At 36.2% G+C, this 143,349-nt stretch overlaps 14 protein-coding genes and 3 long non-coding RNA genes across 24 annotated transcripts in view; 7 read left to right on the forward strand and 10 right to left on the reverse strand.

The window, feature by feature from the left end:
* Nucleotides 1–3,081: 3,081 nt before the first annotated feature.
* On the forward strand, nt 3,082–4,353 carry LOC118437588. Its single transcript, XM_035856746.1, has 3 exons — nt 3,082–3,292; nt 3,381–3,539; nt 4,126–4,353. Exons 1-3 carry the CDS (start codon nt 3,170–3,172, stop codon nt 4,351–4,353), a joined length of 510 nt encoding a protein of 169 aa, XP_035712639.1. The 5' UTR covers nt 3,082–3,169.
* Nucleotides 4,354–15,490: 11,137 nt separating this feature from the next.
* LOC110856040 lies at nt 15,491–16,308 on the reverse strand. The gene is made up of 3 exons (XM_022104482.1): nt 16,155–16,308; nt 15,915–16,095; nt 15,491–15,860 (listed from the first exon to the last, which is right to left on the reverse strand). The coding sequence occupies exons 1-3, from the start codon at nt 16,306–16,308 to the stop codon at nt 15,491–15,493; spliced, it is 705 nt and encodes a 234-aa protein (XP_021960174.1).
* A 2,151-nt stretch (nt 16,309–18,459) lies between these two features.
* Nucleotides 18,460–19,484, reverse strand: LOC110856008. Its single transcript, XM_022104450.2, has 3 exons — nt 19,336–19,484; nt 19,035–19,280; nt 18,460–18,980 (listed from the first exon to the last, which is right to left on the reverse strand). The coding sequence occupies exons 1-3, from the start codon at nt 19,417–19,419 to the stop codon at nt 18,564–18,566; spliced, it is 747 nt and encodes a 248-aa protein (XP_021960142.1). The 5' UTR covers nt 19,420–19,484; the 3' UTR covers nt 18,460–18,563.
* A 6,918-nt stretch (nt 19,485–26,402) lies between these two features.
* On the reverse strand, nt 26,403–29,197 carry LOC110856041 (UPF0764 protein C16orf89 homolog). The gene is made up of 7 exons (XM_022104483.2): nt 29,053–29,197; nt 28,577–28,726; nt 28,321–28,483; nt 27,683–27,808; nt 27,349–27,620; nt 27,142–27,286; nt 26,403–27,061 (listed from the first exon to the last, which is right to left on the reverse strand). Exons 1-7 carry the CDS (start codon nt 29,113–29,115, stop codon nt 26,787–26,789), a joined length of 1,194 nt encoding a protein of 397 aa, XP_021960175.1. The 5' UTR covers nt 29,116–29,197; the 3' UTR covers nt 26,403–26,786.
* Nucleotides 29,198–39,071: 9,874 nt separating this feature from the next.
* LOC110855996 lies at nt 39,072–42,352 on the forward strand. Its single transcript, XM_022104437.2, has 6 exons — nt 39,072–39,296; nt 39,432–39,469; nt 39,744–41,071; nt 41,164–41,351; nt 41,447–41,707; nt 41,782–42,352. Exons 3-6 carry the CDS (start codon nt 39,781–39,783, stop codon nt 42,064–42,066), a joined length of 2,025 nt encoding a protein of 674 aa, XP_021960129.2. The 5' UTR covers nt 39,072–39,296; nt 39,432–39,469; nt 39,744–39,780; the 3' UTR covers nt 42,067–42,352.
* An 11,154-nt stretch (nt 42,353–53,506) lies between these two features.
* Nucleotides 53,507–56,130, reverse strand: LOC118437548. 2 transcript variants are annotated; one of them, XM_035856670.1, is made up of 5 exons: nt 56,084–56,130; nt 55,644–55,719; nt 54,322–55,579; nt 54,115–54,251; nt 53,507–53,866 (listed from the first exon to the last, which is right to left on the reverse strand). In XM_035856670.1, exons 3-5 carry the CDS (start codon nt 55,502–55,504, stop codon nt 53,792–53,794), a joined length of 1,395 nt encoding a protein of 464 aa, XP_035712563.1. In that variant the 5' UTR covers nt 55,505–55,579; nt 55,644–55,719; nt 56,084–56,130; the 3' UTR covers nt 53,507–53,791. The 2 variants fall into 2 exon arrangements, with proteins under 2 accessions (XP_035712563.1, XP_035712564.1); XM_035856671.1 differs by lacking the exon at nt 56,084–56,130 and adding an exon at nt 55,973–56,027.
* Nucleotides 56,131–58,426: 2,296 nt separating this feature from the next.
* Nucleotides 58,427–59,205, forward strand: LOC118437582. Its single transcript, XR_004836193.1, has 3 exons — nt 58,427–58,539; nt 58,683–58,800; nt 58,869–59,205. It is a non-coding gene; the product is annotated as an uncharacterized LOC118437582 (long non-coding RNA).
* Nucleotides 59,206–60,412: 1,207 nt separating this feature from the next.
* Nucleotides 60,413–66,696, forward strand: LOC110855944 (venom metalloproteinase antarease-like TtrivMP_A). Of its 4 annotated transcripts, none has more exons than XM_022104375.2 (10): nt 60,413–60,616; nt 61,608–61,780; nt 61,847–61,952; nt 62,038–62,288; nt 64,388–64,475; nt 64,722–64,935; nt 65,011–65,154; nt 65,560–65,845; nt 66,361–66,387; nt 66,445–66,696. In XM_022104375.2, the coding sequence occupies exons 1-10, from the start codon at nt 60,442–60,444 to the stop codon at nt 66,613–66,615; spliced, it is 1,635 nt and encodes a 544-aa protein (XP_021960067.1). In that variant the 5' UTR covers nt 60,413–60,441; the 3' UTR covers nt 66,616–66,696. The 4 variants fall into 4 exon arrangements, with proteins under 4 accessions (XP_021960067.1, XP_035712630.1, XP_035712631.1 ...); XM_035856737.1 differs by having other exon boundaries at nt 66,361–66,381; nt 66,439–66,696; XM_035856738.1 differs by having other exon boundaries at nt 66,361–66,381.
* Nucleotides 66,697–79,527: 12,831 nt separating this feature from the next.
* Nucleotides 79,528–80,542, forward strand: LOC118437565. The gene is made up of 3 exons (XM_035856702.1): nt 79,528–79,660; nt 79,743–80,181; nt 80,251–80,542. Exons 2-3 carry the CDS (start codon nt 79,750–79,752, stop codon nt 80,281–80,283), a joined length of 465 nt encoding a protein of 154 aa, XP_035712595.1. The 5' UTR covers nt 79,528–79,660; nt 79,743–79,749; the 3' UTR covers nt 80,284–80,542.
* A 7,891-nt stretch (nt 80,543–88,433) lies between these two features.
* Nucleotides 88,434–89,476, reverse strand: LOC118437580. Its single transcript, XR_004836192.1, has 3 exons — nt 89,039–89,476; nt 88,815–88,930; nt 88,434–88,712 (listed from the first exon to the last, which is right to left on the reverse strand). It is a non-coding gene; the product is annotated as an uncharacterized LOC118437580 (long non-coding RNA).
* Nucleotides 89,477–96,781: 7,305 nt separating this feature from the next.
* Nucleotides 96,782–98,350, forward strand: LOC118437583. Its single transcript, XR_004836194.1, has 2 exons — nt 96,782–96,899; nt 97,249–98,350. It is a non-coding gene; the product is annotated as an uncharacterized LOC118437583 (long non-coding RNA).
* On the reverse strand, nt 98,060–100,268 carry LOC110856042. The gene is made up of 3 exons (XM_022104484.2): nt 99,999–100,268; nt 99,583–99,876; nt 98,060–98,995 (listed from the first exon to the last, which is right to left on the reverse strand). The coding sequence occupies exons 1-3, from the start codon at nt 100,144–100,146 to the stop codon at nt 98,208–98,210; spliced, it is 1,230 nt and encodes a 409-aa protein (XP_021960176.2). The 5' UTR covers nt 100,147–100,268; the 3' UTR covers nt 98,060–98,207.
* A 1,426-nt stretch (nt 100,269–101,694) lies between these two features.
* On the reverse strand, nt 101,695–102,753 carry LOC110856043. Its single transcript, XM_022104486.2, has 3 exons — nt 102,476–102,753; nt 102,155–102,276; nt 101,695–101,960 (listed from the first exon to the last, which is right to left on the reverse strand). Exons 1-3 carry the CDS (start codon nt 102,534–102,536, stop codon nt 101,769–101,771), a joined length of 375 nt encoding a protein of 124 aa, XP_021960178.1. The 5' UTR covers nt 102,537–102,753; the 3' UTR covers nt 101,695–101,768.
* A 6,880-nt stretch (nt 102,754–109,633) lies between these two features.
* LOC110855926 (probable squalene--hopene cyclase) lies at nt 109,634–113,358 on the reverse strand. Its single transcript, XM_022104348.2, has 3 exons — nt 113,167–113,358; nt 111,431–112,763; nt 109,634–111,335 (listed from the first exon to the last, which is right to left on the reverse strand). The coding sequence occupies exons 2-3, from the start codon at nt 112,646–112,648 to the stop codon at nt 111,243–111,245; spliced, it is 1,311 nt and encodes a 436-aa protein (XP_021960040.1). The 5' UTR covers nt 112,649–112,763; nt 113,167–113,358; the 3' UTR covers nt 109,634–111,242.
* Nucleotides 113,359–128,304: 14,946 nt separating this feature from the next.
* LOC118437643 lies at nt 128,305–131,489 on the forward strand. The gene is made up of 3 exons (XM_035856821.1): nt 128,305–128,599; nt 128,693–129,435; nt 130,773–131,489. The coding sequence occupies exons 1-3, from the start codon at nt 128,562–128,564 to the stop codon at nt 131,075–131,077; spliced, it is 1,086 nt and encodes a 361-aa protein (XP_035712714.1). The 5' UTR covers nt 128,305–128,561; the 3' UTR covers nt 131,078–131,489.
* Nucleotides 131,490–134,367: 2,878 nt separating this feature from the next.
* LOC110856044 (zinc finger MYM-type protein 1) lies at nt 134,368–136,895 on the reverse strand. The gene is made up of 4 exons (XM_035856778.1): nt 136,802–136,895; nt 135,813–136,516; nt 135,446–135,744; nt 134,368–135,277 (listed from the first exon to the last, which is right to left on the reverse strand). Exons 1-4 carry the CDS (start codon nt 136,893–136,895, stop codon nt 134,368–134,370), a joined length of 2,007 nt encoding a protein of 668 aa, XP_035712671.1.
* A 2,408-nt stretch (nt 136,896–139,303) lies between these two features.
* LOC110856045 (heat shock 70 kDa protein 4L) overlaps nt 139,304–143,349 on the reverse strand; it is an 11,406-nt gene continuing 7,360 nt past the window's right edge. For 2 of the 4 annotated variants that reach the window (XM_035856653.1, XM_035856650.1), the window contains exons 8-10: nt 141,462–141,587; nt 141,191–141,384; nt 139,304–139,379 (exon numbers count right to left, since the gene is read on the reverse strand). Coding sequence is in view for 2 of the 4 variants with exons in the window: in XM_035856654.1 (XP_035712547.1) it covers nt 142,004–142,069; nt 142,156–142,256; nt 142,363–142,525; nt 142,601–142,851; nt 142,926–143,120; nt 143,185–143,239; nt 143,323–143,349 (858 nt within the window). In the remaining 2 variants the exon portion in view is untranslated. Of the gene's footprint in view, nt 139,380–141,190; nt 141,385–141,461; nt 142,070–142,155; nt 142,257–142,362; nt 142,526–142,600; nt 142,852–142,925; nt 143,121–143,184; nt 143,240–143,322 lie in introns of all 4 variants that reach the window. The other 2 variants (XM_035856654.1, XM_022104488.2) reach the window with 2 other exon arrangements.

Below are 143,349 nucleotides of genomic sequence, written 5' to 3' on the forward strand. Positions count from 1 at the left end.
GTCTCCAAAAATTAAAAATACTTAAGGTTTTTGCATTACTTGTAGAAAAAATTACTTTCGGAATGTGGAGGAAACACTTTGGAAGATTGCTTGGAGCTTATGGCAAAATATTTGTGTTCAGATGAAATGCTATCACAACATAGTTATCATGGACGCAGTGGGAAGACTTCATTTTTAAATCAATATCCCGAACTCAATCAGGTTGTATTTGGTAAGTTCCATTTTAGAACTATGGAATTGTGCATGAGATAAGAAAATATAATTTTGCGAGCGTGAATTTTCAGACAGCCTTTCACAAAATGATAACGCCGTTCCAGTTACCAGGAAGTCTGTCGATGAAGCCTTCCAGAAAATTTTGAAGCGGGGAGCTGATCGATTCGGAAAGAAAGTGTAAGTGGTGAACGAGTTTTATTTAGCAGAGATGTGATTTACTGTATTTTAACTCCATTATTCTTTTATAGGAAACCTCCCTCCAAGCCGACATCGAACCCCGGAAATATTTCAATCGTTGGCGCAGAAGAAGCTCAATAAAATAACAATTATATCTTTCTAATATTTATATTTGTTACTTTGCAATAAATCAATTTTCCGTATAATTATAATTATGTGCAACGACAATTATATATTGAGGTAGCATCGAATTCACCTCGAATTCATAACGAAACTCCATCTCGAATTCGCTACGAAGTAGCGAGAAGTCGTTGCGAAATTCGCTGAGAATTCGCTGGTCCTTCCCAACGAGTCGGCGGTCATGTAGCTGTTGTTTCGACTTCGATTCGATAGCGAGTCGCAACGAGTCGTTGTTCAAGTTTCGCTGCGAAGTCGCACAGAATCGGTGTATTTTTGCCTACTGGGTAGTATAAAAAGGTATTTGTTGAATTGTCTAAAAGTGAAGAAAAGAACTGCTCCAAAGGCGTACACTTTAAAAAGGGATTGTAAAAATCTAAATTTAACTCATGTTTTATTAGTTTTAGAAATGTCAAACGCTGCCGTCTGCGGCAGACGGCAGCGTTGAAATTCCAGACAAGACTGTCTGGTCTATAATTTCAACTATGAAAACCAAAAAACTTAAGTAGATGCAAGGCAGAAACAATTAAAATCTTGTATGCATTTTACTTCATTTTCTGCAGGTGGATGGACCACCTGCAGACTATTTGAAAATTCTATTTACTCCGTTTGAAGCTAACGGTCATATTCTTAATGCAAAATTTTGAGTGTGAGTGGGAGTGGCCACTCACCTTTCCTATCTTATACCATGGTGAGTGGTAGTGGCCACTCACACTCAGGGTAAAAATTGTGCATTAAGAATACGACCGTAAGTATGGCACTTAAAAGGAAAAAAAGGTAAAAATCCATTAACCTCTAATGCATACGAGATGGTGACTCCTAAATAAGTATTTTTTCCATCAATAAAATATTTTAGGCCATTCAACCCATTATTGTAATGAATTGCGTGACGATTCTAAAAGCATGTGATCAATTTTAATAAAAATTAAATCTGTATGAAACGGATATCCAGACATATAATCAGGTCCTTTGATTAGATGTCGGATCCAATTCAAGGATAATGGATGTATTGGATTAACGAAAATATGAAGTGCACTTAATGAATATTTTTCTTAATGGAGGGATTGGTATGGATTAAATGGATTTTTTACTCCATGGAATGCATTGGATGGACATTTTTTCTATTTTTTCTATTATTTAGCTGGTTTTTTTAAATTTCAAAACCTGCAACATTCTGAAAAAATTCGAAATTTCGAAATTTTTTGAAAATGTATTTTTATAAAATAGAGGACGTAATTCTAGGCCAATATGTTTTTAGTTTTTTTAATTTGCGCTAAAATTCAAAAAGTTACAGCCATTTTAAAATCGGACATTTTGACTGAAAAAATATTTGAAATGCCCGCCACGCATTTAAATGTGCGCATTAAAGAAAATCCGAAACTAAACGTTGACATGAACGACCAAATTAGCGTGGCAGCATTAAAATCCAAGAGTAGCCGCTGACACGTCGACATTGTGAGATATTCATGTTGTGTCCTGTTTGAAGAAAGAAAGATTTGCAGAAAATCAGTTACAACTTTTCGGGGAGTACGAATTTCGAAAAAAGTGGTATACATGGCCCTCCCCTTGACCGTCTGGAATACGGTTCTACTGTGATTGGGTCGAAAAAGCGTGTCGTCTATCCTGCACCCGTTTACGACTGAAACAGTGGGAAAATTGCGTTTTGAATTTTCCTGGATCATTGAAAACTTAAATCAGAAATCTTCATCTGGTACTTATTGTGCCCAGATGGTTTGCGGATATTATGGCGCCAACCGTTTTTCTATAGGTTGCACCCAAACCATTTGGGAACATATTTAGTTACAACAGGACCTCATGACACAAAAAGTCAGCAGGTCAGAAAATTAACTATTTCAAATTTCGAAAAACCTTATGACCTTATAAACCTTGTGTGCGTACCCTATCCCTAGAATTTGCAGGGGCTCCTATTGCTTTTTACAGCATCTTCATATGTCATTTGGTCTCTCCACACGAGCCACTGAAATTTAACGTTGGCGTGAGTGACAAAATACTATCTATTTCACATATACTTCCATGCAGTATGAAAGTAAATGAGGAAAAAATAGAAATATCAAGGTTCGGAATTTTGCAAAAATCCTGCTTGGTTTATTTATTTCGGTCAGAAAAAGTAAAAACTGGGGCATAATGAAACATCATATTTTATAAAATATTCAATATGTATGTACATATATATACTAAATATTTGATGGCTTAAGTTATTTATGTCCCAAGCCTTTCCTCGTTCCACAACAGTCCAAACTATGGTCTATTTTTAAAACGGTACACAATTCCTGGTTCAATGTACATATGTATCTATATAGGTACATAGTCTTGTCCCTTGTTTAAAAAAACACGCCACAATTATGTAGGCACAACGGACATTTATATATCCAAGCCTTTTTTTTAGCTTACCGAACCGAGGAAAAGAAGCAACCTTTATGAATTTCCCCCTAACAAAGGATTTATTTATTAGTATCACAGAATTTCTTCCATTCCACACAAACTTCTCGGACACTTGTGTATTCCTCTCATTTCACGTTTCGCCATCTTCCAAGCCAGCCACCCACTTATTTAATCCTTCTCATTCCCAGTGGATAGAAAAATGCGTGCAACGACCCTGTCAACCATTGTGATTTCATTACTGGCCACAATCGCAAATTGTGAAATCAACCAACCTCTCAATGAAACTGGGTTGGATCCATCCAACACAAAATACAATGCTTTTGTGAGCAAATTTATTATTCTAAAATATTTATGAGGAAATAGTTTTAAAAAAAAATAAACTTTTTTTTTTTACTCTGACACCATTCTAGAACCCGGAATGGCCCGACTCAAATAATTTTAAAGTTGCAATCTACAATTACCAAACGACCTACTGGGTTTTCCACTACCAGAATGGGACAGATGATTACATCGGGCAACGGTGGGGTTGTAATACGCAATCTCTTTGTCAGTGGTATGTTCATAAAGATGTAAGTGTACTTTGGTTTTAAATTTGACATCCCTTAAATTTGTATTTACATGTGTGCAGGGTGGTTCAATAATTTGACTACCTGGTTAATAAATTCGCACCAATGTCCAACTTAATTGTTTTACCTGCATAAATAATTACAAGTGTGAAGAAAATTAAATTATGGGTATAAAATAATGAAATATTTAAGTCCGAAATAGAGTGCAACTCTCTAATAACAACTCTCTAATGTGGATCTCATCATGTGTCTCTTCCACCTTGCTAATAATTTGTTACCAGGGTGGTAGCAGTATTTTCTAAGAAATTCAGGCAGATTACCTCTGAAGGGAAAATGGGATAGGAATGATTAAGAAATCTGAATTTCCTAGAAATTGTTGCTGTTTAATGCCATGAAATTATAGCCAATACAAACACCACGGGGAAGAGAGACGTATGGATGGAGTGACTCCGCAGTATGGATTTGTTACCACGTTATTTTGAGGAGATAAAATAATGGAAATAAGTAAAACCTTGGTATAATATTTGATACCAGGGTTGTAATCTAGTAAATATTTTAACCCAACTGTACTTAACACGTATATGCATAGACCGCTGTCTTAGGCCGGTATCGCCGCTTTCAAAACGTGGCAACCGGATACTGCCTTCGTGTCGGGGATGGTACTCTAAACTGCGCCAATGCCAACGCCATCCCAAACAATACCCCGATTACGCCAGCCACCTGCAAATCGTATGCGGAAGACAACTGCCAATATTTTTCCCAAGGCGGCCACTACATTTCGAGCAATCAATATGTAAGTTTCATAATTTGGTTGTAATTTGATACCCACTGATAACACTATTTCATATAAAATTGCTCGGGAAAATTGTTAAATCTTAACCTACCAAGTCCGAACGGTAAGGATTTATTACGACGTGATTATGATGTAATACATGTAAGTATGTTCATAAATCTTATTTCAGAATTACTACTCTATCGAGAGCAAGATTGGAGGGAACACTTGCGTATCCGGGTACACTTCGGTAGATCAGAATTGGAAATTGTTTATGTACACTTGTGCTAATAATTATAACAATCAGTGGTGGTTTTTCGAGTGCAGGGGGGGCTGTTGAATTTAATGAGGTTTAGATTTCAGGAGTAATTATAGATTTGATTATACGTTAAAAACCTTAAGTAAAATAAAATGTCGTTTTAATTATGAAACATTTATTCGAAGTTATGATATCCAGATGGACAGGAAACCTCGGGCAAACCCCAGGGTAGGAGTTGTCTTATCTATTTGAAAACATCGCTACTAAAAACATATGTACAAATCAAAACTAATTTCGAAAATTCGACAGGGCCACACCCACCAGGAAATTGGTGGGGTCATATCGTGCCCATTTTTGAAAGAAAACCGAAGTTGGAAATTTACTCTCCTTCGAGACTTATCGTGAATACAAAGAGACGGACAGAGCAAAAACAAAGTGGGGTTTTACCCCGTAATAATAAAATTCCCGTGGCATGATGTGGTCAGTGTAAAGGTCGCTCAAATCATATCGTACGACTGTCGGAGTTGTCAAAGATTTACGCAACATTCCCTGTTTTTCCACTCTCTCTTATCACGTTGTTAATTAAGAATGGAACATGGATACACAATTATATGATAACATTTAAACACTTGAAGATTAATTTGCCCAATATAAACGAGTATCGATGCAACCACTTTAGTCAAAAAGAGGCAGTTGATCCAACCAATTTTACTCTCCTTCAATTAAATATTACCCAACAGAGAACATGTTTTCGTTTCAAGTTAAACTATTTTTTGCCGTCCTGGTTTCCTGCATGGTGTCAGCTACCTTAATTTCTGCAGCGTCGCTATCCCTCGAAGGAGAAGAGATAATGACTGGGGTAGCACAAGGAGTGGAGGTACAACAGGTAAATATTTGAGTCAAGACAAGCTCTTTAGGATTATGTATTTTAATTAAATGTTAACAAACTTGTATTTTCTAGGAACGATGTGGTCCAGGAATCATGCCATGCATTCCTTTCGTGAACGTGACACATTGCTGTGACAGATGCACCATGTCGGTGTTTGGTCCAATTTGTGCCTACGTGGGTTAAATTTGTAGCTTATTCTTGGTGTGAATGAATAAAATGAGCAATTACAAAAGATCAATTAATTATTAGGTGTTTTTTCTTGACTTGCCCAATTGGCTTGTTACTAAATTTATTAAGTAAAAATGTCTATCCTCAATTAAATTAATTTATGTAGGGTAATACTGAATTTAACATTAAATTTTTTTGTTGAACCACCAAATATAAATTTCATGGATGGTAAAATACGCTAAACATTATTTTATTTTATTGCATGATATGGACATACATATCTTGTAAAGAGTGGATATAACGTAAAATCGCGACATTAAAATCTGCTTGGGTCACCTTTAGTGTAAAGTTCCCTTTTTCCAAAAATCATAATTTCTGAATTACAATTAACGCAACTAAATCAGAGGGAAAATATAGTACAGACTCTCGAATGAGCCCGAATCAGAGATAGTACAGCAATTCATAAGCCCGACTATTTTATATCCTTAGACGCACATGACCAATATTATGCACATGCCAGAGGTGTTTTAATTAAAAATCAAGTTAATTAATAAATAACTAATTAGTAAAGGGTTCCTAAATTTGTAATTAATTGATTTGGCTAAATCTGACTTTCGGAAATTAATTAATAATTAATAATTAATTCATCTGAATGAAACTAATTGATTATGAATTTTTCAGACAAGCATATGTTATACATCAAATATAATGAAAAAATCAAGGCTTGGAGCGAATTGTTTTGTTGTAATTGTACATCATGATAATCGACACCTAGACTCGTGGTGGTTTTGTGAATGAGTAGCTAAACTAATTATTTATGTAATTTATGCCATGAAATAAAAATGTAGATTAATATGGAGGAATTGAAAAATTGCTGGATTGCAAAATGAATTTTGCAATACAATCACTTCCTTTATAATTTTTAAATCGATATAAATATTTTCAAAACGAAATGGTTTAATAACTACACGTATTCAACTGATGAATATGAAATTGAAGTATGTAGAAACAATTGCAGACCTAACGATAAGTGCAACTCCAAAATTATAGATTTAATTATTTCCATGAATTATTTTCATATTGGACTCAATTCAAGAGAGTTTTGGCATAAAAACTTTTAGGGCAGAAATTAAATATCTCAAAATGAACACAAAATTCATAATCGTAAAATTCATAAGCAGTTAAATTTGTATGTAGTAAAAATTCGAAGAAATGGACATTTTAAACATCACACAAACTACGATTTAAAAAATTCATATGTATGTAGGCAATACTCACTTTAAAATTCATTATAAAGAGCAGGCACTAAAGTTTTGGACTACAATGAACAAATTGCTGTAGAACTTACAATATTTCATGAAACTTAAATCTGTGTTTATCATCATGAAACCCTTGTGTATTAAATGAAATTAGCGCCTTCCAGTTCCACCCCTCCCTTCAGCCTTGATGCTGGAATTTTGCATTAAAATTTTATTTTCATTTCTTCAAGCTTCCGATTTGAGTTTCGCCAAAACTACTATTAATTCCCAAAAGATGTAAGGCTTTGTTTGAAGCCACTAACACCCGGTATTCGAAAAGGTCACGCATTGGAAATTTAATGAAGTTATGTAGAATTTGATGGTCTGTGAATTTTTGGGATATATTAGCAACGTTAAACATGCGTGGCGAACTATGGTGTCATTAAGGTAGTGTATCTTTCTTCACCGTTATGCTTCATACGCAGGAGCATAACGAGTAAAAGTATCTGAAAAATCTATTTACGGAACATTTCATACGTCAATTGTAGCATACCATTCAAAATTCACAGTGGCAGTGTTTTCAAGATTTTTCTGCAAAAATTTCGTGCACATAAAAACCGACCATTTGCCGTGTCGACATCTAGAAAAGTTTTTTTATGCAAATATTTGTATGCACATCAAACTAAACGTAAAACTACTGTAGTCCTTTCCTCCACTTAAGGTTAGGTTTGGAATGAATTTTATTGACGAATTGACCTTTTTGACAAAACTGGATTATTTGTTGTGTCAGTACTCAATAAATGGTAGGGTGTAAATTCTATTCTACTCAAATCATTTGTACAAAATCGTAACAAATGTATGAACAAATCTTTCATAATGCCAACTAACCTAGGTTGACCACAAGGTCTAAATATGTATTTCTTGTCTTCTGTTTTTTATTATGATGAGGATTTTCTGCATCACGTAATGTGTATTAGATTTGCTGATAACTTCATTTCATTTCGGCCTTTATTCAAGTGTTACTGAATATCAGTTTTGACAAACTGGTTTGAAATCCATGACAACATTTTAACAGTGAACATGTTAGATGAGCATGTTAATATAGTTGTAAACAAGTTAAATAATTATTTGTGTAAATTAACCTCACAAATGCTCTGATTATGTTTGTATAACCGAAACAAATATGCGTCTATTTCTTACAATATTCATGTGGATTTAGAATGGTTGGTCCCCGTATATATATGTAATTGAAATGAAATGTGCAAATTAGTACTTGTTTTAACTAATCTGGAAAAGTAGATAAAAAGTTAACTACAACTACTTTTGTGTAAAAGACAGTAGTTAACTACATTGTTAACTACAAAATTTAGTTACAATAAAACCCTGTTTTAATTCAGTAAATAAAGCCTCGTATATACGAATTTATTACACAATCCATAGTTTCACTTAATTGGACAGAAATTCGTAATTTTAGCCCCAAATTTAGGTATTCCAGTAGGTACGGTGAGGCCTCAGAATCGTTGCAACCATTCCTTCTCAGGAACGTATCATTTAAATTATATTGATCAACCGTTGGACAACTTTTATCTGATTTTTTTAACGTAATTTGATAAGCATTGAACATCCCTGATTTTACGACTGGTTCGGCACAAAGAAAAAACAGTTTATAAATTGTATACAAATTTTCCTCAAACATCCAATCTCCAGAATTTTTTGATTTTTCTAAATTTTTCAATATATCTGCACAAGTCTTGACAATATCGTCAGTCATATCGAGGACACAATCGGTACGAAAATATCTCTCTGCTACGGAGAGTACTTGATATTTGTGAAAAATATAAAACCCCGGGAACCAGTAGGTTTGAAGGGTCACAAAGTTATTCGGACAGCCCGGCTTGCAACTGAAATCTTGAATGACGCAAATTCCCTCGGGTTTCAGGCATTGGTGAATCTTCTTGAAAAGTGTGTCCATATTGTGACGACCGCAATGAAACATGACTTCAATTCCTACAACGCGGTCAAATTGTTCAGTTTCATCTAAATCCCGCCAATCCATGTCTCTAATTTCTACATTGAGTCCGTAGCAATTATCTCGTGCGGCGACGGCCATTTCGCGGGAATTTGTTACACCGACTACGGAAACGTGATATTTACTAGAAAGATATTTGCGTAGCCCACCAAATCCACAGCCTAGGTCAAGAATTCTCATGCCAGGTTTTAGTTTCATTTGTTTGGCAGACAGGTCCATTTTGTGGGTTTGAGCTTGTTCCAAATTTGTGGCGCCATTCCCGTAATATGCAACCGAGAAGAGCATGGATTCGTCGAGAAAGGTTTGGAAGAAAGATTTTCCTGTAAATAGGTTCGAAGTAGATAAATATGGGAAATATGGGAATATGGGATATGAGTTTTATAGCGGGAAATCTCAAAATTGTAAAAAATTTTGAAATAAATTTCCCACAAGGATAACCGTGCTATCTAAAACCAGATGGAAGAAATATTTAGCCTCAAAAAAAAATATAAAAAAAGCCGCAGAAATATTCACAGATAGAAGGTCCTGTAAGCCCAGATTATCTAGAGCGATTTTCTAGTAAATAGGTTTTTTAATCAAATTATGCCCCACATTGCTTGTTTGGGCCACAATTTCCTGGAAGTCTTGCATTATTTACTTGCACCGTAAAGCCAGAAATTCCGCATGAGTTCAACAAAATAAAACAGCTTTCTCGGAAAAAAAATCCAACCTTACCCAAATTGTAGGCCGGATTACAAAACTTCCTCGCCCAGTTCTTCGTCTGAATATTGAACCAATTCCAGCGCGCATTATAAAACAAGACTTGGCTTAGCCATTTTTAAAAGTGTTCCTGGATTGGAACTGGCTTTATTAAAAACGGTGACAATATCTGGCGAACTAATTCTTCCATCGAGAAGTGCCTCCATTGTGACAGGTTTATATCCAAAGGCGACCAATTCAGCGTAAAATTTCCAATCACGCACATGCAAATCAGCCTCTTTACCGTCCACGTGGATGTCAAATTTCCGGCAAATTAATTTGTAAATGTACTTGAGCACAGGGGTGAACGGAAGTAGACAGAAATAGGCTACGTTACAGCACAAATAGCTCAAAATGTTTATAAGATGTAGAAGAAATGTGGAAATGGAGTAATCCATTTAAGATTTTTTAATTTACGAGGTTACGTTCGTATCGTGTTGATTTCTTGGAGTGATGAATGAAATTAAAGGAAGAGTTACCTTTGCCAAATGGTTTATTTATGCAGAAAAAAACTATCTTAACTGCGGACAGGATGTAGCTGGGAAGTTATGTAAATATGTCTAAAACCCACCAGCTCGGTTCTGGCTGGACAAATGATTTATAGCCGTTAAAAATAATCTGATAAAGACTACAAATCTACCTGAAGTTAAATACATGCACTGGGCATAACTATGTCTCAAATTAATTTAATGCCTCACGAGGAAAACCTTTTTGGTGCCCGGAGCTCCCAGCATAACCACTATATACATTGGACGTATTTTTTAATTCTAGTCCGGCGATGTGCAAAAATTTCCCTGTAAAAATGAACTTTGGGCATGTGATTAGGGTTGTACCGCTCCCTGCTCCCTGGGAATTTTGGGAATTTTGAAATTCCCAATATTCCCAATTTTCCGGGAATTTATTTTTCAGGGAATTTTGGGAATTTAAAAAAAAAAAATTCGAGCCCGGGTTAACTTGAGAAATTCATATTGCGGGGTTTTCGCATGCGAGAGGGAAGAGTTTCATAAAGAAACAATAAATAAAGGTGTTTGTTGGTGCGAAAATTTTGCTCTGAATATTATAAAATTATAACACCATCTTTGCACCACATAATACACGTAAGCACATTTAGTAAGCTAATCTCCTATAGTGGTCAATTATCAATGAAATAGAGATGTTTTTCTAATTAAAACAGGTAACATGGGGCGAACGACAGACAAAATTTGGCTACACCTAACCTAACGCAACCTGAGAATAAAGTTCAATGTCGTTTCTGCAAAAGTTCCTGCCAGCACAAAAATGCTACGAAATGTAAGAAACATATTTCAATTTGTTTAAGAGCTCCAGAAGTCGTTCGCCGACAATTTAAAGACGACCTTGAAATCCAGTAATGGCTTTGGAGTACTTATCACATATGAACGTGTAGGGACGATGATAAACATCGGATGAAAAACAACTCTCCAACTTGCAATTTACAGTGTCCACCGTTGCTGCCTGCTGGAAATGCTTCTTGGTTGGAGAAAATTTTGGAAGTAGAGTGACCATCTCGCAATCCATCGCAACGATATCATTATCTTCATATTTTGACCACCACGGCTCAGAATCTGCATGCAGTTGGCGATCCTCATCCTTGGATGGGCGTTCCGAACTTTCCGCTGTGGTTGAAGCTGTAACGGTCACTTTCTTCTGTAATCAATAGTAATTATTGCAGTTAGCCATGGAAAATGTGATGATGTACAATGAATCCTATTTAAAATATCGTACAAAATTTACCTCCCTTGGTTGTTGGAAGTTTCTACGGCGAACATTTTTAGCAAGCTTCGCGATTCTTTTTAGCTCATCCTGAGAACAGGTTGCGAAATATTTTTCTAAAAATTGTATTCTTGCTGATGGCTTATCGTCACTTTGACACGACGCCCAATCCAAGTTTTTTTCTAAATAAATACAATTTGATTATTTATTAGGCCATAACTTTCTGATAAACACGAAACAGTTTACCTTATAATCACAATCCCATTCTGTGCCAGGCATGTTTAGAAGAATTGTTGATATTTTGATAATTTTGTGCGCTGAAAATCACTCTCTCCCAATTTATTTATGACTAGGCTTTAAGGGCCAATTATTGGCCCTAGAATGTTTAAGCCCGTCATTCAAGAAGAGCATTGATTTGGAGCAAGTGAGACTGTGTGCGGGCAGTTCAACGGTGCACAGACAGACACACAGATACACAGACAAACTTGTCGACTCGATTCTTTAATTAGATGTGGATGGATTTAAATATAGCGGTGGGAATATTCCCACTGAAAATTCCCAATATTCCTTCGAAAATTCCGGGAATATAAATGTTAGGGAACAAATGGAGCGAGGAGGGAATTTATTGGGAAGATTGGGAGGGAGGGAAGGTACGGGAATTTATTCCGAGGGAGCGGGAATTGTACAACCCTACATGTGATAACGAATTTTCTGACGCGCGGAACGGTCACTTTCGCCCATGCTTTCAATAGCATAGGCACACTTTTCACCACACGCCCCTCGCTCATCCCGCTTCTAAGATTCCTATTTGCTCACAATCTCAAACTTTAAAAAAATTTCTGAAATTTCGAAAGAAATTGGCTTTTGATAACAATCCTGAAATTTGGCAAATTGCATGTTTTTTTTAAAATTTTAAAAATTATCTTAAAATTTCAAAAATTCCACCTTTCAAACCTCTTTAAATTTTAAAAAATTTTTGCGATTTTGAAAAAAATTCTGCAGTTTTGAAAAAAAAATATTCAATTTGGCAAATTTCAGTATTGTTTTCAAACGCCAATTTCTTTCGAAATTTCAGAAATTTTTTCAAAGTTTCATGTGAGAATAAATTGGTTGAGATTTTCCAGCAGAGAAGCAAGATGTGTGAAGAGCGTGTGGTGAAGCGTGTCTGTGCTATTAATAGTAATAGCATGGGCGAAAGTGACCGTTCCGCTCGTCATAAAAGTCGTCACCAGGCGCCCAAATATGATTTTTACACGAAAATTTTTGTGCATCACCGGACTATAATTAAAAAATACGCCGAATGTATATAGTGGTTATGCTGGGAGCTCCGGGCACCAAAAAGGTTTTCCTCGTTAGCTAAATGGATCTCCTAATTAATTGCGGGGAGACGCTGTATATGTATATTGTTGCAGCCCATAAATTATTAATAAGGGGAACGAATTTATTTATGTATATAATTCCTGTTCTAACTAATTATGTATGTCTTCTGTGGAGTTGCATATATTGTTCAATTACTGCTGACGTGCATGATTCCTTAAACTTGGGCGGTGTGAATTTGAGGTTTTATCTTTCAGTACAACTAACATTAAATAACTTTGAGCAGCCCATATTCCAATGCCGTGGTCAATAACAGAATGTACGTATGTAAGCATTCATCATAATCTATTAAAAACAGGCCTGGTCCATATGTACAATAAATATAAGATTGGATTGCAGGTTGACTTATGTAACATTTTAAGTACTTTTTATCTAATAAGTTACAACTTTTCGCAGCGCAGTGCATAAGTATGTTCATTTTACTCAAAAATATGTAAATACGTATTTATGTACATAGTTATCTTTTATTTATTGTGACTTTAAGGTTAGAAAATATGCTTTGATTTAATTCAATTTAAATTTATAGAATTTTAGGTGTATAATTTCATTAAAATTATACCAAAGAAAACCATCTCAGCACTAATATAGTTTTGACAATGTCCAGAAAGTCCTTATCATTTACTCCAAACTGCAACTTCAAATTAATGAAGTAGATAAAATCAGATCCAACTTTTTGCAAAGAATAGGCAGGAATTTTTGTGAAGGTCGTACTAAATTGAGCTGATTCCACATCCTCTAATTTAACCAACGTCTGTCTACATCACACTAAGCTAAGCCCTGTGGCATAGTGGGTTGGGGGTTTGCTTGTCACCACGCAGGTAGACGTTCGATTCCATCTATGGCCGGGAAACTTTGCTAATCCTACTCGGCTTAGTGTATGTGCGGGGTAGGTGCTCGCTCCCTGCCAGGTGAACCTGGTGGAACGGATCCACTATGCAGTGGAGTGAGCCCCCACGGAGTCCGTTCTCTGACTTGGGATGAGCTGACTTGTTAGCCATAAGCCTCCTTTGGAAGACCAGTCTTAAATGTACGGAACAGTGGAAATAGGCTATAACATGGATAAACAAACAAACACAAAGACTTTTGGGTTCCAAATTTATTAAAATACACACAAAAATGTACATTATGTGAATATATTATCACCGTGATTTTGTTATCTTAAGCTATATTTATGGTTAATGTAACGCCATGGTAATGTACCCTTGATGTACTGCCCTCATCACGCAGATACCATTTATAGTTTATTCAATAATTTTCAATATAGCGTTAAATTTTCTTTCACTCTAATTGAAGTAAAAACGGTCATATTTCGATAAAATCATGCCTGCGGTAAACAAAAAATTATTATTAAAAATTATTATTCTTCGGAAACTCCGGAAGAGTTTAAAAAGAAAAACAAGGGAGTGTTCTATCAGACCAATCTTTGAGAATCGATTGAATCAAGGCCAGAGAATTTTAATACATGAGTTGAGGAATGACCCCTACTACCATCATCGATATTTCCGGTATGTTTTAAAATACGCTTATTCTGAATATGCTATTAATTTTCACTCAGGATGAATATGGAAAATTTTGATTGCATTTTGAGATTAATTCACGTTGATATTCTGGGAGCACATATACATTCACGACCAATTTCACCTATGGAGAAGCTTGCAATTACGATACGGTACGATTATTATTTACTGCACAAACCCACCCAAAAATATTGACAACGTGACTTTATCAAATATCTTGCAACTGGAGCAACTCAAGTCAGTTTGGCGTACAATTTTCGGGTATCCCCTTCATCAGTGTGCAAAATAATAAGGGAAGTTTTGTCTTCAATCATCAAGAGACTGGGACCATTACATCTTGCACCACCAACAACTGAGACATGGGTTACAAATGAAGTTGGCTTTCGAAATATATGGAATCATCCCCATGCAATTGGAGCTTTGGACGGAAAACATATCAGAATCGTAGCGGCTTCTCACAAGGGATCCACCCATTACAACTACAAAGGTTTTCACTCCATAGTACTGCTCGCTATAGCTGCGCCGGACTACAAATTTGCGTATATCGACATTGGGGCCCCTGGGTCTCAATCTGATGGCGGAGTCTTCTCAAGATCGTCGTTAGGAATAAATCTTCAGAATGGATCGCTTGGAATTCCAGGCCTAAAAGAACTAGGAGGCAAGCAGATGCCACATGTCTTTTTAGCCGACGACGCGTTTGCTTTAAAAGAAAATTTAATGAAACCTTATCCAGGGAAGTTTTTGGAAATTTCTTGAAGAATTTACAATTACAGATTATCCAGGGCAAGAATGGTAGTGGAGAACAGCTTTGGTATACTTTCGGCACGATGGAGAATTTTTGGCACATCAATTATGGGAGACTTGGAAATTGTGAAGCTCATTACACACACTTGCTGCATATTACATAATTTTTTGCTGAGCTGCAATGATTTTCATCACATTACACTTGATATGGAAATTAATGGACAAATTGTGGAGGGCAGCTGGAGAGAAACGACAAGAGGGGATTCCGGAATGGTAAATCTTAATCGACAAGGGAGCAACAATGCCAAGATGCAAGCGCACGTAATTCGAGATAGCTTTAAAGATTATTTTAATAGTGATGCTGGACGAGTAGCATGGCAAAACAGTAAAATTTAATACTTATTTTTATGATTTTGTTGAAACAAGCCTGTTAATTGTAATTTTAAATAAATAAGCAGTTATTGTACTTTTACAAATTCAAATAAACACTATTTACAACGTTATATCTAATTCACAATCGAAAATTAAATTCCCTATTGATTGCTGTAATCGTAAGTATTCTCGCCTGTTGGAGTCGGATATTTTTCGGAGCTTGCAAGCGACAACCTTTCCAAATGAGTCGTATTCATCGTCTTCTGACTGCAAAAGTTTCACCATTTCTGTATCAATAGCGTCCAATTTTCTTTTCCCAAATTTCACATGGGCACGCTCTTCAGCTTGAGGTTTGGCTCTTTCGGTCACGTCAGCGGACTCGATCGGTCGCGACTCAGGGGGCAGCAACTCCTCTGAGTTCACAACATCCGAGATCTCGACGCCCACAATGTCTTGATCACTTGCAGATTCTTCGAGATTTGAAGTAGTGCTGAGTAAAGTAAATAATTAGCACTATTCGGAGATTTGGTAAGTTGCATCATACCTTGAATTAGGATCGACGATGTCTCTCAAAAAATCCATCCTCGTCTCGTGACGAAAAAATGTTTTCTTCCCTCGAGTTGAGGGAAGTGGGTCTCCGCCACGTCCGCTGGGTAGTTTTAACTTTCTTCTGTATGCTGCATATTGCTGCCTCAACGTAGTCCACAATTTCAGACATTCTTTGGCTAATTGGTCAGAAATATGAGGACAGAGGAAGTCAAAGTAAAAATAATGATGTGTATACCTGTTTCCTCAATTGATTCACTAATTGCATTCCAGGCTCCCTCTCGTTTCGCTGCAAGTCGGTAATCTGGATTTGCTTTATCGAACAAGCATGGGAATTTAGCAACCTCATCAATTAAACGCTCCTCAATATCAGTTTTCGTTGGTAACTCCATTTTTGGCGATGAGTGAAAATTTCAATGAGTGAAAAAGTACTCAAGACTTCAACTTTGATGAGTGAAGGAAAATTTGTGGGTGAAATAAACTATAAATGGTTTTCACTTGTGTGAAATATTATGCAGTGATGCCTTGGTTACGTCTCCATGGCGTGAAATTAAGTATAAATGATCGTCACTCATATAATTTTTGCAATTACTCTAAGCTATCCACAAAGCATAAATATAGCTTTACATATCGTCCATACCTACGTACAAATGTCATCCTAAATAATCCTTGAATTAAACTACCTTAAATTATTTTCAACTGAAAATCCGGCCAAACCATATTTAAGCACTGGAAAAATAAAGCTCGACGCTCAGACAAGTTTCCGAGCTCTGCTTTATACAGAATTGAGTACATTAAATATCGCATTTTTCAACAAAATATTCTCGTATTGGCGAAAAATTCATCAAAATGGGACAGGAAGTGTACATTACTTTTGCACGCAATCCGTCAGAGGTGGACGATGCAATACTTCTCTTGAAATCTATTAAAGAAACGAAGAGTCTAAAACAAGGATGATTCTGCTTGACCCTTAAATTGTAGAGACGAATCCAGGTACATAATTTGGGAATAAATGAAAACATAGCTATAGATTTAAAATTAATGATTTCGTTGAATTATAGGAACCAATTGGAAAACTGGTTTGATAAGGTTATCAATTTTGAGTATGCTGGTGGACATGACTTGGATGCGTTTAGATGTCAAGGTTTGGTTAGATTAATATAGAAATAGGTAGCAATATAATATATTGCTAGAACAAATCTGATTGTGCGATTAATTTAGATCCCGTGCAATTTTTAGCCCGACCCGGGGATTATGTACCCGTCATGTCCGTCTGTCTGTCTGTCCGACTTGCGAAAACTTTCTTCAACCTTATCCGATCGACTTTAAATTTGGTACACACTTGAAGCATGCAAAATTAGGAACCAAGTTCGAAGATGAGGCCGATCGGTCAAGTTGTTGACCGGTGAAGATTAAATTAGTAATGTGGGTGCATAGTGGGAAATATTCAAAATTGTCCTAGAAGGCCGAAATTTAAAAGCGCCTTATAAAATGACTCATACTGATTTTTAAAATTTGTTCAATTAGGTTGAAATTTGGCATGGGGGTTGATAATTACCTAACATTAAGTAAGATGAAGTTAGATTTCTCAAACTTCATAACAAACCCTAGGTTGAGCTATGCGAAGCTGCACTGATAGGTTTTAATTTGTAAGTTTGAACTAGAATGTAATTGCGGTTGATATTAAACTATACCTATGTATATAGGCGATGTAGTTCTTAGTATGTACATTATTTCCGTAATTTGACTGCTTTAACTTAACTATTTGGGATAACTCTTTAGGAAGTGACATTAATTTTTATCATTTCTTACAACAGTGATAGTGAAAACTACTTAGTGTAGAACAAAATAAAATAGTTTTGGGCAGTAGTTGGTAGGCGGCAGGTGTAGGCGGTGGGATTGATAGGCATGACATGTAGGCGGTGAGTCTCACCTGGTAGGCGATAGGCAGTGAGTCCCACGAAGTAGGCGGTGAGTCCCACGAAGTAGGCGGTAGGCGGTGAGTCCCTAGGCGCTAGGCGGTTAGTCCTACCACATATACCAACAAATGTGTCCATATTCTATTCAAAGAAACATTATATCAATCACACACTTACCCTGAACCCGTCTAGGGAAAAATTTGTATGCCAGGTTTTAAACACATTTTTAAATCTTCCGCATTCTGGGTCGTCTTTCGTAAGTTTTTGTATTGTGGGCTGGATTCAGTAGACTCACAAGCTTCAAACCTATACATTTACTTAAAAATTTTGTTATCAACGAATTCTAGTGTAGGGGGTTGTTCATAAAATTTTTTACTTAAATTTTTGGAACCATACGATATCAGAATATATAAAGCCGAGGGTTAAACCTTCTGAGGTGGGTGAAACGATTGTCAGCATTTCGACCAACTTGTTTAGGTCGGTAAGTTTTCATACAGAACTCTAAAGGGGCAGTAGGTAGAATATAATGTATATTTGTTGAAATTAACAGGTTTCAAAATTTTCTAATGAACCAAATAATTTCTTATGAAATCCAATATTTACATGGTTTTCTGTTCTGAAATGTGGATTAATTTAATATAATAACTTTTATTTGAATTTAATCGATTTATAAGTTATAATAACGTTTTAAATATTCGCGTATATAGGTCTTATCCACCTGGACCTATCTAACTAGCTTTCGATTTTTTGCTCGATTTTTTGCCCGGTTTTTTGCCCAATTTTTTTTCTTGAGCTTCTTTCGCTTCCAATATCTTTGACTTAATGGGTTTTTTCCTAGCATCGTCACGTGATAGGATTACGGACTCTTGGGATGGAACGTCTCCATTTGACTCTTGCGCCTGAAACTGCCGCAGATGTTTTTTATACGCTAACTTCCGTAAACGTTTTCTATCCTCCGTGCTAATGTCGGTCTCAAAATGCATGGGGCCACCTTCTCCGTCCAAACGTGCAAGAAAGGGCTTTTCTCCTAAATCGTTTACAAACGTCATTTCTTTGCTCCCAACATCTCTAGTAATTGTTATCATTCGAAAAGATTTGTTTGATGCATAGAACTGTACAGAAGAACCAGAGCCCGCGGCGAGTGGCTGTGAAAGGTTTCCCAGTTAGTTAAAAATATTTATAAAAAAAGGGTTACGTACCGGATCTCCTTTCTTGAACGATCCTTCTATGTCTGTAATATCAGCGAATATCATAGTATTGATCGGCCTGGTGTTTACCGGATCCTTAACAGCAAACTCATGCGAATCTGATCTTTCATACTGGTATTGTCGATGGTCTAGTTGTTTCTGGAGGTATATAGCTCGTTTCTCCTGTGGCAACTTCATCATATCGTCATAAACGTTTTTGGGGAAGACATGTTTAAACATGAATGTTGGATAAGTTGCCTGCAATTTTAATTACTGTATTATTGATTTTTATAATTTTGACATGCTTACGTACGTATGTAACCAATAACTGCCAGGAAATAATGTAATATACGATTGCACGGCTAATGCTCAGCAAATTCATGGTGCTGTCAAGCATTTATTCATCACTGGTTTATTATCTTATGCGTACGTGTTCATTCGTGGAAGGTATTCGGCCGACTATTATATTTTTGATGTATGGGAAGGTAAGTACTTTATAAATTTGTGTGAGATGGATATTGCCCTCGTAATCACGTAATCACTCATTTTTATCATGACATTGATTCAGCCAGTGTGAAAATCGTGTGTCACATTATGCATAATGCCGCATAAGCGTTGTGCATAATGGTCTATGCAGAAAAAACATGTATGATTGTGCATACAATTTCTGTCGGTTAGTTTGTGCAGAATCGTCTGTGCATAATTATGTACAATTCGACATATTTTATGCATATTCCACCCGGCATAAAATTGTGTGCATAAAATCCAGCCAATTTTGTGCATAAATCTGGCTAAAATTTTCACCTGGGAGCTACACCATTGAAATAGTTTTATTCATTAGTAATAGCAAAGCATTGTGTTTGAAATGCGAGCCATATTTTAATTTAAAAATCACTAATCTAGGTATGTAAGCTAAACGACCAGCGGCCAGCTATTATGAATCTGTGTGTTGAGTATTTCCCACTTATGATGGGTTTATTGTTGACTTTCATGGGTTAAAATTTCGGAATTAATGAAGACAGTGACTTTGTATATTGATCGAGTCGATTTTAGCTGGAAACGTGGTGTCAGTGACCGAGTCGATTTAAACTGGAGGCGTGGCATCCTACATAGAGGAAGCCTTTTTGGCATGAATCGAGGCGACAAAGATTTTAATGGGAGGTAGAGAGTCAGCCTTTTGTGGGGACAAAAGGGTCATCGATAAGCAAATCAATTTTAGCGAAAATCGAGGCGATGGATAATTCTCTATCGTTAAATTAACGATATAATTAATTATTAATTTAATTAATTAATGTAATTAACTCCTAATTCTCCATCACCTCGCTCTGCAGGGGAACAATTAGATTTTGGAATTTTTTTAATTACTGACCATCCATCACTATTTCAAGAACTTAGATTAACTTAAAGATTAGAAAGACAGATTAGCTGAAATAGAATGACATGTCCATTTCAACAGTATGTATGTAAGTATGTGTTTTTTTGTTAATCCTAACTTGATTAATATCTCTAATGGAATTCAACACCTGCTGGATTAATGTGTCTCAAATTAAATTGTGAAAAACAAGTGTGTGTATACATATTACTGTTATATACGAAAATATTTCTTGATCTCAGTTCAATCAATGTCACGCCGAAGCGCTGTGGCTTTGAGTGTATCACTGTCTGGTTCAACAATTTATTGCCGTGAGTTCGGAAATGATTGTATACATATTGAGGAAAATGATTAGTGTGTAAGTAAGTACAAGTGCAGTGTACAGTACCATATATCACAACAAGATCAAAGTACGTAGAATCAAGATAGAAGAGACAGACCAATTCTATCCAACAGAGGATGGAACCTGGAACATAGAGGAACATAGAGAGGAACATAGATTTGGCTAAGTGGCCAAAAGAAGATAACTGCAGAAGAAACTTATTCTGTCCAAATTTAGAAAATGAACATAACTAGGTTAGGGTAGGTTAGTTTCAGTGACACTTAGGGCCGAATTACTAATGAACACTTGGTTTTGAGTGAGGGGTCGCCCTCACTTGAGTGACCTCTTAGTGTGAGGGTACACTCACACTGATTTTCATATTAATAATGAAAACTCGGGGTTCACTCAGCTGAGTGAAGTAAAAGCTCACCCTCAACAGGGAAAATTTTGTTGAGCTTGATTTAAATATTAATTAATTAATTTAATTTTCGTCGTAAATTTGGATTTTCTGTTGAAAATAATTTAAATACACATTAACGTAATGAGTTCTGACGACGAGTCATTGTCACAAGTTGAAAATGTGTCACTTAAAGGGGGGAAAAGCGGTCTCGGTCTTTGACCGAGTTGGATAAGTCGCTCCTACTGGAACTCGTTTCATCAAAGCGTAATGTTCTTGAGTGCAAAAAATCGAACCCCGAGTCGATTGTAAAGAAGCAGAAAGTCTGGATATAAGTGGAAACAGAATTCAACTCGTCAGGCAATGTCGTGAAGAGGTCGTGTCAACAATTGAAACGTGCATGGAAGAATTGTAAAACTCGGGCCAAGAACGAGGTACATATAACTTTATAACATAATTGTCCCATAATTATAATTATTATAATTTCACTCTTATAGAAAGCTCAAGCCGTGCGGAGCTACAAAAGAACCGGAGGGGGCGCACCCGCAAATGAATTAAGCAAACAAGCTGAACTCCTGTGTTCCATCATCCCGTCGCAGATGAGCCCTTTACCCAATGAATTTGATTGTTTATGTAAGTATAATAGTCAGCTAAATTATTACCATAATATGAATTATATTTAACTAATGAGTTGCACTAAAATAAATTTCAGACGGCGAGGAACAGAAGAAGGAAACCAGTGCTTCTGAACTCCCTTAAATCTTGCGATCTTCCGAAGACGTGACAGGTATTAATTATGGTATGTACATGAATAATATTAAATTAACAGTTTGCTATTTATTTTAAATCAACGAGAATGATTTACTTTTCATCTATAGAGAAGAAGAGAGCTCGTATGGTCGACAAGAGATCGTTTGTGATTCAAATGGAGGAGGAGGAACACGAATTAGACATGAAAATTTTGCAAAAAAATTGAATTATCAACAATTGAAAATTCAGAAAATTAAGCGTGGAATGGAGGTTTTTGAAAACGAATCTCAACAAAAACTGAAACTGATCGAGCTCCAGATAGCCCGGTGCAACAAGTAGTAATCTACCAAAATAATGAAGTTGGATTACTTGATACATATTAACCGTTTTATATTCTATTTCTGCTGCTTGTAATGTTTTGTTCTCGCTTTTATGAAAAATGTGTAAGTATGATTTCGTTGGTAACGTTGCGCTTGGCATTGGCTCATGTTCCTCTCTTAATTCAGGCGGATCCACATTGTCATGGTCAAATAAATCCAAACGCTTTCTATAATAATAACCCTGCTGTGCTTAAGCTTACTCATGTCTATTATTTATATATAAGGGAGGAATGATGGCACCTCGTCGTATCGGGGAACAAAGATCATCTATGATAAGCTGGATACAAACAACACTCATTTTTGCCAAGTGATATCTCCGCTTGAACGCCTCTTAATCATACTCCTTAAAAGGATTCAGGCGGTCGCGAAGACGTGCTCGGAAAACGTGGCGTAGGCGTTGTCGGCGCCGTATCCGACCATCAAAACGGTCGAGACGTTCAGACATTGTTAAAAAAAAAATTTTTCTTGTGGCAAAACACGAATTTCTGCTTAAAACACTGTTTTATTTTCGCTAAGTGACCCCCTGACCTCCCTTAAAAATTCTGAGTATTTACTTACACTCAGGATGAGTAAACGCGGTAAGTTGTCATTAGTAATATCAAACTGAGTGAGGGTTCCCTTTCTAGAAAAGTTGAGTGCTTGCTTACACTCAACGTTGAGCTTTCATTATTAATTCAAAAATGGCTAAGTTAAGGGTTCACTCATACTCAAATCCCTTCAAGTGTTCATTAATAATACGGTCCTTAATTATAGTTTAGGTTAGATATAAATGATCAAGAGAGTGTATAAATAATTAGAATATTTAAACAAAATACGAAAGTGTGGCTAAATAGAGAGAACAATTATTATCCGTTATCTGGACCTTCGAAGGTCCGGTTATATACGTATGTATCACATGATTTTTAATTTCGCTTACATGTCTAAAAGGTAATTTTGGAGAACATTTTATAAGCGGAAGGACAGGTTAAACTTTGGGCTTGCAAACTTTGCAAATTATTTTTTTGCAAACTCCTAGAAAATATTGCGAAATTGTTTTGTGTCGAGTTTTATTTCAAGGACATAAATATCTGAGAAGACCATGTAGAAGGTCTTTCCCCTTATTTCACTAAAAGATCTATATTAAAATGTTATCATATCCAACAAATCTTGATTGCGCTACATATCAATTTAGTTTTAATAATCATATTTACCTTCACCAATTCATCAATTTATAGACGTACATTTTTATACTTTATTTTCGAAATGAATATTTCATGACAGCCCAATTTAGTAAAAAGTTAGAAGAAATTTAATCAGAGTCTGACAAGGAACAATTGAGGTTCAATTTGACATCACAATTTCTACTTTAAATTGATTCAGAGTTGTCTACTTATGATTATTTAATATAAAACAATTTAATGTTGTAAATTTTTTAGTCTTAACTCTCCAATACTAATACTATGTGGACATTATACTGACAGGAAGGACCGATCATAGTCGAACTTGCTGTGCAAATTTGAAGAAAATTAATATAGTAAAAGAATCTTTGTATCCTCAGTTTTTTCTTTTAATTTCTGAGTCTGGCTTTTTTTCTCACTCGCAATCGTTTTTCTGGAAACTTTCTGCAGGAAGATTCAATTGTCCAATGGCCTCACTTCCACATTTATGGAAATCTCTTCAAAATTTAGCAGCTTCATTCCACTACTGCTGGACATGTCCTCTTACATGGAACAAAAGCAGCGGGAAATTTGTCTCAACTAACAAGGGATGACCCTCGACTGTAACCCTAGTTCAGGGTACCCACTATGTTTTTTAGAATCTACTTGGACCCCATATAAAGGATCCATTCAAATTTCCGTGTAAAACTCATATTTGGCGAATTGCCGTGGCGCCAAATTCGCCAAATTCGCATGATTTTACTTTTAAAACCGCCATAACTTTTGAAATCCTGAATGGATTTTAAAATTTTTTTGTTAAAAATGATCACAAAGAGTTATATTTTAATACAAAAATAATAATCCATTTTTGCAAATTTTTTGCAAATTTTCGAAATTTCGCTGGACGAGGGGTCGCTCAGAAAAAGTTTCAAAATAACTCAAAAATTGAAATTTTCTGTATTATATTTATTTCTTGAAATTTCCATTTTTCTGATCATTTTAAGCCAAAAATTTTGAAAATTGCGCGGAAACTTCAAAAGTTATTGAAGTTTGAAAATGGTCAAAAATCTTGATTTTTATGTTTGGCGCCACGACAATTCGCCAAATATGAGTTTTACACGGAAATGTGAATGGATCCTTCATATGGGGTCCAAGTAGATTCTAAAAAACATAGTGGGTACCCTGAACTAGGGTTACAGTCGAGGGTCATCCCTTGTAAGTCTCCAGATTCTTTAATTTCATGGATTATAATCATCTACGTTATAACCCCTCTAATGTTTGCCTCCTCTTTCGCAATAATTCTACTCAATATTTATGAAAAAACGGTACCCCCACTCACAACCTTATTGCTGTGTAGCATCTTCACGACAACAACCTTCTTGCTCGTAACGGTGGAATCCCTTATTTATTTAAATGTCGAGCAGATCAAGACCACAATCAACTATTTTGTACAGGCTGCATGGCGGGAACATACAACGTGTACGTTTTGCAACAAAGGGTTTACATTGTGGTCAATAAATCATGAGTACAGTATGATTGAAATTTAAAATCAGGCCAAACATTGGAGGGGGGAAAGTTATGAAAATGCAAAAAGAGCAAAATTGCACCGTAGGGGTTTCTACTTTTACCTTTACACCATGTACACAGTATACGTTGTCAAAAAAATCAAAACTGTAAGCCCACAAATACAAAAGTTGCAGCTACTTTTGTCAAGGCGCGAGGATGATTTTGGGTGTACTCACAATTTATTGGCCACCATGTACATGATCAAAAAACGTATTAAAAATGCTGGTTTTCTAACTAAAATAATTATATCATTTTGTTCAGCCTCCACGATCAAAAGGATAGATCCCCTTGAACTCTTCGTAGACATGAACGTCATCCTTTTTTCCATATATCCATACCTGTCATTTACCCTTCTACTCTATTTTCATTTCGACCCGGGCTACCTCTTTGCCAAATATGTTCTCCACCTAGAAACACATACCTTGCTGGGGAACCTTCTTACCCTTCCTATACGAATCATACAATTCCTGCCTGTCATCCAGTACTTCCGTCTTCTCGCATTTTTGCTTTGCTCACTCACCTTGTCAGCCCTACTTGTGCTCGATGGGGTTCGGAAATTAGACTTGTGGGCAATTTTAATCAGGATTTCGAAACATAGTGCTAGCAAACAAGTGTTAAAATATTTTGAACTGGTAATAATTCTGCAGCTGCTTAATGACATTTTATCCAGAGGTGCAGCCATCTTAATGGGAGTCGCACTACTTTTGTGCGTTCTCTTTAATTACGTGTCCATCAAATTGTACAGTTTTATCCCGATGCCACTTTACCTCTGTTTTCCATCCGTGGCTGCCCTCATCCTGTTGCTAATCAACTGCTTGCTTCCATTAGGGATCAACGTTAATGAGAAGACGGTGAAACTGAAGGAGAAATGGGAGCGACATTTAGCGAGGTGTCGAGACCGAGGATACCAGCGAAGGATACTTATCGCAATTAAACCCCTATGTGTTATCTGTGGTGTCGCGGGATTTAACGTTTTGAAACTTGTGAAAGGGATAAGAGTCTGGTTTTATTCGCAGATATTTAATTATACTATTTCAGCCTTGCTATCCAAATGCAAGGCTTGTGATAAATTTATTTAAGAGCCCTACATTGTGTAAGCACTTCAGTACATAGTATATTACTTAATGCATTGGCAATGTCTCCGGTGTGTCCGCTAGGGTGGCATCGATTCATTGACCTTTGGAGTAATTTTTAACCATATAAAATACCGGACCTAGGATGTACTCTCCAGGCCTGACTCAGAAAAGCTATGTCACTGGTAAGCATGCCACGCGAATTGCATTCAGCATTTTAGCTCGAAGGCGCCGGCGGCTTAGGGCGCCAGAATTTTTCTTGCCCGGGTAAACATATTGCCTAGATCGGGGCCTGAGTATTATTATTATATTTTCGCAATAAAGAAAAAAAAACCATTCCGCTTTCCGGTTGTGCTTTCAATTCTCGACATTTGTTTTTGCATTTCGTTTCATCAAATAAATTCCGTATTTATTATTTATTTATTAAAATTTAACCTAAAAATTTAAACTTAGGTCACAAACTAAGGAGAAATGTAGATATGTTGCCACTATCTTACTTATTGAAATTTTATTATTTATCAAGATAGAAATATGCATCTATTAAGAGTGTTAAGTACATAATTATGAAAAATTGTCATACAACTTCATTATAAATACACTACATAAAAAAACTTCAATATCGTAACACATTCATACATTTTACATAAGTATTTAAAAGATTTTAGCTTAAGAAAAGCAAAAACAATTTAATTCGTCATCATGAATAAAAAACATATGTTTAAGTAACATGTTTTTTCTTAAAATCGGCATCTGTCCGACATAATTACTTTAGCAATTATCCAGTATGCAACCCAACCTCATGGCCAACGCAGACAGAGAAGTCGAGGTCAAGTGGGAATAACAAATTTCTTCTGATTTGACACCAATCTCCCTTTCCTGCTCTGTCTCTTCTCTCAAAATGCGGACTTCCGTGGTACGGTAGTCCGCATTCAGTTCGGGATTTAAGAAACACCCATACTCACTTTTGCTCTGCCATGAAAGAATTTCTTGGATCCAATCCTTCCTAAGAAAATTCGGATATCCGGCCTGCCCGCAGATGAAAACTGTTCCGGAGAAAAAACTTAAACAGCTCCTAATACATATTATTATCCGTCAAATAAATAGTTTTATACGCATCGCATACCATACTCAGCGAACAGATCTTTTCCCCAGGCTGGAAATGCGTTCTGTGCCAAGAGTTCCGCCTCCAGTAACATTTTTCCGCACTGTGATTCTAAAGAAGAGTCCACATTTCCAAAAAGTTCGGGACGCTTGGTATCACAGTTGGTCTACGGAGGGTAAAAATACATTACTTTAAACTATTTAAATCTTATCCGTCATATTTACCCACCTTTCTCGCGAACAATAAATATAACGCTTGATGAGTCAGCATGTACTGTGATTGGGGTTGATCTTTCAAATAGGTCCGCTCGCAGGTGTAAGGCACGTCACAATTGTTCAAAAGTGCCGCGATGCATTGCGTGTTTAAGGTTATCCACACGGTTTCCGGATCCTGTCCAACATTTGGAAAATCCGATCTCCGCTTGACGAGAATGTCGGGATTTTTCCAGTCAGAAAAGTCACGTGCGAAGAGATTCTCATGTTTGGTAATGATTTTGGCGGCTAAGAAATTTAAAATCACCACCGTATTTGTTTCAGGTTTCTTATTAACTGAATATATGTACCTTGCTTGGTCAGTTTATCGTTAATGGCGATAATTGCTTGCGTATTAATTTGCTCGATTAGGGGTTTCACCCTAGCGGGTAGGGTGGAGTTGGATTGGCCACGTTTTTTTGCGTACGCATGCTCACCTAAATAAATCAAACGAAGCGAATTTTTACCCAGCAATTAAGGGAATTCTTGATCATTATGATTTAATTTGGTTAAGGTCGGTATATGTAAAATGGAGCGTTTTTTTACGAAAAAGGCGTTCCGTTATGTCGTTTGTATACTTTAACGTTATGGTCGGTGCAATAAAATTTGACCCTTTTCTAGAATATAGAAATTTTTCTTGGACGACTTTTTAACACTAAATGCATTGCAAATTCAAATTCGAGTTTTTTTTATAAATTTTATGATGCATTTCCAAAATTTGAAAAGTTTTTGAAATATTTTATCATGGGGCATATTAAGAAGGAATAAATCAATGTGCAGGTTTAACTTCCAGCAAAAATAGGGTCTAATTATAAAATACCGACCATAGTAGGACAGGGAAAACGCATGCCAGAAATGAAAATATAGAGTAAACCTTTGTCGCGAAGTGCTCTTTTGATAATCCGTGCAACTGATTTTGACAAAAAAAAACATATAAATATTTACGTACCCTCCAACACTTGAAGACCAACGTGCGCATCGAAACTGAAAATATTTCCGACATGACGTTCCACATATTTGACAGTTCTTTCCATGGCATCCTTTAAAATTTGGATTTCAGCCTCAGATCCAATGCATTGCTCCCGCATGTCGTAGTGATCCCCGGATTGAGACTAACGTAAAAAAACAGAGAATTAAATTCAGTAATTTCTTAGCTGAACTCAAACGAAAATTAGGTCTCATCATTTTCAAAAGGCTTTACTCACCAAATCATTTGGAGAATCCTGACGACTTGGTAGTGGCCAATTATTTAACTTATAACTTATGGATGGACCGTCCTTAAGCATTCCAGTAATTCGGGAGGATGTATTATATTCCACGTCGTGTATTATGATAATAAGTATTGCCTCTGCTTCCTGTAATTTAAAATAATGGCGGATTTAATGTTTCCGTAATTATTATGCAAGAACTACCCAAGTAGCAACGCTAAAATTCACATATATTGACCTGACGTTTGAGTAGATACGACTTGGCCAAATTTTGAACGTTATATTAATGTTATTTCCACAAAGATTTCACATTTAGGTGGAATTCACATGAAATTTACGTTAACTCCACGTTGGTGTGAAATTTTCGTGGAAATCATAGTAATATGACGTCCAAAATTTGGACACCTCATTCAGCGCAATGTGAATATATTGGGAATTTTAGTGCTTGCTACTTGGGTAGTAACCTCCCTTACCGTGACGCTAACTTGCGTTGCTATCATACCAATTATGACAAGAAGAAGGGTTGGAAGTTTCATTTTTTTAATGGATTATTATTTTACTATGTACTCAACGAGGACAGTTGTGAAATCGAAATGAGTTGTAATTTTGGGTTACATCCTTTTTTATATACCCACCCAGGATTTTTTTAGTTTACCAAGATTACCTTTTTCGTCATTAAAGGGGTGAACAATGGTATTAGAGAATATGTACTTATTGTCATTAAACTGTGCACAGCATGTTTCAGAAAAAAAAAGTTTATTTATTTATGTGACTTGATATTTGTGGACCAAATATAGAAATGGGAGTATGATATCACTTATTTACTAAACAATGCAAATAAAATGTAAATCAGGGGAAAAAAGTTGTTCCAAAAACTTATCATTATGTGTAGCCAGTAGTCAAATAAGTAAATCGGGTTCATTTGTATGTAATCGAGATAAAAATTTGTCCTGAAAGACCTGCTTCCAGTTGGATGTACATACAATCTGATCGAGGTTAAACAAACCAATGGTTTCTGTCAGTACGTATTGAGTTTTAAAGGACTTAATTACGAACTTAAGTATATAGTGGTCATGTTGAAACTCGTCAGGTTGTCCTCATGGTAACTAGGGTGTAACTAGGTTTTTAAACAGATTAATAAATAGTAAAAACAATGCAAATAGTAACGCCATTGTGTAAGCTATGCTAAATCTAAACTAATGCTGCCTCATTACTTTACTGGAATTAATAAATGATCTCCGACACCAATTTATAATTTGTTTAACTCGCCACCTAGCGAGTTACATACAGGGTTACGATTGGTAAAAACCAAATTTACCAGGGCGGTGGGAAAAATGCCCTTTTCCCATTTTTACCATCGACCCAAAATAGGTGGGAAATGGGATAAATGGGGAAAACGCTGTTTTTTGTGGTGATTCGAAACAACTTCTTTAAAACTTAATATTTTCAAAATCCAAATTCTTAGTCGTGTTCTCCATTAAATTCTGAGAAAAAAAGTGGGTAATACGGTTGAATTCGGATAATTTTGAAAATTCACATGTATTCTTAAGAGAAAATCAGCAAAACATTCAAAACTGTTCAAAAGTGGCCGAGTCTTATATCGAAATTTTCGAAATTTCATAGAGATTACGAATACGCAGGACATCCCATGGCAGGTGGGAAAAAATAGTTTTGGACGGGAAAAACGAAACCCTGGTTACATATAACAAAATAAGTCTAGCTATTGAATACGTAATTTGTAGAACGGCCGCGATTTAAGACGTAGTTTTAGAAATATTTAAGTAAAACTTTATTTTTTTGCTTTGCCAAACCCTTCCAATTTGCACAATATTCGTGAATTGACAAACAATTCGGGAATCCATCACTGTCACTAGATAAATAAATAACTGGGTTGGTTTCAATCTCAAAATAAATTTGGGACATATGTAATATATCCCGTTGTTTGATATTTGCTCCGCCTGATCCACTTAGGAAGGTGTGGGTGGTGCACTGCTCACAAAATTCGCAACGTGATCAACATGTCTAAGGAGGAAAGTCCACGAACATGTACCTTTCAGAACTTAATGATTTTTGCAGGGTTGGTACACCGTGTCCCAAATGTATCTGCGCTCGACAGGATATCCTTCTTGTGATAATATTTGCATCCTCACTCGTGTGTTCACTAGATTGCATAACGTTTGAGGCCATTGGGTCAAGAAATGTTTAAGAATAAAAATGAACACAAAAGATGTAAGGGAAAAAGTGGATGAAAACCGCGCGCACGAGTGATGCGCAGAAACTTTTGGGACACAGTGTACATTTGGGCGAGTGCAGGATAACCCTAGAACGTTTTGATGCCATGGCCCCATTTGAAATAATTTAAAAACTTATAAGGAATAAATAATAAGGCGGCGCAACCACAAACGTATGTTCTTATGGTCAGTTTGCTAAACTGTTATATAAATTATTTTTGTATGCATTTATTATTCCGAACGTCTCCTTTCTATTTCTAAATATTCATTATGCTAATGATTGGAATAAAGAATGAATAATTTTGAAAACTATGCCAATATAGAACAATCAGTAATACAATGATTAATCCACATGTATTGGGGCCTGGGTGTTAAAGTCGTCATTTATTTACCATACTTGTCGAAGAACTGTGTGCCTACCGTAACCTAGATTTTGAAATTACTCCAGATGCTTTTACTGCATCCTCCTATGTCGAAAAAGGTCGCGGCACGGGCCTCCAGTATTTAGCGTTTACTTGGGCTACAACAAACTAAATCTTTCTTTCTCATACACATACTTCCACGCGACATGAAAGTAAATAGGAAAAAAATATAAAAATGTATAAGAAAATCATTCTTTAAAGTCGTCTCATCGCCATCGCCTCAACACGAACAGAGGAGGATTTGCTAATGGCCAAGTTGGTGAAGAGGATATCATCTTAAACCCTGACTTAAAAAACAACCCGACCCCCCTGAATGCACGGATGGACTACATCTGTCTATTTGTTTCTTGAATAATAATTAAATACTTACTTTCCAATGCATAATATGGAAACAATTGCAAAAAATTAAGACATATATACAACCAAAATATTTTTATAAGGCTAACTTCTAAGATCGCTTTTGTAAAAAATATTTTAATAAAAAATACAATACGATATTATTTTCTCATTGGAAACTAATGGCTGCGGAATGATATCGTATGTACATTTATTACAAATGTCCATGCCTGCATGTAAATTTATATTCATAGTAAAACTGACTATTGCGAAAACAATGTATTAAGTATTAATTAATTTCGAACTATTCATACCGTATGGCTATTTTTCGTAGCCTTTAATGCTGTCAAACTTTACAGTATTTTGTGGTCTGCTTAAAGTTTAAACTATAAACTGTCTCATCCGAGTTAATGAAAGTGGTACACTTAGATATTTAACTGTCACGTACAAGTTCTATCAAAGGGACGTATTTATTTTTAAAAAAATCATGGGACGTCATTTTGGTCTTTTTTAGAAATTGTACGACGGTATGTATTTAGATTTAATACATGCCACGAGATTATTACTGATGTAAATTTTGTAAATTTTGAATTAGTTGTTCCATTGTAATGCACGTACCTTTGCCTTGAAGGAAAAAAACTTGCTGAGAAACAAATACATAACACAAGCGAGGGAATGTTTGTTTGAATTACATGTTTACATTAATGTCGGGTCACGTAGGCCACTCACATAAATACAATTTAGATTGTTATATAACCTCATGATCTCGTCCTCGGTTTGGTTTACTTGGGGTCAGTTTACAAATTGTGTACGTGCAGATATGCAGGTATCAATTTACGTAATATATTAATTTCCGCGAAACATGTCCACTTGTATATGAAATAAATATATTGCTGCCGTGCGTTATGTATTTACTGGAGAAACCGTATAGCCATAACCGGATCGGGAACGGAGGAGGATGAACGGGAATATGTAGACTCGCCATCCCCAACTTTTGCTAACATCATTAATATGTCATGTTGCCTAATGGAAAGTATATCAAGCGATTGTATAGCGCTCAGTGCTCCGAGCGAAACGAAATTGCAACGAAATTATCGTATTTTCGTTTCGAAAGCAAATGTGATTTTAATTCGACTTGTCGAAACGAAATCTCACCCCATCAAAACGAATAGAAACGAAATACTAAATAGTTAATTTCGTTTCGGTTCGTATATAAATAAGTTTGATGTAACGAAACGAAACGAGATATTTCGACAACTATTTAAGGGGTCGTATGTACATGAATGATATTTTCGTTTTAGGGGCGATCGACAAGCAACCTTTCTGTTATAGAGACTGCATATCCACAAACAGTGTTATGGGTGACATAAACACGGCTCCCAACTTTTCATATTTTCTTAGAAAATCCATAATCTAACAAACTTTTTTCATGGATGATTTCTAGAAAACAAATATCGTTTGAAGATGGTTCTCATAGCTCAAACATTGTTCGTGGATGAGCCATTTGATCCAAAAATTGTTAGTGAATCGCTCCTACATAAAAGGCTAAGCATGATTAATTTACCACCCTGGAAATATTTCTTTTCGTTTCGTCGAAATTCGAAACTTTCGATTCGAAACCATTTCGCGTCTGATTTTACATAACAATTTTCCAGCTTGAATAAATGCCGACGTCGTACATACCAATATTCTTATAAATTCCTCCCTGTATTACATATGCACAGGATTGGCTAGTGAATAAACTTCCCTATCAGAAGGAGAACAGTGCTCTCTTTCCGTCATAATTCTGTTTAAACTTTTAAATTTTTTAAGCTCAATGAAGAATAAGCAGAAATGGTGGACCCAATAACACTCGCAGAAATAACAATGAATAAATTATGATGACAAGATTTCTCAAAAGCATGCACGCCTTTGCTCTGAATGGGAATACGGGATACGTCCCATTGGAATATGTCATAGTCTCATTTTCATTGATACCAAACCTATATAAATATCACACCTTTTCAAATATCGTCAAGTCAAATACTTAACCCCAGGGAAACAGAGAGCATTCAAAAGGAAACATGTTATCTGAAAAGGCATTGAGTTTTTACCATACGATGCTACGGTTTGGGTGTCTCACACACATTGTCCGTAAGGCCAAAATATTTTTTAAACTATATTTTGTAATGTTTTTTTTTAATTTGTACCCACGTTTTTTCCAGCTTATGGTTGGGACATAGAAAAAAGACGTCTCGTAAGAGCATCTCGGATTGGTAAAGGGATTCACTACATCCATTTCACGTACATAACATGCTTAATGATTTTCTCTTCTGTCCGTTTGGCGAATTCTATTTTTCGGCCAAACTGGGAAATTGCGCTGTTTGGAAAAATCGTAAATGCCGTGATGGCTGGGGCATTTACCTTTACTTTTATTCTACTTTGGCAGTACGTGTTTCTGGGGTAGGATGGAATAAGTAATTATTTTTATATTTACCCGCCAACCGTCCCAATAACCATTACATTATACTTTACAGCGATGAAATGATGGCATTTACAAATACCTTACTGGAAAAACTGGAGCAGCCACCTCCTACCGAACTAAGCGTGAGGGAGGTCGTTAAAACCAAATCTAGTTTATCCCGCCAAGTGCTAATTGCCGTGATTCACTTTACTATCAATCCCATCGCGCATGCCATCGTGGTTCCTGCCGCCCCCTGCACGCAGAACTATCTCAGCTCGCTTTTTCATGACTGCGGATATGTTGGAGATCATAACTTTATGCCACTGATTTACGATATTCCTTGGTTTTTTTGTGAATGGTATGGCGTAACTATAAACCTCTACACGTGGTCGTTCAACTAGGCCATTATTTTTCTTGGTTTGGCCGGAACCATGCAGGAGTTGCGGGTGGCAAGGTAAATAATTTAAATTAGAGATTAAATAGATTAATAATTAATTAATTAATTAATTAGTAATTAATTATAGATTATATTTCACAAATTTACTCTAGAACAAAAATCAAGTCCCAACGAGACGGGGCAATTGCACACTACCGCCAAGTCCAGCTCATGACAAGTTTGCTGAACAGTGTGGCTGGATTTTATTTGCGGTCATTTCCATCCCTACTGTTCATTGTGCTGGCACTTTTACTATATGGCTGTATTCTTCTCTGGGCTGATGATATCATTGCGAATCTCATATTTCCCGCGTGCGGGGCACGATGCGCCTTTGAGTCGATGACCCCATTAGCCATGGCGGGTCGGGTGAATGATGAGAGCAAAGCGTTAAAACGAGAATGGAAGCAATGGAGGGGTGAGCCTTGGGTTGAGTCTTTTAAACGGTCTTGCCCCAACATCACATGTGCGGCGGGATCTATGTACACGTTTGAGAGCACGATCATCATCGTGAGTCTGGATAATTTGAACCAGCTCACTTGCAATCTTCTGATAGCATTTCAGTAATTCATGTTGCAATCTGCGACATGAAATATACCATGTGTGGAACTACTCAAATATTTTGCTTTTTTTTGAATGCCCGATTGCTTTTTTTTTGCTAGAAAGACTACTTATAACTTAGGACTTCTACATATAGATCGGATATTTTGCGTACTCCGTACTTCGAGTACTCCGTACTCCGGCAAATCTCGCGTACTCCGTACCCAGGAGTACGGAGTACGTAATCCGGAAGCCGGAGTACTCCGACCTATGCTTCTACCAGTTTGCTCGTAGGTTTGCAAAATTTATTTATTTTTTCAACATTTGCGTAAATTGCGAGGATGTAGCTAGGTAATGAAAAATATCTGGTTAAGAAGTACATATATACTTAAAAAAAAACCTACCGTTTTAAATCTCATCTCAAAATTTCACTTCAATCATATCATCTCTTATCTTCATCAAGTTAGTCTGCCAACCAAAGGAAAGGAAGCCTTTCCTTTTGCCTTCCTGATTCCTATATCGTATACCATGAAAAGAAGGGAATCGTTTCCCTACCACTACTCACCCAGTCCCAAAAACTCCCCCCAACCCTCCACCCAACCCTCCTACCCCCCGTTCCTTACTTCGCCAAGATAACCAGCCTGGCCCCCCTACCTTGCATAACAGACTTATAGACCTTCCCCTTCCTCTAATTGGCACCAAATAATGTTTTTTTTTGTTTTCACTTTCTCCACTTTCACTTCCGTTTCAGACAACTTCCGTAACAGAGTGAATCTCTGAATTATAATATAGCTAAGGTTGTTAATATTATAAGACTGATTTTAAAATAGACGCATTGTAGTGTAGATTCTACACTATAGAATTCTTACCCATGAGAGCGTTAAACTGTGACAGTTTTTATTTTCTTTTACATTGTACTCTAAAAATAGCTATCGAGTTAAGGGTTAACAAACGGCTTAAAAGTTGTTCCAAATGGCCTGTAACGATTAGAAAAATGGATGCATGGAGAATGAGAAGCTATTCCTGTCGGCAAGAAGGATTATGAAGGTTTGCTTTAAAAATACTGACAGAAAGGGTCATTGACGGATGCGGATATTTAATAATGCACTTTCTGCATAATTTCCAGATCGTGTGTCCTTTTATAAGGCAGTGGGAAGTAGAGTCAAATACAATATGTAACAAATTAATATGCATTATTTGCGCGTAAATCAGAAATTAATTGTAATTATGTACGTTATGCAGAACAATGTAGAAGACAATTTATTTTTGCTTGGTTTCTCCATTGTTTCAGGCCAAACCAACACAGATTTGATTTTAGCTTATAGCCAAAGCTGCGTATTAATCTCACCCCAACTTTAAACGTAATAATCCGACCCATGCAACCCGCTTCACCACCTAATTGACTACATTGCACAGACCCATCATGTACATATACACATTTCGACATAAGCAGTATGGAACTTGAATTATCATGCAGCACCAAAGTCCGCATTTACGTGACATATTCTTCAGCAAAGTCTTACCCAGAGGTTTTCCGTAATATTTAAAAATAGAAGGAACCGGACAGACTTAAATAGAAGGTGGTCCGAACCCTTTTCTTGGTCCTTTTACATATATATGCCTAAACTCATGGTCTTCTGTCAAGGCAAACCAATCCAAGTTTTAGAAACACCATTTACTTCTTGTAATTATATCGACTCGAAGACATTTCACTGCTTTTTGTTTTAAAAATACTGTTTCCAAAATAGTTAAACCAAATTCGATAAGGACTACAATAACACAAACCTTTACGTATAATTAGAATAGAGTTGAAAAACATAATACTAATCGTTCAAGTTACTAAAGATACAAATCTGGATTTTAAGAGATATCAGGGCACCCCAAATTGTTAAACCGGACAAGGTTTACCCCATACATTGCACGCATTTAGATTGTCATCAAAATGTCTGAAAATTCTACTGTTTCAAATTCAAAAGCGTGGTTTGAATGTCCAACCTGCTCTAAAACCTTCAAACTCAAAGCCAATCTTGTCACGCACACCTTCATTCATGGCGGAGGTATTGCCACCAAGTGTGAGGTATGTACGAGATAAATCCCTTCACTCATTTATAGTGGAAAACAAATAATATCCAATTCCTTAAAAATATATGTATCTTTAAAGTTATGGACTTTTATGAAACTTATTTGAACCGTCCGCAGATTTGCATGAAAACATTTAAGAATCATCTTCGTCGCAACGCACATTGGCGAATAATGCATTCCGGGCGACCCAAATATCCTTGCGATAACTGTGATCGGAAGTTTCTTACACGAGAGAATTTAAAAAAACATGCGCAGACAGTTCATACAAAGACGGAGAGACGACCTCGTCTCCCCTGCGAGTTTCCAGGTTGTGCCAAAACCTATCTGAACAAGGTATCCGTAATGAAGCATTTCCGTGCGGAACACGCCAAAGTGCCCGACCGATATGGTTGCACTCTATGCGGAAAGGAATTCAAAGCTCGGGGTGACTTGAGATTACACATCAGTAGCCACACAACAAAGAAAACTAACAAGTGTGAAACTTGTGGCAGAAGTTTTACTCAACTTTGTTCCTTACGAGTGCACGAGGTAATTCTTACCTGAAAAAATAAACAAATGGAAAAAAATAATAATTGATTACCTAATTGCTTTATTAGGAAACTCATCAGGAGAAATCCTTGCGGACAGTCTTCCCATGTAAACTTTGTCCTCGTAGCTTCACGGCTCAATCGAGTTTTCTTTATCACACAAAAGCTTATCATGAAAACAGGAAATATTCTTGTAAGCTGTGTGACAACAAATTGTCCACAATGCAATCTTTGAAACATCACATGATATCGAAACACTCAACAAATACAGAACTTCGTCATTCTTGTAACCAATGCGGGTACAAGGCTAGAGTAAAGGGAAACCTAACACGCCACGTAAGCCGGATGCACGAAGGGGTCAAAAAACACGAGTGCTATTTCTGTGGCTGTAAATTTTACGACTTTGCTAATTTAGTTAACCACTGCCGTCGAAAACATACCTTGGAGACGTTTTCGCGGAAGATACCAAATTAGCCTTGTGTCACGGAAAACTTGCCAAGGGTATAATTTACAGTAGTGGTTGGCGACTATTTATGTACATCATTTCGCACTATTTGCATGAATTTAATGGCCCTTATCAAATATAATTTCCGTCAAATTAGCTGATTTTCTTCATCACCTTTATAATTATTTAGCGTAAAATTAAAAAAAATAAAAGTGTTTAAATTTATCTTAATATATTTCTTACATTTTGTTTTACATTAGAACATTATCAAATTATCTTTACATGTCGAGGGAGCAAATCAATTGTCAATTCCATAAATTTTAAAAAGTGCGGCAAACTTCAAATAAATATTAGCAATAAAACTTACGTTTTTAGTGTAATTGTTATTGTCAGAAATGCCAATAAAAGAGGGAAATTAAGGCACTTTTTTCAGTCGATTTCTATTTTTTTCAACGTTTAAGGCAAACATTCAGTCCATCGTAAGGCATAGTTAGTAAGGCTTGGTTTCAGTCAAATAAGGCATCCATTAAATACCACCCAATCCAACATAACCATTTCTTCTCCCTACCGGTCTGAAATTCGCGATCCCTCCCACAATTTCCCAGTTCAGAGTGTATTGGCCTTTACCGCCACGAATACGACCTGATAATGAACTAACTGGCTCAAAATTGAGTAGATTTGCAGCAAGTAATACTTGAACGAATCGAATTTGCAAGGTGTTAATTCGGAAAATGCATCCTCGTGCTTAGGAGTTTTTTAATTTTACTAACATTTATATGCGTCTAGTTATAAAAATTTGGTTTTTGATTTTTCCTGAAAAATTTATAACGAGCGAAGCGGAAATTGATTATAGATCATGATGTATTTAGTATATATAGGTGATATGCATTTACTTACGAAATTTCAAGTGTCTGGGATGAAATTTAAAATTTCACATAACATATTGCAAAACGTATGTACCAACCCGTGCGCACGTCCCCCTGCGCCTCGAGGCAGTTGAAACAGAGTTTCTGGCCTGATCATAATACCCACTTGATATTTCTCCACAGCTGATGCTCAATTTCTAATCAGATTTTATTCACATACAAATATACGTACAAAATAAAGTTTTGTGTGAGCCCAACAAATTTTGGAAATATTTAAAATCTCAGCATTAACAGTTTAAAGTGAAATAAATATCCATTTATATGTCCACAAGTTTAAAAGTATATATTCCATACATATTCCACCACCAGGAGTAGCAAATCTCACTTGTTTTGTAAGTTTCTTGTACATAATACCCACCAATTATTTCCATCTCTATATACTTCCGTATGTATGTATATATCCCGTATTTTTTTTACATTAGTCTAATGATTTTAAGGTAAATTTTATGTAAATTTTGTTTGAGCAGGTCTAACAAATATTATACAGCAGCATATATACTAATTGGTAAGTTAATAATATTTTTGTTGTATACATCTCACGTTATAAATCCTTGCTTGACAAAATATTCATGTCCATCTGTTTTTACAATCTTAATCGCTTAGTCCATAGATTAAGCATTGTTTGACTAAATAGTTATGTTGGTTAGGTTAAGGTTTTTCTACCAGGTTCCACTTGGTAATGTATATAATTTTTAATTTTCCAAAAGATTTTTATGTACAGAAATACATAACTTAGTTATGCCCAGCAACCAATATTTAACATTTAAATATCTGCACAGATCCTGCAGCGCCTATTGCTTCATCCCGTTCTGCAAAATGGACCCCTTCTCCAACCAAACTGAAACCCCCGCGAAACCTCAAGACAGCAATTCTGCCTTACGCGACTTCATAATCCAACTTAATTTTAAACAACCATTAATATTTTCCGTCCACCCATTCGCCCAGCAAATCAAGCGCTGGAGGCCCTCGTTCCTAATTGAATGCATGGATGCAGAGAAATGCAAACATTGTCCATCCTGTATTAAAAAAGTATCCCCGAAAATAACCGAAGTCAATGATAGGAATACATTTACTAAGATGATTAACCATTTAGTCGACCAACCCATATTCGCCGTGGATCTTGAACATCACGACGGACACTCATACTCTGGAATAACCTGTCTAATTCAAATTTCCACTAACACCCACAACTTTCTCATTGATCCGTTCAACCTTATTGAGGAAATTAAGTCCGAGTTGAAGGATGTTATGCAATGTGAAAACCACATAAAGATAATGCATGGGTGCTTCAACGATTTAAAATGGATGCAGAGAGACTACAACATTTTTCCATGGCCGGTGGTTGACACCCAGCTGATTTACCGAGCCCTCACTAGAGGCAGTGGAAATCAATCAGAGGCAAATACGTCCCTTGTAAATTTGATCAAGAAATATTTCCCTCGTGAAAAATTTGAGAAGTCGGTTGAACTGACGTTATCGGATTTTCGAATTCGTCCAGTGCCTGATAATCTAAAGAAATACGCAATACAAGACACTTTATACTTGTCAGGAATACTTTACCAGATGAGGCAAGATTTTTTGACTAATACACAATTTGAAGATGCACTAATCAATTGTGTACAAGAGGTGGGAAGGAAGGCTCTCTACGCGGGAAAAACATACCCTACCGCGCAACAAGAAATGGAATTCCGTATCACCCGTAACCAAGATATGGTCAGAGCGCTCCATGCCTGGAGACATGATTTGGCCTGTTTGAAAGATGAAAATCCCAATACACTTTTGCCTACGGCGAATCTAATTGTTTTATCAAGGTTGGACCTAACTGACCTGGGGGATGGGTCGGATTTGGGAAAAATGTATGAATTGGTTCCTGTCAAAAGTAGGGAACTACTATCTCAAGAGAATTTGTACATGATGAAGACAATTTTAAAAACATCGCGCTATGAACCACTCTCGGGAAGAATTATATCATGCCGGGTATGCAACTTGGATACTATTACCGTTGACGGGGATGAAGATTGGACTACGTTTTCTGGGAAAGAATTAAACATAAGTTGGACACCAGGAATACGATTTGGCAGAAATAATGGTGATATTTACATACTATGTATGCAAATATGTAAATTATCTAAATTAAAACTATTAAGTTCTGCTAAATTTGCTTATCTAAACCTGATTTTTATATTTATATGTATGTAGCCATGGATAAATTAATGTGGGACATGAACACCTTCTCGCATAGCGTGACTAGAAAAATTGGATTGTTTGCATTCACTGTGAAAGATATGGAACATTTTACACATGAAATTTGCAGTTTTATGAAAGCCCTAGAAAGGAAAATAGTATGCACCGTGTGTCACACACCGATTGCAATCCATACCAAAATGGTAACTATATATGTACACATATTTTTGACACATTTGTATGTATGCATTCAATTAATTACATATTTCTTGGCAAAATTTGTCTTATACTTTTCCAGGAGCTCGTTTTCGATATGGATAATAACAAATCTGCCAATGCGAGATTATGTTGCAAATCCTGCCTACCCAAACTGCATTTTTCGTCCGGCAACCATAAAAAATTCCAGCTCGGACACACCATCTTGCAAGAATTTGATACCTTCACCACAAAAATGAGCAAACAACCGAATTGCAAACAACGTCTCACAGCAATTTCAAAGATGCTAATAAATTGCGAAATGGAATTTATGTGTCAATATTGCTTCTGTCATTTGGAAAATGTACGTAATTTGCCTAAAGGATTATCTTTCCTAAGATTATGGAAATATTTAATTGGTAATTATGGTTCTTTTAGACAATGCTAGTGAATCGTGAATCGGGTTGGAAATCATGTTGTGACGGATGCGATGTGTTGTATATGAAAACGTATGAAAATCGAGGGTCCATTCGTTTTGCAAAGATGGACGAAATTGTTTCTCTATTTGTGAAGATATTGGAGAATTTATTAAACTATTTGACTCGAAATAAAGTTCCAGTAGGGTTCGACCACTGTTCCATGCGGGATGAGATAATGGAGAACGGAAATATTAGAACCCCATACTTAAAAGAGGAAGGAAGAAAGTGTAAGCGTTTCTCATAGGAAAAATTGTTAAATCGTATGTTATACTACATGCAAACAAATACACGCGAGAGGTTAGGACACTGATCACATGTATGTAAATAAAAAAAGATTAATTATATAATTTATATAAGTTATTAGTTGTATAATTTATGCATGTATGTAAATATGTAGATATGTATATGAGAGACATAAGTATGTTACACATATCTTTATCTTTAGGCAAGCAGCAATCAATTGATATCTGAATTGTGTTTTCGGACACTATTTTTGTAGAAAGCAAATAAATCGTATGTGTGTAAATGTACAACATTTCGTTTTCTTGATTTTTTACAAATTTTCATTTGTGATTGCAAGATTGACGAAAATAAGTCTGTCTTCAGATGTGGATTGCAAACTCAACATGGAGCTGCAGGATTGCAGAAGAAAAAAAAAATCGAAAACAAATCAACGAAATCGTTCCTATTAATAATAGACGATTTTAGTTTAATTTTTTCATCAAAAACCTAACTTGTTAGCGTCAAACATATTTTTTTTATGCTAAAAAAAGTCATGAGCACTACCTTTACTTTACTTTACATACACAAATAATACAGCATGGGACACAAAAATTTCGAATTAATTAGAATTTTTCTTGGCATAAGAAATAAAACGATAGTTATTTTAGTTGTGCATAAATTAAATAGTTTTTTATTAAAGGTCATCATTTAAATACGGAGTTTATACAAGTACATATTTAGATATAGTGAAAATATAAATAAAGTTAACCTTTACCTACGACATAAAATCATTATTTGCCACCGAGGTAAATGTACATATTTAAATGTATCAAACATTTCGGAAAATTACGGATGTCATCGATGTATGTAAACAAAGAAAACTTGTAATCGTTTTAAAAAAAAACAGAAAATATTTAATTCTATTTGGCTACTATTTACGTTCGTCCAACATATATCTTCACATTGTCTAGAACTCCTTTTCATGAAAACTATTACTATTTATTAGGGAACTTCTTTACACAAACCCATTTTTAGCCACGTATGTAATAATTAACTTTATCCTGGATCCGTGCGTTTCCCAACTTACATCTTCCACTGTTGATTTTAATGGTGTACATAAGAGATACTCTGACATTGGTTAAATTGCCATTGAACTGTAATTCTGAAGTGCACAATTAGTTTATTTACCTAAATAAAACAAATATAACAAAATATCATGTATGTAATAGTTAAAATAATATCCATTTTATGTACCTTGAGTAAAATAGTGTGTTTCCAGAAATTCGCGTATTAATATTTTTCGTCATTATGCATAAGCTTACCAACGGTTAGCCATTACCATTAAATGCGTCCATTGTTTTGTGTCCGCGTAGACAAACAAACACTCTAAATAATCCAAAATATGGGTTATTACCCATTGAAACTTTATTTGGCACTACATATGTACTTCCATTGGAATAAATTTGAAATTTGAGTGCCTGTAAATTTGTGTGTTTAAATTCAGTAATGGATATCATTGGACTACGAATTTTATGAATAAAATCCAGCCAATTTTATACATACAGCTGGCTAAAATTTTCACCTGGGTGACCTTTGTAACTGATCATTTTAGGAAATATAAATAATTTCTTAAGCCGTTGGTCGCGCCGAACATTTGTCTCGGCGGCGCGCCGATGGAATTTCTCGGCGACAGCGGCGTCAAAATTCGCGTCGGCGCCGGTGTCGCGTCGGCGCCGGTGTCGCGCCGGCGTCAAATCGGCGGCGTGGGGCTCTGGTCTGTATTTATGCTACATAAGACAAGGGGCGTGACGATAATTTTGTTTTACTGGTAAATATGTAAGTTTAGTGGATCTATTTAGACAAACATTGAAAATTAATAGGTTGTGGGAATATAAAGCAAATAGGAAATAAAGATAAGTAGCTGTTACAAGGTAAGCTACATGTGTTTTACGACATTGATGTTCATTCATATCATTAATTTAATGATATTTGGAATTATTATGAAATACGTTTAGAAGCACAATATTCACGAAAAGAAGGCGTTAAATTTAAGTGCATTTGTAAGGGAGTTTGCTTATGTCATTTATGCATAAGCAAATACACTAGTATTCATAATAAACCTTGCAATGCAGCATTCATTACAATTCCTTACGCACTACCCGTTAAATTAACTGGTTTTTATACACATTGAGTAGTGGTGTTTTATATGCTCTGTACAAGTACATATGCGTAAGTAATAAACGGAATGACTTTGTTTATATGGAAAGTGTGCGCATTGTTACCAACCGGTTCGATTTTTCCGGATTGAATGTAAATACGAGCTTCTAGTCAAGTCAAGTCAAGTCATCCTTTATTCAAGTGTATGTAAATAGATGTCAGTTAAAAAAACTGGTTTGAAATCTATGACACAAATGGGTTATAAGATTCCTTACTGCACCAACCAGTCTTAAAATTTTATTACCCCGACAAATATTTACATAGATTTGTGGCTTACAGGGGCACACAAGAATTTGAACTTGTTTATGTATGAGTCGTATAAAAATCTCGAATTTAATTAATCCACAATCCTGATGGACTCTCAGTAGCCCATCAACTTTGATTGGGTGACGACGTTGGGTACTAAACATTCACACTCATAATATACATTCACATACGAATAAGTTGGCATAACACCGTTCAAGATTTTGTGGAATGATGAAATTAAAATTTATAGTAAGTTCGCAGTGACATATTTTATTGTAAATTTACCTGATTGAAGCTAAATTCTTCCAGTTTCGTAACACAATTGGACTAATATTTGTCCTCGGATTGTATAATGTCTGGCCTACAGTTTCCTCCAAACGAACAACGAACGAGATACTTGAACGTATTTTGAAAACATAGGAAGAAATACCAAGACATCGTCACGACATTTGGACGACTGAGTTTCAGAACTTCTCTGAAACTGGGAAAGTAGGCATTTTTGTATACTTGTGGCGCTCGATGTCGCCAAAGCCTATGATAAGGCCTGTAAAGACGTATTAATGCATAAGATAAATTGGTATGGTGTAAAATCTAAATTAATTTACTCTCTCTTAGAAAATAGGATGCAATTTGTGGTTACGTCGTGCAGAAATTGTACAAAAATATCTCAAACTCTCCACACTAACCTAGGTTTTGCTCAGGGCCTATGTGTCAGTTGTATTCTATTTCTAATCATGATGAACGACCTTCCACTACATGTAAAAAATGTATCATGTTTGCGGATGACAGTGGTGTGCTAATTACAGGTCCCATTGAACATGTTGCCATTGTAATAAGTAATTTAGAAGATGATCTCAACAGTGCAATTACGTGGATGGAAGCGAACAGGCAGGAACTCAATGTAAAAAAGTGTGAATTCATTATATTCGCCCCGTCTTATCAAAAATCATTTGTAGCTGATATTGTGGTGAAAATTAAGGGTATTCCTATTAAAAGGGTTACATGCACGAAGTTATTAGGGGTACTAATTGATGAAGACCTAAAATTCAATTCACATTGTGCAAAGGTTGTAAAAAGTTGTAATGCAGCGTTGTGGTCTCTAAATCCGTTAAAATTTGTACTTAATTATAATAACAAGAAAATCGTTATACAAGCTCTAGAACTTAGGAAACAAGTAGGTCTAAGGTACTTGCATGCCAAATTTGACCGTCGCACGTGACATAGTCGCTGAGAAAAAGCTGTACAGTACCATAGCTGAAAGAGTGACACAATTATAACCTGCATCCGAGCATTATAAATACTTTGGTTGAAACCGTCTCCCGAAATTCGGATCCGTTCTAAAGTTATCTAATGCAGACGACAGCCATGAAATATTTCATACAAGGTGTATGATCTTTGCTCGTTTCATGAGACAAGCAAGCGTTTTCACAAAAAATAACATATACGCAAGCATACACTGTAAAAAGTCTGGTAGAGTCATATATAAACTACACGACAGTAATGATTTTGGTAAATATTCAATATGAGTAGATAGAAACTAAATACTGCGCAACGTCTAGCGTATTTACCAAAAGTACACCGAGCAATAATGATTTCATTACCAAGCTCTGTAGAGTCATATATAGACACCGAACGATAATGAATCGTTTTTACTCATTACCACATTTCCTACAGTGTTGATGGTAAAAAACAGCACTTTACTTTACTCTGCATACACAAATAATACACCATGAGACACAAAAATTTCGAATTAATTAGAATTTTTCTTGGCATAAGAAATGAAACGATAGTTGTTTTTAGTTGTACATAGATTAAATAGTTTTTTTATTAAAGGTCATTATTTAAATACGGAGTTTATACAAGTACATATTTACATATAGTGAAAATATAAATAAAGTTAACCTTTACCTACGACATAAAATCATTATTTGCCACCGAGGTAAATGTACATATTTAAATGTATCAAACATTTCGGAAAATTACGGATGTCATCGATGTATGTAAACAAAGAAAACTTGTAATCGTTTTAAAAAAAAACAGAAAATATTTAATTCTATTTGGCTACTATTTACGTTCGTCCAACATATATCTTCACATTGTTTAGGACTCCTTTTCATGAAAACTATTACTATTTATTAGGGAACTTCTTTACACATACCCATTTTTAGCCAGGTATGTATGTAATAATTAACTTTATACTTGATCCGTACGTTTCCCAACTTACGTCTTCCACCGTTGAGTTTAATGGTTTACACAAGAAATACTATGACATTGGTTAAATTTTCATTCAAATGTAATTCTGAAGTGCACAATTAGTTTATTTACCTAAATAAAACAAGTATAACTGCCTTGTCAAAATATCAGGTACGTAGTAGTTAAAATAATATCCATTTTATTTACCTTGAGTTAAATTATGTGTTTTAAGAAATTCTCGTATTAATATTTTTCGTCATTCATTATGCATTTGTACTACAAGCTTACCAATGGTTAGCTTACCATTAAATGGGTCCATTGTGTTGTGTCCGCATAGACAAACAAACACTCTAAATAATCCATAATATTGTGTGTTTGAGTTATTATCCATTGAAACTTTGTTTTACACTATATATGTACTTTTATTGGAATAAATTTGTAATTTAAGTGCCTGAAAATTTGTGTGTTTAAATTCAGTAATGGATATGATTGGACTACGAACTTAGGAATACGATGTTTGTCGAATGTGAGATCCCAGTTAGAAATAGGATTTATAGCGCCAAGTATAAAAACGAGGAGAGTATGGCTGGGGCTTAGTGATTTTAGAATTCTATCAGGGGTAGAAACCTAGTAAGACTTGGAATTGTTATTGTAGTCTAAATTATATCCGCAAATTGGGCAAACTTACTGGAGACACTTTCCGTGGGAAGTAAATATGAAAGAGAGTTCGTTCGAGTTCTAATCTTTGAAGAATTTGTACGAGACGGGAGCACTTTTAGTGTGTTATCGTAATTCTAATTGTAAACTAATTATGTAATTCGTTGTAAATTGTTGATTGGCTTAAAGTATTAGTGTGTCTTAATAAAGCGATACTAAAGAAAAGGTCCTGGTATTGCAAAATAACACGTTTATTTAAAAGTTCCTCGGTTAGAGCGCAAATAAATAATATCTGTAAAGATTGGTCTTCATATCTTAATGTTCATTCCAGGAGTCCAAGTTCAAAACAAACAAACTTATCCACAATTACGCACAAAGTTAACCCTGGATTCAAACTCAGATAAACTTAATGACAAAAATCTACAACAAATATACACATATTATCTGAAGAACCTCACAACCGGTCGTCATTGACGAAGCACATATTGGACAAGCTAAAACCGTTGACTTTAAAAAAAGTTTCTAAAATGTTGACAACTCGAACACTAACTAGGGACCCTTCCGAGGTGCCGGTCGAGTCCAGGGTTCCCACCTATACCAAAATATGCACAAGACATGACTTTTTTGGTGAACTGAAAGAATTTCCGTGTAAAATTCACTTTTCGTCAAGTTGTGACGATATTTGTGACGAGCGGTTGACCATCGAGTGCAATGGGGAGAGATCGACTCCGCTCATCCTCTTCGTTTGTTTACACTGCCCTGCTGACGAAAAAATCCATCTTTAAAATCCCACCAATTTTTTTTGTCTACTTTTATCAAAAACTGATTGTTTTCACCAGATTTTCTCAAAATTTCAAAATTTTCTTACAATTTCAAAAATTTTTCAAAATTTTTCAAAATTTCATAATTTTTAAGTTTTTGTAAAATTCCGAAAAAAAATCTGACTTTTTTAAAATTTTGAGAAAATTTTGAAATTTTGAGAAAATTTTGAAATTTTGAAAAAATTTTGAAATTTTGAAAAAATTTTGAAATTTTGAAAAAATTTTGAAATTTTGAGAAAATTTTGAAATTTTGAAAAAATTTTAAAATTTTGAAAAAATTTTGAAATTTTGAAAAAATTTTGAAATTTTGAGAAAATTTTGAAATTTTGAAAAAATTTTAAAATTTTGAGAAAATCTGGTGAAAACAATCAGTTTTTGATAAAAGTAGACAAAAAAAATTGGTGGGATTTTAAAGATGGATTTTTTCGTCAGCAGGGCAGTGTAAACAAACAAAGAGGATGAGCGGAGTCGATCTCTCCCCATTGCACTCGATGGTCAACCGCTCGTCACAAACATCGTCACAACTTGACGAAAAGTGAATTTTACACGGAAATTCTTTCAGTTCACGGCCGAAGTCATGTATTGTGCATATTTTGGTATAGGTGGGAACCCTGGACTCGACCGGCACCTCGGAAGGGTCCCCAGTAAGTATTGTTCAAATCTACTCCACCTTCATAACCAACATATTTGGAGGCACTCCATTCTCTTGGAATGCTAAGAAGCAGCTTCTCTACGTAAATACTGATACGTCCGGTATTAACATGGCCTCTTACTTTCTAAACTACGCGCATGCCGTGGGGTACATGGCGTACTTGTCTTGGCGGGCTTACCATGTCTTAATGGACCCAGGAAAAACCTCAATCCTCGAAATCTTATGGCTACTCAACTGGATTAACTGCTACACTTGACCGTAACGACGTTCAACGGGTCGATCAACTTGTTTCGCAAGATGTCCTCAGAGAATGAAAAGACACCTCGAATGGTTACAATTATTTGTTCTTTGAACATTATTGAACTCTATTTTCTGATCGCGCTCTTTATGATTGGTCAAATCGCGCTGGCGGCAACTCTGATGTTCGCCGTGGTTCCGGGAATGATCCAGTACGTGTATTCCGTCGTGGAGCGAAAGTATAGTGTAGGTTTGCAGGCGTTTGTGGGATTCATCATTTTTGAGGGATATTCGAAATTGTCGATGACATGTGTGAAGGGCATGGTGTGTTTTAATGTGCTAATGGGAACTCTTGGAAGTAATTTTTGGTTGCGGTTTAACATAGGGTATGCACTGGATGGGATGGCAGGGGTTAACATATAAGTACATAATGTACAATACATTATCAAATATATCTAACATATCATCGTATATACTAATTCCGAAAAGAGCTAAGAGCGGTGGATGCTTAACTCAGAAAAGAGCGAAATGACTTTTATGCTTAATTCAGGAAAGAGTTAAGTTCTTCTTATGTTATTCTTATGCATTTTAGCTCTTTTCTGAATTAAACATAAAAGTCAATTAGGCATCGACCGCAGTTAGCTCTTTTTTGAATTAGTACATACGATACGCTCTCTTTATTATGGTTCCTTTCAGATCTACAAGATTGTCCTGCTCTAGCAAAATCCGAAACTTTCGTCGCCTCGATATCCTCCTGAGAAATGTGAACGATTCATTTACATACTTTCTTCTCTCGGTTATCTTACTTTGTTGGATTCCTTGCACAATGGCGTCGATTAATGGATTCGCATCAATTCGGTTTCGCCCCGTGTTGACTATTTTTCAATACTTGCCGTTCGTTGGACTCTTCCTTAATGGGATTTTGCTAATTGCAATAATCCTGACACCCTGCGCGGGTGTGTATGAAGAGTCCAAGAACCTAAAAGCTGCCCTAATGAGGCAGACATGTCAAGGCGGCGATAGACAGATCAAACTCCTTCGGAGGGAAGTCCTTACTCTGAAACCGTTCGGTATTCGCTATGGAACTGTTCGAGTTGCGAAAAGGATTGATATTTTGCTCTCGTACACTTTTATTGCTGATTATATTTTCACCTTGTTGCTTACCTTTCCGGAATAAGAAAAAGCACGGTAGGGTAAGCGTTATTAAATATTTTTAGAATTTATGAAGGTAAAAATTATATGTATAATGATACAAACGGTGTGATTTAGAATTTAGTTTTGTATTTATAACGTAGGGATTATTGTGTGTAATTATTGTATTCAGTTGGCCACCGCCGTAATTCAGTCTAGTCTGTGTGTATGCTACATAAGAAAACGGGCGTGACGATGACTTTGTTTTACTTGTAAATATGAAAGTTTAGTGGATCTATTTAGACAAACATTGAAAATTAATAGGTTGTGGGAATATAAAGCAAATAAGAAATAAAGATAAGTAGCTGTTACATAATATGCATGTAATTATTAGCCATTTTATTTACAATTTGGTTCCGAGAAACTATTTATGTACCCCTTTTTAACAGTTGCTAAAAAAGTTGGTATTGATTTTGCCGTTGATTGCCGTTTGTACATTTAGTACCCAATTAATTGTCTGTCAACCTATTTATATGGTCGAGGTTTTTAATTTAGGAATTTTTACTTGAAATACTGATGTGCATAATAGTTTTGAAATGTGTGCACATACGTGTCGGACATTGTAACTATGATTAAAGCTAATATCGTTAACACTAACACACCTCCAGCTGGATCATATAAGCATTTGTGTATATGTATGATACTTTAATTTAAAAGATAACCATGGTAATTATTTTATAATAAATACTATTTTATCCATATTTTTTCATAGTTGGTTTCCTTGTTTTCCAAGAACCTTGTCCAACATGCGAATATTTCGCCTCCCTTCCTTCACCAGAATTAGTGACATGGTCTGGTTCAAGCAAAAATTCTGAATTACCAACGGTGTCCCACTGTTCGATCCAAATGAAATTCGATCCAAATTTGATCTTGAGCAATCCACATGATTTCAACTGCTTGCGAATCCCGGATCGTTTCCCATACTTTAAACTTGTCCTGTCCAAGTTTCTCAGAGATTTGAGAGACGAATTAAAAACCCATGACTCCAATGTAAAGATCATCATATTGTTTAAAACTGCGTCCATCAGAATCATGGGGAATATTAGAAAGACCGGCATCGTAATTTCGTTATGCATCGTGATACTGACATATTGTACAACAATTTGTAATAGTGGGACACCGATTACCATGACGACATTTTCCATGAGGCGTTTTTTTTTCAATCAGTTGAATCATGCGGTATCTTGAGACACATGATTCACTTGCAGTGAGTGAAGCAGATTCCAATATTTTTCTAAGTATAAAAAATAATTATATTTTCAATCAGAATTGTTTTTCAGCTTATAGCATGCTTGCAAATGTGTGTATATATTTATATGACAGATTTTATGTATTTATGCCGAAATTTAAAACCAGATGTATGTTCTGGTTTTCGAAAAGTGTTTATGGTACCTAATTATTTGGAAATGTTTTTCAGCCTAATAAGGACTTTACCTTTCATGCATTTGAAAGTAAATCAAAAGCGAGCTGATTCCGGCAAAGAGATTGTATACAATTGGTGCCGTTCCTATTAGAAGAAACATAGGCAGAGAGATATATGTTTCCAATAAGGGGACTAGTACGATCAGTCCATTCCACCGGATTTCTGAACAGCGTTTCGTCATGGAGTGGATGAACGGTGGATCGCAAGGATCAAGTAGTATCAGGCCCAACACTGCCATCGGGATTATGTAGTAGTTGTGTTTCAACAAGTGAAAAAATACGATCATTGCTTTCGCTTGTAAGGAAGCTTCCGGTTTGTCTCCGTCTTTGATAAAATTCATAATTTATAAAATATGTACATGTAGATTTTTAAAGTTTAGACCTTCCAATATTTTGGACTCGAAATCCAAGCATGTATTAATCATTTGTATTTGAGCCTTGTCTTACTCATAGTTCCGGCACGAGCCGATTATTAGAAAGTACATGATACAGAAGACGAATCCCTGAAATTTTCTGGCAAGCGGTATTGCTCCGAAATGTAGGTGACCGGATACTGCGAGTGTGTATAAAAGCATGACAAGAAGAAGTAATTTGAACCTCTTTCCTCCTCCGGAACTGTTAACGGGAATGAATCGTTGCTTTCTTAGGTCGAATTTGAATGAGTAATATGGAAATAATTTTTGACATCGGTCATAGTGTTGTTGCCCGAAGGAAATGAATTGCGTTGAATACATTTTAAACAAATTTTAAATATAACTGATTAATGGTTATGTGTAGAAATTTGAAATTTGTGGTTATATATTGAAAAGAGTTTAATTGATTGAACGAAACGAATGGAATAAATTTTCAGCGACCAAAATGATTGTCACAAATATAACAAAAAATGTCACGCAGAGCGTGTAATGATTATAATTTTTTCAACACTAACAAATCGGATGGAGGTTTACATATGTATGTATGTGCATGTTTATTTTTAATATTTCTCCAATGTTGTACATACATACAAGCACCAACATGAAAAATGTATGTATGTAGAGAGGTAAAACTTTACTTTTCTTCTCACATTTCTTAGCGTGTAATGAAGTCACTTTGTTGTTTTGCTCTTTTCATAATCAGATTCAAGATCAAATTATATCGGCATGCGACTATGGGTTCCACACGCTGAACCTGATTACAGGAATCCCTCGAACCAGATTAACGCGGACGTAAATATTTGATCCAGCAGATTTTATCAAATCACGCAGCCATTGAATGGAATGAAATATGGAAGTTCTATCCATAATTGTGAAAGCGAAATGTGGAATTATCTACATAAATATGTAGGGTAATGGATCATTTGAATGGATATGCTGACTATTTTGTGGCAAAAGCATTTAGAATTTAATTATTATTTATTGAAAGATTCGTACTAAGATTATACTTAAATGCGTCACTCATCCGTTTCCCGCTTTAACAATTAATTTACTTTACATCTGTAATACCACACAACAATGTTTGAAACCTGCTATTCTTACGCCATTATACAAAGAGGAAAATTTCAAGAACATGCCCGTAGAATTGATAGTTATGTATGTGTGTACATCATAGTTATTCGTTTATTGCAAGCTATGTGAGCGTGGTATTTAGATATGTAATAGCGTAGAGTTCTGGTAAGATTTATCACGGCTAAATATCAGTTTGTGGAGAAATAATGACTTTTAAAGCCCTTTATTTATCAATGTACTTCAGCATGTGCAAATTTTAGAAAAATCGGGTCATGATTTTCCAAAATTCGGCTACCACTTTTATTATTCTTAAAATTATGATTATGAACCTTATACCCTGTACATAAATATATATGTATGTATGGGAAGACTATGTCCTAAAATAACTGGTAGGAGCTAAGTCTTCTCTATATTTTTGGCTGATGATGATCTCTTTGTCGTTGAAATTGTCGTCAAAATTGATGCCCAAATTATTTGAATTATACACTTTACTATGGTAACTCTGGTAAGCATTGTTATACATATATTTTTATTGTTGGTGTAAGTATTTTAGGAAAATTGGTAAAACCAGGAAACAATCCAATCAAATGTAAGAAATTAGTCACTGTCGACAGAAATGAAATTGAACTATTCCATCTTCGTTACGGAGATTTTATTCGATTCAACGAGAGGTCTCATGATTTGCATTGCTTCCAAGCCAAACTGTAAATAATATACACAAACATCGTTAAAAATACATCGTTCAGGTTCGTTTGTCTATGTATGTACGTATTCACATATTCTTCCTTTATCTAAGATTGAGTCCATGCAGAAATTAAGACTTCCGAGAAACTACAGTACTTTCGGTCTAATTGGGGTAATGTGAATGCAAAGTAATGACTGAAAGTCGCGTAGTTTGACATAATTTTCAATTTCGGGCTCAAGTTTGGATGAAGGGCAGTAGAACTTACATAAACATTGAGAAGAGCGACGTGATCCATCGCATCAAACGCCATGAGGAGCTGGTTAAAAAGATCAATCTCGTCCATCGTTGGCCCGTATGTCACGAGATACGTACCGTACGTCTCGACGTGCAATGTCTTTAACCCTGCAGTGTAATTTGGCTTAAAAATATATACCAAAATTGTCTAAATTGCGACCCTTATTTTTTCACTCACCCTCGCACGACTGCAGTAACTCGAAGAAGGGTTTGATAAAGTCCACAATTTTCCGGGGATATATGGGATGTGTCAGAGTCAAGTGGTTTAACCTCTTAAAACTTCCACACGACTTGAGAAAGTCGCCGAACTCGTTGTCACACACATGCTCGCAGAATTCGCGACATGTTTCTAACTGCAATCTCCCCAAGTTTGGAAATGTTTTCGCCAATTCTTCCAAAACTGCTGGATCGTGTAGTTCAATTAGCCCCAAATTCTTTACATGTGCCAAAATTTTATTCGTATGGAAAAGATTTTGTAGAATTTCATCGACCCATATATTGGTTGTTCCAAAAACCAGGGTGCGTAGGTTCGACAAATCTCCGATATCTTTAAAGTGATCGTCACAGTGAAAAATATCGGTAATTTCATTCCGGATGACCTCTAATTTCGACATGTTTCTCGGCAATTGGAACCCGGGGGGGTTAGGCGCCCTGAAATTGTGACTTCTCATTTCGCCCTTGTCGACAAAACTCAGTTTGACCAGCTGGTCACACACTTGGTTCATCATTCTTGAGAAATGTGAATGGTCGATATTAACTTGAAAAACATCGCCTGGTTGGAGTTCGATTGTGAGGGATTTGATACACTTGGAATTTGCCAAATCTGGATAAACTTTCCACGGTAGGGTGAGCTCCCTTAAATTGGGGGAGGCGTTGATAACCTGGCGAGTAAAATTGGTCACAAACTGGGTCACGTGATTCGACCTGACCGAAAACAAAGTCAAATTTGGTTTCTGAGGGAGCTCCTCTTGCAGAAATTCCTCGTAGTTCTCAGATCCAAATACTTTGATTTGGGAGAGCCAAATAATTTGACTCTCCCAATCGGGAGAGTCAAATTGGCAAAGTAGTCGTAACTTTGTCAAATTTAGGCATGAGTTTTTCAAGGCGAGTAGCACAGAATGAAGTGGGGTTTCGGAATGGATAGAAATTTCCAAAATTTGCACACTGTTGGTAAATTTGGCACAAACGGGGTTAAGTTTCGAAGAATATAAGGGAGACGAGGGAGTATCAGCCGAAATGCAGATTCGTTTCGCTAGACGGTGATCTATTGTGGAAATCATGTCCAAAAATTTGAAGACGTCGTTTCCCGTCCTGACGGTGAGATCGAAAAAAAGTCTCGAATTTTGAAGGGAGAGAACCATTTCATTCCAAAATTGGGATACGAGTCGTGCAGTTTTCAACGAGGCGGAGTTCTGTTTGAGAATTTCCGTTAAAATCTGGGAAATTTTGAGAAAAATATTTAGAGCTCAAATATTTAGAGGCTTAGGTATGATAATGTACATATTTGTGTTGCAATTGGATTATTTAGTGCAAGGTTTTCCGCATTTCGAGCAGTTTCCATTTCGCCGAAGGAACGCTATTGTAAAACAAATGGGCAAATGTTAGTTTTTTGTAAGTATTTAGTACTGTGTTCCTAAAGTAAATTGTATTTTAGAAAAAAAACTTGACGATGAAATTCCATCCCATACAATTACAAATACGCACACATAGAAGTTTACTGTATGAATTTAACTGCAGAAATGTTATTGAGAATTTAACAAGTACCAAAATGCAGATAGTTTTTACGAACTTTGCGAACATTACAATAAATAATTTGCTGAATTACCAACCTTAGTTAAATAAAGTCGTAATTGAGCAATATTTAGATTAATTTAATTTGATTTAAAAAACTGGCTGGAGATATTTATGTACATAAATATTTGTAAAATATTAATTTTTACTTGGTTCCTAGAATTTATCCTGCCGAATAGGCCTGTAGCTCAGTAAGGTTTAGTCTGTTACATTTCCAGGAAGGTTGGACTTATTAGGGCCAAGGGCACAGCATATTTCTGGGGACTCGTGCGTGTCGTGCGTAAAGTTCGTTGTTTATTTGGTGTGAATTCCTTTAAAATACAATTGCATAGATTGCATATGTAGTTATGTTCACATTTAGCTCTGATTTATAAATTATTGTGGTCAAGATGTAAAAAATGACGTGCTGTATGTACGGACCATTGATGCATTCAGCTCAGCAAGAACTTTCTCTTTCTTTATGAACGTCTAATATTGACTAATATTTACTTTGTTCCTTTACTACAAGTATAGAAGGAAATGAAATGTGTACAAATTCATGCAAGTCATCAGTCGCATAATCTGCCGATGGTATAAATATGTTGACTTACAACTCTTCCCTTGATGCATTAATGGGCGTATTTACATGTCTCGTGGTTATTAATTGGGGAGAACGCGTTCAAAATTTGGGTATAGTGTATCTTATTGCCTCCGGGATTACACGCGTTATTTATACACACAACATGTATATGTGCAGATTTAATTAACAGATATTCAAAAAAACACACATGTGCCTAGCATTGTCACAATATCAAATTAAGAAACGAGAACGAATTTGTAATAAATTGAGTCATGGGCCTATTTTAGACATAGATTTTTGGTTAAAATGGAGATTTAATTCCATTTGTTACAAATTCGTTACCTACCGTACCTTTATGTACATATACACATGTATCAATATCTAGCATTAAGAATCTACTACACTCTATCACGCTAATCCTCTGTAAAACAAATTTGGTTAAAGTTGCAACTTTTCTGTTCTACATATACTAAATTAATATTGAATTTTACGGATGAAATTAGTCAATTAGTTTGTAATAATTAGTGGACAAAAATATTAAGCAAAAAAATGGCTCAAAATTGGCTCGCGGCTAAACGTAATCCGGGATTAAAATTAATCACAATACTTAATCCAAACATATGACCCAACTTGCTTAATCCCATTCTAGTCCCGGATTTAAGTTAATCCTTAATGCCGAAATTAAAAAGAATAGTCCTTAATTTCAATCCTGACATCATTAATCCGCCAGTCTCTGCAAAAAAATGTATGACGACGGCGAATATTTTAACCCCATGTAATCCAAATTCTATACAACAAATATTTTCTTCCAGCAAATTGTGTACTCCGTGGTTTATTAAGAAGGCACAACGAGAAGGGTTAAACTACATAATTGTCACATTCTAACAAATGAAGGACAAAAACAAGTTTGTTGTTAGGCTTATGTAACCCACATGGGCAGGTTGCGTAGCAAGTAAATATATGCACATGCATAAATGTGTTGTATGTAAGATTGCAGTACATTTGGGTCCACAATATGACAAAGGTCCAGGCTGTATTAATATAAACAATTGATTTGAACACACCCGAATAAGCGGCGTGAGGGTTCTTAATCCCCAAGGTTTTTGACACATTTTATCTTATTTAGAATTCAAATGTCATAAATGATTTATGAAAGGTTACAATATTTATATTTGTCTTGCAAAATTTTGTATCTGTGTGTGCCACACACATACAAAATTTTTTCGCCCCCTACATACAGTGTGTGGGGGGTTAAAAAATTAAAAAATTCTCAAGAATATGTACAAGGTAATTTCTGGTCCCTTCGGATGTCAACTCCCCTTTGAGAGAGCCGATTTTCCCAGAAAGTGGATAACAAAGTATTTTACGATTTACATAAATTTACCCGCCTTCAACTTTGATAAAGTAAAGTCTTCCATAGAAAAGGGTTAAAAATTATGCAAGCTTCATATCTACCTTGCCATGCACGTTGTGGCGAGACCGACAAAAGTTCCGGTTTAAGGCAAAAGTTAAAAGACAAGCCTTTAGCAATTGTCAAAGGTTATATCCGACATTTTCTGAACAAAAACCAATTCGGAACAATTTGCATAAAATTATGTTCCTGTTGCTATATAACAAATAGTTATTTTAGATCAAAGTTGTATATTAGCACATATTCTGTTAATATATGTATTCATAATGCTCGAAAATTAAAATCCTAACGACATATTTAGAACTTTAATTCCAACCTGAATATACTTACTTTCAACGTTGAAACTCCAATTTTAGACCCAACTTTGACGTATAATGTTTGCCCGTTTCGCAGTAACCTTGCACCTGCAGATTTCGTAGTCCAGTCATAATTAGGAAATGTGTCACTTTAATATATGTATCTATTCTCGTTAAAATTCCTTAATTTCACACCCATTTTGACCCAAAAATATATATTTATATACCTTTCTGTCCCCTTAAAACGCTCACCTTTACTCCCTTGTCGACCCATTCACTCGGCAAGTTCAAATCCACAAACCTGCACAAGGAAAGAAAAGCCTCCACTCATTCATTCAGGTGTGTAAAGGTTATAATGTTTATCGACACTTTACCACCAAATTAGTCATTGAATTGGTAGAAATTTCACATACATCCATCGAATTATTTCCTCTGTAATTCTGCAGGACAAAATAAAAAAATTCAATTTAAATTTTTTATAGAAAGCCTGCCCCATGATGAAAGTTTTTGCTCTTATCCTGGCTCTTACCCTGGTCACCTGGGCTGCCCCAAATGAAAAATTGGCTCCAAAATGTGGCTCTAATGGCGAAAAATGTCCTGGTAAAGTTTTGCGGGAAAATTAGTCACGTTTTTGAAATTAGATATTCACTTGTTAATATTTTAACCAGGGTACTGCGCCCATATGAATGCAGCCTGTCAACGCGGTGGAGGGAGTTTCATCTCATGTTTAGAATTCCCGATGGAATCAGCGACTTGCTCAAATCCGAAGGACGGACAATTTGACGGCGAATGTGGATTTATTGGCTGTAGCGTCGACATTATTTGGGACGTGCATCGGTGCAATTGTTTCCTTACAGTTAAGCCTTAGAGTAATTTTAATAAATATATAGAATATAAATCTGATTACTTATTATCACTTATTAAATATGTATGGATGCCTCATTGGTTCATTAAATAGATCCTATTCATCAACAAATGCTATACAATGTGTTCCCTAAGAAATTGTCCACAACGAATGAAATTGATTGAAATAAATTATCGTAACGAATTTTTCAATGCTACATTTTTATTTGCGAATCCTTACATATATTTTTCGAGTATTTAATTATATTTTGCTGTTAGTTTTTTTAAATGATTGAACGCTTTTTGTTCTCAAAACTGGTTCTACATACACAAATAAATCATATTCATAAATAAATCATTTTTCTGCCATTTTCACAAACAATTACTATCAAAATATAAGAATTTTCTTATAAAAATACATTTCTCCAGGAAATTATACCATGCCCGAGTATGGGATGACCACCAAGCTGGTTATAAATAAATAGCTTAGCATAAAATTAACATAAACATGTAAGGGAGAGGACAATTTACAAATAGAGGAGTTAATCTACTCAATAAATTGATGTAATTTGTTGGACACACACTTGCCATTTAATGGCATTTGCAGATTCATCCATAAATACTGGAGAAATGTAATACAAACTTCCTTATTAGTCATTCCAACCGTAACAGATTGATTACCCAACCATTCGTAATTATTAAGGGGTGAAACCACTTTATAACAACGTTATGTCGGTCTGTCCATCCGTCTGTGCTCTAGCTTTCGAACGGGTCAACTTTTTGGAATTCTGTGTTCAAATTTCGACATGCAATTTTTAAGTAATGGACGAGTTAGTTAACTGACCATGTAGGTCAAAAGGTCACCACGCCACAATGATTTTAGCTCAAGGGTCACACATGTCCAATTTTTAGTTTTAGACGTTATTTTAGACGGGAAATTCAGAAATGACAACCGTTTCGACATGTGGTGACCGTGTGACCTGATCAAGGGTCACACATGGCGATATAAAACTTGATTTCACCCCTTGTTTACACTCTGATAAATGGTTTATTTCGCTTAAGGCATTTATTATTTATGTACATATTTTCCCCGATCCCATAGTAACCTTGAGGAGACGGGTTGGTCAAAAAGCTTAAATAAGATAACGATTTGTATCCGCGTAATTCCAGATAATGTAATCCTTCATATCAAAAATTAAACTGCATTGATGTGCAAAATCACCCACTCTTAAAGGAATTGCAAAACATGGCATGTAGATTTGCTTGATTCATTACTGCCTTAATCAGCCGCAATTCATTGATTGTTAATTCCTGCCATAAACTTTGACATGTATAAAATCAAGCCCCGTTTACAATAATGAGCATAGTGTGTTGGAATCTGTATCCTCGCCAAGAAGGATGTCGTGCCCAACCGTGGTTGTCGTGGCGATCTGCATTTCTTTGATCCCATATGGTTCCACAATTCCTGCAAAGGTTAAACTCACGCAGACAGAGATTGTACATAATGAGGGATATAAGGCCGACATTCATGTAGAACGTAGCGATAGGATTCATCTAAACCTTATAAAATCAGGTACGTATGTACAACAGTTAAGGAAAAGGGCTATACAATTAGGTAGATTATGAGTATTTGCAAATAATTATATTTATACGAGGGCCAGTCAGTAAATACCTAACACTTAATTATTCCAGCTAAACAGAAAGTATTTACTCAAATTCATTTTAAGGTTTTTTAACAAAGTCTCCCCCTAATTGAATGCAAAACTCCATCCTGTGCCTCAGTTGCTTCGGTCCTTCACCGAAGCAAATAAAATTCTTTAAAGTTGGAGTTTAGGACCGTTTGCACAATCGAAATTAGTTTATTTTCCTCTATAAATCTCTCTGCTCTGAACATTTTTTTCAAACTTGGAAATATATAAAAATCCCATGGGGCAAGGTCAAGAGAATAAGGTGGAGTGATCGATCTCAAGCTCGCTCTTGATTTGACCAGTCAAAACGGTCCAATCAAGGCAAAAGCCAACAAGTCGGCGAGCAAGGTTTTGGGTACAATTTTCTTATGGGGTTGTGCTCGGGGATTATCTTCAAAAACGACGATGTTGAAAACCCATAAAACGAATTTAAGTAAATACTTCCGGTTTTGCTGGTATTTATAAATTCTAAGTACTTACTGACTGGCCCTCGCACTACTTTTCATTCCTTTTAAGACTGGTACCGTTAAAATATTTGTCGAATTGAGGTAGAATTCAGCAATCTCAACCTCCCTAATATACTTATTTATGTATAGCTAATTAAAATCCATGTTTGAAACAAACTGATTAATTTCCACTAAATTTTATTTATCAGCAACAAAGCTAATTCTAATTAGAATCTAATTCGAAAATCCACAAAAATTGCAAAATAGTTTATAAAAGTAATGTCCTAAATTGACACAGGTCAGTAATGATTTAATACCAGTTTTGTACAATCCTGGGGTATAAATTGTGTATTCAAGGCGTTCGTAACCCTCTAAATTTTCGTTATACCCACGCGAAGGAATTATTTACATCACATATCATTTATATAAGATTCACCCGTATTTCATCCCAACATGAGAGTTGTTATAAGTGGAGATAACGGACATGAGGACGTCACTCCAACCACCGAACGGTTGGATGACCTAATGAATTCAATTTATGAGGATTCTCAACAAAATGCCATTGTCAGCGTGGTGAACGGAAGTCAGGGATTAATAATTCAGGTACAAATATGTGAATGTTTATAAAATATGTATGGTACAAGTTATAAATACGTATGTCTTACACAGCAAGGAATAATTGACGAGAAAAAGATAAATCATATCGGCCAAGGGGATCATGACGTGTCTAACATTTTCAATGGTGTCCTCACTACTAGGGGAGTAATTGATTTCGGTAATTGAAAAACATTTATAAGATAATAAAATAATACCGAGGGATTCACCCAGGGCTTTTTTTAATTAACACAATAAATTTGTAGTAAGTCCTCCTTACGATCCGTTGGACTGGACCCCACGTAATGAAACGATTGGGGTTAGAAACTCAATTATGGCCGTGGGAACGGTTGAAGTTCTTTTGGTAATCGATTTCTCGATTCAAACCTGGTTTGGGGGGAATGTCGATAGGATAACGGAGTATTATGCACTTTTCATTAAAAGTGTGAACAATATCTATGCCCAAAGTGAAGATCCTGCAATTAATTTCCAAGTAGTCGGGATCAATGTTATCACGGTAAGCAATTGAGACATGATTATATTTAACTGTAAAATAAATATGTTGTGATTATCATATCAATAATTATATTAGGAAATAAGATAAATATTTTAAGATACTTTTTAAGATACAAGATAAATATTTTTAAAAAAATTGTTTAATTTAGGAACCTACAAATTTCAAAATTGGTGTCTTCTAGGTCGTCTAAACAATACAAATTTTGATAAATTTAAGCACACATCGGTCACAAACAACAAAACTATGTAACATAAGCGCCAACTGGTTCAGCGCATAGGTCGACGCCGCCGATCTGACGCCGCCGCCGTGCCGTACGCCGGTAGCATTTTAGGCGCCGCCGCCGCCGATAAATCCGATTTCCTATACCTTTAACATTGGGACGCCGCGCCGCGCCGCCGGCGCGGCCGAAAAATCACCAAAAATTGGTGCCGCCGCCGCCGAAAATTGGTCGGCTTCGACCTCTGGTTCAGCGTACTCAGAACTTTGAGTACTTGAAAAGTTTTTCTGTACATGTCGAAAAATTATTATTTCACAAATCTGCTAGATTTTCACCACACAAAATAGTGCAAAACTATATTTGCTCAAGGCGTTGGTGTAAGATTTTTCAAAAGTATCTTTTATCATAAAAATATGTTTTGAATATGATGAGAAGCTCGTATAAAAGATATTGATACAAGATACCCAGGTACTATCGTCTATAGCGGTATTCCTGTAAGAAAGTTGAGTCAACTCAAAAGATTCTGCAATTCGTCGTGACCAGGTTTTTACAAAAAATTGTGATCGTTTATAACGATGAAACAATTCTGCTAAAATATAATGCTGTATTTTGAACCTGAAATTTTTTGCGATTTCGAAGTTTTACACAAAAGCATTACTTTTTGAACATCGGAATATCTGCAAAGTCCCTATGTTATAAGGAATAGGGAAGTAAAGAGATTGATGCCAAGTTTTTGGTTTTGCAGATTTTTTTATATATATTTATGCGAATCATTCAGAGGTGTCTTAGACTTGTGTGGGGGTGGTTATGATGGGCGTGGTTGGGGAAAAATGCGATTATGTCTAAAAATGTCACACAAAATGTTAATTTTGCATTTATTTTTAACATTTTTGTGACATTTTTAGTCATAATCGCATTTTTCCCCAACCACGCCCATCATAACCACCCCCACACAAGTCTAAGACACCTCTGAATGATTCGCATAAATATATATAAAAAAATCTGCAAAACCAAAAACTTGGCATCAATCTCTTTACTTCCCTATTCCTTATAACATAGGGACTTTGCAGATATTCCGATGTTCAAAAAGTAATGCTTTTGTGTAAAACTTCGAAATCGCAAAAAATTTCAGGTTCAAAATACAGCATTATATTTTAGCAGAATTGTTTCATCGTTATAAACGATCACAATTTTTTGTAAAAACCTGGTCACGACGAATTGCAGAATCTTTTGAGTTGACTCAACTTTCTTACAGGAGCACCGCTATAGACAATAGTAATGACTTGAAAGATAAAAGACAAAATTTGACTAGTATCTTTTTATCTTTTTATCTTTTATCTTAATCTTAAGTAGTATTCTTCCCAACCCTGAAACCCCTTTATTTAAATCCGTCTGTCCGTTTGCACCGCGATTTCTCGATAACGGGGACGAATTTCGACGTGCGGTTTCCATCAACGTGTCCCACATTTCCGTGGACCTAACACGTTCAAATAGTAAGGTCATAAGTCACGCCATTACGCTACAAAAAGGTCATGAACGTGTGTTTTAACGTAGCGTGTACATGTGGGATGTCATTTGAAAGGTGTTGGAGAGACTTTTAAGAAAATGAATGACACTTGGGGGGTTACGACCTTTCGTGACTTAGAAAAGAAGTCAAGGGTAAAAAAATCGGATTTTGACGTGTCTACCGAAACGTGGGATCGACTGCCTTGACTTGAAATTTCGCAGGTCGCGGGGCAAAATGAGACATTTGCGGGCAGGGCGACGTGAGACAATCACAGAAAATTACAGGAATTGGGTGGGGATGTGCCAAATACGCATGCCCGTTTTGTTTCACCCCTAGTTTACACTTCGTTATAATGGTTTATTATGTTACCCACAGACTCGTGCAGCCCAGCCGTACATAGAAAATAATCCATCTCTCACTTCCCCAGAAGCTTATCTTATTGGGCCCACCCTTACTGATTTTTGTACGTGACAGACAAACGTTCTCCATAAATTTAGGAACTTTCAAATATTACGTCATCAAAAAATGCGTACTTTAGGACCAACTGTGCACATCTACATCTCCCCCAACTTGGTATTTTCATAATGTTAAGGCTAGCAAGCAAGCCTGACCCAAAGTCGCTCACCCACCTTTTTTATGACGTAATATATGGACGTGGCCTTTCAGATACATATTTTACCTCAAATATTTAATTAATGAAATTATTTAGCAACATTTATGTCAACTAATGCTGCACAATATCCTGTAAATGATGTGATTGTGTTACTAACTGGAGAAACGTTTGATTTGTCCCCCGACGGAGAAATACTTGGACGGGCATACATTTCTGGGGCGTGTAAGCCTACGGAAAAAATGGCTATTGTAACCGACCCCAGAGCCAGATTTGGAGGAGTTATGATATTTGCGCATGAAATGGGACACACGTAAGTGGTGTTATTTATTTTAAAGTTTCGTGTATCACGCTAGAATTTATTTATCATTTCTTATTATTTTGATAGCCTTGGATCTTGGCATGATGGTCAAGGGACCTCCGCCGACTGTGCGCCAGACGGTGGGTTTCTAATGCAGGCGGGAGGAGGGAATGGAGATAATCGGTTTAAACTTGGTTCATGCAGCAAACGAGCGATAAATACTTATATAAGGTTTGTTCAATTTTTATTATCTTAAGGAGATTACGAGTTTAGCGGTATTACAATAAAATTGCGACGTTAACACACCAAGGCTTTCTTGTTCCCAAATCGAGGCGCGACGGGCTTCACGTGAGCCTTAATCCGGTTAGGATTTACCTTCTGTCTGTTTACCACGGCAAGCTTGTATAATCTCGGTTCAAAGTTTTTGCGTAAACAGCAAATCTTTATGGCTAAAATTTGACGTGAGACGTACTCCAAATTCCTTGACAATTTTTACTTTAACGTATATTCACAAATACATTTAACAGGCATCATATATTAATATTCATAAGTAGCATTCCCCGTATTAATAGTTATTCTTGTATGATTATGCAAATTTACATATACATTCTGAGAACTATATTTAAATATTTACAGTTCCGTTAGTGGAACGTGTTTGTCTGTGAAAAATAATGTCGGAGTTCCATGGGAAGTTCCATCCAATCTCCCGGGTGATTTGGTCGACCTGAATGCTTTCTGTAGAAACTCGGTACGAAATCCGAACGCTCGAGTGGATACGGATCCAAGTATAAGACCAGATGATATGTGCTATGCTGTAAGATGCCAGTATCCTCCACCATGCGATCCACCCAGCCAAGATGCAGTTTGTAGGGGAACTTCAAGATACCCGGCACCAGATGGAGCAGCATGCAGTTCGGATGGGGTAAGACGAGATAGATAAAACATTTTAGTTATAAATAATGCATAATATTTACAATGCAAAGGCAAAAAATGTTCCAGTTCGATTTTTTTATGACCAGCATAGTTTGATAGATCAACTCGTCAGAAAGAACGTTTCGGCACTTGGGCGGGCATGCAAAATTCGACGACTTATGCGCCCTGCAAGTTTGGAGATTTCCAGCCAAAAAACCAGTTTTACAGGTTTTGGTGGTAAAATCGCTCGTTATCCCCAACTTTCAACGCCCAAAAAGTCGCCGCATTTTGGATATCCGCCCATGTGCCGAACCAAACGTTGTTCCTGACGAGTTGATCTATCAAACTATGGTTGTCATACTTGGTTTGCCTTTGCATTGTTAACAAGCGATGGACAAGTGTGACTATGTTCTTAAAAATAGTGTTACATTTTAGAAAATTAAAACTTGTTTATATTTTGAATTTTATTTCATGAGTGCAAATTACAAAATCCAGATTAAACGTTGGCTTTTTTTGACCTTTCAGAAATGCCAATTAGGAAGATGTGTAAAGGTTATTTAAAAAATACACAAAATAAAATGCAGGGAATTTATTTGATTTTAGTCGCAGACTGCCCCATTCAGTTGCACGGGGGAAGGAACTTTCGTTAACAATACGGATTGTCGCAAGTATTTCAGATGTATAAGGATTTCAGGAACCTTGTACACATACAGTATGACCTGCCCGGCAGGATCTTATTTTAATGCGGCACGAAAAATGTGTCTTGCTGGGGCGTGTTAAAGAATTATGGGGTTGACTGTAACATAAATTTTATTTTCTGTTTCAATAAAGTTAACTAAATCATACATGTTCAATATAAAATTATTCATTCAAATTTCACTCATTCAGATTTACCCTAGCCACCTTTCATTCATTTGCATTCATTTTCAACCTCACTCATCCACTTTCATTCACACTTATTCAGGTTCCTCAGTCACTCACCTTCATTCACACTCATAAACAGTCGTTCGCTTCCAAACACTACTCATTCTGTGATTAACATTTGCATTTGTCATGAGTCATAAATTAAAGATTTATGAACGTTATAGGATGGCAAAAACTTACCATCTAATTGGAATAAGGAGGCTGACATTTGTTTTCAACTTGAATGCAAATTGCGAAAATGTGAAATAATTTGTGAAATAATAAAACTTCTTTGCAGTTTAGTACAAGATTCGTAGTACTGCAAGGGCAGTATATAGTGTCCATTTTGTTTGAGTGAAATGAGTGAGCATGAGAAGTTAATGAAATGAGATTTCTAGTGCACTAAACGGTACGGTATCCGTACCGTACCGTACCGTTCACTCCCGATACCGAAACCACATTTCGGTACCGTCCCAATTCCGTACCGGTGCAAGCAGTACCGGTTCCATAGAGTTTAGACCACTCCAGTACCGGTACCGGTACCGTACCGAAAACCGTCGGAACGGGACGGTATTTCCTGAAAGTTTGAATTAGTAAAATTCGGTATTTAATTTCGTGCAGAGCATGGATTACTAATGTTAAAAAATCGGTTGTATAGAATAATACAATTTCCTTGAACCCTTGTTAAGGTATTTTTGTGAAATACTATGTTATCTGAATGTAATTTGAAATGTCCGAAAGGCTTTATCATGAGCATCTACATATATATAGGCACAATTTAACGAAAAGGTTTACATTAGTGTTAATTCCTTCTAAAGCGAAATTAATGGAAATGATTTTAATTTTTTTCCATGTCTACGAGATTCGATCAATTAATATACCATGTAATTTAATTTAGTGCAAACGAAAATTAAACAAATCACCCTCTACCTATAAATGACTCATATAGGTACGGATACAGCATAAATATTTACATATGTAAAGAACTACCGAGTGGGACCGAATCACATGTTCTCTTTGCGCCAACCTTTTTCGTCGCCCTTTATTATGCTACTGTTACTTTGGATACCGATTTCTCTCAAGCTCACATTGGCAAGCTCCCAACATTTGTTCACATCCCTGCAAAAATGTGTTTTATTTGAATGCAAATTCTTTCGTTTTTTATAACATTAAATATTCAAAAAGAAATTATTACAGAGTATCAAGCTTATTTAAGCAATAGGCCGCAAATTCACTTCATCTTAACTAAACCCTATACATCTACTACATACTTGCTACCACCATGGCCCTGAGACTGTATTTCATTTTCTTGGGTCCTGCGACAAGTACTGTGCCCTAAGGTCAGAACTCTTTGGGAGGCATGAGTTGCCACCAGAGCAAATAGTGACTATGTCTCTGCCCGATCTAATTCAATTCATAATCAGATCAGGGCGGTTTGTAGGTCAAGTTAGATCTGTAAATCGTGAGAGTCATGATTTAGCACATTAAAGCGGTGTATACGGGGAGACTGCAATAAGCCTTTGGTGCTTGCGCAGCTGACGGTCCTGTCTAACAATGGCAGGATCGTCACCCCACCAATACATACATACATACATGCTACCACCGATCAAAACGAAAATTTCCCTCTGCTATCAGTTTTATCAAGGCGTAACCATGCAGTCCCAGTTCATTCATCTCTGTTTATTTGCAAAAATGGTATTATCCGGTGACATAATAATTAACAAGAAGTAACCACGCTACTGATTTGTATTGGGTAGGAAATAGTTATCGTGAAAGTACTTATGTATGTATCAGCAATCGCACTTTAGCATATATGGAATAATTCAGACTAATAAAGTAATACTTTTGTTTCCTAAAACTTTCTAAGAATTTCCACAACGAGAAAGAACATTTCAACGTTACAACGATATTGCTTTCTCCAATGGTTTTCATTTAATGGATCGCTTTCTGTGCTCAAAAAGTGTACGAAATTTCAAATAATCATAAATAAAAAAAGTTCTGAACCCTGATTTATTTTTTTATGAATAGTAACTGACACTTGGCCGACCCCCTTAGATAAAGACCTGTCCCGTTGCCTACAGGACAGGTCTTGGTTTGGTTAAGCGACGCAATGGGCTACGCAAGGTTCGAACTGGATGTTTTAAAGCCGTTTTCCCCCAACTATGACTTTTAGTGGGACGTTGAGCCGTTGTTGTTCGGCTCACACTTTTTCCTTTCCTCGGTTCCGTTTTGACTCGTTCAGCTTCTTCGCCACTTTTCTAACAAAACTGTAAATTTTTTCCTACAAATTTATTTTAATTTGTGCTTTGGATGTTGAAGAGAGTAGTCTGTGTTCGAATTTTCGGAACAATACTAGTATAGAGCCCCCTCTCCGGTTTTGTTGTGTCATATATCAAATTTTTCAGTTTCTTATGCTGATCAAGAATATACTAATTATTTGAATGGCAAATGAAAATTGACCCGGCAATTAATTGTCAAAGTTTTTTTCTAACCCCCATTTTTTATTGAATTTTTGGACGTTACAGATAATTCTAAGATTTTGTCTCATTTTACCCCATGGCGGGAATCTTTGGGGGCTCTTTGAGATTTTTGGGGTAAGATAAGATTGTGCAGTTTTATTGCAGAATCTGAAATTTCGATCACCCTGGGATGTTATTTGGGGATAGTGAGATTTTTGTAGCAACCAAGTTTCTGCAATTGTACCTACCTATTCTTTCCTACCTATTTTTCCTAGCTATATTTCCTAGCTATTTTCCCTACCAATTTTATCCTAAAAAACCTAACCTAACCCAACAGAACGGTACCCCGTCTACCAAATAATCTCACAATCCCCCAAAAAACATCCCAGGCTGATCGAAATTTTAGATTCTGCAACAAAATTGCACAATCTTATCTCACCCCAAAAATCTCATAGAGCCCCAAAAGATTCCCGCCATGGGGTAAAATGAGACAAAGTCATAGAATTCCCTGAAACGTCCAAAAATGCAATAAAAAATGGGGGTTAGAGAAAAACATTAACAATTAATTGCGGGGTCAATTTTCATTTGCCATTCAAATAATTAGTATATTCTTGATCAGCATAAAAAACTGAAAAATTTGATATATCACACAACAAAATCGGAGAGGGGGCGCTATACTAGTATTATACCGAATTTTCTTGGTTTGTATACCAATGTTGCCGACACGACCCATTTTGAAACGGCTCTTGTAGACACTTTTAATTTTTATGCTATTACGCTAATTGAGTGTTTCGCTATGCTCTCTTTTATCCTTCTAAATAAATACTAATATGTCCTCCATGTTTAAGAAATAACAAATTGTGAAAATCTGATGACTAATTTGATGGCGAAATTTTTAAACAAACTCAGATGAGCGAGAGGTGTAGTACTTTGCAATGCGCCACTGCTTACAATAACTTAGAACAATGCACAACTATTATTCAAAGTTGAGCGAGGCTTCTGGTTCAATGCTGTTAAACACGGACACAAATTTATATTTTTGATAAAATCTTTGAGGAGATACATGTATATATTTGTTAAAAAGCCCGAGTTGAGTTAGAATAAAAAAATACGCATTAAATTTTTTTAAGAGTTTTATCAAATGTTAAATTACCTCATTAAAACAATTACAAATAATATAACATGAGGTTATCATCTTTATAAAATTGATTGGTGATAACATTTGGACAGACAGGCCTACATATACATATAACCGTTACCTGTGAACGGAAATATGTGGACTATATTATCAAACTGGCGATAGAGCAACGGGTATGTCAGTTTTACATTACTTGCTAAATTTCGTTCTTCTGTACTAAATTTTTCCGAAGTTATGGGATTCGGTATTGAAGGTACTCCTGAGACGGGAAGTGCCGAAGGGCGTGGAAGAGGTCCACTTGACGATAGAATAGATGGTAGTGGAAGTGATGGCAAGCTGGAAAGCGGAAGATGCAAAGTAAAGAACATTTTACAGATCATATATACCGAATTAAAGGGAAATTAGCGTTTTTTGGAACAGTGGTTGTTTCATTATTGGTTTTCACCAATGGACAAAATCTGACCAACTTGTAACATGTCCAACCAATGGATTCTAATTATAAATTTTGAAGTGAATTTTGAAAATTTTCATCCAGAGGTACCCTGTGGGCTCATCCATACCTATTTTTCAAAATGGTCGGAAACAAGGTTCGGAAAAACCTAGGGTTTTATTCTGAAAACTGATCGCGGGAAAAACTCAATGTATTCTTGTGTTTTAATGGGTTCTAATGGGTTTTATTCTATGATTGGGGTAAAGTAATAAACCTGTCAATGTTAAATGTATTCGTCACAAAATGCACAAACTTCAGAAATACTTCTTTGGACTTCATTTTTTGGGCTTCATTATGCATACAGCTTTACAAACTAGGCAAAATTTTTGATAAGTATTGATATCTTAATTTTCTGGGGTTTTTACTTGTTCCTAGAAGTTTTTATTCGTGCCTACATTTCATACAATGCTTGGAATCGCATTAGTTCAAACTCAAGCAGATTGCAGTAACCCAGTAATTTGTTTTTCAATATCCAATATTCGCATAATTTACATTAGTCTGGTCGAAAAATAAGCAATAATTTAATTTTATACATAATAAATGTGCCTTTGCTCTACACAATTCTTGTCTAGTATAAGCCTGTAGATACATATGTGCTTGACTATACTATGCCAATGTAAGAAATGTATGTACGTCTTAAAGTACGTAAGTTCATGTATGTATGTATAAATCTACTTACATAAAATACCAGAGTGACGGGCTGCCGTGTGGGTGAGGCAAAAATTTTTTTGAGCTGGAGCCACCAACACACACCAGGCGGCGCTTCGTGTATGTACCTCTTCTAAACTTCCCGATCTACTCGAGCTCACTAGAGTGAGCTAAAAATAAATACTGTTTACAGCCGGGATATTTTTTCCTCTCTCCATCGCCAGTCAGGTTGAACGACAACAAAACCGGTACACACACAGTAAGAAATATATATGTTATATAGGGTAAAAAATAACTAAATGTGAATCAGAAAGTGATCCGACCCTACATTTTGTAAAACTCTGGAAAATGAGTAAGGGGTTACGCATAATACCCCGCATTACACAACGCTAACCCCAGATAAAGTAAACGGAACCACACCGCATAGAGTAATGTGCAGGCTATATTTTACTATATATGGAGCATCCTGTAACCCTCAGGTGGGGTACAAATACCCCATATGATATATTCAAGTTTCATTTCATGTTAGCTGTTATAAGTTTTAAATTTGTATTTATTAATTCTCATTAAAATACATACAACATTAGCACAAACAATTAGATTAAATTGAGAATAACAGTCATATCTAATATTACATAGCTTACAAACGAGACATAATTTGACCAGCTAATGCCCATGAATGAATGAAATATCTCCAGCCTTCAATTTCCGTGATGCGTTCCAAAATTTGAGCTAGTGGGTGACCAAGGGTGGGAATTAATTTATCGACATCCTCCTTTCCAAGGCAAAGAATTGAGTCGTCATCAACTTAACTCTCTGAAAGTTAATAATGGATTAGAATTGCGATGAATAATAGTTTGTAGCATTCACCTTACCTTCAAATCTAGGCATATATTCTGCCACCCCCAGTTGAGTTAAAATTATTTTACTTCAGTAGTATTCATTTTAAAAACTGATTTCTAAAAATATTTCTTAAAAAATAAGTATTCGCGATGATGTTCGGTTAAATCTAGGAGAGCGACTAAAGCAAAGACAAAACAGAAGCTTCATAGCCCGCCCGTTTTTATTGCTCCTCCGTATGGAGTAAATGTGATAATATGGGGTATGACCTACTCAATGTCGGGTACAATGCGTTATATGAAGTACATTTTACTATATAAGGCTTTGTGAATTTTTGCATACTGTATGTAGGGTATTATATTTTCGGAGTAAAATGCGGGGTAGCCGTTCATACATTATATGAATTACATTTTACATCACATCGAGTTGTCTAAAATTTTACTTTTCGAAAGAGTATACATATTTCTTACTGTGCAGGTTTCTCCAAGTTTTATGCTCACCTACTCCCACTAAACAATCAAAACAATTACATAAACACACTCCTAACAGTTGGAAATTTGAACCTTTTGCAATGCAGCCGCCCCCACTGTAGTTGGGAAATTTAAATCTTCGGAGAATTTAAAATGTTTGCAATGCAGTGGACAATTTTAATGTTTTTAAATCCAGCTGCCCCCATACCACGGATGGGAAATTGGAGTTTAAAAGTTTTGAAATGCAGCCAATGATGAAATGAAAGTTCATGAGAAATGCAGAAATACTGTGACAAAGTTGGAGAATTTTTAAATTCGGAATTTAAGCAATGTGACTTTATTTTGCTACCACCTCCCCCCACTGGATCCCATCCTTGGACGGGCTTTTCGGCTAGGACACAAATATTTGGTCCTACAATAAGTATTGTCCAACGATCAAACGGCAATAGCAGACAAAGTTGAGCGAGCCCTGGGAAACTGATTATATCACAAGAAAGTCAATTAAATTATGTACAAAATATGCCTATCAGCTTTTCCTTTGAGGTTGCGAAGTCTCCAAACCAGCCACCGATTTAGGTAGTGTAAGTCTAATATTTTTTTAACCAGTAATCAATTACCAATATGCGCATATATTTGTATGTCCAAAAAATATTCCGTGATTAGATTATACTCATAATAAATATGGGCCAAACCTTCATGTATTTTTGGCTTTTGTATTTATAACCTCATAAATCAATTTTGCTTATAATGGAAATATTTATTCGACGGTGGAAGCCAAGTAAATACATACGTAACGCAAATCAACCAATTTTCCACCGCCGAGTTTCTTTCTCATCATTGCATTTTAGAAGTTTCAGCATGTCTCAACATTTCATACGTTAAGCTCCATATAAATCCAGTAAATTCTACATACATCATTTCTCTGTCGTGTAAACAATCTTTAAAAAATGGCTACGCCCGGAATGTGAAAAGTTGGCGATCTATTTTGCAACTTATATGGTCGCAAGTTACACCTATTATCATATAAAGTGCTGGCCAGCAAAAGGAAAATTCGAATTTCTCAAAGATTCAAAAAGTTGCAATATTTCCACAAGTTTAGTTTAATTTGTTTAGCACTTCACACAGTTTTTAGCTTCACAATTTTGTGCAAACCATTTTTTGTTTCCTCAGACCCAGCCAACACTTTGGAACATGAAACTTCGAAAACTTGGAAAACGGTTCGAATCTACGATTGCATACTAACAGCCTTTTTACCGTCTGCATTTATCGCGATGAATTACGTAATTGCCGTCACTCCACAAGTTGCTAAAATCATTCTGAACAACATTGCACAATTTCAAGATGAAGCACAAGGTATGTAAATCTGTCCTTGCTAACAAAATAAAGTCTGAAAATGCGAATGAAATCTACATATATTTATATATTTTACCCAGGAAAAATATAATTTTATGTACATAAATTATGATGTATGTTTTAACTCGTACGCTATGCGACAAGAAAATGACATAAGTCGACTTGTAGTTATAACCATATCTTCGCCATGATTTAGGATAACTGATTTTTTGTAACGAAAGGCAGTACTGATACATATATGTATTCACAGGGCAGTACATATTTATCCATATCTAAATAAGGTCAAGAAATCGTGGTAAAATTATTGTCACGCCCCAATTATCTCCTACAGCATAACTTATACATTTAGATTTGATCATTATGCGTCACTGTTTCACCACGTACATACATAAATACATACATATATATCTAATATGTAAATCAATTTAAATTGCAGACCTCACGTCAAGTCGAATTAAACATGACTATGGGCTAATCGAGCTTGTATGACATTGTTGCTCAGGGTCACTTTCCTCGCTCCATTTCTACTACCTCCAGTCGGAGTCTATTTGGAACTCGATCCTCTACTCGTTGTCCTTATAGAATATTTCGACAAGAAAAACATGCTCCTATTTTTAATCAGAACCGCATTATACGTCATGATTGCTACCGATGTGATGAAAGCGGTCAACGCATTTTTCATCGTTGGGCTGATGGTTATTTGTTCAATGAATGACATCATGCAAGATCTGAACGAAGCATGTTTTACTGCACGTGTCGAGACGAGAATGAGGAAAATTGTCCTGTACAAACAAATGTTTATATGGAATAAGTATACAAATCAACATTTCTGTTCATTTTCTGTCCCACCATTAATATTTTTTGGAATTGGTGTCATCGTGTTGACATATTTTGGTTCGATTCGAATGTTTGGCACGATGGATTTTTTAATTTATATTCGTTTACCAGTTATGGGTGTATTGGGTACCTTTTTTGTTGTCATGCTTATACCCCACGCGGCGAAGGTGGTGGAATTTTCGACTAATTTTATAATTGGTGCGAGGAATGAGGTAAATTTGTCAAAATTTGAGCGCAAAACGTGGCAGTCAGTGAGACCTTTAGGAATCCAAGTGGGGGATTTTGGACACGTTAATAAGAAGTTGAAGCCATTAGCGTTAAAATATATTGCTGAAAATACAGTTACGTTATTGTTAACTTTTTAGTGTACATACCCGAGCTGCAACGTTAGCGTTTGTTAGGTAACGAGACGAAGGTACTTCAGTAGTGCGGAAATGCAACACATAATATTACTTATTAGGCGATGGACAGAATGTGTTGATTTGGTGACGAAATTTAGCGTTTGGTCGTTGGCGTTGATTTGCCACCGAAAATGAGTACCAAATAAGTATCTCTCAATCATCAACGGTATAGTGCATGAGAGCGATTATTTTTAGGTATTTAAAAGTAGTTGACAACAGACAATTTTCGTTGCATATATTTAAATATTTATTTATTTGGTTTCATAATTAAAATAAACATTATTACAACAATAAGCACCTTACAATCGTAGAAAGAATAATGAATAATATTGAATTGTAGTTATATATCAGTTGAATTTTGTTTACTTGTTTTCTATATGTATCCGGATTCTTTAGTTGTTCCTTAGCATGCTTTAAGTCCTCCTGGGTAATTAAGGGCCACAGTGGTAAAATTTCCCCTACACCAATTGATCCAGTAACTTTTGAGTTAAGTTGTTTTAAAACCAAACCTTTCACCTCCCTAATTTCTTCCAGCAAGACAAGTTGGTTTTGGAGCGACGCAGCTGGAAATGCTGTAGTAAAAAGATACTATTATTGATAAAATACTAATAATTAAGTTTTATGCAATAAAATTTTTCCCTCACCTCTAAATTCAGCAATGAGGGTTGAAATGCGCTCGTCTTCAATCGTAATGTTGGGCGAAATTAAATTAGAAATGTCGGTCGTCTGCTGAACTTGGCCTAAAGTGTATTCAAATCATAATTATTTTATGCAGTTATTTGAATAAGTTATTAAAAATATAATTTAATATTTACCTGAAGAATTTTCATCAGCACTTGCACTTGCGCCACGGGCAGCCTCTCCTTCACTGCTGTCCACGTACGCCGCATTTAATAATTTCCTCGCCTTTTCATCTGCCCTTGCGAAATCATCTAAAAAGAATTAATTAAATAATTTGGATAAATAAATTAAGTAGTACATAAATAAATCCATTAAAAATTATTGGTTTCTTCAAAGGATTTGTAAATAAATAAATCAATAATTTGTGTATAAATCAATTCAAGTTATGCATGATTATTAATTACTTACTGTAATATTTCTTGACCTCCACACCCCAAACTGGCCAATTTGGATCTGGGGTTGAGCCTGGGTCCTTTTGAACTTTTTTAAATCCTATAGGTGGATTTGCTGGAAACGGGCACTTTAATTGATCCTCAGAAAGCCATTTACTCGGCGCTACATCGACCGTGTGGTCACTTGGAAAAACTACAACTGCAAAATCTTTGAGTGACTGCGACATTACTATTTTTGCAATTTTTTAATAAGAAGTTTACTTGTCCATGCAGTAAATGAGAACCAAAGACATGCATTTGATTACCGCGGTTTGTAAGGCGTACTAAAAAATCGTTGACTATTGAATGCCAAACAAGTGTAAGATATCAATGCCTGTGTGTAGTTACTTGGGGGTGATGAGAAGGTACCTTATGTCTAACGATAAATCGGTATGGCTTTATTGGTTCTCAAATGGTACCGACGGGGCATGTTAATATCAACGCCAAGATATTACCATTAAAATGGTGTTCAACCATTGACAAATTTAAGTCGTCATCATAAGTATTGAAGAAATATTACCATTTAAACGTAGAAACAGTGAGCTTGTGCAGATTACCCAAAAATTAGTATTTGTGCAACGCCTAATTAGTATTTTTATGGTGTCAATTATTAATAATTGGCAAATCATCGCTTGTCGTCGTCTCTTTCGTCGGCATATCAACGCCTTTGGCAGCTCGGGTATGTATGTTTCATGTGAAGAAATTAATGAAAGAAGTTGCAGATAAGAATAACAATGCGTGATCACGCAATCAGTCTTGTTAAAATTACAGGTACATATATTTGCATATGTATGTATACATACACAAGATAAATAAGTATGAGAAATGTCACTTGAAGAATTATTCAGAGTTATATCAACAGTCAATATGTATTATACAAGTACATATGTAGATTTGTATGTAAATATGTTCATATAACCAGCAAATTTTCATATGATTAATTTAGTTTGCTTGAATTTGAATGATGCAAGTAATGTTTTCAATGATAAAATCGCAATAAACTCAACACGTATACGTGACAGTCCTAAATTGTCATTCGAGCAAGGATTATAGTCCATAATCCGCTTCATACATTATTTAAAATGTAATATGTCTTTGTCACATATTTTTACTAGACTTTGCCACGCCGCAGGCTCCGATAGGCTGCGACCCCAATGGTACACTCCTTGCCGCAAGATGAAGTACAACAAATCTTTCCTGTAGAACAGTCTGAATTTTGGACACAGTTTTTGCAGGGATCGTAACTGCAAACTGTATACGAGGAATATCTATGTAGGTCGGGGGGGGGGACGTCAAGGGTGCCGAAATCGACAAGTATTTTGTATTTGATTTAGTATTTTCTGCGATTCCCAAAAACTGTATTTTATATTTAGTATTTGTATTCTCAATACCAAGTATTTGGCCCACCTCTAAAAATTGGAATGTATCAACAACTAACTATGTACACATTAGCCGTAAAGCTTAATAATGAATAAACCTAATACATCTTCATATTTATCGAGAGTTTTCAATAACAATTTAACCTCCATTACAAATATGGGATTTCAGAAGTATACGAGAAGTATGCTCGTACGTAGATGTGAAGTTATTTTCATTATTTGTATGAGGAATTGTTATTGTGAATTCGATTCACTTCAAAACCCATGATGATTTGATAAACATGGATCTCACACCATGTCATAAGTGTTACTTCCTTCAATAAGTTAAAAAACCAAATTTATTGGATGGCGCGGCGGCGCCAGATAGGCGGCGTTGAGCTCTGATTTGCACATGATTATATTACCTGATCATAAATTGTAATTACATTGAAGACTAAATATTAAAGTTTGAACAACGCAACTATTACATTTGATGAAAATACAGGTTGATGCACTGGTTTTTACGCACAAGATAACCGACCATAAAATATAACTCGTGCTGCAAACGTTATCGACGTTTTCAGTTTGAGTAAATGAATTGTCCAGAATTCAGAAAAATCTTGGTTAACAAGAATTGGGTAAGTAATGCCTGAGAAAGGGCCCCCTGAAATTGACCCACTCATGAGCCACAGTTTCAAGCATGGATTATCCTGTTAACTTATTTTTGATGAGCTCCCAAGGTGAGCATATACCGTACGTTACAGGGCACGGTCCAATGTACTAAGGAAAGTTAGAGTAGTGCTAGGGGATCTCACTGCTGATTTACTAGACTCAAAAATGCTAGTCAGTTCCGTTTTTCGAAAAATTGATCTTATGATCATTGAAGAAAACCCTTCCACTAAACAGCAGATGGAAAAAAAATTACGGTATGCAACTATTCAAACAATCGTTGGACATATACTCTTATAAGATACCAAGAAGAGGGCCAGAGGTCAAGCCCAAAGTTAGAGTCACAAGCAGAACCCATAGATTGCTTTCGATTTGGACTACGTACAAAAACAAAGATATAATTTGAGACGGGCATCAAGTTTGAACATGGTCCGGAAAGCTGTAAGTACGAGTACAATACGTTTAGTCTCCAAAATATGGTAAAAGCGATGAATTTGTCCAAACGACGAATAAGGGTACTTATTACTTATTACGTGTTACTCCGGCTAGAAGCCGGAGTAACACGTTGAACATAAAAAATAAATTCGAAGTCGTCGTGTAGCCTTGTCAAGGTAGTTTCTCTCTTGCGTAAAAACGAGTGCATCAACCTAAGTATCCACTATTTATTAAGTACACACATGAAATAATCTGCAGAATTGGCTGATAGGATTGGTAAACGTTGTTTGGCTTAATGGATTTCATGTTATCACAAGTTTCATGCCATCATCTACTCTCATCAGCTACACCATCATGGGATTTGGTGTGCAGTTTTCTGGTATGATACCAGAAAGCAATACACCATATTCCATGACGCAGTAGGCAGCACACCAAATCCCATGATGGAGTAGCTAATGAGACTGGATGATGGCATGAAACTTGTGATAACATGAAATCCATTAAGCCAAACAACGTTTACCAATCCTATCAGCCAATTCGGCCGGGAGGTAAAAGGTTTCGTTTCGGACCAACGTTTGTCAATCGTTAATGAATGCCTGGAGAGGAAGCATCCGTTCCAAAATAATTCTACTCCAGCTCACATCACGCAAGGTATAGAAATAGATTTGTATTTTAGTGCCTTCTCCAAGTCATTATTAAATCAAGAAAAAAGGTATAACTATATAATGCATTAAATACCGGTTAGAAGAGATATTGTTCCTTACATATTTGTTGTATCTTTCCAATAATTGCAGGGACGAAATGGCTGAAGACAAGAAAGTACTGGCTCAAACTGTCTACCTGGAGGCAAGAGGTGAAAGCGAGAAAGGTTGGAAATGGGTGGCTTGGGTTATCAAAACCAGAGCTGCACTAGGTGCCAATGGAGTTACATACTGGGGAAAAACGGTACAAACTGTTTGTGTGAAGGGTCAGTTTGAGTGCTATGATGCAGGAAAAGATACAACCATTAAGGACAACGAACTTTACAAGAAGATCAAAGCCGTGACCGACGCTGTTTACGATGCAGAATTTAGCACTGACCCGACGAGGAAAGCGGATCAAAATCGTGGCGCAGATCACTACCATAATCCAAACACACAAGGTGAATGGAAAAAATCAGAGGGGTGGAGGGCCAATTGCGATAAGGTGGCCACCATTGGGAACCATGTTTTCTACCGATCCAAAAACCTCTATGTATGCATAAAATCTATATAAACTAACACAATATAAATTATTGTATAATTAAAATATCGATGTTTATAGGACGGCAGTGGGAAGGAAATTACATCCACTTGAATTAATTATCAGCTCTGACTCGGGCTATGTGAAGCTATGCTTATATATTACATAATAAAACCAATTAGACAAAATGGGAAACAACTGGCCTTACGTAAGAAATTCTTAGGCGCTACTAAATATTGATATGGCTTGGTTTAACCAAGCCAATTGAATTAATTCTAGCATCCCTGCCAGCTCTTATATAATACTAGTACTTCAAGCCCGTTATAACGGGCCTAGAACTTGAACTATATCCCGAGCATCACTTATAATAAATAGCAAAATGTTTATGTATTTTTTTGCAGTGGGCTCAATATTTTTTTGCATCATCGCATACTGCAATTGTTTCGATATTTATTACTTGTTGGAATTCATTCAGCTCGTTAAGATATCTATATGCATAATAGAATAAGCATGTATTTGTAGCAGTGGGCTCAATATTTTTTTGCATCATCGCCCACCGCAGTTTTGCACTCGGTTGGAATTCTATCGCACTATCTCGTTAAGATATCCCTGTACACAATATTTCTTGTGAATCTTTTCAGATCCTGGTATTAGTTTTCCATGTTCTAAAGTATTTGCCACGTATACTTTAACGTCGCATACTCGTTGAGGCCTGTGTTTCGCCCGGTCGTCGTAATCGCTTCGGCTCAGGTTCAGACTCAGGTTGAGCTCGAAGTGTAAATTGCTGTTTCTTTCGTACCATCTCAGCTAATGATACACCGGCCTTGGCGCTTGGACCGCAATAATGGAACTCCGGCCTTAGCAAATGGTACTTTAACCTTAAATACGGCACTCGGGCCTTCAAAATGGCACTTTAGCCTTAAATACGGCACTCGGCCCTTAAATACGGCACTTGGGCTTTAAATACGGCACTTTGGCAATATATAAGCTCTATGGCTATATTTTATGCTCTTTTGCAATAAATAAGCTCTTTTGCTAGTTTTTATGCTCTTTGGCTAATTTTAATGCTCTTTGGCAAAATATAAGCTCTTTGGCTATTGTGAGTATGTATATATGCAACTGTTGTGATGTATTTATGTATGTAATTGTTGTGATGAGTGTATTTTTGCAAATAGTGTGGGAGGTTGAGGAGGGCGTGAAACTTGGATAATGTGAAGAAATATGTGTGCTGCTTTGTTGTCAAAACTGACTGGGCGATGATGAGAGGGCTCAGTTTGAATTGAGAGGAAGTAGAGGAGAGATGGAAGTCACGTGGGTGAAAAATGAGATACATGAGAGAGCGGAGTGTCATAGAGCTGTGCGACCGGCGAGTTCAAAAATAGCCATCAATCTCCAGCAACAGCGGAACAACGTGGTCGTATTTTTAGTGACTCCAGCATAAATTAAATAATCAACTAATTTCAACCCTCAGTACCAAACGTAAGCATTTAATTTTAGGTAAAGCAATGCACAGAAAGATATTTTTTACTAATGTTCAGTTTAACTTGTAGAAAATGTATGGAAGTTGGCAATGTAGAGGTGGGCGAGGAGACGGACGGGTCCAACTGGATAGAAAAATTAAGGCAAACGGAACGGACCGTTCTTGGACTGCGTGTGGTTGACTAATCAAAGGACTAGCTACAACAATGATTGGTACATTATATATTTCACTAAGGATAATTCTTCTGGTCAGTGACATATTTTTAATGTTATAGCAAAATGTCCCCATCTTCATTGTGGCGCAGTGATACCCTTGCGTTTTGGACCCGCAGAGGGAGAGATTATTGCAAACGCCCTGGGGAAGGTGTCACAACTGCAAATCATTTACCCATCGTATGGCCCATAATAATTCTCATAAATAGTTAAATTCATGCTTGTGTTTAAATTCGTCTTTATATACTCAATTTTCAGGCAATTTTCTGTATTGTCAATCCTGCCGTCATTTGAATCAAGATGAGAAATAAAGGTGAGACCGGCTTCAAAAGCAAGCCCTGTTGAAGAGGGAGCATGACCTGACCTGAAGAGGGTGAATGAACAAAAAGACGCCAAAATTGCGCGATTGGAAGCCCTGAACTTGGAACTAAATTTAATTGCTGCCCAAAAGGAAGCCGTTCTGCATTCTAACCTCTTTATGGACCCTCGAGGGAATGACAATCAAATCGATGACGTATTTCATTATTAAATAATTAAATAGATACATATTGTTGCGAAATATTGTGAGAACATGTGTTTGTTTTGTTGTTATTATAATAATGAGCAGTTTGAATGGAGTGCAAGAGGAGAAAGATGTAAGTCACATAAGAGAGCGGAGACCCATTCAGCGAGCGAGCCGGGCAGTCAAACCCGCAGACAACCTTGTTTTATATAAGTCAACCTTGTTTTATATACAGTAAGTAGATTTAATTGTTCAGTCAGTTAGACTCCTTGTAATTAGCTCCTACTTTACGAAGGTGTACTCAGCAAGTTGCGAAAAGCACGATAATTATTATTTGGTTGATTCCTACACAGACAAGGTTATGCACTCCATGTCAGGTAAAATCCTTCCCAAGATGCAAATTCAAGTTCAATTATCACCCCTTAAAAATAAATCCCATTTTCATTCAGCTTCTTTATGTGTATGGAGCTTTTCCTCCGAAATACCTTGCCGCGAACCAGCCCAGTATAGCGCAAGCATATATTTATGATATGTCGGTCTCTCATTCTCCAATGTTGGAAAAAATTTAGTTTTGGGGTACAATCCGGACAGGAAATTAATTAAACACAAAAATATTAAGTGGTCTTATCATTTTGAATCAATTAATTATCTTTAATTTCTCCATATCTCCGGTAATTTATAACGCATTCCATCCAAACTTGGTAGCAAAACGTGTCATGAGTACCTTCATGAACATGCAAAATATGACTCGATTTGAACGATCATGGACTGAGATATTGCAAAAAATTGGGGTGGTTTTATCATTTTGGATCGAACCCTATGTTCAGTATCGATGTGTTAATAAATTAGTCTTCTCGTTAGTTATCAACATTCTCAACAATACGTACATACAAACCTGGAAAAAGAACAGGACCCTTATAAATACTTAATTATGATGTGTTCGTCATAGCAAACTAAATACTTTTTGCTACATGTCTACGTCGGTAACCTCACCGATCGATTGACGGACAGTTTGGCGAAAGACGGTTTGGCGAAAAATAATTTTCTCCAAAATGGTACAAAAAATTACATCAAAGTACCAGATGGCGAAATTAAAGTAACATTTGGCGAAAACGAAAAACTCTAAAAATTACATTTGGCGAAGAATAATTTTCACATCTGCATATATTGATCCATGTGCAATTTGGCTAATGGAATCCATTAGCCGAATTGCACATTTTGTTTTACTCTTAACTCTTTCTATCCCCGAAAAGTTGGAGATCGTGGTTCCATGAATTGCTTATTCAAGGGACATTCTTAAACCAAGTTACACAAAAAAACGATTTCTTGAAAATTACCAGTGTTTTACAATAATTTTTGATGGATATTTCAGAAGCTTCATTATCCTGCATAATTAATTCACACCATAAATGATCCCATGAATTATAAACGATCCCTTTGTTCTGTTGCGTGTTGACATTCCACTCTCGAAACATTGACAAACTTCCGCGCTATGTCAAGCACGGTCCGAGTACGACTAAGTATGTATGTAGTAGTATAACCTACTAAAATTTTGGACACTGACGTGGAAATTTGTGACTGGTTAACATTGACAAGCGACCGCCCACATATACGGCTCACATTTTAATTTGTTCTGGTCCACTCACAATTGATAAATTACTAAGGACAAGTAAAATCTTTCACTCAATCGTTAGTTTTCAAGTTTTTATTTCAATTGATCAATATTCTTGACTTATTTAGCAACGTAAGGTGCCAGCATACGTATATTTCTATTGGGCGTTCTTCTAATTTTGAATCAGGTTGCATTTTTACATTGATAACTATTTTGAAATAGTTTTTATGTCCATTACTCCGTAAATGTTCAAAAATGCCATAACTGTACGTGTTGACAAACATCTTTGTTTCGACGTTCCGGTCATCTTTAGAACACGAGAGAAATTGAAAATTCTAACAGGTTGTCGGAGAGAGAGTCAAACACAGACAGAGACGACAACATTGAAACTCACAACAAACTCATGAAAAAAAAAAAAAAACAAAACAAAAACATTTAAATCAAAATTACGATAATTCTCTGAAAAAATTTGAACATTGATTTGAACTATGTTCTCAAGATTCATTTCTTTTTCTACACTGGTCATCCTCTTTACGCATTTTCTACACCTATCCCAAAGTTTCATCAAGTTTTACATATTCATATGGAGCGTTTGGGGGATAGACTGCCTGTCAAGCCAAGATAACTTTCTTCCTGAATTCGACATTGTCAATCTGCTCAAAGACGTTCCCGCCTCCTGCGACGTCAATATTGCCCACGGTCTGGCCAAGGAAACTAATATCGCTCGCTTCACCCCCGATGCACAATATCCTTGGCCAACAACAATTTCCTTTGTCCCCATCCTCGTTAGCCAGCAATTGGTATGGATTGATCAACTCATGTTTGTTGTGCAGTCGTAACGTTCGAAACCACAGCCCTGCAAGGCAAACGTCGTCATAATATCACAGAAACTGAACAACTTTAACTTTCAATTTATCAACTCATTTCGATGGATGTGCGAGTTCTTGGAGAAGTATTCGTGAGGTTTCTCACCCACAATATTGTACACGTTTCCAAAAATATTGAGCCATGTAACGGAATCGTTCACGGAACTGATAATTTTCATTTCGGCCGGAAAAGTGGATGATCAAACGGCGTCCGTCAACCCAGAAGACTTCGTTGTTGCAGTCGAACTTTTTACAGTGGCAGGACTCGGTATGATTTCCCTGTGTACTGTAGCAATTCGAGAAAATGGGAAGTTTCTCGCACTTGCAAAAACCGAGTGCCACCCTCAACCCGAGAATTCAAACATATTGAAAAATACCTTCAGATTGTTCCGTGAAACACATGGGTGGACCTTGATTTATTCGACCCTATTGACCACCCTTGGGAATCGCCTACTTCAATTTCACTTTTAAAGTTCAACCCGTTTGATAGAGAATCCAGTCTGGACATTAGGCAACATTTCATCCATCAAGTGATCCGCCATGGACGAGGAGACAATGTTACCGTCTGCAGCTTCAGTAATTGCCTGTGGCCATAGGGGATAAATCCTGTCATTGAAGGAAATATCCGCGAAAGAACCTTAACGGAGGTCTCCCATCGCATTTCTATACGAACAATAGGGACCCAGTTCATGACCTGCTATGAAACCAATTTCATAACTTTCGAATTCTACCTAACACCTTTTCAAACCAACTTGTGGTTAGGAATCCTCATAGCAATTGTCACCGTTGTAGCCACACTTTCGATTTACACAAACAATCCTGGAAGCTCCGCCCTCTCCTACTCCTCATGGGCTTTGGTGCTTGGAACCGTTTTTGACGAGGCTGGCTCAATTCCCGAGAATATAGAGAAGAAGCCATTTCATCGACTCGTGTTCGGATCTTGGGCGTTGATGGCGATATTCCTTACGAATTGTTACACCGGGGTCATAACCACCGAATTGAACGCCCCACTGCCAGGTGTTCAACCGGAGACGTGGTGGGATTTGATTTGCGGGGATAGAACGCTACATGCGGCAGATCTGCCCAAATGGCTGACATCCCAGCATATTTATTGGTATTGGAATGAAATTATGGAAGGAGTTAGATTAGTTGTAAAGGATGAAACTTACCAACCCCTGCTAAAAAATCCTTACCAAGTTGAAGACTGTTTTCGATTACTATCCCCACCAGGTCAGGGTCGACCATTTTATTTTAATGAATCTGGCATACTAGTCCCAACCACGTATTTTTTCAGTACTTGTATTCCCTTTACTTCTCTGTCAAACGAGTTTTTGTTCGCAACCCGTATTTCGAACAGCCCAACGACTTTCTCACCCCGAACCTTAAAGCATTTCCAGATCTATTCCTTTTACGACCACTTCATTCACATCAGAATCCATCCAAATTATCTATTTTTAATAAAACACTCACAGAATCGGAAATACGATTGCAAATGAATCGCTCAAACGAACGAGAATTGGTTGCCTGTGGCAAGTCCGTCTTCATTTCCGACTCTGACCATATTTCCAGAGAGTTCAACTTCATCCTAAAGCATTATTCTAGGAAGCAGATAAAGTTTAAAAAGGGGAATCTCCTACAACCAGAATGGGTAGGCTGGGATTTTCGTAAAACAGGAACAAGTAAAATTCCACATCAATTTCAGCACATGATAGACACGGGAATTTGGAATCGTCTGGAAGTTGAAATTGAAATAAAGAGATATAACAGAGAGCGCAAACCTGTTGATCCTGATAAAGAGTTTAAATCATTTGAAACTGATATTTCTCAAACAATGGACTCTGGTTTGATGACCTTGTACATTTTGTGCGCAGGTGTCGTGACTGCGGCCTCAATCTCCATTTCGGTTGAGTGCAGACACTTCATTCTTCTGTTTCTCCAATTCCTTCGCCATTTCGTGGTACGAAAGGCCAAAAAGGCATGGTTCTACATAGTTACTGAAGGCATTCAGGAAAAATTCAGTTTAAAATGTGCATAATAAAATAATTCTTGTTTTTTATTATTTCTGTTAAACAAGTTACACACAAGTTTGCATTAATCAAGCCATGTGACAATTTTTAGTGTTGGATGGCAATTATTGGATACTGTTAAAAATAAATAAAATAAATATTTTTCATTTAGAGATATTTTATCGGAATATTGGTCAAGTATTCTCTGCCGCATGTACATAATGGATAATAAAATAATCTCCAATGATTGGCAAAATTTTTAATTTTTTTTGCCCCGATCTAAAAAGTTGGCGTCATCTTCCAAAAACCCCCACTCACCCCCCCCCCTTGGTCAACAATCGTCAAAATTGGCCCGACATCCCCACCCCAAATATGCTGACGTAATATATGGGCAAGCCCTTATTATTATTTTATTTTATATACGTATGTATTCATGGAACAGCCTTTAAAAGTGGAGAGAAAGGATGCAATTCCTTAGCTGGGGTGCGCATCCGGGGTTTTATGGTTTAGCCCACAAATCAGCCCGTTTCCATGGTGGTTACAAGTGGGACTAAACAGTTAGAACCCACTTCCGGCTTTTCTTTTTATTTGTATGGGAATAATGCATGACGAATGACGCTCCTAAGGAAATGTCAAAATATTTTAATAGGAAATGCTACATGCCTGAAGAACATTAATATATTGTGGGGACATACTTTTGTAAATAAATAATTTTATTGTTACGCAATTATCGCATATTAAAAATTGTCATTGCTCAGGTCTATGAAATAATGTAATTCATCCTTATCACTGCACGTGGTCTGTGGCGAGTCATATCTCGAACAATTCCGGAACACGATACAGATCGGCAGGTGCAGTTTTATGCAAACTTGCATAAATTTTAAGGAAGTGCTTTACAATAATTTCATATCGTTATTTAAACGTAATCATTTTAATGTTTTTATTTTATTTAAGAACTATTTAAGAACCCTTGTGCCATTGGATATGCAAATATTTTAATAAGTCCAGTTTTTGTAAGGGGTGTAAAATTGCAATACCCGATACACAATAGTGATTATGTCGGCCTTGGAAATCCATTATTTTCGAAAATGCGGAACGCCGGACAGGACCGTAACTGATGGTCAGTTGTCTTCTCAAGTCTAGAAGTATATAATTTAAGGTTTTTACAAGCTCAAATTTAGTAACACATGATCAGCTCACCTATTATTAGCGGTATTTGAGAACATACACTTGATGGAATGACTACCACCAGTTTTCATTAAAAAATTACATACAAAAATTAATGGCCAAACATATTTATGTAGAGTAGCTGAATTTCCTGCACTGTTAAAATGATGAGTTCCATTTTATTTTTTTTACAATCACGGACCAAAAATAATTAGTCTTGAGTACGTTTAGCGGCACGAGGTGGTTTATCTGTTTGAAAATGTAAGGGTTTCTAAAATTGGGTGTAAAATTGGGTTTTTTGTAGCGTTGTAACCTTAAAATGTTATGAAAGATCCCAGAATATTTTCAAATTTAAGTAAGTCTTTGAGCGTAAAAAATTGACATGAAGATGCAAATAAAAAGTAAATCGAGGCCTTAATAGATAAATATTTGTCCCTTGTCAATTCTATTTTCATCATTAATTCATAAAATCAAAAATGTAAACAAAACGTAATCTGTCAACAGATGGGTTAAGTATGTACATATCTGCCACTGATTAGTATTCGCGACACGTGCTTTTTCAGCTGGATGAACGCAACATTTCAGTCCAGCTGAGCATATCCCCCCTAAGCCAGGAATCCCAGGTAAAAAGTCGCAATTTGTAGCACAAATCGTTACAGGCAAATCAACCCCGAGAAGTTTGCATGGTTGGCCTTCACCTACAAAATATTAGCAAATTAAGACAAATATTTATAATTTTCTGAGGCCGATTAGTTGATGACATTTTTTGAAATATTTGATTTAATTGGAGGAAAACAAACCTTGTGATACAGCAGTTCGACAGTAGAGGGCAAATACCAGAACACCCAGAATTACAACAAATGGATATTTTTGAATTGCACATTCAGCCATTGTTTAGGACTTTAAAAAGTACTTCCTGAAAACGTAAAGTAATATCTCTACTTAGGACTCGTTAGTCTTAAGGTGAAAAATTTTCTGAAATTTTCTCAATTAAAAAAATGGTTAGGAATAAGTATGTGGTTACCTTAGTTTTGAACTTGTTGAAAAATATGTAGAAAAAAATCTAGTCGTGTTGAAATTTTATTTGACTTCCTCTCACTTTGAATGGTAAAACATAAACTGGGTTTTTTTTAAGATCAAAGTCAACCTCGAGAGGAATGCGGAACACAAGGGTCTTTTTTATTAATAGAAGAAATCCTTAATATTCTCGAATACTTTGACCCTGATATTTTCTGTTTCTCAAAATCTACGCGACCCCGCTGTGACAAGGGACATTTAGGGCTTGAAAGGGTTAAGGTTAACGTACAAAGAGTTCAAATTATAATTTTACACACGTTAAACTATCGTATGCATTACACATTAGAATATGTGTGTGAAGGTGTAAAATTATGGGATTGTCGAGTTATGCAGATATTTTTGTCTAGTCGTGTCCACAGAGCAACCGATCGGCTTTTGTAATATGTTCGAGTTATTTATACACTCTTAAAAAAAATCAATAACCGTTGGTATTGATACGTGACTCTACCGCGCGGTATTGATCCGGTATTGAATTAATACTACGTGGTAAAAAATCTAATACAAATTAGTATTAAAATTATTACCATGAGGTATAATTTCAATACCGGTTCTATACCAACATGGTATAACCGTTTAATACCAAGGCGGTAGAGTCACGTATCAATACCGTTAGGTTTTTTTCAATACCACGTTTCTAAGAGTGTAGGAAGGGTTCACCTTTACAGTTTTATAGGAATAGATTGAGTACACGAAATGCATGTACACCAACTCCACTTACTTTATACATAAGAAGTAGAGAATTACGTGTGTGGAGAACTTCATGTTCAGTACAGACTTCTCACCAGGCTTACAAGTGGTATATATCACTTACTAGGGACCCTACCGAGGTGCCGGTCGAGTCCAGGGTTCCCACCTATACCAAAATATGCACAAGACATGACCTTTTTGGTGAACTGAAGGAATTTCCGTGTAAAACTCACTTTTCGTCAAGTTGTGACGATGTTTGTGACGAGCGGTTGACCATCGAGTGCAATGAGGAGAGGCCGGCGACGCCGGCCAGTAACGCCGGCTAGTAAGAGATGGCGTTGGAAGACTATAAGGCAAATATCTGAAATTTTTTGCAGCACTATATACGGTGAACCTGGATACTTTCTGACCACTCATGGTATCTGTATATACATCAGTAAACATATACATATTGTGAGGAATTGCATCTCAAATCCCTAAAATCTCTCCTCATCCCAATGCCAATGAGATGTGGACTGGTGTCAAATTATTTCTCACCAACCATCCATGCAGAGAGAGAGTCTGAACAACGGAGACATTGTTTTGTCTCATTCTCACCATTTTTACGCTGGATGACTTCTTGCCCTTTGCGTCCGAACTAAGTAGTTATGTATGTAGGTAGGTATACAATTATGCACAGAATCTTAGTCATGTTATGTAGTCATTGCAAATGCGGACTTGGGGATGGATGTTGATTCATCCATCAACAACACGCCTGGTACAATTGTGAACGGTTACTTTCCAGGAATTGGTTGCGTGGATGGGAAATGTTCTGTGGACTGAACCAGTGAAAATATTAGTCTAGATTATGTAAAAGTTAATTAAACTTAATTAAAATTAATTAAAATAAATAGAGCTTATGCATTAGCTTTGAAATGAGCATTTACTGATATACATATGTATGCATTGAAACTTAGAATATGATTTTCTTAGGTGTTGAAGAAAAAGCCTCATGTGTTACTGATTTTTGAAAAATTACAAATATACAGAAAATACTAATCATATACATATTTTATGACTTATGTATTAACAAATGTAATTCCTACGAATTGTGAAAAATATGTATGTACTAAATATATTAAGGATATAAGATCCCAGGGTATTCGTGATTTATACAAGTTAATAAACGACTAAGTCTAAGTTAGACACAACAATGAAGAATATTTGTATTGTTTTTTTTTTCATTTTGATACAAACGATTAATCGTACTCATTATGATATTGGTATCCAATTACTTTAACAACTTAATATGATCCAATTTACACTTGTCATTTTTGGTAAGAATATCCTACTCATCACTTCGTAGATTAACATACTTTGGATTAGTTTTCAATATATTCCCCTAAGTTATCAGATCCTTTTTGAAAACTCGAGTAATAATTATGTAAGGAAATATCCATCATACCCTCTCAAAATTTATTTTGTACTTTCCCTACCATCAGAAATATCAGTATTATCCAAGCATCCATAACAGTACACATTTTACTAGCCAATTCCATCGTAAAGTTTACAACAATCTTTCCCCAATGTGTTAGCGTTTTCCAATTTTCCGCCGCAAATACAACCACCCCAAATGCCGTGACAACTCCAGACATGGAGAATGCTGGCAAGATAAGATCAAGAGAAACTACACTCTCCTCATGAAACGTGACGGGTTGTCTCACTTTCCCAAATAAATCTTGCACACCCTCAAAATATTTATCTCGTTCCATTAGAATTTTTCTTATCCTTAAAAATCGAGGTAATTGATTCAGATTTATCCACATCTGAGTCAATCCCGACTCACTCAATTGTCTCAATCCCTTTGCGAGATACGGAGTGAATAAATTCTTATCGCTAGTCCAGAAATAAATTACACGAAATGGTGACTCGCCACTACTCTGGACTACGTGACGATTTCCCATGTACTTAACATACTTTCCGTAGTATTCACATAGATCTCTAAAAATAAATACAACGAATTGTGGAATCACTGAGTGATTATGTGTTACATTTCCATGCACAATTTTCATGTACATTTCCAACGTTGAGGGATCATTGACTGACGACACCCTTGCGCCCAGCTTGGCTAAGAACTTGAGAAATTTAGGAGTCTGTCCAACACTTGAATTTAGTTCGGGAATAACTATATCTTGAAGATAAGTGTATTTAGAGCCGTTTCGTACAGCATAATTATCCACAGCCACCATAGGAATATCCAAGTCTGCCAGTTCCTCAACTTCTCGTGGAGCCTGGGGCGGATAGAGGACAGCAAGGCATGAATATATCGAACCCTGATAATAATTAACCATTAAAAAGAGATTCCCAAAGAACCATAACGTCATCAGGATAATGGCCACGTTCCCTTTACGATACGTCCTTCCCGAGCTATCGCCAACCTGGCCGAGAAATATAAATGTTACCGTGATTACTTTCTCTGCTATTAAAGTAGAAAAGTAAATCCAAGCTTTAAGAATTTCTCCCTTAGATATGGTCCAAGCTCCTCCATCAGATTCAAGTAATGTTAAGAAACCCGCAACTGAGGCAACGCTGAGCAAAAGGAAACACCAAGTCTTCCATTCGAACGGCGACACGAAGGTGGCTAATCCATTTTCAGGAGATGGTGGATTGGTCAAAGTGACGAAACTAATTGTCCGCAAGTCAACTTGATAAAGGACATATCCAAACTTTGAAGTAAAGTTAGACTTTTCCGATAAGGCTAGCCCAAAACTTTTTTTGCCATAAAGTCTCACACCTAACTTGTATTCAACCAAGGTCAAATTATACTTGGTCGCAATTGTGAATACGGGACAAAAGCCAAAATCTGTTAGGTTTGCAATTAAATTAAGTTTGTCCAGTAGTGGGTAACAATTGTTTCCTATTTTCTGAAACATAAAAGAAACATATTTTTGTAAGTTCATGTTCCGAGCGGTCCAACTTGTACGGATCTCTGATAAGGAGAATGGCGTCAAATGGAATGTTATCCCCTCACATGTCAAACAAGGAACAAATAAGACTTTTGGGATAGAGTCCAAGAACAAGACTATCTTCAGGGTGCCCACAAATTTCTCATGCCAACGGAGACACACTAAGTCTTTTCTCCCTTGTGTATAACCAAACAAGAATTCTTGCTGAAAAGCCAAGTTTGTCAACCAGATTAAGAATTTGCATTTTTCTTCCTTTTCAGATGTCGTAACTAAATTGACGAACATGACTTTTGTCCGTGTAGATTTCTCAGTGTTCCGATACCCATGCTGGGTCTTTAATTTGTTAACGTATTGGGTGGCATCCATTTCAAAAAATTCTGATTGATTCATGCCAAAATGGCGTACCGGGGCGTAGGCATTATCAATCCTTATAGCCTGGAAATATGGATGATGTTTGTCGGATAACTTGTCATTGCTAGAAGTGAACGCTAAGGTGAGATCGGCATCGAGGAATAAGTCATTCCAAACTGTACTTGTATTGTAACCCGTCCAAGCGGAGATTGTGGCGAGTACGAAAACCCAGGATGATGGCGACATTATATGTATGTCCTGGTTTAGAAGTAGACAGAAATCTCAGATTTTCCTATAGTTAGGTTACATCTGTTTAAAAATGGGGAAACAAACATCAAAAAATTTCCGAAAACTGAAATTTCGATTGTTGAAGTTTATGTATGTAAATATGTATAACCCATCCTTTGTGGATGATTCGGAATTCCTGGTTGTTGCCACAGGGTAAGGAGACGGATGAGGTACACTTGAAGAAAATAAATATCCAGGCAAAGTTTGGGTTATTTTCGATACAGACTTCTCCGGTGAGTAGATATAGGACTGCAAATTGGGACAGCGATATCTGTACGTAATGGTTGGTGTAATTAGTTTGAAGCCAGAAATGATTATCGGATAATTTGTTTAATTCTAGAAGTTCGTTTTTAGAAACATCAGTAACCAGAGGAAAATGTACATTAAACACATATTTTCGCTCGTCTGAATATGTTGTCACAAAATCATAGTACGGATACTTCACCCCCCGGTGATATCTCCAGAATTCAAGGATATTCACGAAGTTATTTCCTAACTTAAAGGCATCGTTAAGTAAGAGATAGATGTTTTCACAAACCCAGCCTCGATTTTTAAAAATGTGAAGTGGACGTGGTTCGTGGTTGATAGATATACGTTCAAATTCAACGTCTACATCTTCTGAAGAAATATCATTGTCGTAAATAGGGGGCTTTGTTAAAGTTATGGGGATACTAGCAACACCATGCAAATTTTCGGATCCTAAGGTATGGAAAACTAGATGTTTTCAGCCATCCGTGTGAGTTGGAGGGACTAGGATTTAGTTTAGGAGTTTAGGGGAGAAATGGATAATATTCCAGATAATGTGACAGCGGCATTGCGAAGAATACGGTAGACTAAAATTAGGCTTTTTGTCAGTCGGGCCAACATCTTTTGTTACTATTGGCTGCGAATAGTTAAAAGATAAAAAGGACAAAAAAAACGAATTGCCTAACTAGACATTTTTCCTTATTTAGGCTCTTTACTTTTCGAGTACGAAGTACGGACGAATGAACGTTGAAAACATTCCAGTGTCGTAAGACGTACCCTTGTACAATATTATCGGATAAATTTCGTCCATTATGCTTCCTCGGATAAAATATGCCATGCTCCACAAATGGTCTTGCCAAAGAAAAGTAGCAAGTCCTTGTGATAAATTAGAAACTATACAATTAATTGGATTTCTCTAAAATTGTATTTGTTATGTGGATTCATTATCGTGAAATGAGTAGCTTTAGAACTATGTAGAATTGGCACAACAGATACATGTTTTTTGCGCCAAGTACCAAGAACTGTGGATCAATAGAACTCATTTATTCAAATATCCAATCCAGATGGACCCTGTTATTTTCCGAATTTTGATTACGGAAAACGTATCATTAATTTGGAACTTGGTAGGAATGCGATAGAGTAGAGCATATGTAGACACCATACAGTATTAGAAAAAAATAATAGGTTCGGTGTGTATCATGACATGATTACTATTCATGTAATAAGAATTCTTTATACTAAAATTTTACAAGTACTTAATTCAAAACTTTCAGATTAGATTCGTAGAGTTGCTCTCTAGTTGAAATTGAAGACAAATTTTACTGATTATTACAAATTACATCAGCATCCACATTAATTAAATTGACGGTCAAGCGGTTCCCGTTTTGAACCGTACCAACCAACCTCTGACCACCTCATGGATCAAGAGGTATAGTGGGATGAGATGTTTTACGCGGTTTTTAAACATCTGATCGAAAGGCTTGCACTTTATGGCTGAGAACACAACTCTGTATGATACAATCACATTAAAAAATACAAATCGGGTTCAAACTCGGGTTCAAACCCGTGTCTGCAAGATCGAACCCGGACCCGAACCCGATCCCGAACCCATCGAATCGGGTTAAACTTTTTGAACCCGAACCCGAACCTGTAACCTGGGTTCAAACCCGAACCCGTGCCGAGCACTGCGATCGAAAAAAATTCAAAATTCAAAAAAACTTCTTCCATAGATAAAATTCAGAAGTTGAAAGTTTGAAAGGTTAAATTTTTGAATTTTGCAAGAAATTTTTTTGAATTTTGAAATTGTTTTTGAAATTATTGAAAATTTTTGAAATTCTGTAAAAACTTGTTAGAGTAGGTCCAAATCATATGTTCAGAAAATCGTTTCCATATTCAGCGAGAGGGAGAGAAAAAAACTCATTTTGGTGCATCATCACCATCGCGAGACAGTGTCGCAGTGGTCGCCTCACGTTGCCTCTCTCTCTCTCGCATTTCACCAACCAACATCTCATTTTTTAATTTGTTTGAATTAATTAATTTGTTTAATTAATTAATTTGTTTGAATTAATTAATTTGTTTAATTAATTAATTTGCTTAATTAATTAATTTGCTTAATTAATTTGAATTGATAAGCACCTTGTTAACCCCCGCAGCGATAATTTTTGAGCGCAAGTCATCATTACTAATTAAAATAAGGGTAGGTTTCAAATTTTTTATGATTTGGATAAGTCGAATTAGCTTATCTGAAGAATTGATAAGCACCTTGATAAGCCCCCCAGCGCTAATTTTCGAGCGGAAATTATCATTATCAATTAATATAACAATAGGTTGTAAAATCTGAGAAAGTTGAGCAAATTTGAATTTGCAATTATACGTCTTATTAAAGGCCATATTTTATTACGGCACTTGCGGTATTAAGACACTCCCCCTGAAACTTTGAATCCAAAAAACTCATGGTTGCGGTGAATTTCAGTCGGGCAACAAAAGGTGAAAATGTAGCCCATTAAAGGGAGAAAAATCTGGCATCAGGTTGTCAGACTGAAAATCACCGCAACCATGAGTTTTTTAATGATTTCTGAACCCCATGTACAAATGAACATCCCCACATACATATTCTACGGCCACTGTTAATGATGTTAAAGGAGCACAACTGGACCTTCCTAGCCTCGCATACACTGTGTCCCAAATGTATCTGCGCTCGACAGGATATCCGTCTTGTGATAATGTTTGCATCCTAACTCGTGTGTTCACGAGACTGCATGACATTTGAGGCCATTGGGTCAAGAAATGTTTAAGAATAAAAATAAACACAAAAGATATAAGGGAAAAAGTGGATGAAAACCGCGCGCGCGAGTGATGCGCAGATACTTTTGGGACACAGTGTAGATTATTCCACTCGAGTGGTATTAATTGGAGAACGTGTTTTGTTGGACTCGGTTGGATGGTTCATCTTATCAAGAAGTAAATTAATATAATTATCAAATTAATTATCCAGAATGAAATACATGACACGGTATTATGATTGACGGAGAAATTTTATTGTTCATTTTACTCCCGAAAGATAAAAAAACCTGATTGGTCGATTTGATTGACGTTTAATTATTCGTGAGCAAACAGATGCATTTATCTGATTGTATTTTAACGCATTTATATTTTGATTCAGTCCAGTCAGACATAACGAACACGACCGGTAACAATTTCGTGTACATTTCCAAGAGATGAAGCTAATCTGGATTTTATCAACCTTCCTGGCAACCACGTCCTGTGGTGTGGTGGATTATACACGATGTGGTAGAAAAAAATATAGAAAAATATTTAGGGAACTCACGTCACAGTTTGTAACCTTAGTAAATAAATGTGTATGGTTTGAAAACTCAAAAATATTTAGAAAGAAAATATTTAGGCGGACACACTTTTTAGGAGCTGTCACATTTCGAAAGCATGTTTTTGGTGTTTTTGGCTACAAATTTGACTACAAAGTTAATTCACGTCAACGGGTTATACGATATGTAGGTTACAAACTTGACGTGAGTTCCCCCATTGCATTTAGCAGAATATTTTGGATAATTAATACCCGTAATTATTTTGATATGATAATTACTTGTAAATAATGAGCGGTAAATTTTTAAAATAAATCCAGGTGGATCTGGAACTATTTGGCAGCTGCGGGTAACGGATTGTGAGGGTCCACTCTGTTACATGAAGGCTGGGACGTCATATCCCATTCAATGGATATGACTCCCAATATCCCGATACCTTCCCTGCGCCTCAAAGTACGCGCAATTTACCTGGGTCACCAAGTGACCATTATTGACGCCGTTCTCGACAATTCGTCCATCCAGCCCGGGACGACGTACACGATCCAGTACACCCTCACGCCGTACGAGGTCGTGTGTGAGAACACGATGCGGGTTAGTGCCGAGTTATCGAATACAGCAAGCGGCGTTGTCGAGGTGTGCGTCGCATTTCAAGTGCATGTGTCTTGTGACGAGGAGGAGGAGGCAGGCATGCCGTTGGTTATTAAATAATGTCTCGTGTTGATCATACCTGTCCAATTTTTTCCTTCATTCATAATTTATTCATTCTATGAATAATTCATTCGTTCATTCATTTGTCCCATGTACTTAAGATGCAGCAAAAAAATGAATGAATAAAAAACACTCATTCATATTGAAATCTTGAACTATTCATTCATTAAATGAATTATTCACTCATTCATTTTTCATTTCTTAGTAATTAAATGAACGTTAACAGCGATGTTATTGATGAAGAAATCAATACAATAACTAACTAACTAATAAATCAATACAATACAATAGTAAGTATGATGACGTGAAAGTTGACAAAGTTTGGGGCTCTCAGGATTTTCAATTTTGTTAGATTTGTAAATTTTGTTAATAAATCGATCATTGGAGGATAGCAAAATAAATATTTTAGTTAAGAAATAAAAATATTGTCACACTTTGCAAAATTTATTTTTTTTAGGATTCCAAAATTTTAGTAGAACACTCTCATAAACCAATTAAATACTTGATTTTGAATATTTTCAACAATTGGCTATGTACATTATCAAAATTAATACATATGTATTCGTCCACCTCATGGATTCCCATTTTCTGCCCCTCGAACTGTCCCATTCCTCCTGTGACTCATCATATTAATCCAATTCGTTCTGTATATTTTCCTCCAAGTGTAAAGAAAATTATTTCCCGACATTTTCCAAATTACCACGCCCCCAACAATAATAAGAATGGAAATTATAATCAAAAGAAAAATTATCCAGAATGCACAATCATTTTCACTTTTCCTAATATTTTCGCAAGATTTAATCCCTCCAAAACCCTTATTAAAACCCAACCCACCCAAAAATTTCTCCGATCCTATAACCTCGCCCATAAACTTGGTGCAAGTGCTATCATCATATAAACGGATGCACCCTCCACGATCCACAATAATTGAGCCAGGGTTACTCCACCCGGGCGGAAATGGGGTGCATAATTTACCCGGGTTTAAATTTAAACTGGTAAGTCGATCCCCGCCAAAGTTCTTGTACTTGAACAAACTAATTTGTTCGCTCTCTTCAAATTCTTTCGGCGGTAGGACATCTTTTATGGTTAAATTGCAACTTCGGTCGCAAAAAGAAAGCCCTTGAGATTTAAATCGATCCGCCCAAAATATCAATTTTTGAGGGTCCGAGTGTTTCCCGCCAGTTAAGTAGGTTGATAGTCCTGTACAATTGGAAAATTGGTGAAGTGTGAGACAAGCCGAGGAGTAGATTTGTACTCGGAAAGGGTCATCTGTCGGCCATTCGGCAAGAAATGGCCCCGCGTTGAAACAAATGTTAGGGCGAAGGTTAATATTTGCAACTGGAGTTTTGGCCGATCTACCTGAAAAGAAAAAATTAATAAATAGATTATTGATAATACGACAAGATTTTAATACCAGGAGGAATTAAATTTTAGGATTATTTTGACGTATTTTTTTTTGCATAGTTAAATCGTAAATTTACCATTTCACGACAAATTATTATAATCCAATGTTATACTATGTAAACAACATTTATATATATAGATGGTAAATGAATGATGAAATCATACCTGTTCACTTTCATTCGAAAGAGCGATTATGATAATAGTGAATAAAAATGATATTGGTTTTATCTGAATGATCATGAATGAAAAGGTCACTCATTTTTTAACTAATAGTGAATGAAAATTATCATATTACACATACATACATGGGGCATGTGCAGAATAATGTGGAATGATATAAAATGAAATGCACGTGATAGAAATTGAATGAAAATGTGTGACAATCAATATTCAGAAATCAAAATGATATGACTTTGAATGAATTTTTTTTTTGAATATGTGTAGATCAAATATGGGTATGTAAATATATGCAATATTTTTGTCCATATATTTAAATTTTGGATAAAAAAAACACACCTATGTATGTAAAGTATAATTCATACCATAAAATTTGACATTCATCATCCCGGTCTTCATGTCCCCCTCGTATTCGACCCTGTCTGGATGACAATCCTCAAAACACGACCCAACCGACCGGACATTATTGGAAAAACCGTAATTCGTCAAAGAGCCATGACCCTCTGATCCTGGCCGCACAAGTAAATATTCCCCCGTACAATGTGTCCTTTTGTAAAGCTGGAAGCAATTGTCGTTCGTATTGACGCTACTGAAATTCGAGTCAATATCTACATCCAGACTTTCCAAGCAGCCTGAGACAGTCAAATTTTTCGAAATTCCTGCCAATGTTAATACAATATCTTAAATTCAAAAATTATTTTATTAATTTCAAAATTTTAATTTTAATTGATAAAATTTATAAAAAAATTCAAATTATATTGTACCACGTAAAAAAACCTACCTTCATTTCCTTCCTCAGTATAAACCGTGATTACAGATTGGCACAACGTGCCTGGCAAGATATGAAGTAACAAGAGGAAAATATGTTGCAATTTTGGGGCCATTTTACACCGAAAATTTATATGTATGCGGAATAAATTTTCCCCCATTTTACTTAGAATTCTGCTACTGCTAGTTTAGTATAAATGTTTTGCAAGAAGAAGTTTGCACATAGATTATACACATCTAATAATTCCAGGAAAATATTTGTTAAATCAATTACACGTGATGAATGGATGCTGACTGGGGGTTATTTTTTGTGATCACAAAGAGTTCACAAAAAGTAGATCCCATCCATGTTATTGAGCCTTCTACAACATGTCGTATACAGTGTGCATTAAATATAAGAAAATTTATACTTGATTCCACGAAATTAAATATCTATTCTATCCACGACTTGTTCTTGGAAGGACGGCAGGTTTGCGTGCGTAGTAAATAATTTTTTGCATCATGTACGTAAAATAAAATAAAAGTTGGACAAAGACTTAATATTTATCATTGTTAACAAATAAGTTATGCTAAATAGGAGCTGATGGTAAAGTATGTACGCATGGTAAATGATATCTGTATGTATTTATTTATGTTGGATGAAAGAGAATCAATCAATGTCATGTTTTTTTTGTCTGCCAGCTTTCTCAAAAATATGTATGACAAGTTGTATTTTCCTTTAACTGTTGGCTATTATGGGCTTGACTAGAAGTTAAAAGTTTCAAAGCAATATAGTACAAAAATATGTGTTATAACTACATATGTACATATGCGAGCATTAAGAAAAATAAGGGTGATGATTGTAAACACTTATCTTTCTTGTTTTACAAAACGATATAAAAAACGGTCATCTATAAAATATATTTCTTTCAGTTATTGAGAATTTAATATGGTAAAAGAGTTAATTATATTAAATTGTTAATTTCGATATATGTATCTGTAATGAAAAAATGAGTGACATGTGCATTTGTGTCAAATTACAAATTGAGACAAAATTTTGTAAATTTAGACAAATCTACTAATTTGAGTTGTATATTTTTTAAACTTTCATAAGGATAGTGAATGTTTCGCAATTTAAAAAAATTATATAATTGATATAAATATGTAGTTATTTTCAATACAGAGCAAGGGCCGGCCCTGTTGCAATTTTTAAATATTTAAACCGATTTATTTTAATGCATACATCAAACCTAGTGTGATTAATTAATTCGTTAGACTATGTACATCAACACATATGTTACTGTGTGTCTGCTGACATTTTAGGTTGCTGATTCTAAGTCGAATAAAAGTTTCATGGGTTTTATTGTGCTTGCACGAATTAATTACATGGGAAGCAGAGTGGCCACTCACACTCACGGTAAAAAATTCACATTAAGAATACCACCGTTAACCGTATTTTGTCCTTCTAACCTATACCAAGTTATTGATCCAAAGCTTAATAATTTTACCGGGGTAAGGGGTAATTTTATCAAGTAGGTTTCATAGACCCATCTGTTGATTTTTATAAAATATTTCGCTTGAGTTTCTTGCATTCCGGGGATGAAAATGTATGTACAAAGAAGCAAATAGCAGATAGATACATGTAGAAATATTAACTTTAATAATTACATATGGGAAATTCCATGCTACCTTAAAAATAGCGTAAGTAAATTTTTTGTAAGTTAACGAGCTTTAAATTTTGTTGATTTTATTATGTAATTTATTCCGTTTGCCCAAAACATGGAAATTTTTTAGAGGGGAAAATTTAGCCTTGAGATGATTGAAATTGGCAGTATCCATGTCCATCCTTGTCCGAGCATGAATAATGATTGTCAATGAGTGCTATACAATTTTCGGCATATTTAGCCGGCGATGTTGCATCTGGTGGATTTGGGCACTCGTAAATTACATCCAAGTGGCATTCCTCACCATCGTATTCCGTGGGCATGGCTACTTCCTATAAATAAACAATTTTATATTGGGTTAATTCTACTTGTAGCGTACATATTCTCTAAATCTCCCCCGCCAGGTGATTAGATGTCCCGATTTTATGTACACAATTTTCAATACATGATCCACCAAAAGCAATCTTGAGGTGTCTGATGAAACTATTTGAAGATGAGTAATAGGGCAGAAATTGCTGAAACTCACCCTTCGTTTCCTGACGGGAGGAGTGCCTTGCAATCTGTTGATTTCTGATCCACACTGTCTGCCACTTAATACATCGTCATCCTTTTTACACACGCACTTTGCTCCTGGACTGGCTTGGGAGGCTGTAAGTTTAGGATATAATACATATTTACATATTTAAATTGTCTGTAATTCGTCTGGAAGGCAATTCCTTTGTGGACGGATAAGATCATAAAAGATCTGGACATCAAAATTTAAGGTAAATTGAATTTAGCTATATTTTCTCCAAAATTTATACATATCGCAATTTTGTAATTAAATGCGGAAATTGGTGTATTTTACCAGAAATCAGCACCACAAGAAAAAGTAACATCTTCATCTCGGGACGAATTGATGTCTTCATGGAGCTCTTCTACTCACATATGTACATATACCAAATGAATTTTTTGAATGCGTATAAAATGCAGGATATTACTTTGGTTTTTGTCAAACTGGTTTGAACAATGGATCATTGTTTTAAACAAATGTTTTATAACAGGAAATAAGGCATTTCGTCATACGTGCAAAATTATACGATCGAAGTAGAATTGGTATTTCCGTCATGGGGCAAAGTAATGAAAGTGGAGAGTTGCTTCGTCGAGAAATATGTATAATTACCTAAAAGGTACTTTTGTTGTCAAAATTTATAATGTTGAAGATGTCCAAATTGAAAAATTATATCAGTCTACCCCGTTCTTGATCAGATTATGCGCATCATTTCAATTTCATGTAAGAAATTCTTGGGCTAAATGGAATAAATGTCTTGAATTATTAAAATTTGCGATTTCCTGTTTACTATCATACCTTCTATAAAATAAGTGGATATTGGAGCTATTATTATTTTATGCACTGCTATTGTACACCCTAACCAACGTTATACGATGTACATAGCTCTATTTATGACGTAGTGATTTCATAACCTTGCGGTTTTAATAATTGTACGCGAAAGTCAAATACACCTCTTAATGGTTCTTTAATAAAATTGAGTCCTTTAGGGAACATATGTAGTTTGATTTTGCAAATCATTGTTGTAACCGCTCATACATATGTAACACCATCGTTAACTCAAAACAAAGATATCCCTTGTGTCTCCGGCTTGTACATAATAAATATTTAACATGTTACTTTGGTTGTATTTTATATTTACGTATACGTAAATTTAAGTATACTTAAATTCAACTATCTCCATTTTACCTCTTTTAATATTTCTACAAGGTTCGCGTAAAGTTGTAAGCGTCTCAATTCTTCCACGCTGGCGGTTATGTATCGGGCGGAAAGTTCCTAATTTAGAGTGCACATATTTATGAATTCCATCTTGACGACAAGCTTTATTCGTTATGTTTTCCACGGCGTGGGCTGGTATTAAGGCGTTGAGGACGCCATGAAACTACCCGTAATCATGCAGTAATTGACAACAAACAAAAATTTGACAAGAACGATTCGCCCAAGACCAATTGATCTTATAAAAGTTGACTAATGTTTATTTTAATAGGAGTTGTAAGTTAATATGAAACAGAGGTCGACGCCGCCGATCTCGCGCCGCCGCCGCGCCGTACGCCGGCAGCATCTTAGGCGCCGCCGCCGCCGATAAATCCGTTTTCCTATACCTTTAACATTGGGACGCCGCGCCGCGCCGTATGCCGGCAGCATCTTAGGCGCCGCCGCCGCCGATAAATCCGTTTTCCTATACCTTTAACATTGGGACGCCGCGCCGCCGACGCCGCCGCCGCCGCCGAGAAATCACCCAAAATTGGCGCCGCCGCCGCCGAAAATTGGTCGTCGTCGACCTCTGACATGAAATAAAGACTTAACCTTGCTGCTGGTCAATTTTTCTATACTAACATCTTTACTATTTCTTGCTACGAAACATTGAACAACCATCGGGTTGCCTGTATAATTATTTTGTCTCAGCTAAAATAAGGTTTAGAATTTGCTGAGCGCAAAAACTGCCCATTATCATAGGTGTGGCACGTTCGAAATAATTACTCGCCCCGATGCGGAGGTGAGCAACTTTTCAACCATCGCTTCGACAATCGAATAGTTTTACTTTTCACTAAGGAAAGCTGCCATTTACGTAGGAGTTTAACAGATCCATCGTACGTATCCCCGGCACTTTTGAATTCTGTTAGCAGGCTCATCATTCCAATAATGGTGAGCTGAATTCGCATACTGTACAGGGCAAAGGGAACTCGGCCAAAGTATCGGAGAATAATGTACCATCCTGTGATAAGAATGCTCATCCAGTCACAGATCATTACTGTTGTGACGACGTGTGAAATGCAGTAGTTGAGTAGTTTTGTATATATTTGAAAGCGGCGGTAATGGAGGAAGGCGACTTCTTCAAAGGGGGCGATTTTAGCTCTGCTAAAGATTTTGAGTAGTTGATATCATACACAGATTTGGCGTAATTTTCTTATTTTAGCCAAAATAAAAACTTACTTTGCCACCCAAATCATAAACATTTTTAAGGATAAAGGGAGGTAAAGCATCATCCCTAAATTTGCCAAGGCTCCAACAGCAAACAATTGGTAGGTAAATAAAGTCTCAATCACCCCTGAAATGTGAATGATGAGGAAATCATTTTCCGTAGATGGTGTCCACCTCGTGGTGTTGCAGGGGAGGAAGTTCCAAGAAAGAAAGATAGGTTCGCACGGATTAATCGTGGAAAACTTCCCTGCCGCCAGTGGAAAGGAAACGATACTGCAATACACCCAAATGCTATGGAGCTGCCACATCTTGCCAAAAAATCCTTTAATATAAATGGTATTCATGCCTGTAATTAAAATTATATGATTCTTATTTTCGGTTATGTGCCTTGATCTTTACTTAAAACATATATGCATTGAATTTAGAGCGTGTACTTGGCAAATTATTGAGGATGAGTAGAAAAAATCTTACCTTCATCCTCGAATTCTCTCTCCAGTTTATGAGCCTCATTCATCATCTCAACTATTTCTTTCGACTTCCTCGTCAATTCAAACCTGAACAGCGTAGTGCAAACCATAGGTCCCAACCAACCAATATCGAGTCAGAGCTCAACGTCGCCGATCTGGCGCCGCCGCGCCGCCATACGCCGGTCACTTTTTTCACGCCGCCGCCGCCGGAAAAAAGTGTCGGCGCGCCGCCTCTAAAAAAATTTGCCCGCCGATAAAATTTTTGTTTAACTTTTTAAAATTTTTTAAAATTTTTGCTAAAATTTTTAAAAATTCAAAAAAAAAAAAAAATATTTGAGCTTTAACAATAATTCTAACGCTATAAAAAATTAATTCTAGTAGTCAAACATTTTCTAACGAATTTAAATTGGTTTTTGATCGCGCCGCCGACTTTATATTAGGCGCCGCGGCGCGCCGCCGCCGCCGTGATCTGGCGCAATTGCCGCCGCCGAGTTATACGTCGGCGTTGACCTCTGTATCGAGTAGCTTATGGATCAGCTGATACTCGCGGGATGGACCTCTTTGTAGACCTGCCAACCTCATCGAGAATCCAAGCAGATGATAGAGAGTTCTCGTAATGTACATGAAATACGTCAACTTGGTGATTGCTCGTCTCAGTTTACCCTTAATTTCGACGACCCTATCCTCCTTCCAAGATATTTTGAAAGGAACGACACAAAAGGCGCAAAGGACTTCGAGAGTGAAAAGATTCATCTTGTAAGCCTTTGTATAGAGGGCGTTCTTCAGTCGGGATTGGATTTCACGGTGAATAAAGTTAGTGCAACTTAGCAACTTGTTTTGCAAAAAACTCATTTCAATCGTGGATATTTTCTTAGATTAATAAACTAATCTGGCACCTTTGCTAACATGATAAATTATTTTTAAATGTAACACAATGTAAATCAACACCACGCAGGTTGTAGGAATTTTCGCAACATATATTACGAGTGTTTCTGCGGTGCACTTTAGGGAAACAGTGTAGTATGTATATAGAAATGAGTGGATATCGAGGACAAAGTGAAGTTGGGTTTTACAGATATGCCCATGGAGTCAAGCTGGCAGTAACGTACGCAGTTTCATAGGACAAAAATTGAGTAAGAGAAGGCCATTTAGGAATCGTACTAATACTCGTATATAAGTTTTAGGATAAAAAGAGCATAATTAAATTATTATATTAGTCCAGACATAAAATTAGATAAAAATGTAGAATATGTAGAATAGATTGAAACGGAGACACTGTATAGCGTTCACGTTATCGTAGGTTGATTTTGAACATTGGGACAATTTTAAGAAAAAAATCTATATCTATGTAGGCACTTTCTGCTTACTTCTAGGTAAACCAATGACTTGATGTCGAGAAAGGTTTAGTTATTATATTCTTTTATTTATGCCTACAAAATTAAGTAATGTGTAATCAACTTTTCCCGTCGATAAAAAAAACTGATAGTTAATTATGACTCTCCCTATGCTTCGTATCGTTCATTTTCCTTAAATTTTTGAGAATAAATTATTTAAAGGCAGTTATGACTTGTCAGTTCCAAGGAGGGAATTTACTTCCAAGTATGTATTAACTTCGTGGATTTTAGGTACTTTCGGTATAGGTTTTGTGTTACCAAAAATAGAGTCCGCTTCCGAGGAGACTATGTCTATCGTTAAAATTTTTAAGCTGTATTGTTTAAAGCAGGCAATAAATACGTAAATGTTGTGCATATAAAGTCATAAAAAATTCTAGGGAACCTAAATAATCGTAATACATAAAGGATTATTCATATATTACGCTAATGTTTTAGAAGGGGGGTGTTTTAGGTGTTTGAATATTTCCGCCTCCTGTGGAAGGTGAGCTGTACCTACGTCCAGCACTTGTATTCACATTGGTCACATTAGGAAATTGGCTTCTTATTGGATGAGTGGACTGACAACATGTAATAATCTAAACCTGATTCTGACCTACATATATATTTTGCTACACGTGTTGCATGGATGGTTGGAATTCCGCCGGGTTGGTTTATTCTGGTGGATACGCTGAAATAAAGTATAAAACATTATGTAACTATATTTGTGTAGGAATGAAACAAATTGGTAAATTCCAGATATTGTCAGAAATTGTAACCCAGCCAGGAAATGAACCAACAGTTCTTTAGAATACATGTCGAGTACTCTGACTACAGTGCAACCATGGTAAAAATTTAAAATTAGACGCTTTTTCCATCAGCAGTACATACAAAAAATGGGGTAACGTTGAGATTTTGAGTCATAGAGTCAAACTAATTATATAATTGGATTCAGCTTGAAATTCTGAACATTTTCATGTTCGACTAGAATTTCCTATCGTCAAAAATTTAAAATTAGATCCATCTTTGTATGTATTGTGTATAAAAAAAGTTATCAACCATTGGTGGACATCCAGCTTAACCTGTTGGCGTGGCGTGGCATCCTATGATGCTAGTTAAATTTGGACCGTTAAGACGGCCTGGCATCTATTATTGACAATAAAAATCTTGCCGATCAGGTGGGCCGTCATCATATGACAACAGCGAATTTTTATACGTTCCGCTGGGGTGGCATCTATGATTGACAGAAAAAAACAATGCTAGCCTGGGACTGGCATCCATGAATGCCACTGCCGGTCACTTGAAAGAGTTTGACCTCTATCGAAGTTTTCCCAGCAAATTTTCATGTACCAAGTGGCTGGTATATAAAATTACTCTCAAGGGATGAAAAACTCTTATATGATCGTTATGTTCGTCTGCACGTTGGTCTCTAGTTTTCGTTCTAACTTTCGAACGGATCAACTTTTTTAAATTCTGTTTCCTGATGTCGACATCGAAGTTTTGGCCCGATTTAGGGCTTATGTACCCCTCTGTCTGTCTGTGTGTCCAGGCATGATTTGGCCAAAACGGCTGAACCGATTGACCTGAAATTTTGCACACGTATTACATATGTATCCAAAATTTCGGAAATGGTAATGGTTTCACACGGGTATCTACTAGCTAAGACTCTACTGTTCGGAATAATCGTAGTCGGGTCAGCAAACTAAAATAGAAGCGGTTTCCGACCCTGACTAGGGCTATACGAAGTCTGCACGGTAGATTTTCTCAACTTTTTTCAAAGCTTCAGTCTTTTTCAAAGTTTACAAAATTTACAAAATTTGAAGGTTCTGAAATTTTCAAAATTATAAATTTTTCAAAATTTTTTAAATTTTGAGAAAAAATTGGAATTTCGATAAATTTTGAGAACAACTGAAATTGTGATAAATTTTAACTAAAAATGAAATTTTGATATATTTTGAAAAAAAATGAAATTTCGATAAATTTTTGAGAAAAAATTTGAAACCAAAGTGGTTTTGAAAAGGGATTTTTAAATCAGCAGAGTATTGCAAACAAAAGATATTTTTCAGAAAATATTGAAGTAAAAAAAATTGTTTTCCTGAAATTGGCACATTTGCATGATTAAAATCAGAAAATATTGCTTTAGTATTTATTTCCCTATTCTGAACCCCTCCCACGGGATCGCATTGCAGTGGGAGGTCCATGACCCCAGAGAAGGCTAAGCCCATGGTGCCAGGCCCCCCACTGTAACCAATTGTAACTCCTCGACCGCTACCCACTTGAACTATAAATAATTTATCGCACCACCCCCACGCCAACAGGTTAAGAATAAAGAATAATTAAGATTAGGGAAAGCTACTTGCATATTTTACGTAACAATTTTATGTAGAGTTTCCAATGAAATACTAGCTTAGGCAGATGCAAATCAATCTTTTTATTATGTCCATGCAGTGTTTTCTTACTTCTTTATTTGTAAAGGAAATCCTGAATTTTTCATCATACAATATTCTGAAATCGACTTAATTACTCCGCATTACTTGAAAGCGTTCGTGAGTGAAGTGATAGTTCCTTCCATACTACCATCTCATTGGGAGACAATTTCCATTTATCCTGAGACCACACTGGGTAGCTGTTTCTCCTCGTTGTCGTCTTTTCCCATATATCGTTATACATATTTGTCTTCTTCCTGACCCTTTTTTCCAACTGATTTTCCTAGTAGTCTAGTTCACAATATTTAGGAGTATTAAAATCTCGTACCAGATTGACAACATAAGTGTTTGAAAATAAAAATTTCCAATTTGCGAAGATAAATTCGAAGCTTGAACTCGTGTATCCTTGTTAAAACAAGTTCATTCAAGCATTACGCACCCAGATGCAACTACCCACCATTGTTGCGTCTTGTTTCAGAGATGAAGCCATATTTATACATATGTATGTACGTACATACATTGTGGAGTTTTACTGAAGCTCCTCAGAATTAATTTTTTGTACACAAATATTTTTATTGGTTTTGCTAATATGAGAAATATCTAGCGTATAGCGGGGAGCAGATAGGCGCCCCTGCCGCCCAAGCGTCCCGGGCGGTTACCCTGCTCGCCCACCCCCAGTTTAGGGCCTGGATGAGCTACACAATATCATCTATGATTGGATTAAAATGAAAATGATTCTTTGTTTTTCTTATATATTTGAGTCATTTCATCTTTCACCAGGGCAGCATTTTGGAACCTTTATTACCAAACTTGGTTGTATAGTATAGCCAACATACTATCTACTTCAAATTAATTGATACATTTTGGGGAATTTGATAAGTTGCGGGATACTACACCCACTTATTGCGCAAACAGTTAAAAAGTTCTCCCAAAGCTTTGCTTATATTCCAAGTAATTTATACAAATGTGCGGCGTAGACGAAGATTGAACTTATGTTAAATTCAACGACATCAATAGAGTACGAAATGCTAAAATTTGTAAATCCGTTCTCATAGTAAAATCATGTGAAATTAATTATATTAAATTTATCAGGAAGAAATACTTTGAGCTAAAATTTTACAAAGGAAAAGATTGCCTGGCTTTGATTCCGTTCGGTTGTAAAGAATTCTAAAGCTCCGCTGGATTTTCAGTCTTTGTTTGAATTTTGAATTCATCGACGACTCGAGTTGGAGATGCAGCGCCGAATGTATTTCTTACGGGGGAGCACATTAATAAATCGAAGCCGAAGCAAAATCCATTGCGATTGGATTCAAAGTTTCTAACTTCCTTAATTTTATGCAGAGCCGTGATTTGTTGAGTGTTGTTGCTGAGTTGAGAAAAATATAGTTTTTGGTTACTATGGCGATAAAAGTTAAGCATATTGTTGGAGTATTCTTGCTAAATGGCAGGATATGTATAATTCAATATGTGCAGTGCAACCATTCTTAGGTTTATAAACTAACTGTAACTTATTTATTGCTTAAATTATTTAGAAATATCAACATATAAGAATTTATACGAATTACTTTTTGTCAATGTAGCTTAAGTAGGAGCATGATAATATCCTATTGTTAGAAGGATTAGCAAAACCTTACATTTGGCAGTTACATAAATATTTTAGTTTCCCCTCGTCTAACCCAATTGCCTCTTTGTCCTTCTCCCTTCAACCATTTTTGCCGACTGAATCTGATTATACTTAGCAATCGCCGTGAGCGGGAAGTACTTTGGGTAACCGAAATATTTAATATACATGATATTCGGAATTCCAACCCCAGTCATGACACTCTCATCCCAATATCCGTTGTCCTGTCTTTGTTTTCTTAAAAGGTACCGAAGTCCCAGTTGCACCGCGGGACTGTCCTCTTCTCCCACGTCTAACAAACCAAGGAGTACCCACGCCGTTTGAGATGCCGAACTATTTGCAGGGACAAACTTATCAACGCTTATTTCATACGAAGTAACACTTTCCCCCCATCCGCCGTCCTCATTTTGAACGCTTTTCAGCCACTCGATCGCCCTCTGGACGGCTACCCCGTCATGGTATTTGGCTCCAGACTCAGCTAAACCCCACAAGGCGAGATGTGTCCCATATAAGTGGTTCATCCCCCATCTTCCCCACCACGAGCCGTCGGGGCGTTGTCGGTCTAAAATAAATTTCACTCCGTTCTGTATTGCTGCATGTAGTGAGGGGAAATCCGCAGCTATGGATGGATTCCTGACAGCATGGGCTAGGGCGACCAGGCATCTCCCTGTTATATCGACGGTAGGAGGGTCAAGGAGTACGGCGGGATATTCAGCAACAAAGGGAAAACTTTCAAAGTAATAGTGAATATTGTCGGCTTCAAAGGCACCCCATCCTCCGTTTACACTCTGCATGCCAAGAATCCATTCGACCCCGCGGGAAAGTGTACTTGGTTATGACAGGGAAATGGTTCTGAAAGAGGAACAAGGTTAGGTATGTTAATATTAATGCATATATATAATTACTAACTGTACATGATTGATATAAAAAATTAAGTTGGCACTAACCTGATATCGTATCATTGAAATAACTGTAGACGAGGTATCGTCCAAATCAGGGAAGTGTGGATTCCCTAATTGAAAAGCCCACCCACCTGGCCGCAACAGTGGTCTCTTTCCACCCCAGTGACCCCTTAAACTTAATACTTGCTGCGTTGTTAGCCAATCGAGTCCCTTCTCGATCCCGACCTGGCTAGCGTTGTCAATCTTATGTGATTCCATCAAAGTCCTCGCGATGAATGCCGTGTCCCAAACGGAGGACTCGAATAGTGTCGAGGTTGCTTCTTCTATTCCTTCAATTTCCCGAAGTCGCAGCGCTTCTCGAGCCTCTCGTGCCTTCAAACTGTTACTCAGGCCGAGTTTGTGATACATAATTAGTAAAATTTCTGTCGCCGTGCCCGTTCCGAAGAGTCCCCCGACCGGGTTTGTCATATCGTCCAACTCTTTAACCACCCTCTTAATCGTCCACTCCCTCACGGCTTGTGGCACTAGTTTATCCACCACTCCAAGTAATGGCATGACTCGTCGGAATATTCCATGCAAATAAGGATTCTGAAACGGTCCAATTAGCGAATTATCCAAAACGTTATCTTTGTTGATGAACAGCTCGTCAAAATCTGTTAGGACGGGAGACTTTTCAGCTAAATCTACACTTCTGGAGACTAGCATTATCATAAATCCCAATCTGACAAAACTTCCGACATTATAGGTACTAACGGGCGTCCATGGTGGGATGAGTAAAGCTTCCAACGGTATGGGTGGGATTGCTTGCCAAGGTATAATTCTGGTCAGGGCGGAATAAAGTTTTAATAGTACGTTCATTCGTTCAGCCCCTCCGTGACGTAAGATCCGGTCACGCGCACGCGTGAGAAGGGATGAATTTTTCGAGACGCCCATCTGCGTCAAAGCAATGTATGCCTTAACACTTTCACTGAGATCGAATTTATCCTCGTCAGGGACAATGGACCAACCGCCGTGGTTTAATTCTCTCCTGGTGAGGTAGGTGATGACCTTTTTTTCAAAGGAGGGACGTGGAGGTTCCCCAATGAAACGGAGCGTCATGATGAGCAAGGTGATGTCGAAGGTGTGCACGTTGGTGCCATAGTTCCAGTGACCGATGGGATTTTGGTCGGCAAGGAAGGATTCGGTGCCACGGAGGAGGGCGGTGTGAAGAGGGATATCTATGAGGGATGGGGACAGGGAGGCGTCCCAAGTAACTTGACTCATTTTTTAAATATTCTTCGTCGCGTATAGCTGATTAGTGATGATTATGCCAATTTCTCACCGCACGGGGAACTTTTTTATACTTGTACGAATTTCTTGTTACAACCACGGTCTGTACCTGCGGATAAAAAGGCACATAAGTATGAGAAGTTTGTAAATTTAAGGGCATTTACATTGTGACGTTGAATATGTCCTGAAAAAGTAAAATTTGGCAAAATTTTCAAAAAATGTTAGTAGAAAATATGTCAAAAGTTGGATAATTTTACGTTGCCAGTGGAACGTGTGAATACCTTTTTTATGTCTGTATGTAAATGACCGTTCATAAAATACGTAACGCAAGAAAGGGGAAAGAGGAGTGTAAGGTCCCCTATCTCAACCATGTTAAAATCCGTATCCAGTAACGTGTACATGGACGGTCTGTACAATCCCGATTTTTGCATTACGTATTTTATGAACAGCCCCTAAATAAAAATTTATAAATTCAACCTTCATTCCAACCATAAAATAAAAATTAAACGTACCTATTTATTAGCAGTAAATGTTTTATTATGGCTGAATTAAGAGATCTAGCCTCTCTTAATTTAACAATGTGACTGGTCATGGTCAATCCCATATTGTTGGATTTATACGTGAAATTTGACACAAGTAAAAAAAAAATTGCTGTTCTGGACCCCGACTTTTGGTGAGTACATACGTCATCTTCTCGTCTAGTTTACATATTTTGTTGGATATAAGATAAAGGGAGTAAGAAGCAGTCTGGATTATTCCGTTGCATGACAATCAGTGTCAGTCTTTATAAAATAATAAGTAAGTTGCATAGCCTACCTGGCCCGTCGCACGTAGGTAGGTAGACAAGACCAGGGTCACATAATGCGAGAGATTTGTGCATATGCCTGTCCAAAACGGAGAAGCAGGTTTCATGGAATATTTCATCCACTTAAAACAACACTGCTAACAAAGAACCAAACCAGTTTTTACTTACTTCAGACTACCGAGTGTTGTTTAAGAGAAGGATGATGATCCTATTTTACATACTTGGTTGCTTTTTACTTGTTGTGTGTAAATTGTATGTAACTGCGGTGATGTGGGGTTTGCATGTGTGTTACAATACTTCTTATTGCATCTTGTACTTCATAGATATTTCATAACTTTGCGATCCCACGCCGCAACGCTCACGTAGCTGAAATCATCCTCGCATGTATGTATGTATTCATACATACACGATTTTGATGCGTCAGTCCTGTGTATTTATTGACATATGTACGTACGTACGTATCTTGTTTGCAATTGGTCTTGTCATTACTTGGAGAGGAGGTGGATTGCTGTTGCTTTGTATTTTTCACAAGTTAACAGGACACCCAACGACAAAGCAGATCACGAACTGGACACATATTTATAATGTAGGGCTTCCCATGATAAGACGTCTCATGAGATGAGATGAGACGACAATTTCGTCTCGATACAAACTGAGACGAGACGTGAGATGAGATGAGACGGCCTTCATCTCGTCTCATCTCGTCTCATCTCGGTTTTATCGAGATTTTTTTCGTTTGTGTTTGTGAGAAAAGTGTTCATAAAAAATTGTTGTTATTATAATCAAAAATCTTACCCGGAAAAAAAATTTGGCGCCCAAACCTTGAAACTATAACATTTACATAGGTTATAGGAAAACTTGCAAAATCATATTTAATAAAATCATACTGTACGTACAGTATTAATACCATAGACCTAGAATATATAGACTGAGGACCGTTATCCTGTGTTGACCAAGTAAGGCGGAGGGATATCCCCTCGTCTGGGGGCGTATTCAATGTGTGCTTTAAGATTTTTCCTAAATATTGGCTTAAATTGGGGCTGAAAACTGGTACTGAATACGCGTTCGCATTTATTGGTGATGGTAAATTTAAGATTCGTGCGAAAAGATGGATTAACTCTTCCCTTCCGCAACAGAGTGCTCGCGACCATCAGGGGTAGGCAAGATACTTCGTTAAGATACAAGATAAAAGATACAAGATACAAGATAGTATCTTTATCTTGTATCTTGACCACCTGATCGAAAAGTATCTTGTATCTTTTATCTTGTTGCAGATGAAAAGTATCTTCTGTAACTATCTTATCTACATGAAGCCCGACAAAAATGTATCTTAAGATACTTTACAAGATACAAGATACTTTTTTCAAAAATGTATCTTAAGATACTTTACAGGATACAAGATACTTTTTTCAAAAATGTGTGAAAATTGTTGAATTTATCGAATTTATTCGATAAATTAAAATATTAAATGTTTTTCTTACGACGACTAATGGTCAGCCAACTTAAAGTAATTATCTACCCAGAATTTTGCATTTGCTATTGCATAAGAACATATAATTGATATATATGTGTACACATATATGTGCATAATACTATTATTTTGCAAACATTACAATACAAACGCATATGTGTGTACATATATGCATACAAAATTTGTATTACAAATAATAGTTGCCAATTTATGCACAAATGTTACATAAGACTACACAGGTCCACAATCTAAGAGTAGGATGTGGCAAAAAACATTACGCACTCCTCAAGTACAGATATGCAAATATAGGCAGTCGAAATTTTTTTAATTTTTTGATACAAAAAATTTGAAAAGTTTTAACTGTGAATCACAGTCTGTGATTACTAAATATTTTGAATTTTGCATTCGAATTGCATTAAATTTATTTCCTGGGTTCGATTGTTCCACCTAAAATGTTGAAAAACTGAAAGTATCTTAATATACATATCTTGTATCTTGTATCTTAACTACATCATCTGGAGAAAAGTATCTTGTATCTTTTATCTTGTGTACGTGAACAAGAAGTATCTTATATCTTTTATCTCGTCGGACAAAATATCTTCATTTTGTATCTTGTATCTTACGGACAGAGTATTTTGCCTACCCCTGGCGACCATCAACTTTCATTCATCGCCATGATCTTATATATATTGTCGACACCTTCGATTAATACTAAGGAAAATCATCTACATAATTACTCTGAGGCCATATCACTCATTTTGTTATACCATCTATAACTTTTTCAGCTCATGTTTACATATATAGGAACACAGCCTGTGTTCCTACATAGAACCAAAACTTTATTCCTCATACATACGTACATTTTAAAACTTAATAGGGATTTCTTATCAATTATGTGGATTCCACACAAATTACAGAAAATATTCAGCGGCTTAAAAACAATCCAATTCGACCAATTTGGTTGTTACACGCCGCAGTACACATGCAATGTTGCAATATTAATTATTTACACGGACTCGACTCTGGGTGGGCACAGTTGAGAAAAAGTAAACAGGTTTCGGAAGCAAAACAGAATGTAGGATTTTATTCATGTAGATACAAAATGAGCCAAAAGTGCAAGTCTTTTTCGCATCGATTTCACCAAATTGCACATAAAAAATTACAAATTCAGTTTTGGGTGGGGGGATTAATATAGCATAGCTGTTTTTGAATTATATTCAACCACACCCCCTTCAAAAATTGGGGAAGAAAATTGGGAAAAATGAGAAGGTCAATGTACACTCGGTACAGAAAGAAGTAGATACCAACTTGCATTTGACATTTGACTTCCCTCATGAATATGAACATTTTGATGCATCAAGACTTTCAAAATTCGAAAATTGGCGGTTTTTCGACCTACATATAAATCGTTAAAAAAGTGACCTTAGCGGTCATTTCGCGGCTGACAACCTGATGCCAGATTTTTCTTCGTCAGAAGTGCCACATTTTCCGCTTTTGTTGTCCGCTGCGAAATGACCGCTACCATGACTTTTTTGCAGTCAAAGTTTCTGAGGGAGGGGCTTATACGGCAGGAGCCGTAACAATGTATAGGTATTTATGATATACATAAAGGTAATTACATAGAAGCTATTAAAACAGCCTCAAATCGCCCCAAATTTAAAACTTAAGCTTTTCTGAATTTATAATGATGATATGCATTCGAAAATTAACGCTATGAGGCTTATCAACGAAGTTATCAATTTTTCAGATAAGCAAATTTAGTTTATCCAAATCGCCCCAAACTTAAAACTTAAGCTTTTCTGAATTTATAATGATGATATGCATTCGAAAATTAACGCTATCGGGCTTATCACTGCGCTTATCAGTTTTTAAGATAAGCAAATTTAGTTTGTCCAAATCTCCCCAAATTTAAAACTTAAGCTTATCTGAATATATAATGGTAGTATCCACTCGAAAATAAACGCTATCGGGCTTATCACTGCGCTTATCAGTTTTTAAGATAAGCAAATTTAGTTTGTCCAATTCGCCCCAAATTTAAAACTTAAGCTCAACGATTTATCAATTGAACCAACTCGTGTACAGTAGCTACAAAAGTTAGGCTATGGTATGAACGTGGTTTGTTCAGGTCCCTTTATTTTGTTCAAGTTAAGCTACCAAATACATATGTTACATGTATTTTGAAGGAAATTTATCAAGGAATCGAAATATGTTGGCCATTTTCCAAAATCTCTAAAACTGGCTGCACAATTTTCGGAGGGAGCGGGAAATCTGTGAATCCGAGGCAAAAAAAGTTAGCATATGGTTAAGGATTTTTGAATGTGGAGTTGAATTCTTAGATTTTCCTCCATTATATTTTCTTGGTAAGTTAATTTCCAACTATATATGCTGTAATACAACTACCAGCTAAACGAATAATTCATTTTGTGAAACTAAAATCAAGGTGAAAATGCGAGGAAACGAGTTATCGCTGGAGCAACGGGGGAAAATTATTTCCTTGCATCAGAAGGGTCTCGGATACATAAAAATCTTTCAGAATTCAAAATTCATGGTGCCAGCTACTCAAAGAATAATCCAGAAATGGATATCAACAGGATCTGTGGCAAATAAACGGCGAACCGGACGTAAGAGGAAGACGACTCCGCGGATTGATCGACAAATTTTAAAGAAAATAAATTCCAATCGATTTTTATCTGCACCAAAATTGTTGCAGAAATTCAAAGCCAACACGGGGTCTCCATTTCTAACCAAACAGTCCGAAATCTCATCAAAGAAAAAGGTTATAAGGGTGCAGTCGCGCGGAAGAAACCTTTCATCTCCAAGCGCAATAACTTAAGCGGCTTCAGTGGGCCAAAGATCACCCAGCGTGTACCACTGATGATTGAAAACTGTTCTATGGACTGATGAAAGCAAGTTCAACATGTTCGTGACCGACGGTGTGACCACAGTCTCATGTAAGGTCGGCGAAAGTCTTAAGCCCAACTGCCTAAGAAAAACCATCAAACACGGAGGTGGTTCTATTATGGTATGGGGGTCAATGAGTACAAATGGTGTAGGAAAATTGCATTTCATTGACGGCATTATGAACAAGGATGTCTACCAATCCATCCTACAGAAGAATTTACTTCCATCAGTCCGGAAATTAAGAATCAGAGGGACTGTTTCTTTCAATAGGACAACGATCCCAAAAGTACCGCCAAAACCACCAAGGAATGGTTCGCCAAAAATGAAATAAAAGTTCTTCCATGGGCTGCCCAGTCATCAGGTCTTAATCACACACAACATTTGTGGGCAGAATTATAGAGAAAAATTGCTAATCGGAATCCTAGCAACAAGTAACACTTAAAACGGATCCTGGCAGAAGCATGGGAATATCTTGACCCAGATTTTACCAAGAAATTAGTGGACTCCATGCCACGACGTATACAAGCAGTGATTGAAGCTATGGGAGGACCAACACGTTATTAGGTTATGATTTTACAAAATAGCAGATCAAAAACCACAACCATATGCTAACTTTTTTTGCATCCGATTCACAGATTTCCCGCTCCCTCCCAAAATTGTGCAGTCAGTTTTTGAGATTTTGGAAAATCGTTATCATATTCGGATTCCTTGATAAATTTCCTTCAAAATACATGTAATATATGTATTTGGTAGCTTAACTTGAACAAAATAAAGGGATCTGAACAAACCACGTTCATACCATAGCCTAACTTATTGTAGCTACTGTATATGTTGATATTAGACCACTAATTATTATTGTGATTATTGTGTCCCAAATGTATCTCTCCTCGACAGGATATCCTTCTTGTGATAATGTTTGTATCCTCACTCGTTTGTGTTCACGAGATTGGCTCACCTTTAGGTCATTGTGTACAAAAAAATTAAGAAAAAAATAAACACAAAAGATATAAGCGAAAAAGTGGATGAAAACCGCGCGCGCGAGTGATGGGGATAAACATTTGGGACACAGTTTATCCTATACATTCCTTAAACTCATATCGTGCATAGTAAACTACTCGTGGATTTAATACATGTATAAGTACGAGGGCACTTCAAAAAATTATCCGGCTTGATTATGATTCTGCAATAAACTTGCTACGTACATATATACTCACCTCACGACTTTTCAATATAATCCCCTACGAGGTCAACACATTGGATCATGAATTGATTTTAAAGGCTCTATCCCAACTTTATAAAAGCTTGAATCGTGCTGGTCGTAATTTTTTTACAGTTGTGCAAGGACAGATCCATATGAGTTTGTCATTCGAGCACGAATATAAATGTGAAGCAAAATGCCCCACTTGTACATATGTATGTTAGGCCAGCTAATATTTGAACTACCCTCTGTATTGTATTTACGATATGGTCCAGACCAGTCATCAAGTATAGAGTAAGCATATTCACAATATTGCTGCTTATTAATACAAATAAATACACCGCTGCGAAATGACCGCTACCATGACTTTTTTGCAGTCAAAGTTTCTGAGGGAGGGGCTTATACGGCAGGAGCCGTAACAATGTATAGGTATTTATGATATACATAGAGGTAATTACATAGAAGCTATTAAAACAGCCTCAAATCGCCCCAAATTTAAAACTTAAGCTTTTCTGAATTTATAATGATGATATGCATTCGAAAATTAACGCTATGAGGCTTATCAACGAAGTTATCAATTTTTCAGATAAGCAAATTTAGTTTATCCAAATCGCCCCAAACTTAAAACTTAAGCTTTTCTGAATTTATAATGATGATATGCATTCGAAAATTAACGCTATCGGGCTTATCACTGCGCTTATCAGTTTTTAAGATAAGCAAATTTAGTTTGTCCAAATCTCCCCAAATTTAAAACTTAAGCTTATCTGAATATATAATGGTAGTATCCACTCGAAAATAAACGCTATCGGGCTTATCACTGCGCTTATCAGTTTTTAAGATAAGCAAATTTAGTTTGTCCAATTCGCCCCAAATTTAAAACTGAAGCTCAACGATTTATCAACTGAACCAACTCGTGTAAGAGATGAAAAGCATCTCAACACGAGTTGGTTCATAATCCCGGTAAACAATTTGAAGAGAGTGAGAAGTGAGACGGACCACCATACGGCACTGGCAACGACAGTCAGCGGTGGTGGTGGATACCCACCAGAATCCGAGTCTCACTCTGCCTTTCGCTAAATAATGGAAACTGCGTTTGTGAAACGGTTGGGCTGGTTCAGCTCTACAATATAAAGCTGAAAGTGAAACGAAATATGTATTTACTTGCATAAAACTCCACGAATAAAGAGCATCACAATACTAATCAGCAGCGATACATACATACATACATCTGAGCAGAAAATGATATGAAAAGTGTGATTCAGTCAGTACATATTAATATTGTCTAAAATTATTTATCAAAGTTGTAGAAAGTCGGATGTTACAAGGTGCGAAAGCGTGCTGGAATTTTCCTAATGTACATATTTAAGAACTAATGGAAGTACATAAATATGTACATGTTTAATAATATGTAAATAATGTTTTATATTGTGATATACGTATTTTTCCATCAGGATTTCACAAGTACATACATTGGTAATGAATTTGGTCACTGGTGATTATAGATATGAACGACTTGAATAAGTCGAACTGGTATTAAACTAGTAAATATTTTTAGTTTGTTAGTAAATCGAATTTATTTATGTATTTATGTATGTAGGTAGAAATTTATAATAATTTATAACTAGTAAACCCATGATGTAAAAGTCACGCTGAATAATTTATTTTTAAGTATTTTTTCAATGTTATTAACTTATATGCATAAATGAATGAAATTGTAGATTTCATCCCATCATATTAATTAAAATGGATAGAGTAGAACATACCATTTATCTCAAATAATGTAATTTGTACCTGTTAATACTTTTCCTAATATGTAATATACATTTGTAAAATAAATTTGATATTCTTGCATAATTAATTAAATAGTATAAAAATAATAATAAACCTACCGTTATTTCTTGTTAAATAAATTGTCGAAACTTTTCATACATTATTTTATCATTATTTATAATGAATTTAAAATAAATTCAATTAAATTAAATTGATAAGAATTTCAAAACTGTTTATTTAGTTTAGTGTTATATTTCCGACGTCCTAAAATTTTACAGATTTTTTTTTTCAAATAAATCCAAATATTTTTGTGCTCAATAAACCCAATCAACAGTATAGCATATGCATACAATTAGTTACTGCAATTAATATACATACATAGAAGATAATTTTTACTAAATATGATAGATAGATAGTTAAATCCGTATCAAATAATTTACTTGAGTTATGTAAGTATTTTCAACCAAGCACTTGTTACCTGCTTAACTACATAAATATTCTATCCCTACTGTAAATATTTTCTATGAAAGGAGATATTTGCGTAGAAAATTAATTCCCATAAATAAATGCATATTTAAACAATCACTAATTCTACATAATTACCCCCGTATCAAATGTTCAATTCCAACAAATTAAGCAATTAACTAATCCCTACAATTATAGCTTATTCACAAATCGTACCGTTTACCTACCCCACAACCAACAAGGAACCGATCGTCTGCCTAGTGCAAACATCTTGAATAACTAGGGGCGTATTATTCTCGACAAAATTTAGATTAAACCTAATCTTTAAAGGTTCCAAGGCCGTCAAAAGTTTTCGCATTTCTGACCTTTTAGAATCTTACCCGAACAACTAAATACTTTCGACGCGGCTAGAAACACGGTCATATTAAAGGCTACAACATTTAAGAAAATTAGAAAGAAAAACGCCGTCTCAAAAGCACCCAAAGAATTATGGAGCTTAATACAGACGAAAAACGTGAAAAATTCGATACTCGGTAAGCCTAAGGCGGCCGCGGGAAATATTCTTTTTTGGTTACAGCTATTACTTAGAACTGTGAGAATTTGCAGCTGCTTGTACCACATGATGAAATTTTGGTGTGATTCACCATTAATTCCATTTTGTGTCCGAATTGACAACATTGACAAATAGTTCCATAAATGGACGATTGCTCCGATTAGGACTTGTGTCAAGTAGAAGGCCGCAGAAATACAGACTTGCTGCAGCATGACGGCATCGATAAAGGCGAGAAGAATTCGAATCACCCAACCCGGCGGAATCGGGATGTTGGAGCGACACGTGGGTAGCATGGATCCTAGAAAGGGTGGAATGCAAGGAAATAAGAGCACGGTTATTCCAGCACCGAGAGAAACCACCCAGCAGGAAAATACGATCAGGGGCAAGAGGAGACCTAGGATGCGGTCGGTGGCGGTTTTCTTGTAAGGGAAGTCTTAAGTTTGACAGAACTTTAGTTATGAAAAATTTTATATGTATGTATTGTTGGAAAAAAATTAAATTACCCGCCACATAATTTGGTTCAAATTTTAGAAACGTGTTGAGCAAGTGCATCGCGATCAGATCAAGTTTAACATTCCATCGGAAGGCTAACCCGCAAAAGTAGATGCTTGTAAACACCATGGCGAGTAGCTTCTTTCCGAGAGGATGTCCCGACCAAGCTGTCAAGACAAGTTGGAGGATTGCATAGATAAACTGGCTTATCATGGAGAAACGTAAAAATTTTTTGACACGCAGAGATTTCACAGGTTTGAGAGTGTTGTTTGCTGAATCCCAGGTGTATGGAAGGGACGCCATGTACCGTGCGTTTATCAAATGTCGCTTCAAATGAAGGAGAAATACGGTTATCATGATGGAAGGAGTGGTATAGAAATTGTCAAATATTTCAGAAACTTTGTGTTAAAGATTTATTAATTGATTTGGTCGGTCAAATGTTCCACAGTAGAACGGACTTTGGGTAATATCTCCAATCTTGGAGGCAGTTCTTAGTAAGGAAGAGAAATAAGCGATTGTTGGGATCAATATTCTCAGAATGAGCGATGTCAAATTAATTATTCTCGACAGGACATATATTTGCGAAAGAATTGATTTATTGATTTCCACACTCAATTCCAGGTTAACGAAATTGATCCCATTAAGCTAACAATTTATTTGTTAATCACACTTAAACAACCAATGGTTTTGATAATACTTGTGTGAGAATATGATATATATTATAAATAAGGATTATGATTAGTCCATTCTATTTATCGTGCAAGAACCCCAGCCTATTCTTAACTAAACAATGACCTTATAACGCAATCTGACTAAATGAATAATGCCTTTACGCCTTATACACTTTACAAACCAATCCGGTGCTGGGTTCCAAGGGCCGTCCTTCTGTTCCTTGGCGGTGCGTAGAGTACTTGAAGCCTTTGTCGAGTGATGTGGGTGTGCCGGTATTCACGTATGTGGAATAATGGGCGATAATGACGAATTTGAGTCTAACAGAAAAAGTCCAATCACCTCAATAAATTTAAAACAACAATAAAAAATTCAACGTTTGGATGGTACAAAACTCCTGTAGCTTCAATGGAGTGAGTTCATCCACAAAATTTTGACCAAACCTAACCTTCAATGGTGTCATGGAAGCTAATATTTTTCTATTTACACGCATATTTTCTTCCCCTTTACAAACCCTCAACCATTTCACACTCCCCCCATATATTTTTCCTGCTCCTGTCACGAAAACCAAATTGTACCCAATAACGACCAGAGTTTCCATTGCGAAGAAAGCAAATTCCATCGGGTTCATACCACCGCGAAGGCGGATACATGAAAATCCCCCCAAGATTTGAATCGCTGGAAAAACAGAGATAATCACGGGCAAAATTCCGTCTTGAATACAGGAGTTAAACCACCTCGCAAACACTTGGAGCTCGCCACCTCGGTCAAAAATGTCACCCAACGCGAACCACAAGTGTATCATCCCTCCAAATAAGAGACCCGATACGTACACGCCCGAAGCGAGGGAGGCGTAGTGTAGCACGGCGAATTCAACAGTGGTCAAGCCTATGCGCACAGCTGTGGAGGAATCCTGGCAGGCCATCCGGGAGAGTAGTATTGAACCCAGGAATGGTTCTTGGCATGGAATGAAATACACTAGTGTAGCAACAACGGTGGGAAATGCGACGTGTCCGATTCTCAAGGTGGAGAAGAGTAGGCGAGTTATCTTTAAAATCATGTTTGACGAACCTGGCGAAATTATTGGAAATAGTTAATTTGTGTTAAAAAAAAACATGTTAAATTCCCACCTCTTGTACTTTGCGATGGTTTCGTGATAACATTCAGTACGAGTGGAATTCCTGGATCAGTTTGAGACAACAAGGTGATTAGAAACATGACGAGATATGGGAGACAAGGCAGAATTCAGCTTCTGTACCCTGCTCGAAGTTTTGTTATGCCACAGAATTCCATACGTTTGGGTAGCGACGTAGAACAGATATGCCGCGGAACTGAGGCGGTCCAATAAGGCGGCCCGATCTCTTCGGCGCGTAACTAATTTCTTATTTTTGTCAAAGGTAAATCCCAACCAGGAAAAGTGGTCGGCATGGGAGAAAGTTTGTTTTAAAAATGAGAGCAGGATTTCTGACAACATTTCCTCACAAGGTCAAAATACAAGTCGGAATAAACTTATTGTTACCCCGGTTTTACCATGAAACGATCAAAAATTAAGGCGGGCGACTATTTAGTAATTTAATATTTGCCATAATTCGGGTGAAATTACATATAGAAAACTGAAGGAGTACAGTGTTCGTACCAGAACATGTTCATTTGCGTCGGCTGAACCTTGTCAGGTCCAATCAACCCAATGTCTTCTATCTATTATTCAGGCTAGACACATCCCATTTCCGTTTAACGATACGGTGTAAAAGTTAGCAGGTGATATCAACCATGTGTAATTTAAGTGTAGAAAGTTCGGCATGATACGGGAAGAGATAATTGTTGGAGTATGTATAGGGAATTGTCCTGATCTACGTGGTGACGAACTTTCTGCACAGAAATTGTACCTAGTCGATCCTGTCACCAGATGAATATCTAACAATAAGCCGTATCATTACAAGGAAATAGGGCATATGTACATATGTATGGGTATGTACCTACATATGTATTTGTATTAATAAGCAGCAATATTGTGAATATGCTTACTCTATACTTGATGACTGGTCTGGACCATATCGTAAATACAATACAGAGGGTAGTTCAAATATTAGCTGGCCTAACATACATATGTACAAGTGGGGCATTTTGCTTCACATTTATATTCGTGCTCGAATGACAAACTCATATGGATCTGTCCTTGCACAACTGTAAAAAAATTACGACCAGCACGATTCAAGCTTTTATAAAGTTGGGATAGAGCCTTTAAAATCAATTCATGATCCAATGTGTTGACCTCGTAGGGGATTATATTGAAAAGTCGTGAGGTGAGTATATATGTACGTAGCAAGTTTATTGCAGAATCATAATCAAGCCGGATAATTTTTTGAAGTGCCCTCGTACTTATACATGTATTAAATCCACGAGTAGTTTACTATGCACGATATGAGTTTAAGGAATGTATAGGATAAACTGTGTCCCAAATGTTTATCCCCATCACTCGCGCGCGCGGTTTTCATCCACTTTTTCGCTTATATCTTTTGTGTTTATTTTTTTCTTAATTTTTTGTACACAATGACCTAAAGGTGAGCCAATCTCGTGAACACAAACGAGTGAGGATACAAACATTATCACAAGAAGGATATCCTGTCGAGGAGAGATACATTTGGGACACAATAATCACAATAATAATTAGTGGTCTAATATCAACATATACAGTAGCTACAATAAGTTAGGCTATGGTATGAACGTGGTTTGTTCAGATCCCTTTATTTTGTTCAAGTTAAGCTACCAAATACATATATTACATGTATTTTGAAGGAAATTTATCAAGGAATCCGAATATGATAACGATTTTCCAAAATCTCAAAAACTGACTGCACAATTTTGGGAGGGAGCGGGAAATCTGTGAATCGGATGCAAAAAAAGTTAGCATATGGTTGTGGTTTTTGATCTGCTATTTTGTAAAATCATAACCTAATAACGTGTTGGTCCTCCCATAGCTTCAATCACTGCTTGTATACGTCGTGGCATGGAGTCCACTAATTTCTTGGTAAAATCTGGGTCAAGATATTCCCATGCTTCTGCCAGGATCCGTTTTAAGTGTTACTTGTTGCTAGGATTCCGATTAGCAATTTTTCTCTATAATTCTGCCCACAAATGTTGTGTGTGATTAAGACCTGATGACTGGGCAGCCCATGGAAGAACTTTTATTTCATTTTTGGCGAACCATTCCTTGGTGGTTTTGGCGGTACTTTTGGGATCGTTGTCCTATTGAAAGAAACAGTCCCTCTGATTCTTAATTTCCGGACTGATGGAAGTAAATTCTTCTGTAGGATGGATTGGTAGACATCCTTGTTCATAATGCCGTCAATGAAATGCAATTTTCCTACACCATTTGTACTCATTGACCCCCATACCATAATAGAACCACCTCCGTGTTTGATGGTTTTTCTTAGGCAGTTGGGCTTAAGACTTTCGCCGACCTTACATGAGACTGTGGTCACACCGTCGGTCACGAACATGTTGAACTTGCTTTCATCAGTCCATAGAACAGTTTTCAATCATCAGTGGTACACGCTGGGTGATCTTTGGCCCACTGAAGCCGCTTAAGTTATTGCGCTTGGAGATGAAAGGTTTCTTCCGCGCGACTGCACCCTTATAACCTTTTTCTTTGATGAGATTTCGGACTGTTTGGTTAGAAATGGAGACCCCGTGTTGGCTTTGAATTTCTGCAACAATTTTGGTGCAGATAAAAATCGATTGGAATTTATTTTCTTTAAAATTTGTCGATCAATCCGCGGAGTCGTCTTCCTCTTACGTCCGGTTCGCCGTTTATTTGCCACAGATCCTGTTGATATCCATTTCTGGATTATTCTTTGAGTAGCTGGCACCATGAATTTTGAATTCTGAAAGATTTTTATGTATCCGAGACCCTTCTGATGCAAGGAAATAATTTTCCCCCGTTGCTCCAGCGATAACTCGTTTCCTCGCATTTTCACCTTGATTTTAGTTTCACAAAATGAATTATTCGTTTAGCTGGTAGTTGTATTACAGCATATATAGTTGGAAATTAACTTACCAAGAAAATATAATGGAGGAAAATCTAAGAATTCAACTCCACATTCAAAAATCCTTAACCATATGCTAACTTTTTTTGCCTCGGATTCACAGATTTCCCGCTCCCTCCGAAAATTGTGCAGCCAGTTTTAGAGATTTTGGAAAATGGCCAACATATTTCGATTCCTTGATAAATTTCCTTCAAAATACATGTAACATATGTATTTGGTAGCTTAACTTGAACAAAATAAAGGGACCTGAACAAACCACGTTCATACCATAGCCTAACTTTTGTAGCTACTGTACACGAGTTGGTTCAATTGATAAATCGTTGAGCTTAAGTTTTAAATTTGGGGCGAATTGGACAAACTAAATTTGCTTATCTTAAAAACTGATAAGCGCAGTGATAAGCCCGATAGCGTTTATTTTCGAGTGGATACTACCATTATATATTCAGATAAGCTTAAGTTTTAAATTTGGGGAGATTTGGACAAACTAAATTTGCTTATCTTAAAAACTGATAAGCGCAGTGATAAGCCCGATAGCGTTAATTTTCGAATGCATATCATCATTATAAATTCAGAAAAGCTTAAGTTTTAAGTTTGGGGCGATTTGGATAAACTAAATTTGCTTATCTGAAAAATTGATAACTTCGTTGATAAGCCTCATAGCGTTAATTTTCGAATGCATATCATCATTATAAATTCAGAAAAGCTTAAGTTTTAAATTTGGGGCGATTTGAGGCTGTTTTAATAGCTTCTATGTAATTACCTTTATGTATATCATAAATACCTATACATTGTTACGGCTCCTGCCGTATAAGCCCCTCCCTCAGAAACTTTGACTGCAAAAAAGTCATGGTAGCGGTCATTTCGCAGCGGACAACAAAAGCGGAAAATGTGGCACTTCTGACGAAGAAAAATCTGGCATCAGGTTGTCAGCCGCGAAATGACCGCTAAGGTCACTTTTTTAACGATTTATATGTAGGTCGAAAAACCGCCAATTTTCGAATTTTGAAAGTCTTGATGCATCAAAATGTTCATATTCATGAGGGAAGTCAAATGTCAAATGCAAGTTGGTATCTACTTCTTTCTGTACCGAGTGTACATTGACCTTCTCATTTTTCCCAATTTTCTTCCCCAATTTTTGAAGGGGGTGTGGTTGAATATAATTCAAAAACAGCTATGCTATATTAATCCCCCCACCCAAAACTGAATTTGTAATTTTTTATGTGCAATTTGGTGAAATCGATGCGAAAAAGACTTGCACTTTTGGCTCATTTTGTATCTGTATGTATATAGATATATGTATGTAGGTAGTAAATAATTGGTGGTTAATGGTTTTGGTGGTAGTTGAACATATAAAAATTTACTGCGCAATTTAGTGATAACAATAATATGAGATACACCCTGATAACATGCATACGTGCGAATTAACTGACAATTTACTTCAATTCCCTTGGCTCCTGACTAAACTATTTATCCTGGTATCTTGACTGGTACATACGTGTGTCAGAATTAAGACAAGCCGAACATATCAAATCGAATAATGTCGCAATACTTTGGTGGAGCTTCGTCTTCCTCAAGGTATGTCGAAGTTACTAATTTTATATGATCTTATTAATACAAGTATTATTTAATAGCTTACTTTTTCTCACGAATAAAATTTCAATTTGCTAGCCAAGTAAAATCGGATAACGATCTCCTTGCCGCTGCGATGTCCGCTTCTACGTGGTATGAAATCATATCGTATGAAGAATTTGATAAGATGAAGGAGAAAAACGAAGACGGAAGAATTAAGTCGGGTGAGTTTCGTGAATTGGATCAAAATTCTCTACATCAAACGCAGCTAATTTTGGGTAAGACGAGAACATTTGAAGTCCCGAAGATTGATCCTATCCCTACCGCTCAGAACACGCGAGTAGTCGATATCCATGCAAATCAAAAAATTGATGCAAATACGTACCAGGTTTTTGTAAAAATCATAACAGGAAAGATGATCACAATTACATGCGAACCATCCACAACAATTGAAGAAATTATTAATAGAATGTACATCACAGAAGGTTTTCCTGTAGATCAGCAAAGGTTAATTTTCGCGGGCAAACAACTGGAGTTGTCTCGGACATTATCCTACTACAATATTCAACGCGAGGATGAGATTCATATGGTATTGAGGCTCCGTGGTGGTGCATGTCCGATAGTTTACTTTCAAAAGGGTTTGCGAGATACTAGATTTGATTATGATTTTTCAAAAATAATCGACAACGCGATAACCTTTGAGAGAGGATCGTTCCCTTATAAGCGACCGTGTGGATGGAAGAGGTACGCACTTAGTGTTTTAGGTCGATATGAAAACGACGATACATGGTTAGGTGTGGGACGTCAGAGCAGGGTGGACTCGGTGGCTGGAGAATGGGCAGGTTAGTTGAAATACATATCGTCGTGCTAATTCTAAAATGAGCTATATGCATCAAGAAAAACCTATTAGTACAGCTTCGCGGAGCCCGACCCAGGGATGGTTGTGAAGTTTAGAAATCCAACTTCATCTTACTTAATGTTAGGTAATTATCAACCCCCATGCCAAATGTCAGTTCAATTGAAGCATTTTGAAAAATCGGTATGGGTCACCCGCTAGGATCGCTCGTGGTGAAAATTGTGGCAATTTCTATTCAAATTCTTCTATTGGAAGCTATTAGCAAGGTATTTACCAAATTTCAGTTGGACAATTTTGAGAAATCGGTAGGGGTCACCCTATAGGGCCCCTCCAGTTGAAAAATTTTTGTGTTTTATGTCACATTCGCATATTAGAACCCATTAGCAACCTCTGTGCCAAATTTCAGCCTTCTAGGGGCATTTAGAATATTTTGTACCATAAACCCACACCACTCATATGGTCCCCACCGGCCAACCAGTTGACCGATCAGGCTCAGCTTCGAACTTGATTCCTAATCTTGCATGTTTTAAGTATGTGCTAAATTTCAAGTCGATCGGATAAGTTTGAAGAGAGTTATCTTAAGTCGGACAGATAGACATACAGACAGGTACATAAGCCCTGGGTCGGGCTAAAAATTGTAAAATGAGCTATGTGCTCCAGTTTATTTAGTTAAATACTGCGATCATAGCTGAATACATTGTGCACATAGCTTAGTTTAAAATTAAGACTTGACTGCACATAGCTCATTTTAGAATTGGTACGAAGATATGTATCCCGAATGGATAGTATACAAGATTTTAAATGAGGATATGACAAGATCCCATAAGTAGGAAGGAAATAATTATTATTATTTCCAATGAAAGTTCAACTTTCCAGGATCTACGTACATACCCTGTGTTCCAAAAAGATGTATGGTTGAAGGCTTACAAATATTTTAATAGAATATTATTATTTCCGTAAATATTTTAATTTGCTATTATAATTTAAACCGTAACCAAGTGGAAATTTAAAATTCAGCCTCACGTTTTTTCTGGAACACTCGCATATATGGTTAATATTTTTAACTGAACAGAAGTGTCGCCTAAACTTCACTACAACCGCTTGCAAATAAAACGAAAGAATATAATGAAACGGAAACTCGTTTTCGGTTCACATATTTATAAGCTCGTACATAAAATATTCTGTTAGGTACTACAATAATACGACTTTGTAATGAATATCCGTGCAATATCTATAAATTTCTGTGCCGTGTACATAACCAAGAAATAGTATGCAATTATACACCAGTCGTATAATAGGAACACATTTATCTGTATTGTTTAGTTTCTTATCATGGAACCGGGCTGCATAATTCTCGCTCAATTGCTGAAGATGGATACCTTCTGAGTAAAGGTCAACGTTTTAAATTTGGCCGTGGAATTTACACCACACCCGACATCTCGGTAGCGGAACTATACGCGCGTGAATTTGAACACGAGGGGGACAAATACTTAGTAGTCATTCAGAATCGGGTTAATCCAGCTACGGTAAACATCATTCCAGCCCAAACCACAGGAGTTGGAGAATATTGGATTACTGAAAAGGAAACTGACATTCGACCTTATGGGATTTGTATTAAAAAAGTTTAAGCAAGTGGATACAACACTTTCGTAGTTTTATCAAAATTTGATAATTATAATATTAATCACTTTTCTGACAACTCCTGGATTTCATTACAATCCGACACCTTCGAAATTGTCAACAATTATAATTTATCTAATAAATAAGTATTTTCAATGTGTAAGTACGTATTTCGTAATTTAACCATTAGTTTTGAGTTCCTTACTGGATATGGCTTGTTCTTAGGAGAAGGTAATGTGTCGCTGGATGACTGGAAGCTGGGATATGTGTGGGCAGGGGAGAGGGACCAAGAATTTAGCAAAATCATATGAATTATTTCAATGTATTCTTGTAATTCGACTTTCCTCCATAACAACTTTCTTACTGTACAATGTAGAATAATATAGTAATAAATATAATCTTCTACATAATATGTATGTATTTATTTAGTGAGAGGTTTTACTTTCATTTTATGCTGACCATGCATATGGTTCATGATTAAGTTTGTAACTGATAACAAAATAGTTTAATTCAGATACATAACAAATGTAATCAATTTACTGATAATAAAAATACTATACACGGCTATATAACATAAATATACTTAAATCAGGTAAACCTAACCAGGCAAGCAATTTATAAGTAGCCGTGTATTTAGAATTAGATTTTTGAGTGAATTGTTATAACATTCCTGGAATAAGTTGTCCTCCCAAATCATGACGAGATTACAGCTGTATTTTAACATCATTTTGTCTTCAATAAGGCAAGAAAGAATTAACGTAAGATTTTCCTAAATACATACTATCGGATAAATTATTTCTACACGGTTAAATGAATTGTTAGTGGGTGCCAATTAAACGGCCCAACGAAAATGTAAATTTCCCCAACCAAAATTAATATTTCGCCCAATCGTAAAAAGCCCGAATAATTAATTTATTATACCACAATTTTCATAAAAAAGCCCAACAAAATAATTAAATTTCCAACCAAGTATAAATGAAATTTTCCAAGTAAAATTGTCATATTTAACTAAAATTTTACAATTTTAAAGAAAGAATTTGCATTTAGTCAACAATCAAAGCTTTCCCAACAAACTTTTTTCGACCACGCTTGGGTTTCAGTCCAATACAATCGGTCTTCAGGTTCTCTGGAACCAAAATTATCTTTCGGATAGTGCCAATACCAACAATATGTTTGCATATATATTCCTTTGTAAATATTGGGCAAGAACAAATGGAGGAAATCCATTCAGCAATTTGATAATTAATAATCCAGAAAGTAGATTTACTCAAAAAAAAATCCAAAAATTGCCGTAATGGTACCCTTTCACGATATGTGCCTTCCTTTATGATTATGGAATTTATGGATTCTAGACAATTGTTGGTAATAACGCTGAGATAATTGTTTAGTTGGACTTTTGAGTGGACGTCAATTTCTTCCTCTCTCAGATGAGAGACAATCTGATTAGGTTTGTGATGCCACCGTTGAACAAAAGGTCGATTTTTAATTTGGTGCTCATGGGAATTCGGTTTCGAGGGCATCAACGGTTTTGATGCCCTCGTGATTATGTAACTCCACCGTCTCATACATATCTACATCCAAAGTATTATCTACGTAATCCCCAATTTTGTTAGCAACATACAAAGCAATTATTTTAAAACATAAACATGGAAGCCTTACTTCTCTCAGATTCGATCACAAACTTTTGTGTGGTTTTCACATGCACCTTGGCCTCTTCAATGCACTTAAAAGTTCTAGTCCTCTTGTATTCGTGGACAAGTTTCTGTTTTTTTGAGGGGGGTGGTTTATGCAACTCTTCAGAGTCGGACTCATAATTATTTAGTTTTTGAAAATCCGACATATTATCTTTATTTTCTAAATTTTAGAGTAGTAACCGGATGGTATGAATGAATGGCCGGACGGGAGGTGATTCAGAAGGTTGAGTTGATGCATGCCGCTGATTTGTCCATTACTTACATTAGGAAGATAGGTAAATAAAGTTATTATTTGGTTGGGTGATTTTACATTTTCGTTGGGTAAAAATATTAAACCCTTTGGACATTTCACGATTGGGGAAATTATTACTTTTGGTTGGGGAAAAATACATTTTCGTTGGGTGGAATAAAATAAATCCATTGTTAGTCAGCTGTTTTCAAACCTGAATAACGACCTCATTGCCGCTGCACTGTCTGCAATTACCCGCACAGAAATCATAACTTATGAAAAATTCAATGAAATGAAAGAGCTCGGAACAGATCCTAGAATTCAAAATGGATGTTTTCAGTCATTGAATCCGACTTCATTACATGAAAAACAGCTGATATCGGGACTCGTGAAGAAAGAAACGTCTAAAAGTGATACGATTACTATTTTCGTCAAGACCTTGACTGGAGAGATAATCGCGCTTAGTTGCGAGCCACTAGATAAAATTGAGGCCATTAAGTGTAATTGAATTTCACAAAAATGTGCTTAAGAGAAATTTTACAATGGATTGGCGTTCTTTTGAAAAACACGGTATAACCAACTTAAATATGCACGTTTACTGAAAAAAGTACGACGATTCCGAAAATGAAAAGGTCAATAGTCTATCCAGGCGCGGCGGATGATGATTTTTGTCGGGGGGACAACCTCGAAAGTTTTCCAAGCCGCTCGCGCCTTCGGCGCTCGCGAAATTTTCCCCTTAAAACTACAACATATGTATGTATGTATGTATCAATGCAAATTACTGATGCACGTAGGTAAATATGTACATAATATGTAAATATTACGAGGGAAGTAGAACAAGGAGTAGCAATATACCTTTATCCGGATGGTGAGAGCTATTTCATCCAATTTATTTATCAACTTCTCAACATCAACTCAGGAACATCCAAGTTCAAACGCACCTGCAGCTACATGCGTCACTGCTTCAATCGCATGGGAGAAATTATGTAAATGTTTCGGAATGTTGACCTTCACCGAACAAATTTCAAAATTTCAAAAAGTTGTCGAAATATATGACGAGAGCGTGTCAACCACACGCACCATTATTGAGACTTCCTCGCTAAGTGAATGTGGTATTTTAAACTTTACAAAAAATTTATGAATTTGATTTAACAAAACAAGCAACAGTAAAATTTTATTTGTTTCACATCATTAAAACAAAAATCAAGTGTGCCCAATTTTAGCGTTTTGAATTAGCGAAAATCTCAAGCTTTAAAACTAGTGTGCACTCAGTCCAAACACGTTTTTTCTATGCGAATTATTCACAAATTCTCCCATGAGCATGTCAAAATCAACACGGTTGACGACATCAGGATACGCCGATAGAATACACAAATTATTCAGTCATGGTCGACCGGAGATAAGTTTTTATTCTTCGAAGTAAAGAGAAACTTCGCTCTGCTGAGGCTGGAACTACTAAAAGTAACTTGAATAATTTTGACACTTCACTGAACATGCTCTTTGTTTCTGGTAACAAACTTCTGAAATTTTCCACGAGTTCCATTGTGGTGGACTGGTGAGGGAACGTTTGATGAATCATGCACAATTGGCACTTCAGTTTTTGAAAGTCAAACTCATAAATCTGGCAGAATGAAACCAATGAGTCTTCGTCAAGTAGTGGTTGCAAAATTAGGCGTTCCAATTTTTCGTACTCCTGAATATCTGGTTGATTAAACCGCCGATTGATTTCTTCAATTATCATCTGGTGGGCTTGATTATAAACATATCGGTGCAAATCTTTAGCCGATTCAAATATTTTAATTGACTCTATCGACTCGGCGTAACGACTTGTTACTTTCCTGGCCTTTGGCAGTGTGGGTTCGATCAAATTGAATTGTTCTAATTTGGTGTACAAATTATCCCACATGAGCTCAAAGTGTTCTTGAGATTTTCTGTTGTCCAAAAAGTGTACAACGTTTAGTGCCGCTTCGATGGAACCAGCAAGACTAATTTGCGGACCTTGTAGTGCACGGGCAAGTTCCTCGGTAGGCTCAAAAATAGAGCGGCATAGCAGAATTCCAAAATACACGGACCCTTTCTCGAATTGCGATAGCAGCCCTCTTGCAACAGGAGCGTTAGCATCGTTTTGGTTCCCCAGTTCTTCCAGGAATTCTAGCAACACTGAATAGCTTTTTAGAATTGCTGCGATGCTCCTCACTCGAACGGTCCACCTGGTAGGGCAAAAGGGTCGCACAGCATTCACGTCGACATTCTGGTCTATCGCGATCTGTGCGAAAAGGTCCAGTCTGAAAATTAGAAATTAAGAATATTCTCGTAAATAATCTATAAACCTTGATTCCAAGAATTTACTAAATTATAAAAAATAGCAAAATCATTCCAATCTTAAAAATTATCAAACTGATATGAATATTCTTTCAAAATTATTTTGAGCTTGACATAAATCTTTTCTTTACCTTTTTGCTGAACGGTTTAACAAAACCCCGACGTCATTAATCCATTGCAGGACATCTCTTATTAATGGCACCGATTTTGTAACGTCTTGGAGTGAAAGATTGAGACAATGATTAAGGCAATGAACATACAGGGCGCGCCCCTCCACTTCTTTCATCAATCGTTGTACGCCAATAAATTTTCCGGACATGTTGCTTGCTCCGTCGTAGCACTGGCCCCTCAAATTTGAAGTGTCTAAGCCATCCCGAGTAAGAGCGTCCTGAAGTAACGCACAGATTGACTCCCCCGTCGTCGAAGAGGTCTGGTAGAGACCAAGGAAATATTCCGCTGGGACTAGGTCGTCATCAATACTCGGATGCAGATGCTTACTTGTTCCTTGCCGGAAAAATCCGTCGTCTCCTCCACAATAAGGCTAAATTCTTTGTGCGACTGAATTTTTTCAACAATTCCCCTTAGCACGTGTTTGGAGATAAGGTCAGCCATCTCATTTTGAATATCATGCGAGGTGAGAGGTTTCGTACGGCGCAACCATGAATTTAATTCTGGGACATCATTTCTTCTCAACTGAAGCAATTCCATATAATTTCCGTCTTCATCATTGTGTCCACGAATTGAAATTCCTTGTTTTCCAAGATAGGCTATCGAGGTCAGCATAACACGTAAACACTTCCGAGCCATTTCCTGGTCCACCTTGAGTTGTGAAGATAACATTGTCGAGATTTGTTTGGGTTTTTCTAGTAGACTAGCCAGTTTCATTGACGCTGTTTGATGTTGTTCACTATTTTCATGTCGACTGAGACGCTCCTTGCCTTTCTTCCAGTTTCCAAACCCGTCTGCAATGAATGGGTTGACTCCAGATGGAATTGGAATTAGTTTCAACTCGACCGATTTTACACACGTTGAACAAGTGACCCCATCATTAGTGGCATTAACAATTATCCATGGATGGTCGAGCAGCCATTGAAAATTGAACCATCGATCATTTTCCTGGTAAGGTTTTGGAATTTGACATCTGTTGACGTCGTCACCGGACCTTGAAGTTGTCGAGCTGCATCCAGGCTTGGGTTCCATAGCTGCGAAATTAAATAATTATTCATTGAGCAATTTGTAATGTCCACAAATAGTTTGCTATTAAGGCAGAAAATTAATGTCATCCATCATAGTACCACAAATCTAATTTATAGTTGGTTTTTGGAAATAAATATTATTTCGATCAAATCTACTCGATTTGGCATATTTAGTTCTATGATGTAACTTCTGTATGTGCTATACTTCCGTTAGAATATCGGAAAATGTCGGACGTTTATTTTGTAAATCTTGTATATTTGTATGCATATTATATGTATTATTAAACTCACCAGTCTTACGCTCCTGTACTTCAATTTCATCTCTGGATTTTTTTGTAAAATAATCGTCAATTTTTTTACCACCTCTTTTTGGTATTTGAGCCATCGTCTGGTTTATTACATTTAAGTATTAAGTAATATAAAGAGTAAATACAACAACAAACAAAACAACAATTTTTTGTCTAATGTATAAAAATTTGGAAAAATCCGGACCACAATAAGTAGTGTAGTTTTTGAACTCCTCAGTCGTTCCCTCCAGTTGTGCTTTATGACTGCATTTCGAGTCATGGATACGCTCACACATACATAAGTATTCCATTCGTCAAGTACATACATACATATGTACCTACATATTTACGTACATATGTACTTGTTCTTAATCAGGGTCCTTTATGCATGGGTTTTATGAATATAGTAAACTGTATCTAATTAAAAATCAGCTCAAAATAAAATAAGTGTTCCCGGGCAGATCATGGCGCTGGTAGCTTAATTTAAAAAATACTGACGTGGAGTAATAATGAATCTCTGCAAATATTTTTCTATACTCTACTAAAAAAACATTTAAATACATTTAGGATTAACTTAACATAATATGTTACATTAAATTAATTTTATTCCTAATTCATATTATCCATTATTATGTTTTTACAATACATATGTCCAGGAGAAATTTTTCGAAAAAGTTTTTGCATAACCTTTTCCAAAAAAAGTAAAAGCCATAACTGAAAATAAACTATATGAGGACCTTAAATAGAAGATAGACAGGTGGAATAATTGTCTATAGAAAATAAAAAGAGATAGACTGTCTATCTCTATGGGCTGCCGAGTTGCAACTCACAGAAGGGATAAAAACGAGGGAAATGTTTCTAGAAAAATATCAGTTTACAAAACCTACTGTGATTTTCCTAAAAGTTAATATTTCTTTATTCTGCATACCTCAAATTAAATTAAATTCGGGTTCAAAATATGTACAACGAAACATCTGCTACTATGTTGCCCAAAAAATGCACACTATTAAAAAGGATCTGTCAGAAATTTTTGAAAAAAAAAAATCTGGAAAACACTGGCACTCAGTGGCGGGGCCAGAATTTTTTCGCAGGTGGGCACCAATAAACTAAATTTTGAAAATTACGTCAAAATATCTAGTGTAAAGCCATAAGACCTATTGTAAAGCCCCAAATTTACACGTGGGCACGGGCCCACTTGTGCCCACTACTGGCCCCGCCACTGCTGGCACTGCGAATTTTGCATGGTCTACATAGGGACCCTACCGAGGTGCCGGTCGAGTCCAGGGTTCCTTCAAAATTTCTTCAAAATTTCAAAATTTCTTCAAAATTTCAAAATTTCTTCAAAATTTCAAAATTTCTTCAAAATTTCAAAATTTCTTCAAAATTTCTTCAAAATTTCAAAATTTTAACAAAATTTCAAAATTTGAATAAAATTTTAAAAAATTCAGATTTTTTTACGGAATTTTTCAAAAATTTTGAAAATTACGAAATTTTCAAAATTTCTGAAAATTTTTGAAATTATAAGAAAATTTTGAAATTTTGAAAAAATCTGGTAAAAAAATCAGTTTTTGAAAAAGTAGACAAAAATATTGGTGGGATTTAAAAGATGGATTTTTTCGTCAGCACGGCAGTGTAAACAAACGGAGAGGATGAGGGGCGTCGATCTCTCCCCATTGCACTCGATGGTCAACCGCTCGTCACAAATATCGTCACAACTTGACGAAAAGTGAATTTTACACGAAAATTCTTTCAGTTTTTACAAAGTTTCTACACGGATGACGAATGTATAATCAGATAAGATTACTTCTACATTAAATTATTTAATAATGTTATCAACCCCCACCTAATAACAAGATTGCACACTTTTAATTTAACACCGTATGTACATACACACACTTTATGATCCAAAAAAATTGGGATTTTGCATATAAAATTTATATGCAAAATCCGATTTATATTATAAATGCGTGATAAATTATTTAAATATGCAAAAAAACGACATGAAAATACTAACAGCTACTATTACTAGCTAATATTTATAGTTACACATTCAGTAATTATTTCAAACAAATTTTCCTATTTTTCTATCCATACAATGGATATGCAGGCAGTTTTTCAAAGATACAAATTTCCAAGAGAATTTTAAATATTTCGGAAAATATTGAACAAAGTTGTCAATTTTTTAAAATATAAATATCCATTCAATCATCAACCTCCATATCGTCTACTCCCTTGTTTTGGCACGGTGCTTCCTCCCCATCTCCCATTTGCCTTCCGGTTTCAGATATCTTCGATACCTCGAGCAACGACTTTACCTCTCCGTTAAAGGTGACCTTCTGCCACACAATGCCATACAGTGTCGGTCGGAAAGTGATGCTGGATTTTGCATCGCTCAACCACCGCTGTGAACTTGTAATTATGTCCATTAATTTGTGCACGTCGTCAGAGTGCAAGTTTTCGTAACGGGAGTCATTTCTGTCAAGACGAATTTCGACGATTTTTCTGGCTTCTTGAATTGAAAGGTCGAATTGGATTAGGGCTGATTGGCACGGGTCGGGTTGGAGTATGAGGTTAGATAAATCCTGAAAAATAAGAAATATGTAAATTATACGAATTAGCCAACTTTACCAAATCTCGCAAAGTTAAGAACTGCTTAGTATATAAAACAACTTTGGAATTTTTTTGGGTAGGGAAACGAGTTGATAAATAATTTCTTTATGTCCCATTATAATCACCTACTAATATAGTTGTAATAATCAGTCAAGAATACATTGTTAGGTCATCTGACTGAAAATGAAAGGCCAAGACCATCAAGCCTTTCCAACTCGATTTTTTCACTACAACGAAAAGCTTGAAAAAGACGTACCAAAATTTTGTCAATGAAGGACGATCGAAATCCTCTACAGTTAAATGTTACAAAGGTTTGGTGTTTCGAAAAATTCAAATTTCAAAAAAAATCCCGATCAGCCAGTGTCTCAATCCACCCCCAAAACTGGTGAACGGAGTCCAGCTTCTGTACAAGCGAAAGCCAAAGAATTGGGCATGATAGCCTTTAAAAAAAAAGGCCCCAAAGTTCATCAAGGACCAGAAATCTCGAGATAAAACTGGTGTTCGGAAAATTTACAAAAACCTGACAAAGGATTCTTGTAATTGATGATGAGTAGTCTCACTTCCCACTGGACCCTTCCGATTTATCCTATCTACAATGTTTCCATGCAGCAACTTAAGAAGGGGAAGTAAATAACGAAAAAAAAGTAATTCCGAAAGCGAAATTTTGCAAAAAAAATGATGGTTTGATTGGCGAAATTGGCCAAAATGGCGAAATTTCGAAGCCCTTCATTCCGGACAAAACCATTACCTTCAACATACATTTACAGAAATGCACTAAAGACCGTTTGATTCCTTTCATCAACCTCGACAACAGGAAAAACATTTTTTTTTTGGTCAGACATGACAACTTGTAAATATGAAGGAATAGTTACAAGCTTCCTCTAGATGGACAAAGTTGGTTTTGTGTCCAAAAATGAAAATGCCCCCAATGTTCCACAAGCAAAAGGTATTGAAATGTTTTGGACCTTACGTAAACAAGAATACTCTAAACCAACAAATACACATAATGACCCCGTTGGATTTCGAATGGTAATGGGCAATATCATAAAGAGTGTTGAGGCAAAGTCGGGAAAAGCTGTGATGGATAGTGCTTGCTATCAATCGGTTACAAAAGTGTGGATGGGGCTCAGCTTATTTAATTTATGTTTCATAATGTATAAGTTATTGTTATTACTTAAATTTGGTCAATTTGAATTAGAACTCATTTAAATAAAAATCAAATCCAAAGTTGATTTATATACTTAACACGCTATAGCATAACTTGTCAAGTTTTACGCGATGTGCTAAATTTCATTAACTTTTTCTGCAATTTTATCCAGAAAATGTGCATATTTTTATATCGTATCAGGTTACTAAATTAGTTGCGATGTTAAATAAGATGTTATCGTGAATAGACACTTATGGCTGCCATGACATATAACTTATCACGTATAACTTATGACATATGACGAAATTTAAAATTATAAATATATATATATTTAATGCGTATTTTAAATTTTATATTAAATGTTAATTGAATATATATATATTTTATTTTACTTTATATATATATTTATAATTTTAAATTTCGTCATATGTCATAAGTTATACGTGATAAGTTATATGTCATGGCAGCCATAAGTGTCTAATACCTGGCTCAGCTTGCGACCGCTTTAGTTTCAAATAAGATAAATGTTTGATAATTTTCCTAAAATATCGTTGATCTTGACGCAAAACAAACTATTTTTTTTTCTTCCTTAAAAACACGATTTTTCCGCAATTTTTAGATTTTAAAATTTTTAACCTTTAATACTTTCAGCCGGAAATGATAAGCTTCCTCCTGCTCGTCGCAGCCATCCTCATATAGCCAATTTTGTAATGTTTCTAAGTCAGGAATATCAACTCGAGAATTGTCCCTTGTTCGGTCCTGCAATTTGTAGAGATATTCCTCTAGCTCATTTTTGATGTCGAGTCTACTCCTCTCTTTACGATCGACTCCTATCATGTCGTTATACAGGAGGAATAATTAAAATGAATTATTTTATTAGTAAATTCGTAAGAAATAGAAGATATACCTCAATCTTTGTCATCTCCTGGACATCCTGATCCGTCAACCCTGGCTTTTTCACAGTGATGGGAAGACGATCTAGTTTGAAACCCTTTTTGATTCTGATTCTTTTCTTAGCATATTCCTCGTCACCCTATAAAGGAGTTAAAAAATAAGGAAGTTTATCCATATTTCTATCATGTAGTGATAAATTATTTTTATCCATCCTTAATCCTACTCACATCCCAAATAACCAAAAGCAGTCCCCAGTACGTTCCTGGAATGTCCCCGTGGGACGGTGGTACGTTACGTTTTAGATACCAAGCACCTTTCTGGTACGTACCAGTATAGTGCATTTGTCGCCATTTGAACGTGCCTGCTAGGGACCTACGACGTACTTGAGGACGTAAATTTTAATTCTTTATACGTACCTAGAACATTGCTTGTACGGATGTTGGGGACATTCTAAGGACCTTCAGGGGTCAATAATTACACACATATACATATAATTTGCATTCAGATTTATTATCAATTTATCTCAATTATATATGTAATATTCATAAATATAATTTATGGATCGATGAGATCAGCAGCATCCTCCGATTCGTCGCTTTCTTCAGGATGGGGTAGCTTCTTCTGAAATGCGGAACAGAAATTCTAATGGTTAAAAAAATTGGATTGTTTTCGATCAATTTTTATTGATGAGACAAATCACATCTTACTTGATTTCTCTTTAGTCTTTCTGGTCCTTTCTTCAGCCAATACTTGATTCCTTCTTCGATCGTCGATCCTCTTGCATCTGCACAATTTCTCCTTATTGCGACTAAACACAAAGGTAAAAGTTTCAATGCATGAATGATGGCCGTAATGTCCATAGTAATATTAAAAATAATTAATATCCAAAAAATAATTCTTAAAAAATGTATTACGAAAAAGAGCTGAATTAATTATAGGATAATCACGGAATGCCACCTTCCCCTTCCTTCCTTCATAGCTAAATTTGGCAGCGACGTCATCTGTCATTAATTCAGCTAAGGCGCGATAAGTTGCATCTGATGGTTTAGTTCCTCCCCCTAAAGTGACCTGCTGGACCTAAAATAATCGAGATATTATTAGATTCGCATAGCCAGCAATAAAAATTAGCAAATAAACTGCAAACCCACTTACTAACGCATCCTTCTTTTCATTTACTTTGATGATTCTAGAGTTTTCTTTACGAGTTTTTTCCGCACTTTTCAATTCCTTCTCCAACGATTGAATTCCATCAGCAGTCTCGATCGGTAAGATGAACAACTTCTCAAAATTCACAACTGCATTCTGGGTCAAACCTCTATTGATCAGCAGGTGAACAGATTCAGCGATTTGATTCACCGTCGCGGTCAAAAAATGCAATTTCCGGATGATTTGATTGTTAAATCCTGCCACAAATATATGAAAATAAACACAGCACAAAAATATCTAAAAGTTGGTGTAATTATATTAATTAAATTACCTGCGCTTGGAATATGTTGAGCAGACCCAGTGGGTAATACGTTTTCCATTATATTCTCAGCTGAAGGTAACGTAAATCGGTTTGGGGTGCGAACATAGATTTGCGACCCTGAACTGTGCGCCGACGCGACATTTTCCTCTAGTCTTGAGAATGCGAGACTTTCAGGGGCCTCTTCCAAGTTGGGACTGACAAGGACTATATAAATAAATCGAAGAATATGTATTTATGATTAGATTTTCCTTTAAATATAAATTATTACCAAAATGTCGAGTGTTTGTCACATTGTTCCCCATTACGTCTCCCATAGTAGAATTCTTAAATAAATTAAATTTTTTTTACAATTTGAAAGCTAGAAAATATTCAAATTAAGAAATATATTTTAATTTAAAAATTATACCTCATCCAATCTAGGATAAGTTGTTGG

This window comes from Folsomia candida, unplaced genomic scaffold (genome assembly GCF_002217175.1).
Source record: "Folsomia candida strain VU population unplaced genomic scaffold, ASM221717v1 Fcan01_Sc014, whole genome shotgun sequence".
Classification (NCBI taxonomy): domain Eukaryota; kingdom Metazoa; phylum Arthropoda; class Collembola; order Entomobryomorpha; family Isotomidae; genus Folsomia; species Folsomia candida.

Bases quoted from the DNA above. Each gene is read 5' to 3' on its own strand.
- LOC118437588 (XM_035856746.1), top strand. From the start codon at position 3,170: ATGCGTGCAACGACCCTGTCAACCATTGTGATTTCATTACTGGCCACA. The intron at 3,293-3,380 runs GTGAGCAAATTT...ACACCATTCTAG, and splicing joins ACACAAAATACAATGCTTTT to AACCCGGAATGGCCCGACTC. The intron at 3,540-4,125 runs GTAAGTGTACTT...GTATATGCATAG, and splicing joins AGTGGTATGTTCATAAAGAT to ACCGCTGTCTTAGGCCGGTA.
- LOC110856040 (XM_022104482.1), bottom strand. From the start codon at position 16,308: ATGGAGTTACCAACGAAAACTGATATTGAGGAGCGTTTAATTGATGAG. The intron at 16,096-16,154 runs GTATACACATCA...CTGACCAATTAG, and splicing joins TGAATCAATTGAGGAAACAG to CCAAAGAATGTCTGAAATTG. The intron at 15,861-15,914 runs GTATGATGCAAC...TACTTTACTCAG, and splicing joins ATCGTCGATCCTAATTCAAG to CACTACTTCAAATCTCGAAG.
- LOC110856008 (XM_022104450.2), bottom strand. From the start codon at position 19,419: ATGCTTGACAGCACCATGAATTTGCTGAGCATTAGCCGTGCAATCGTA. The intron at 19,281-19,335 runs GTACGTAAGCAT...TTAAAATTGCAG, and splicing joins GGCAGTTATTGGTTACATAC to GCAACTTATCCAACATTCAT. The intron at 18,981-19,034 runs GTACGTAACCCT...AACCTTTCACAG, and splicing joins CGTTCAAGAAAGGAGATCCG to CCACTCGCCGCGGGCTCTGG.
- LOC110856041 (XM_022104483.2), bottom strand. From the start codon at position 29,115: ATGAAACTTCCAACCCTTCTTCTTGTCATAATTGGTATGATAGCAACG. The intron at 28,727-29,052 runs GTAAGGGAGGTT...TTTAAATTACAG, and splicing joins CAACGCAAGTTAGCGTCACG to GAAGCAGAGGCAATACTTAT. The intron at 27,621-27,682 runs GTACATATATTC...TAAATTTCTTAG, and splicing joins CGATAAACTGACCAAGCAAG to CCGCCAAAATCATTACCAAA.
- LOC110855996 (XM_022104437.2), top strand. From the start codon at position 39,781: ATGGACCCCTTCTCCAACCAAACTGAAACCCCCGCGAAACCTCAAGAC. The intron at 41,352-41,446 runs GTAACTATATAT...ATACTTTTCCAG, and splicing joins TTGCAATCCATACCAAAATG to GAGCTCGTTTTCGATATGGA. The intron at 41,708-41,781 runs GTACGTAATTTG...TGGTTCTTTTAG, and splicing joins GCTTCTGTCATTTGGAAAAT to ACAATGCTAGTGAATCGTGA.
- LOC118437548 (XM_035856670.1), bottom strand. From the start codon at position 55,504: ATGGTTCTCTCCCTTCAAAATTCGAGACTTTTTTTCGATCTCACCGTC. The intron at 54,252-54,321 runs GTGAGTGAAAAA...ATTACACTGCAG, and splicing joins GTTACTGCAGTCGTGCGAGG to GGTTAAAGACATTGCACGTC. The intron at 53,867-54,114 runs GTAAGTTCTACT...TATTATTTACAG, and splicing joins TCGCTCTTCTCAATGTTTAT to TTTGGCTTGGAAGCAATGCA.
- LOC110855944 (XM_022104375.2), top strand. From the start codon at position 60,442: ATGTCGTGCCCAACCGTGGTTGTCGTGGCGATCTGCATTTCTTTGATC. The intron at 60,617-61,607 runs GTACGTATGTAC...CATTTATATAAG, and splicing joins TCTAAACCTTATAAAATCAG to ATTCACCCGTATTTCATCCC. The intron at 62,289-64,387 runs GTAAGCAATTGA...TGTTACCCACAG, and splicing joins TCGGGATCAATGTTATCACG to ACTCGTGCAGCCCAGCCGTA.
- LOC118437565 (XM_035856702.1), top strand. From the start codon at position 79,750: ATGGCTGAAGACAAGAAAGTACTGGCTCAAACTGTCTACCTGGAGGCA. The intron at 80,182-80,250 runs GTATGCATAAAA...CGATGTTTATAG, and splicing joins ACCGATCCAAAAACCTCTAT to GACGGCAGTGGGAAGGAAAT.
- LOC110856042 (XM_022104484.2), bottom strand. From the start codon at position 100,146: ATGGGGGAAAATTTATTCCGCATACATATAAATTTTCGGTGTAAAATG. The intron at 99,877-99,998 runs GTAGGTTTTTTT...TAACATTGGCAG, and splicing joins TACTGAGGAAGGAAATGAAG to GAATTTCGAAAAATTTGACT. The intron at 98,996-99,582 runs GTATGAATTATA...TTTTCTTTTCAG, and splicing joins GATGAATGTCAAATTTTATG to GTAGATCGGCCAAAACTCCA.
- LOC110856043 (XM_022104486.2), bottom strand. From the start codon at position 102,536: ATGAAGACATCAATTCGTCCCGAGATGAAGATGTTACTTTTTCTTGTG. The intron at 102,277-102,475 runs GTAAAATACACC...CTAAACTTACAG, and splicing joins TCTTGTGGTGCTGATTTCTG to CCTCCCAAGCCAGTCCAGGA. The intron at 101,961-102,154 runs GTGAGTTTCAGC...GTTTATTTATAG, and splicing joins CTCCCGTCAGGAAACGAAGG to GAAGTAGCCATGCCCACGGA.
- LOC110855926 (XM_022104348.2), bottom strand. From the start codon at position 112,648: ATGAGTCAAGTTACTTGGGACGCCTCCCTGTCCCCATCCCTCATAGAT. The intron at 111,336-111,430 runs GTTAGTGCCAAC...TTCCTCTTTCAG, and splicing joins TTTCAATGATACGATATCAG to AACCATTTCCCTGTCATAAC.
- LOC118437643 (XM_035856821.1), top strand. From the start codon at position 128,562: ATGTCGCAATACTTTGGTGGAGCTTCGTCTTCCTCAAG. The intron at 128,600-128,692 runs GTATGTCGAAGT...TCAATTTGCTAG, and splicing joins GGAGCTTCGTCTTCCTCAAG to CCAAGTAAAATCGGATAACG. The intron at 129,436-130,772 runs GTTAGTTGAAAT...TGTATTGTTTAG, and splicing joins GGTGGCTGGAGAATGGGCAG to TTTCTTATCATGGAACCGGG.
- LOC110856044 (XM_035856778.1), bottom strand. From the start codon at position 136,895: ATGGCTCAAATACCAAAAAGAGGTGGTAAAAAAATTGACGATTATTTT. The intron at 136,517-136,801 runs GTGAGTTTAATA...TTAATTTCGCAG, and splicing joins AGTACAGGAGCGTAAGACTG to CTATGGAACCCAAGCCTGGA. The intron at 135,278-135,445 runs GTAAAGAAAAGA...TCTAATTTTCAG, and splicing joins TTAAACCGTTCAGCAAAAAG to ACTGGACCTTTTCGCACAGA.